The sequence below is a fragment of the Melanostigma gelatinosum genome (genome assembly GCF_949748355.1).
Source record: "Melanostigma gelatinosum genome assembly, chromosome: 15".
Classification (NCBI taxonomy): Eukaryota; Metazoa; Chordata; class Actinopteri; order Perciformes; family Zoarcidae; genus Melanostigma; species Melanostigma gelatinosum.
In genome coordinates this window covers 10,599,152-10,742,280 of record NC_136648.1, presented here as the reverse complement: position 1 = coordinate 10,742,280, position 143,129 = coordinate 10,599,152, and the positions used below count along the sequence as shown (strand labels likewise).

Sequence of the window (143,129 nt, the reverse complement as noted above, 5' to 3'; positions counted from 1 at the left end):
AAGTAGGGAGGTTTTTTTTAAAACATTAGAATGTGGTTTGAGCATGAACGCGGACACTAGATGAATTCAGTGAAATTATCTTTCTTAACCTCTTGGCACAGAGACTGCCTGCTGTGTTTGTTACATTTGCTTCATTATCTTTTAAGTGGGTACTAATAATTGACTGTTTCTGCCTTTTTTTTAAATGTACTTATTTACAGATAGGATCATTACACACACTGTATTAAGAGATTAGAAACATTGAACTGATTTAAATAAAAATTTAAGAGCTGCAGAATACTTTTTGTAATATATGGGCACAATAAACTACTGGCAAATGTTACACTGTTTGATAGTGACGTGTAGTTATTTTGATAGGAAATACATTTTTTATGGCACATGGGGTTTTCTGATGAATAAACACATGTTCTTGTCCTGTAACTGGTTGAAAACATACATTTACTAGTGTCTGGTCTTTGACTTTTTTTCCTTTTATTTGTCTGGACAAGCATCGAAGTTCGGCCACCTCTGGTCCACATGCTGAAATAACAGTGTACTTATGTCGGACACTTGTAATATAAAGAACGGACTGTATTATCGCTCTGACTTGAGATTAAGAAAAATAAGCTTATTCCAGCTGCACAGTAAAAGCAAGAAAGTCCAGGAAGTCAGAAAGCGAGCTGGGTTCATCCTCAGCTGCTGCAGTAAATGAATCGGTACAGAGACACCTGGATAATGTATGAACAACCAGGCTGCTCTATACTCCGTATATATGTAATTTCCCAGAATATGATCAAAATCAGGATAAGATTCACGCTTGGAAACTGAATATGGAGTTACACGTGTCTTCTTCAGAGGAGGTCTGAAAAAAAGAAACTACTTTTATGAATTGGTTTTTAACGAGCCGGCAAGCAAGAAGTCTCTTCTAGAATTAAAGGTGCATCTGTTTGAAAATCAAACTTTCGCAAACTTGGTGCAGCCGTGCAAAAGCAACACATCCTGGGGAAAAAAACATGCGCAAACTGACTTGGCAGAGAAGTCAAGAGACGCTTCCAGGCCTCTATTGTGGAAATATTGTCCAATATCTCACTACAAACAGTTCAGAGCACTGACTGACAGACGGGGAACGTTTCACATTGTGAACTTCATCGAAAAGAGATTTAATGCATGTTTATGCATGAACTGTTCTTGGCCTCAACACGGCCTACTGCGAAATGTGAGTGTACTCAGTCATGCGTAAATATGTCTTTGTGCTTAATGGTGTTGAGGTGCACGGTAGTATCTATCTAGAACAGAAGCATGGAGTGATTGTTGTTTACACTGCCTATTTACATTAGAAAGCCCCGTAACAATGGACGGTCTCACCACGTACATCCGATAGCTGCAGGGGTTTTAACGTTGAAGCTCACTGTCCTTATTGTCTGGCTCACCCAGGGAATGTAGAATTAACAGATTAGCCAACTGGAGGGGGGAGGGGGGGGGGGATAGAAGAAGAAAAAAATGCCGGCATCTGCTGTTTAATTTAGAAAAGGAAAGACAGTGGTGATTGTTTGCGCAGGCGTGCATGAATTCATGTCTATTTGAGGACAATGACTGAAATCGTATGTCACAAGACCCGATGATTGTAAGCAGGCCTTTGATAGAGTGTGTGTGTGTGTGTGTGTGTGTGTGTGGCCACGAGTCTATGAACTGAACTGTGTGTGGAGAGCGAGACGGAGAGAGATGCGAGGAGAAGGAGAGAGGGCAAATGTATTCCTCTTTACCTTGGATTCACTGGCTGAGTCACTGCAGATGGAGGGCATTTTTCATGCTGCATTGCTACACGGTTCTCTTTCCTGCGTTATTTTTTATGACTCTCTTCCCCAAGGATGTTGAAGTCTTAAGGAGGCCCCTGACTGGGATTAATATAACAGGATGCCCATTACCGACTTTGAGTTCTTCTCCTATACCATTACGCATCTGCCTCGTTCTTCATCGGGCGGGTTATGGCGACAGCCGCACGACACGCTACAGTACATGTGGAGGGATGGCAGTAAGCAGAATATTCAAACCTCCATCTGGCTCTGGCTTTTATCTATTTAAAATGTTTACTCTTGTTGTCTTCTACCTATTGTTTCTCTTTCTGACGCTCCCTTCTTCCCTTCAGATCTCGTATCTCTCCTCCTGCTTCAAAAGACACACATGTAGCATCTCTCTGAGTCTGGCTGATTCCTCATACACCTGCAATCGTTTCCTTTCCAAGTGGGTTGCAGATATTTTACTCGTCTGGCCGGCTTAGCTGATAATCAGCAATCCACCGTCAAACCTCACTTGTTTGTGCGGAGAAAGTTTTCTCCTGTAATTATTGAGGGGATTCGCTGTTTATTATGATTCAGAGTTGAGTTCTGAAGCGATGCATCACAGGAACGCCCCCCGTGGAACAAATCAAAACTGGGTCAGAGGCTCAAAATATCAGAAGAGAAGCCTTATTATCATTTCTGTGTGTTGTCAAGCTCCATATTCTGCCAGATGAAAAGACACTCTCTAAACAAAAAGTTGGCACATTTAGGATGGAGATGAGGATACGGTGGGAAACCCAGACTCTAGTTGCCAGAGAAGCCGGCTCTGTAGTGGTGTGCGGTTGTCCAAAGCAGCCTCCAGCTTCTAAATAACCCATAGTCAACATTTTTTTTGGGGGGGGGGGGGGATCTGTCTCCTGCATGACGATCAAAGCCTCCCATCTGGGCCTGCACCAGTTAAACTCCAAAGTCTCTGGTGAATATCTCGGGGCAGCCCTGCACACGTGGAACAGCGAGTGGAAAAGCCCGCTTATGTGTCAGTGTGCCTCAATTTGCATCTTGCGTGTGTGTGTGTGTGGGTGTGTGTGTGTGTCATGTAAAATGCGTTTGGATGGTTAAATATATATGTCAGTTAGACACAGAGAGGTGTGCAGCAGCTGCACCCATCTGTCTGAGTGTGCACGGGGGTGTGATGATGCGAAGATGTGTATGTAGGTGCGCCTGTCAGGGCTGTGAAGGGGAGGTCTGAAGGCATTTGGATGCGCTTGATGGAAAATCAAATGCTCCCAGGCTCCCTCCTCCTCCTCCTCCTCCCTCGCCTCGACTCCCCGTGTGGAGCTCCACTTTCCTGACGCGATCCTGAAAGACCGAGATGCCGCGCCGCAAAATACACCCGTCTCAGCGCCTCATTTATCTAGGATTGAGTCTTAACATCTTGGTTTCCATCTTGTGTGGCAAGAAATGAGAAAATTTGACTTGTTTTACGAAGCTTGTTCACCTGTTAATGTCTTGAAATATGTCAGACTAATGCATTGATGTCAAGATAGACACAAAATGGTGATTTGCATTGGAAACAAGTGAAACAATATACATTCTAACAAGCAAAAAGATGATCAGACATGTCAAAAATACATATGAATAATATTGTTGTAGTTAAATGAGTAACTGCAGCGTATGAAGCAATTTGAGCATGCAAGTGCATGCATTTATTTTCTCTCATTTATGTTTTACTATTTTTTCTTTCTTATTACTTTTTTTGATCTTGGCGCACATTTAAATATTAAATTAATATTCAAATTTTACCTGTGCGACATTTCTAGTTTTCCTCATGTTCACATGATGATGATATGGGCGTTACCAGGAATATTCAGGTCAGTGATTGGTCCTGGATTTGTATCTGCGTTTGTGTGTGGAACATCAATGGAGAGGGTTAGCAGTGTGTTATCATCTTGGAATAATTCATCACTACCGAGTCCAAATATTAGAAGCTTTTCCTGTTCTTCGTATTCTACCGTTTTTGCGTGATTGCAGTATCACTGTATACGAGTAGCTAAAGCATTTTAGCCTGTAAGCTTATGCTAAAAACATTAGCACTAGACAACATGCTTCTATCTTCATGACATTATTTGAATCTTGAAGTGCAGGTCTGATCACCCTTTTCTTTGGCATTTCTGGGCCTCCATACTCTGAAAGTCTTGTCAAGATGGACACTTTGCTGTGCAGCAGTGACAGACTTGACATACAATTTATGAGGCTTATTTCCAAAAGTGGAGAGGCATGGCTGAAGCTGTGGTTCCCTCCTGTCCTGCATTCACTCTCTTCAATTTGTCCCTCTCTGATGTGTCGTCGCTTTAAAGAGCATCAGGGAAACCCATTTCTCTCTCTTTCTCTGCATTCATTTGGCACTTGTGTGTGTGTTTTGGGATTTTACGCATTGAGATGTGCAACACACACCCACACACGACAACACACTTGCCCACGCGGAGGCGCACCGTGTGAAACCCATCCATACATATACACAAACACTCCCCCTCTATGCAGCGCAGTAAATACAATGATTGTATTTTTTGGTTCCATTTTCTCCAGGGTGGTGACGAGTCTTTTTTCCACTCGCATGGTTGAAATGAAATCCAATTATATGTGTTATGGCTCTCCAACTCTTCTTTTGCTTTGAAGGAGTCAGCTTGCTCGAGTCACCACTGTTGGACCCAAATGTGCTCAGTAAATCAGTGATGCGCAAATGTGCAATGGAGACAGATGTGCGTGTGTGTGTGTGTGTGTGTGTGTCCATGAATATTTTTAGGCCGCTCATGTCGCTAATGTTTGGAAGTGACTCCCATCGAACTTTGTGACTCTGCAAAGTGTGTCACATGTTACGACGATGCCTGTCTATTTGCATATTTTAATTGAATAGCTGGAATTTAGAATTAATCGCTTCCTAAATTCATGGGGTAATTATATGGTGTTTGTCCTTGACTTGGCAGCATCACCCGCCCATGAATAAATTCATCATAGTCTTGTGATGGCAGACAAAGTTACGCTGACACCTGCAAACTTTGTTTCCTCCACTTACCCCCCAATTACCCTCTTTTACTTTCTTTCCTGACACAATAAATCACATACTGTCACGGCGTCTTTGTCATCGGGCCCCTGTGACAATTTGATCACAGCGACGCGTGGGTGGAAAAGAGCGCGTACAATACGTGCTCGTGTGTGTGATGGGGTTTCTAAATACTCGGAGCACTCGCTACAATAAAGGGCCTCTTTGACAAACCGGACATGAGCGGGGTGTCGTTTGTTTCCATGGTACCCTGGAGAAGCTGCTGTGTGCTCAGAGTTGCTGATTGGGCAAAGACGGCGTCACCTCACGGCTTTCACATATGTAGAATTCAGACTTGCACATCCGGAGATGGGTGAATCTTCGGATGAGATTACATTTCAGAAATTGAAATAGTTTAAAGGTGAACATATGCCGTCTACAATGTCTATGGCCCATCGACACAAGACAAACAGTTCAATAACTGTTATAAATATGCATGAGAATAAGAATATGGCATGAATGCAGGAGTAAAAAAAGACACAAATGGCCCATGGAGTTGGCCAAATTGCTACAACAGGCAACAATCAAGCTGTTCAGATAGCCCAAATAGCTGGCAGAAGATATCTGTACACGATCCGGCATCCAAAAATTGTACAGATGCAATGTGACCACATTGTGGTAGCACTCCTAATTAAAAATGCGAGCTCAGCAGATGGATAAAAATGCATCGCCTTTCCCCTACAAATGTGAAAACTGGCACTGCTTTATTTCCTGCTTTTTGTGATTTAATGTCCGATGAGCTTCAACCGCGTGTGTCTTTCATGCTGTGAATAGGCTGCACAATCATTTTAACCTGTTGGGGGGTTCAAATCGTAGGAATGATGCATTCCTTTGAGAAACGTTGCAGTTCCCTGCTGATGATTTTGAGATTCAAACGTGACACTCGGGGCACATTCATGAAATCCAAGGTTAGTTAGAAGACACAGCAGCCTTGATTTTCTCTCCACCCAAACAGAAAGCAAAGCAGAAGTCTCATTCTCACAAATGAAAGTAGAGTGGCTGCTGCGTCAGAGTTTCCACCGTCTAATTGTATCGAGTTTTATGAGCAAGATTTTCTTCTAGACCTTCATGACCTTGACAAGACAGCTGTTGTGGCTACATGAGATTAATGAGCTGGTGTTGTGGCTTTCAGACTCGAGACAAGACACAATAATGGCAGCGAGCATCACACACAAAGACTGCGGCACAATGCAAAGACTAATTTTAATACCAGAGTGAGCATCAGCACTGGCCCACAATCACAGTTTCGCAGCTTGGTGCGATTTGCCCTTTTTATTTTTACGTCTTTGGGTTTAATGCGTCTGTCGTTGCGAGGGGTGAGGGTCTCAGGCCTTTATAACAGTTTTAATACTTATGCTGCTACAAGTTTCTCACTTGAAAGAATGTTTGCTAAATGTTAGCACGGCACACGCGTGTGTGTGAAAGACCTACACATGCCGGTTAGCTTGTACGACCTGCCTATCAATAGAAGTGGGTGTATTACTTTGCCACAGGTGCTCGGCGCTCTGTCCCCTGAGGCCTCCAGACCGTCTGAGTACATTATGATTAGCCGTGCTACAGGAAATGAAGAGGCCTGGATGAGATTGATAAAGGGACAGGAACTTTCCTGCCGGTGGGGGGAGGTGGGGGGGGGGGGGGCAAGGGTCACATGTCATTTATCGATGTCGGGCTTCTCCCCACTCTTCCTCTCTGAATGCTAATCGCACACACTGATACGACAATATGATTGGACTTAATTAAAACGGCTCATTAGCATAGAGCTCAGTGTAGGTTGAGCACAATGCTGAGAAAACGGCCCTCTCTCCTGGAGAACGAGCTCATTCTGAGGCTGTTTCTCTTGTGTCCAGAATACAGCTGAACGGTCGAATCGGTGGTCGAGTCTTTAGCGAGCTCCAAGCCCATGAAACACCGTCGCAAGTCAGTGGCTGAGCAATAAGCACTTTTTTTTTGCCATTGAAGTAATGTTGAGTCGTGATCCCAAAGCCGCTGCTCTGTCATTGTAACCAACTATTGTTGATCGGCTTTCAATCCAAGGTTTTGCTAGAGGGTCGGGGGGGCATTCGTTGACCACCTCTCCTCTGGGAGATGACGCTGGAGATGGTGCAGCGATGAGAATTTTGACTGCGGTAATCTCTGGATTGAATGGAGATTAACCGCCATGGGGTGATGACTCTCCTCTTTGTCTTTTTTTTTTTTTTGTCTGGGGATCTGCACGCCTTATCTTCTCGCTCTGCCTCATTTCTCCGGGGCAGTTCTCCGCCGTTATCACCGCAGCTCCATCTACATGGAAATCAAAGCCTTTGCAGAAGTGGAATACGATTAGGGAGGGAGAGGAAAAAGTCTAATCTTCCCCCTCTTGATTTGTGCTAATAACGCACCGCAGCAACCTACGAAGAGCCTGAAGAACAACACTCCTGTTCTGTTATTGTAAAGGTGGATGGATGGATGAACAAGGTGGCAAAAGAGCGATGTGTTCATGTGTAACTCATGAAACATTTCATCTGTGAAGCTTCTTTTTGACTGGGCCTTGAAAATGAGGATTAACTCTCGCTTCACAGGACCCAGCTGCCTGATACTGACCTCCTTTGTTGTGTGTGTGTGTGTGTGTGTGTGTGTGTGTGTGTGTGTGTGTGTGTGTGTGTGTGTGTGTGTGTGTGTGTGTGTGTGTGTGTGTGTGTGTGTGTGTGTGCACACATATAACGTGCCACTACTGGTGACACCAGACAAAAAGAGGAAGGCTGAGTCCATCTGTGGAAGCAGCGGGATTAAGCTGTGCTCAAGCCAAAAGCTACATGTCAATCAACTGCTGAAGTGTATGAGTGTGTGTGTACTTCTGCCAGTGTGTGTGTGTGTGTGCTGCATACACAACTGTACACACACACACACACACACAGCTCTCGTCCGGCAGTGGGGGAGGGAGGACCCCAACACTGTTGTTTTCATTTGTAATCTGTGGGATGGAGTGATGCCAGCGATGCATCAATCACACTCAGCGGCTGAAACACAACAACAAAAAACATGGAAAGAAAAAGGTTTTTTTCCCGTGGCGTGTGAACTCTTTTTGCACCAAAGCATGAATCAGACGTAACTGACATCTTTTTGTGATGTAGAATGCAAAACAATGCTTTTAAAAACAAGACTGTTGACATTCAAGATGGAACAAAAACTATTTCATGGTTCCTTTTATCTGCTGGAATGTGCCAGACAGTCTCATGCACGCCCCCCCCCCCCCCCCCCCCCCCTCCTACCGGGTGCTGTCTCCTTGAGAGGCTTGTTGTTGCGCTGTCAGGACCCCCGACTGTTTCCCCATAATGCACCAGCACTTCTGCATGGCACCCCGTGGGGGCCAGTCTGAAGCCACTGGTGTGCAGGCTGCAGCCATTCAGAAAAAGGTCAAGGCCGTACAGTGTGTGTGTGTGTGTGTGTGTGTGTATGAGGGGGGGTGCTTGACCTGGATGTAGTAGCCCCTTCTAGGTGGGGGGTCATTACGCCCCCACGTGCCGTGTACCAGTGACTGAAGCTGACTCGCTCCCCTACACCTTTCACCCCGGCTGGAGGGGGAGGGGGGGGGGGGGGATTGAAATCAATGCAGCCTATGATGAGGCGACTGGAGTGGGACAGGGGTGAGGGGGGGTGGGGGGGGGGGGTAGCGTTGACTTGACGGATGGCTGGTTAAAGGGGATCAATTACCCTGATGGATTGCATTTTGGGGAATTCACAAATAAGACTGATCTCTGCTCCTTTAAGACCTATTGTCCTCTGAAGGACAAGGAATGGACGGCAGACTATCTCCTAAAAGGCTGGAATATCAGTCACTTACATCTTTGTTGTCGTGAGAAGTGGCAACTGGTCCCTCCTCCTCTCCCCAGCCCTTTATTTTTCGAAAATGTTTAATCCCCTCGGTCCCCCCCGCCCCCCCCCCCCCTCCACGCATTCTCCCTCTAACGGATCCCCTCTCTCTACATTATTCTCTATGCATTTTAATTTTCTTTTTTTTTCTGTCACCGGTGGCCCAGTTTCCCCGCCCACTCTCCTCATTTTCGCCCGAGTCTAGAACATAGTGGAGCCAAGAAATAGTTAATCTCTCCGGCTGCTGCTATGATTGGCCGCTGTATGCAGCCCTCAGCCTCCTTGAATGAGAAACAGGGGTAACCAGGCAACTTCAGAGCTGGAGAGAGGGGAGAAGAAGAAAAAAAAACAAGAGCGAGCTTTACGGGATCTTAGAATTATGGAAGAATTTTGAATACACGTAAAGAGCGAGGCAATGTGATTTCACCTTGGAAATGGAATTAACGAATGGATTTTCTTAAACACGCTCTCTCTCTCCTCCTCTCTCCCAGTCTCTCTCCCTCATTGGGGGGGAACTAGAGCGCTCAAATGAAGGGGACACAGATGTGGATTAAAACGGATAAATGGGACACTCCGGAGAAACATCCACTGAGATAAGGTGAGTGGCATCTCAGTCCCAAGCTTCTCCATTAACGGGAGTGTTTAAAACTGTGAAACTGTAGAGCTGATGAAGGATGCGAGGCAGCTCCGCGACAAGTCAAGATTTATGGATAGGATGCGAAAATGGGTTGCGGAACACTCCGCTGTGGATGACTGAGAAATAGTCTACATATGTGCTGCCAATGAAACGAATGAGGTCGGAAATGAGCTCGCGAGGAAGATCATCGATGGTGCTTTGGATGTGGAGTCCTTTTTTTAAAGCGCAAAACGCCGGTCGCCTGTCAAATAACCCGCTGAGCCACATTGAATTGCGCACGAATTTGAAATGGACATCACGTTTTGAATTGATTACGATGCACGACTTCCATATGTAGGTTATGTTGGTTTATAAGACAGCAAGTAGCGGGAAAGGCTAAAAGCTTTTTTTTTCAGCCGCACGTCTGTGCCCCCTCCTCCCCTCCACACATATTCAAATGAAGAGATGTCCTGCCGCAACAGCAGTAAGTCATCTTCAAACGACTGCGTGTTTAACCAGCTCTGATGCCGAGTGAACGAGTGTATGATGACGCATATGTTGATACGTGTATCGATCGGTGCTCAGAAACGGTTCGAAAAAATGCTCAGCGGGCGGCATCGGGGGTGGGGGGGGATGAGTACCTGTGGATGGATGGCTGGATGGGAGCGCGCAGCGCAGCGGCACCGGTCTGACAGGCAGCCTCAAACCAGCATTCGGCCTGGAGAAGAGTGAGTCCTGCTGGGAATCATTCATGTTCATGGGTCACTTTGGGGGACAACAAAAAACCAAACAATCCTGCTAATTGCGGAACCGTAGTGGAGGGCATCTGAAATGCGTCAGAGCGTGCAGTTGCGCACACATGAGGTGGATTTCATTGGCCAATGATGATCTTTTTATTGCGTTGAATACGCTTAGATTCAACTTTTATCGTCGGTTATGGTTTTTGACCCAACAACCATATTGACTTTATAAGACCCAATCAGCACGAAAGTATTCAAGACTCATTTCTCTTATTTCTCTTATTTGAGCATTGTTTTCTCAACAAAACTGAAAAAGACAGCTTTGCAAAAATACCTGTAAGACTAATCCATCTTGAACCATTTCTTAATCTTTCAGGAGGGGCTGTTGCTGAAGTGTTTAACCCCTTCCTTCCATGACATTCAATGATTTTCACCTTTCAAAACTCGAATCCGCCTTGCCTATTGCTGTGGAAAAGCAGTAAGAAAACAGCTGGCAGCTATAAGCTGCTGGTAAAATAATGTCTCTTACATCTTGTTGGCTCAAATGACCACAAGTCGTGTTTATGTTGGGGCTCGGCGGGATGTAAGCAAAGGTCGGCATGTGTTTTGACACTGGTGCCAAAGTTCATGGCCGACTTCTGCCAAATCGACCAAACTGCCTATAGTAATCTCCTTACAGAGGATGTTCTGCAACAGATCCTAAGCTGCACTCACTGGCTTGATTGTAGGACACATGTGGGCACACACACATTTTCTCTCTCACACACACACACACACACACACACACACACACACACACACACACACACACACACACACACACACACACACACACACATACCGTACAATTTCCAGTTGTCATCCCAAGACAGTTCTCTGCAGCCCAGTGTGAGTTGTGGGGCTTAAGATGAACAAAACACTGGAGAGCATTAACTTCTCCAGTAAAGGCTTCTTTGTTGGGTCTCCCAGTGGAATCCAGACACTTAATTTAGCTCCTGACAGCAAAAGCAGCGAGTGGATATGTGAGCTATTATCCGATTAAGACCATAATGCCTTTTCCCCTTTTGCAATTATTGTAGAATGGTGAACGTGGTTTGGTTACTTCTTTTTCATGTTGCAGCACAATTATAACAAAGCAGGGACAACATTTGGGCTGGTTGTAGTAACCCCATTGTTTTTCTCCTCCCATGCGCCTTAGTGTTACCTCCTGCCTGTTGTTCAGCTGAAAGCCTGCACACATTGTTGGGGTTTAAGTTGACATCAGTGTAGCGTTGCAGCAACACGTTTGCTGGAGTGGCCGAAATCTTTCATAAAAGTAGTTCCACCGAGCTTGCGGGATTGCGCCTGTGTTCTCATTTTGCTGGTGGCCTTCTCACATCCAGTTTACTCATTAACGAAGATGTGGCCTTAAGGTCAGAGGTGATCTTAGTTGAACAAAAGGGGGAGATTGCTCAGATAGCAGTGCATGTAGGATGCTGAATGGCGCACATGCTCCATTGGGGGTGTAATCAACATGACAGGTGCATCTGGAGTTGAGAGTGCAACATGTGTCAGAAGCAAAAAAACTGAAACGACAAGCTGTAAAAGTAGCTAAAGGAAAGGAACTCCGTCAGATCTGCCCAATGGGAAGTTTAAAGCAACAGTTTGACATTTTGGGAAATGCTTTTATTCGTTGACTTGTCAAGAGTAAGATTAAAAAAAGAATCCTGACAAAAATCAAAGTGTGGATACAACAGTTTGCTGTTTTATGGGGGTTGTGTGCCAGATTTGTATAGTCTCTGCTGAATGCCTTGCAACTGGTCCTGGCCAAGAAATACACTGTAAAACAGGTGTTTTTCACTTTAGTTTCTGTACAGATTAAACAAACAAGATATTAAAGGGTTAATGAGTGAGTTTCACAGGTGCTGGGAGGCAGATTTTGTTCCCTTTTAGGACAGAGCCAGGCTAGCTGTTTCCTCCCGCTTCCAGTATTTATGCAAAGCTGTGCTGTCCATTTTTTATCCAGCTCCATATTTAGTGTAACGTCATGACAATGCTATCAATCTCCTCAAATGACTTCCAGCATGAACGCGAATAAGCATATCTCAGAACATAATATACCGGTAGCACCGAAACATCTTCCATGAAAATCATCCTGCAGTAATAAAGTATTACGTTTGGACAGACCTCACACACGGCAAAACAACTCTTTTTTTCTCTCAGTTTCTCACTGACATCAATAAGTGGTTGTGCAAAAATATGAAACCTGAAATTTTAAAATGTTTAAATGAACATTTCCTTTCCAATATGTTTAGGCTGGACCTGTTTCAGTAATACAATTGGAAATAGACCCACACTTTAAAAAAAATGAATACAGCCCTCACAGAATATAAGATGTTATCTTGCACATTAAACTACCTTTTTCACATTATAATATGGCTGTAAATTGCAACTCTATTTCCATTCATATCTTGTTACATATGAATTCATTCGGGTTCTTTCCAATATCCATTTTTCGACAGAGTGGGACCACTCTGTTTACAAAAGCATTGAACCCCATCAGAGTAAACTTCAGTTCGTTATTATTGAATTATATGTTGAAAGGATGAAAAATAATAAGAAAAGTGTAATTTATCTGAATAATAAGGTTGCAAATGGCACTCAAAGCTAAATAAATGTTTCCATCAATTCATATTGACTCGTGGTTTTCTCTTGTTGCACTGACCCTGTAGACTTGACAATGAGGCCGCGACCCCACCACATATATGGAGTGTTACTGGAATCAAATGGGCCAGTGAATTGCCAGACCATCACACAATTATTTCCATTGTGTCGAGCCGGGTATAGCTAGTAATCTCTGTGCTTTGACCTTTAACATCTGGTGAGTGAGTGAAGTGTTCAGTGTGAAGCCGGCAGTGGTCGGCCTGCCTCCCACGTTGAGCCGGTGCAGCCGTCACTGCCCGTTTCACTTCCAGAGGACTGGGCATCTTCAATGCATCAATGCCACCAGCCATCACAAGGGACATGTAGCATGCCAAACCAGTGATTCATTAGGACTCAATTAGCTGGGAGGCATGGGGCGCCCTGGGGTGCCCTGCCATATGCCTCGAGGTTCTACGGCAATCTGTATCCACTCCCTACTACTGTACTCTCAACTGTCTTTGGCACCGCACGGTCTGTGCATGCGTGTTGTTGCACCAGTGCCGTACAGAACCAGCACAGGGCGAGACAGTCTGCTCCTTTTTCGCAGAGCCGTCGTCTTTGTACTGTTAAATCAGGTCGGGAGTAGAGATTTAGCGGCTCCGTCTCCAGCCGCCCAGCACCCGAGCTGGAAATGAGTCACAATGACCTTCAGCTCAACTGATGTTGCGCCAGTTGGCTCCGTATGAAATGCTCATCCATCTACTGAAGTATGAGGCTGTGGAGCTCTAGATACTGTAAATCTAAGGAGGTAAGAACCCCAAGGCTCAATATCGACTTCGCCTCGCTTGCCAAGAGGCGGCGTGTGCTGCCGACAAGATCTATCCGCCCTCAAATCTAGTTTGTCTTCTTATCTGTGCCAAGGTAAAGGACCCTCTCACCCCATCCTCTGTGCCCCCGCCGCCCAATCAAACTCTTCCTCAACCCCAAATTAATGGAATTAGATTAGAGCAGAGAGCAGTCTTAAAGAGAAGGGCAATGAACATGCTGATCTCCAGATATTAGATGTGATGTGACATATGCACACACACACACACACATGTAAGCTGGCATGTGATATGATTTGTGTTAATAATTGACAGAGTTTTTAAAAGCCGATGCTGCTAATTTTCTGTCAAAATCTTTACGGAGTTGCAGAGGACTGTTGGCCTGAAACACACCTCCCTCACCTGCATTGTTAGATCAGAAGGTATTGGGATAGCTTAGCTATATTATCCAAAATCGAATTTGATTGGATAAATGTACCTGTGCAACATAACATTGAACAATTAAACAGGAAGCTTAAAGAAAGAGATATTGATTCAAAACGCACAAAAAGGGAGCTTTTTTTTAAGTGATATTGAACACATGCCAAGACATAACCTGTAACACAGGAACAAACATAGTGATGATAATTATGGTTCAGAGCATCCCACAAATTTGGAGAAGGAATAAATTACTTTTTTTGACGAAATGTTGAATTTTCCAGAAACATGTGTCTTCACAATTTGGAGTGACTTGAAAAATAATGTAATTATAGTCGGGGAGGACTCTTGCATCAGCTATTGCAGGAGTTCAAGACATGAGAAAAAAGCAAAGCATGTTTTTGCAAATTAACAGTGTAACTTTTCAATAATGCCAGAGTAAAAAAAGAAATCGAGTCAAGTTGGAGCAGCTCTGCCCCAGTTGTAGGCACCTGCAGCCACCCAACTGCACTCCTCACGGTTTCACCGCATTACCCAGAAACGCTGCGTTCATGTGACCCAGTTTATCAGCCTCTCCTCCCCATTCATCTGCTCTCACAGATGCACTACGGGAGGCTCCGTAAGCAGCAGAGCATTCATCACCTCTGAGTGGCGAGGTCCTTTCGGTTTCATCCCGTCGGCCCGTTCTACAACCCTATTCCCCACAGGCGGGACGGCAGCTCCATATGTAGCTGATGATTATAATAGTGCGGCGGTCTGGCAGCAGCAGGCATTACAGTAGCTGAGATGCATTTGTGCGTGCATTTGTGTTTGTGTTCAATAAAATAAATAATCAAATATAAGCTTAGCAGGGTTTTTTTCCCCACTGACAGTCAATTCAAATATTGTATCTGCCACATCTCCTTACTGCAGTGCTTTTTCAAACCCCTGGAGGTAATTGAGATGTTTAGTTCAGCCTAGAGGAGCTATCAAACTCAATTCTCATGTGATTTCATATTCCCTGATTCATGTTTTTTCTTACTGAGCACACCGCATTCCCGCTGTTTGGACCATTTACAGTGTTGAGTAATCAAGCATTAAATGACAGCAAAATGTTTATTCAATCGCACACAACCGAAAACTGTTTAAATTAAACTTTATGGTCATTTTCGACAGCGGTGTGTGTGGTGTTTCTGATATTTCGTCTTGATACAAAAGAAACTCCTGTCAGAGTAATGCAATACAATTCAACAGTACCACAAAACTGCAGCCTCTGAAATCCCCGTACAGGAATTGAATCAACACCTTTTATAACCTCCGTGGCGGTAGGATTTATTTCAGGACTGTTGTATTAGACTGCACTGGTTTTAGCTGTGTGTGCAGGATAAACTGAGTGTATAATGACTTAGATTACCAGTAGGTTGTCTGTTGGCATCTGTACTTTCATGTGGCCATCAGCAGAAGAGTCCATTATCTTTCACTGTTCGATGCATCTTTCAGTTACTACACTGTGGAGATGTAGGAAAACCATAAAAAGTATGACAAATCACTGTTTTGTAGCATTTACTAATATCCCAAAACTTCCTCTAGCTACAAACTGCAGGCATCTCACTCTTATCCATTATAAGGAAACACGTTTTAATGAACGTATACGTGCCGAATCAAAAAATATCCAAACAGAACATGGTGCAACAAATAGTATCTTGATTTGAAGCAGAAGACACATAGCCTTTCCATAGAATTAACCCAATTGTTTTTGTTGTCTAACACGACTTGTGTGCGATACAAAACCATTAGACATCCGTCATTCTAAACAAAGCATTGTCTCTGAAGATAGTCCAAGCAGCCTCACAGCCGCAGGAGTATAAATCAGGCGTTAGATCGACCGTTATAGAGGAAATCATTCATTTATGGATTTGGATTGCTCATGCATTATTATTATCGCCATTATAAAAAAAGGGTGACATGGAGGCCGTATTTAACTCTGTGACAATCAACTAAATTGTAGAATCTGACATGTAAGTAAAATGTAAAATCAATGTTTCTCTCTTAATGGCTGCTGACATTTGATTTTCCCTATTTTATGCCTAGGCTGAGTAATTGCAGTTGCTTGCTACCCTTTTTTTTAACGGAATGGGGATCTCTCTTGCGGTGATCTCTGCGGGGAACATATTCTATATTTTTGATGTGGAGCTGCACCGAGCGACAAGCATCTGGCACAGCAACAGCGGTCAGCATGACGCCTTCTGACGAGAACCCTTTTGGATCACTTCTCATCAGAGCGTCACAGTTGGAGGCTACCGCTGATGTTTTGCTCTAATCAGCCATCAAGTGTCATATTCAGAAGGCTTCAGTCAGGCTTGTACCCGGCCTCTGCTCTGGGTTTACACAACACGTTAACAACTGAAGAAGCGTCGCCTCAGAGAGACGGCGGCGGCGGCGGCGCTGCTCGTGTATGTTCGCGATCTGTGTGAGATCTTGACCTTGGGATGCTGTTGTAAACGGGAGGCAGTGGAATATTTCACTTGTCATTAGTGGCATGATTAGCTGCCAATGGGCTGTGCTTGGCATGGTTTAATCCTCCCAGTCTCCGGAGTGCGATAACATATGAGATGACAACAGTTTCACACCCGGCTTCCCACCTCCCGTGGTTCCATACGTCTCAGCAGCCTAATCACTCATGAGAGATTAATGAGAGACGATGAGGTGTGGTGGGAGATGCACTAATTACACCAGCACCTATATTGTAGTCAGGGGAATAGACAGTTAATGTGTTTGTGTGTAAGCTTCTTTTAAAGTACACTTTTACAAGATGCTTGTTATTTTGCAGTGGGAGATGTTAAGCTACAACAACGGCGCCCTTGAAAGAAAAGAAGTAGTTCGAAGTACTTTGTGGAAATGATAACTAACTACAGTACAGCTGCAAAAACAAAATGACATCACTTTAAAATATCACTAATTGGGATGTGAACAGGAGTTGTAGTTTAAATTATTTCCGTGCATTAAATAGCTCAGCTGCCTGCAAGAAACTAGTGCCATGAAAGTAAACCATGCGTTATCACAGGAAGAAGTGTTACACATGCTAACTTTCCTCTGTATGTAATGTCAGTCATTCCTGTATTTTCTCTCAGGCGTATTTCTGCCAGACGCAGCATTGTGAAAGGAAACTAACTGTGGAGTTTTCCTAGCTGTTGAAAAAGATAGATAGGGGATTTGTGGCATCTGAATTGTGTACATCCTTGACAAATGAATGACAGACGATGCAGATATTCCCCCTTTTCTCTGATACACAAGCGACGGCTTTATTAAAATTCCCAACCGACCCTTCTCTAAAAAAAGCTAGAAAAGAGTGAATATTGGTGCTATTTTAAACCAATGGAACAATGATTTTCACAATATCCACTAAATTGCAAATGGGAAATTATGGCAAACATGGAATAGTGCGTTTATCGAAGTCGTGTTTATTTCCTGCCAGTCGCTAGAAACTGAACAGTTTGTACCACAGTGACTAAATGAACGGGGCTCTGGCAGCAGCTATGTGCAGCTCAAATACAAATCGGGGGGGGGGGGGGTCCTCAAAACACCCTCCCCTGCTCCTCCAAATATATCAGACTTTCTCTTCATCAAAAAGAAAAACTATATAACCCATACCTTTTTATATCCTTTTTTCGTCTCTAATAATCTTCGTGCAGTCTCTTAGTAGGCTCAAAATGACAACAGTAATTAGGAACCAAATACTAAAGGTTCCTTGTTTTTTTGTAGAAGCTGCTTCCCTTCAGCTTCATTAATGCAGTCTGGCTGACTGCAGGTAATGTTTCTGTGCTCAGCGTTTTTGATCATGGCAACTTTCATCTCAGCTACACTGAACCTCTGTTGTGTTTGATCGTCATATTGCCTGTCCACAGTGCCGCTCAATCAAATGTCTGTCTGTTAAGACATGAAGACAGTCAAAACAACGAGCAATGAAACATTTTTTTCACAGTCGAGTTTCATAAAGAGGATGCTCGAGTATCTTAATTATATCCATGACCCATGTGCAATTAAAGAGGATACCTTTTGGCGTTTGTTTAGTACAAAGGGAACACAGAGGGAGGGAAAGACCCTAATTGTCTCATTAATTACTCTCCGTGTGAAATAATGACCAAACCAAAGGTATCCACATTTCTTTTGTAACTCACAAAAGAAAGTGGGGGTGGCAGCAAAATAACACATGCTTCAACCTCTTTTCACAAACAGGCATTATGTTGGAAGTGAGGGAGACAAAGAAAAAGAGGACAGGGGACAACAGCGGTGGGAGGGAGAGGGAAAAAAAAGCAAATCAAAATGAGAGGAGAGAGAGAGGCAGAAGGAGACTAGACAGTCTTTGTCCAGGCCTTCTGGAGCCTGTCCAGTTCTCTCTCCCACCGAACGTGGTAAATAGCCTGTTTTAACACACTGGCCAGACACTGAGACACAGCACAACAACAAACTAAATCAACAGTGAATTAAAGACTCCTCGGGGAAGCCACAGCGTAGCATTGGAGGAAGTGTTTTGGAGCGACAGATCCACCAATTAACTGTAGTGAGAGGGCTCCAAGAATCTCTCACCGGCTATGTTCCCAGACCCGCTGAGTGCGGTGGGTGGAATTAGATGAATAGAAGGAGGAAATGTATCTTGTTTTCATGCTATTGTTTACTGTCACCATAGGGAGCTTGTGACACTTTATTAGCCTGAATATGTCTGTTATAGAGGCAGAAGCAGCCTCAGAATGCAAACTTTCAAAATAAACCCCATTAATATTTGCATCTTGAGACCTCTGCTGTGCGAGTACAAGGGTGTTTGTTCATTTATGTCATGCCTCAGACTTGAAGAGACCACCCCCCCCCCCTCACACACACAAACAGAAACACACACACACACACATCCTCTCCTCCCGCTTCATCCATCTAAATTGGGCCCAGTTATCCTGCAGCTGAGCTGGTAAAAAGGATAATGCAGGAGCACCTCAGAGGGCAGCTCCTCACTGCCCTCTGTGTAGCTGTGCCCGGCCATGTTGGAGCCACGCCTGACTGAATGCACAGCTCCAAGGCCTGTGCTGACATAAATCTGCACCGCAAAGCAACTGTGTGGCAGGCAGCGCTTATTTAGTTTACCAGCTGTAGCCGCTGAACCCGAAGCGATGAGCCCTCTATTTCCCCCAGAAAGTGAACGAGAGCTCTTCAAATGCATGCCCAAACTGAATTTTCTTTTTTTGCATGTATTTTCGTCCCTCCCCTTCGCCGCCGCTCGCACACTTGACTGTTCCGTCGTCGGAGGCCCTCCATCTTGTCAGAATGAGGTGAACTAATGGGCCGTGGCTGAACAGCCTGAGCTCAGAGGCTATCAGTTCCCCCTGGAAGGCCAGCGGGGCGGAGGAGGAGAAGAAGAAAGGAGAGGTCCTTCTCCTTCTTTCGCGACAATATTTCAGCTTTCTCTCAGACAAATCAAAAAGAAATGGTTTAGTTTATAGTACGATGTCAATACAGAGTAGTTGTCCACATTTCTTCTGCTTATTTTATGTCAATTTTATTCACGTGTGCGAGAAGAAAGCTTGGTAATTTACTCGATTTCATCCAGGCAGCAACCTCTGGTTCTGAAAAGTGACTCCAATGCTGAAGTGCCTTAAACTGGTATTCTTTCTAATGGCCATCACGGGGCGACTCCTCTGGTTGCAAAATAAAGTCAGATTGTAGAGAAGTCTATGAGAAAGTGACCCGTCTTCTCACTTGATTTATAACCTCAGTAAATATTGTAAACATGAGTTTATGGTCTCAATGCAGCATGATGTTCATTGAGTAAAATAGACGATAAGGGTATGCTTTAGGCCGTGACTACCTTGTGATTGACAGGTAGCTACCACGGCGTTGTCCGTTCTGGGAGTTGTCCGTGTTTTCGTCTTACAGCTTTCACACTTTCACACTTTCACAGTGTGTTTTCAGTTCATGAAAATGAATTGTAACTGTGTTGGTAGCCTAAAATGTCTTATTCAACGTTCGGCAGTAATTCCCAGATGATGAATTCTACTGACTTTGGTGATCACCTGTTTTTTCCTGTAGCACCACCATGAGGTTGACATTTGTTTTGAGTGAAATGTCTTTTGTTAAAAATGTGTTAAACACATGTCAAGTATTCTTTTAGCGCCATCATCAGGCAACAATTTGAATGTGTGTAATACGTTTGTTTATGATTTAAAACCCTTTACAAATGATGACATTCCCAACTGTACTTTGCATTTAATATTAAATAGCAAATGCTATCATGCCACACTCTAAAGGTTCATTGTGTAAGAAAAGGCCAGTATTTTAGATTCAAACATTATCAACGTATGTCTCATGTTTATGACTTGTATTCCTGTTGCTGTCCGGTGGCTAAATTTGAGTTGCTACAGCCGCTAACTGAAGGTCCGTCTGCGTAGCTGCTGCCCGCTTACACAGTATTTTTAAAACTCAGATGGTAAATATCATACATCAGCATGTTAGCATTGTCAACATGCTCACATTAGCATGTTTGTGTTAGCATTTAGCTCAAAGCACTGCTGTGCCTAAGTACAGCCTCGCAGAGCTGCTAGCATGGTAGACTCTTGTTGTTGACATATTTTTCTGTCTCAGTGGCCTAATAGCTTGCTATGACTGTGTGTAATATGATTAACCCACTGAATCATAGGGTCAGAAGTATTAATAGATTGCAGCTTTGCCCCAAAGTCCAATTTGCCAGTCAACTGCTCGTTAGTCAGGAGTCTGATTCATCCAGAAAAGGCAAATTAAACGTATCCTAGTTACGTGGGCTATTAGCCACTTGTAAGGCCACATAAGACAACCTTATTGTTTATGTGAGGCTGCGATAAGAGCTATAATAGAATAATATGTCAAGCCCTGGAATGCTAGACACAACAGTACAGATTAAAGTCTTCAGGTATAGAGAGGACATAGCAGCAGTCGGCCGGCCATCGTGACACAAGGCAACACAGCAGGGCTATTCAGAGGAGCTTTGCTCGGCCAAGTTGTGACAGTTGTGTCCCACTCCATAAGCTGGGGGGCATTTTGTAACAAAGATGACCAGCGCGAGGTGCCAAAGCCGGTCTGTCGAACAAACACACCGCTAGCCCCCCCGGCCATGCCAACCTTGGCCAGGAAGAGATGGAGCTGGTTCGGGGGCCTCCCCGCTTCTTAGCAGTCACATGCAAACCGGAGAGCACAAGACTGCTCCTTCCGTCGGGACTACAGTGAATGGAGGTGTAATTGGCCATATCCAGTGATAGATGGCTGTTCAACCTTTGTTACTCATCGGTGGCAGGATGCAAGGAGGCTTGTCTCACAATATGAGGTTGATGGTGCAGTCTATGAAACACCGGTCTCAGGAGGAAATGTGATTTACAAGAATGCCGGAGCTTAAAAAAAATCTCGAGAATGATCTGATTATAAAAAAATTAACTTGTGTTCGTTCAGTGATTGGCCATAATAGTTTGGAGACGATAACCATGACTGAAAAGCTGATCAAAATGAATGCGTCATTTTCATCCATTGAGGCGACTAGAAAGAACTCAATAGAATTGTAGTAAATTACAACTCTTTGTCTCTCTGCAACATAAATCTAAATTATAGTTTTCATTTCATTGTAACCAAATTATAAAGACAAGTAAATCCCCCCTTTCTATATGCATTAATTACATACTTACAAAGAGCTGAAAGCGGTAACTACATTCTTTTTTTTTTCTTTCACTGAGCTGTACTTCAACTCACTAAAAGTTACAGGCATCTTTCTGACAAACTGATCAAAACAACAAAGAAAGTATTTTGTTTCTTCATGAAATACATTCAGATCACATCTCATCCCACTGAAGCTGCATGACGAGATATACCTGCATGTTGCCCAGGGGGTCTAGTTCGCCTTGAGAAGGTATACACTCGAATCCTGTCCTGAAAAATCAATTGCTTGCATGATTGATGTGCTCAATGTTATGGAAGAGAGAGTTGCCATACATCAGGCTTTCACACAGCATGCCTGTTCTTGTTCAATAAGGCGGTTACGGGCTAGAGTCTGACGCAAGCGGGAAACCAACATCTCAAGAGATGATTTGTGAAATGCTGGCAGGCGGAGACAAAGACAGCGGGTGATGGAAGGAAATAAAGAAATGCAAGCAGAAGGAAGTTCTTCTTTGCACTTGAGAGAGGTAGTACTAAAATGAGCAAATTAATAAATAATGTGTGGCTTTTGTCAAGGGTTTTTGACATCCCCTAACAGTTGAGAGTAGCTGGAGAAACGCGTGATGCTCGTTAACTCTGACCCAAATCAAGAGACACTGGGAGCTGTTAAAAACCAGAGCAGATTGGAGAGTCTGGGTGACCTAGATAGCATTGGTTTTGACAAGCAGCCGTACATCACATTAAATCGCTCTTCCGTCTAATACAATGAGGCATATCTCCCTCATTGGTAATGAAAATTACATTCTGATAAAGTTCTTTGTGACATGGAAAATACCTCTTCCATCGTTGGCACTCCAAGGCTCTGACTGAGACGTACTTATGGGGAGGTTGCCCCTTTCTTTGGATCTGGGTGACATTATCTGCCTCATATGCACGCATAAGGGGTGACACATGGTCTAGACGGCCATGCACAAGGAGAATTTGTGGTGATGAGGGAACCGCAATGACCTGTTTTTAAAGGAAATTAAATGTGTCCTAACATCACAGTTCATTTTAGAATAATGGGAGGGTTGAAGGACTCGTCAGGAAAATGAGGATAAAGCTGGAGAGTGTATTTCACAGATCAATTTGTTTTATGCATACATACAGTAATGCACAAAGCTATGCATCTGTATGCTGAAAAAGGTCCATCTGAAAGGTTTGCCTTACTTAATTTGAAAGAAAAACAAATTTTCCACTTACCTCTAGTGTTATCTAGTCATGTAGCCCCATTTGTGACCCGCACTCTGTTCGTTACTACATGATTCCCCAAACGGTGGCCAACACAGGATGTGAAAATATCGTATTTAAATGTTGATTTAGCATTGGGCAAAAATTGTATCATTCTGGGCAGTAAGCATGGGATCACAAAAATACCTCTGAAGACAGCCCGCATTCGGACAAGGCTTCCTTTATGTTCCCACGTTTTCAGATATCTGTCTCTGAGATTTTTGCCACCACCATACAGTGAAGGTGGATGAATTTCCATTTGGGCTGCTCAAAACGTTGAAAAATTACAAAAGAACAATAGCTTTCTTAGGGACTGTTTTTGATAGAAAATAGTCCCACATTCCACATTGAGGTCTGCGGATTATCTCGATTAAACAGCGACTCTGGAGCATTGTCTAGTGGGCAAAACAACGTCAGTGAGCGGATGTGCTTTTTGAAAATTGGGTGAACCATAAATAAGTCACGTCTATTAATCTTTATTTTTATAACTGAAAGTTTCAGGAAGATGCAAATTGTTGAAAAAAAGGCAGATAATAAAAATCTCATAATTCATTGAAATTCTCACCACACAGACTCACAATGTCAAACAGGATAATGTGTGCCATGGTGCTCGATGTGCAGCAGCTCTTTTTCGGGCCGGCGTAGGCTGAAGGCCTCTTTTTCCAACAATGGCCCATCACCATGCCAACTGAAGCAGTGCCAGCCACGGTGCCAGTTTGGCACGGCCCCCGTGTTAGCGGTGGATGAGTCAAGGGCATTAAAGCACAATGTGGGGGGTTCCAGTTTATGGATGGCTGTGCCAGGTTTTCCAACACAGTTTCCTTTGAGAAAGCCCGTCATTCAACGCTCTCTTCCCCTCCTCTCGTGCCATTGGCCTGTTGCGCTGTGAGCATTAACAATCCATCTTCTGAAAAATTTGCTTTGCACGCACAGAAGCGCACCGGTCATGCTTTAATGTTCTGTATTTACTCACAAGCTGTACATGAAACAAGAGCGTTGAATGTTTCGCCACAGGTCTCTTTCTAGGGTGGGCACTGAACGGCACGTATTTGCTGCTCTCATTAAGAATTGATGATCCAGAAGAGATAATAATGTCTTTGTTGATTTGATAAATTGGCGCCTGCAATTTTGTATTTTAAATTAATGTTGTAATGATCATTTCATTTTGGCTTTTTAACCACCTCACCCAGCTTCACATTAACTGTCATCCTTTTCTTCTTCGCCTTGCAGTGCTCGGAGCAAGTGACTGTGATGGGTTGTCGGACTGCATCTGAAGTACCCTTCCAAAGAATAATATCTACTCCTGACCTACTCTGAAGAACAATATCTGATTCAATCAATGTTGCAGTCTCCCCCAGGGGGAATTACTCCTGAGTAATAGGTGGACCCTCGGAAAAGAGCAACACTGGATCATGTGATACTTGACCTTCAAGAAGAGAACTCGGGTGCACTCCAGAAGATGTCAAATCTGATCTGAGGCTGCTCTCGAGAGGGGTGACACAGCTCATAATCCAACCATCTTTTCATGTGTTATTCAGCGATACTCAAACACCATGGCCCAGTAGTGACGGAGTGTAGTCATCAGTGCTGGATCTTCATTTATTGAGGAGTACCAGACATCTCATCATGGATTTGAATGAGATTTTCTCCACCAAAGAGCGGCTGTAAGAGGACTGGAGTGTTGGGGAATCGGACACTGGGAGTTGGGAGGATTAGCTAACCCATGGTGGATCTGCTGTGAGCAGGACGAGGGACCCAGCAGTGGAGGATGTCAGCGGAGGCCGAGCTCCAGCCGGGTGTCAAAACCAGCCAGCGAAGGGAGTCCAGGAGAATCAAAGGTACGTGAGACGCCACTTAGCAAACTCCCGAACTTCGGCACAGCTATTCTGTAATGCACTTGTGTGTAAGAAAATATGTCTGATATATATGGTGTTGAAGGAAAAGCAGGCAAAAGACGACTAGAAGCATGCAGCAGAGTCTAGACAAACTGGGAAACTGGCAGCTTTCTTGTGTTTGGCAGGCAGCGAACACACAACTTAAGATTGTGATGGAGCTAAATAACATTGGACTACAGGGATAGAAGCTTCCCTCAGTCAAGTTCGCCGAGAAGATCCAGATGTCGTAACAGCTCTTCCATGTAGCTCCAGGGTATGGTAGCGCCATGATTTAGGTGTCATGGACAGGGTAATTCACACCCTGTCGCTTTGATGAACAGCATAAGTGATGTAACAGGCTTTCTCTGAAACCTCACTGGGAGATTGAAATGGGATTGAATTGGCTGAAGGGAGAAAAGGAAGAGGAGATAGAGAGGGAGAGAATGAGATCCACAGGGAGGGGAGGGGAGGGGAGGGGGGGAGCAAGAAGAGTATGCTTTCTCATTGGCCTTGCCTCTCTTCATCCTTTTTTTTTTTTTACTCATTTCTCCGGCCATGAATAAAGCCACTCCAGCTAGTCCAGTAAATCTGGCTTCTGCGGGCTGGCTGTAACGAGGCCGCGGGGCCGGGTCCTCGGTGGCTGTTTCACTGGTCCTGTCGGCTTGCTCAGATAAATGGCCAGGCTGGAGGAGGGCCCATTGATTTGAGTTAAGTGGAGGGGGGAGAGCAGAGCGAGGGGGCTATTACACACGTGGCCATGTGGCAGGCTATCAGCGCAGGCTATCAGCCTCCGACTTTATCATGTTGATCACATGTGCTGCAGGGACCATTGCCACAATCAGCGAGGATGCTATTTAGATCCATATAAATGGAAATGGGGCAACGTAAATGCATGCAGACGGTCGGGCAGCACAGCTGGGGGTGTTTATGAGGAGGCTTGGGACCAGGTGAAGGACACGGCTGAGGCTGAGGTTGATGACATGTATTTAGACAAAGCCCTGTGTATATATTCATACGGCTGAGAAGCTGCAGAAGAAATGGGTTTGATTTAAAAGATAAGATTGCTGTTATTTTCTATTTTCCATCATGTCAATAATTCCCATGAAGACCCATGCATGTGTAATAGTGTTTGCGACTTCTCCGCCGCTGTTTGTTATGCTCAATTCCATTCACTCCTCGGGAAGATGTAAATCTTTTTTGTTTTTTTAAAGGATGGCAAATACGGCCATAAACTTAAAGTTCCGTTTTTTTAAATGTTTCTAGCATTTGTTACTCAAAGGGGACTAAATAGTGGAGCAGCATGATGGTATATATGAGTATATTTGAGTTAAAAACTCAATTTATTGTTATGAAGTATGTACCTCAGTGTAGTTCATTTAACATTGTTGGGCAAGTCATTTTAAATGTGGAGTGGGCTGAAGCTAACACGCTCTCAATCCTTTAGCTTTATGTTTAATGCACAAATATAAGAACAGTCTCCTCAACTAACACTAGAAAGCTTATTTTCCCAAAATTATTTAAATTTTTTTTAAATGGAAAAAGCTGAAATTCAACAATCAACAAGCCTAACTTAGCCCCAGTGATTGCTCAAATTGCTCTAGAATGTTTATTTCCAAAGTGAAGCACCATGGTTCACACCCTCCAACTGTCCCACTGGCTTAGCTAGCAGCTAAGATAAAGATACAGCATGTAAATAAGACAACTGTGGAGTTACAGGAATGCTTTGTCATCTTCTTTGATGACAAAGCAGATGACACCTCACACTTCCGGCCTCCGGAGCAACGCTAACGCCTACTTGACCTTCCCATAAAATGTCAAAGCGGCTGGGATTAGTAACTGTAATGTTGTTACTGAACTTAAAATGTTACACAGACGTTTGTTAGCAGGATAAATTCATTGTTGGTTTTGGTCTTTTTTATGGGATTTGTTGCTAATTAGGAAAATCTAGTATATTTCCAGCCTCATGTTTTCATGCATGTGTTGGTTTTGTTTTTGCCTATTGCTTCATTATTCAGTTAAAAAACGTATTTCAGAGGAAAATACAACCGTATGTTTATCAAAAATCATTCACAGCAGCAAACTCTGGCTGTCATGGTAAAGTCAAAGCTCCCCTCCATCCATCCATCAACATGCGTGGCTTTGCTCTATCTCCATAGCAACTGTTGCTCTCCCACTGTAATCTGTGTGCAAAAAAAAAGAAAATGAGTTAATTTCAAAAAGAGAGGCAAGGAAAGTGGACAGAGAGACGTTAAAAGAGAGGACGGAGACGCCAGCAGACGGACACAGAAAGAGCAAAAAAAAAAGATGAAATCACAAGTCACCTCTCGTACTAAGTGTGTGACATTGATTGCACAGATTGTAAGAGGCGGAACAAGTGGTTACCATTTCACCCTATTCAAACACTATTTCCCACATTTGGCCAAATCATTTTCTGTAACGCTTAGCTGACCCTTCATCCCAACTGCTTCATCACGAGTGTGATAATAGCATCATTGTGGGGCCCCTTACCTAAAGAACGATCTCACCAGCCACCACTCAGCACACATCAATACCTGCGTGTGAGTCAATGGTGAGTCAATGGTCTGTCCACCGCATTGACGTTGTGCACAATGCCCCTCATTAACTCTGTGGCTGCTTTAACCATCAGCCTCCGAACCAAAATCGTAATCTGTCGTTGAAGGCCAGGGTCGGGGTGGAGGAATTTTTGACATCGGTGTGGGTCAGGCGAGGGAATGCCTGCTGCTGTTAGTGTTTGTAAGTGTGTATCTGTGTGTTTGCTGAGCCTTATGAAAGTTATTCCGTGCACATGGGGGAGGCAGATGGCAGGGACAGATTTGCCTTCCTCAGACAGCATTCTCTTTACTGCTGCTTAAAGTCATCAGCCCCCTGCGCTGATAGGACATGCATAGTGTTTTCCTTTTGCAAAGGTTAACATTGTGCATTGCATGTAGGTGCGCCCATGACTCAGTCGGCATCGCCTCTCATTAGAGCTCAATACAATGTGTGCTGGACCTCCTGGCAGACAGGGATTATTGACAGGAAGAGACGGCTACACACTCGGAACGGTTCAAAGGTTAAGCTGCCTCGATGCCCAGATCCCCAACAAAAAGTTCCTTGTTGCCAAGTCCTTATATCTGGAGGGGCACTTCTGACTCTCCATCTGTTGCCATCTGTCTCTTCACTGTCCCCATTCTAGTGTGGCAAGGATGAGGATGCAACTCTGTGATCAGAGACAAGCCCTGAAACAGCATGGTGCAGGGCTAACAGTAATCGTTCTCTCCGTGGTCCTGTTGCAGGGCCTGCCTGTGTCAGGTGGGTGAGGGCAGCGTTTTGATTTGAGGCCCTCTGATGTCCTGGCTGTTGAATCTCAGCTCCATTTTTGAAGATTTGGCTATTTCATGGCTTTATTAAAGCATTGTAAATTGGGAGCAATAGGAAATATTGGGGGGGGAGAGAAGAGTGCGACAAAGGTTCCACGCTGGATTCTAACCTAGGACGCATGCATCTCAGACCACCAGGACTCCCAGATGGCAGGCATGTTGTCCTATGTGTAGGATACACTTAGATGCTGACTATGCTTTAGGCAGCCCTCTGTCAGACTAATTATGAACATCAGGCGTATGGGCCAGAAATGTTGTGAGGACCATTCAACCTTGGGTAATTGTGAAGCCAGAAAGCCAGAGGAATATGTGTCACCACACGCACACGCACTTTCTCCCGCTCTCTTCTCCTTTCTTACAGTAAAAGTAACAACATGAAACAGAATGCCCCGCAGCTCTCTAGTTTTCAAATACAGCGCAGTCGCTCATCCGAACCCAGAGCACGTAGCGTACGAGTTATGCCACTGTGTCAAGACTGTCATTGGGTATGCAAGGCCTACTTTCTTTCTTTTTTGTGGATCTGTGAACCTCTAAATCTCTCCCGAAGTGTTATTAGGGGAGCTGTATGTAAAGAAACAAATGGCACAGAACATCTGGTTCAAGCTCATCTGAGAGAGCTGCGCTGAATTGGACCGATCGTGTTTAAAATGCAACTGGAGCAGCATGCGTTTTACATTACATTAGTGTATGAGTCAGTAAAATCTGGCTGGAATACAAAACACTGTATGACTAGGCTCCAGTCACTGTATGAGGGATGGGTTGAATGAGGTGCAGCAGTAATTATCGTAGGAGTCCGCCCTCTGTCCTGCAGGGTTTAAGCAACAGCACACACATAGCAATGTATACCGTTTGTCTTTTTAGGGAGTTTGCCATCACAGTGGGAATGGTAATCTCCCTACATGGTTGCTGCGTGCATGCCAAGCTGGTTGATGTTCAGAGGATCACGGTGGCTGTATATAACACTCATTATCCTCTGGCATAGAAACAAGTCTGAATTAGAACCAGATTTTGACATTCACTTGCTTAGACTTTAAATTACTTCAGCGTCATCAAGCCCCCCCCATCCTCCTCACTTTAGAGAATTGTTCCCTCATGAATTAGTGAGAGGGTGTGCATCGCCAAGACAAGTGCCTGCATTCGAACTTGGACAGGTTTTTTTCACCATTTGCACAAGCCACTTAATTTGCACTTAAAAAGAAGAAGGAAAAAAACGTCTTCTTGACTTTTCCTTGGAAATTGCAGAGATGGGAGGAGAAATTCCATCTGTGTGAGGGTAGATGTAGTATGGCTGGAGATACTGTGTGTTTCTGGGTGGAATGAGGTAATTTTGGTGTAATACTGTCTTTGAGTGCAGCCCGACAGAGGGATATTCCACCTTCTTCTCTTCTTGCACACGGCTTAGCCGTAACTGTGCCGTTAACTGGTTGTACTGTACGGGCTCTTGACCTAGAATCGAGTGAGCAGGGAGCTTGAAAGCTGTTAAATTCTCAAAGGTGAGGGCGACCTTGATTTTGAAATCCTGCTATCTCGTCATGTCAATCCAGCATCCAGCGGTAACCGGTGTTTTGAGGGCTGACAAAACCGGCCGAGGTTATGAGCGGATTGTTTGTACGTCGCAGGAGCTCGAGACGGCGCTTCAAGGCTTGCACCCTCATAATCAAAACAGCGCGACGGCAGATAACGCGGAGGCAAAAACGAGAAAGGTGTCTGTGTCAAGGTGGTGTCAGGTTGCAGAGATTGACAGATAGAATAATCAGCAACAGGGATGGGCGGGAGAATCGAGGGGGGAGACATTATAAAGCCCAAGGCCAGCCACACACACACACACACACACATTTGGAGCTGCCCTCCTGTCTCACACCACCATCCCACCAGCCAACATCCATCACCCAGGGAGGGCCTGGTGGATTATGGGTGAGCGCTGGACCGAGATGATTCCTCTCAATAGCAGCCATTCATGCTGGTTTGTCACCACCAATAGCACCCATGGGAACTGTGGGCGTCTGTGAGGCGTTGGAGTGAGCACCCCCACTCAACCACCTCGTAACCTTCCACCCGAGATTTCAATGTGAATGCCCCACAATGCCCTGCAATGGGTGATGGCAGTGTGTTCCCAATGTTCCAGTTGTTTTCTCATTTAGTCCCCCGGCTTTATCAGCTTCATTTTCAATCGCAAGTTCAATTTCCGTTCAATCACTCACTGCTGCTAATTTGCAATTCATTCTGCATTTCCTATTCCATACATATTTATACCAGAGCAGCCAACACTCTCTGTCTCACACACACACACACACACACACACAGTAGTATGTCTATACCTCAAGCAGGGCTTGACGCTAAAATTGTTGGAGCTCACATCTTTGCCTCCTGTAATCACTCGCTCCCATTTTCTCCTTTTTATTTCTCGTCCTCTCTTTTGCTCTCCCGCCGCAGGTCAGGACCGCAGTGAGGTGGGGCTTATTAAGCGTTTCCGCGGAGATGGCGTACGCTACAAGGCCAAGCTGATCGGGATTGATGAGGTGACAGCGGCGCGCGGGGACAAGCTGTGCCAGGACTCCATGATGAAGCTGAAGGTGTGTGTGTGTGTGTGTGTGTTGGGACATCATTGAGCCTCTTCGCTCATCACCGTCAGATCTGTAGAAGGCGTGCTCGGACATGTCTGTATTGTCTGTTGGATGAGCCATGGAAGCTGTCTTGTCCTGTATATGACTCACTGAAGCTCTGTAAAGACCTGATCAGGCGGAACAAATAAAAGTCCAGCCATATTATTCGGTAGCTCTGTGTCATGTAGCTACTGTTAGGTTGGGTTTATATCTTTTGCAAAAAGCTAGCGGCTTTGCACTTTATTTCCCCTCTAATAGGCTGCTGTATTTTTAGCATTGCTCAGCTTTCTGACCTTGGAGGCAAACTGGCTTCCTATGTTGAGATGCTAAAAGCAACATATAACTTGAGTAGTACATATTCACTTTTCAGTGTTTGACTGCAACCCCCCCCCCCCCCCCCCCCCCCCCAATATGTCTGCCTCTTGAATGTCTTATCGTGTCAGTCACAGCCTACTATTTTTGCAACAAAGTCTACGACGCTATACTTGTAGCACATACGCAAACTGTGATAATGTGACCCAGATCATCTTTGAGCCAGTGTGTAAAATAGGTCAAATTCAGCCCGACAGTAAGTCGGGGGAAAACAGTCTTAATACTGTTGATTGTGGATGAGTGTTGCTAAAATGTGCTGTAGATTCACTCGTTACTATTTTCTGTTCTCGCACAGGAACAGTTTACCTTGATAACAGGTTTTTTTTAACAGATACCGTCAATTTCATGAGTTGAAATGACGACTGAGGCGAGCAGATGTAACCTAATTATAATAGCATAAGATTTATGACTTGGTTTGAACAAAACTCCAGCTGTTTTCTTTTTTTTCAGCTTTGTTTTAAAACAAGAATCATCCAAAGGGGGACTTAATTCTGCACTTGATGGCTACACACAGTATATCGTACTAGAAGGCTGAAGCTAAGAGAGCCTAATGCACACTGCTTCAACATGTGGAGAGATCTTAACAGACCTGGTTAGTTATGATTTGACAATTGCTACTAGAACAGCTGCTAGCCAGTTACAGTCAATGGAGCAGTCGATACAGACCTGCTATGATCTGGACAGGGGATAGAGGGGGGAGGGGTCTGTATTGAGCTGCCTCTCGTTGCCTTCAAGACTAATCCACCAAATGGAGAAGTCAATTGCTGATTGACAACATCCATCGACTCTCCCGCCCTCCCGCCTCTCTCTCACTTATTTCATCTCTTCCTTATCCCTGCTGTTTGTTCTGCTCGTTATCCTCCTCTCTTTACCCTTCCCCCTTTTATGCTTAAATGTACATTGATGTGTGTAAAGATGAATTTTAATATCTCCCTGCAGAAGCAGAGCTTTGGTGATGATTCATGTGACCTGTTATGGCTTGGGTTTTAAATATTAGCTCATCCTTATAAGGAAAACAAGTCTAACGTGGAGGGTAGCTGATGTACAGAAGAGGTTGAGCACTCATTAACGTTATGAGCCTGCAGGTTTGTCAGACGTATTCAGCACAGAAGGCAGGTCTTTCTTGTCCTCTTATCTCCTCTCCTCTTTTCCCCTCTTCTCTTCTGCCGCAGGCTTTTGTTCTGTGAAAGGCATGTCAAGCACACGGAACACAGATCAAATAGAACGCGGTTAATTGTTTTCTTTATTAGAGCTGAGAATATAAGAAAAGGGGAGCTACTGAGATCCATGGGGAGAAACGCACTTCAAAGGCTGGATCGGCCGTTTAGTCAGCACTATGTGAAGTTGTCGGGGCGGGTTGGTCGGTCGGCAGCGCCATCCATTCTGTCAGCAGATCTCACCTTATTGTTGTTAGCTAGCACTTGTGTCACGTTGAAGTGCAGTAAACCTACTTCAAGAAAAGGGAGAGAATAAATGGTGCTCAGGGGGGGAAACAAATAATAATAATAAGACTCGCTGCACAATTCGACATGTGAATTCCTCTGAGAGAGAAGCGTCAAGAAATGGCGCTTGAAAGAACATTCTGTCCTATCACACCTTATGTAACTCCTGTCACCCTAACCCCCCCCCCCCCCCCCCGAATCTCTCCCCCCATCTCCCACTGTCGCACTCACCTGAATCGGAGGAGAAGAAGGCTCACCGTCTCTCTTGTTGAGCTCGTATCCTTTCATCTCCACATGTCGTTTCCTTTAATCTCCTGCAGGGAATGGCTTCCTCGGCGCGTTCCAAAGGGGAGCACAAACAGAGAGTGTTCCTGACGGTCTCATTCGGCGGGATCAAGATTTACTGTGAAAGATCAGGGGTGAGTAGCATGTCAGCGAGTGGGCCTCGTGGCAGAGCTGCACTGTGAGGCCTCCGCCAGCTGCTGTTCTGTGAACCTACAGTACAGGACATCCAGAGGGCAGACGCTGGCACGGTTCAGTTCACAGCGGCTGCCACGGCCGCCATCTTGTTATCCTGGCTGGCTCGGTTGACATATTCGTTCGACTGCGATATCTGTAGAGAAGGGAAGATGATATACAAATTTCCCCCTGGGGATAAATAAAGTACCTATCTATCGATCTATCTATCTATGATTCACAAGGTTGTGCTGAAATAAAAAAAAAAATCCATCACCTTCCAAAAATCCAAATATCAATGCGAAATAAGCAACAACGTGCTTTCGACAGTTTGCCCTTTAGCTCCTAAAGATTCAACTTGACAGGTCTTCCATTTGATATTTGAGTAAACTAGCTTAGCACCCTAGTAAGATTAGTGGTACACTGCAGGACCTTAAGATCAGTCAGGCCTGGTCTGCCTGTTAATGATAGCACAGTGAGCAATGTTATGGTGGTGTTATGAGACGGGCTGTTTCCGCCTCCATCCTGGCTTCCATCCCTCTGGCGGACTCGGAGGCCTGCTGTTCCATTACAGGATGATCGAGGGGCTCGGCTCTCCCCCGTCCTGGGGCGTAGTGTTGGCTAGATAGGCCCACTCTGCTCATCAGCGCTAACCGATAATTAGCACTCAGTTCCACCCCTTAATGATCATTGCCGCTAATGCTAATTACACCACGGCTCCACCTCAGCTGTCATTAGAGCTAAACTGATAACTATGCAACAGCGTTTGCCCCATGGCTGCCGATCCCCACCCCACCACCGGCCGTGGTCTACTCCCCAAAAAAGCACCCATCTTTGATCATATCTCCTTTCAATATGACTGGTGGCGATAGTGGTGTGTCGTTAGCCGGTAATGAAAAAGAACATTCAGCCACCAGCCAGCCAGCTCACCAGCTTTTGACGAGCTCATTTGTTGTTTTGGAAATCATGCCCCCTAATGCTTCTCATTTTATTTACTGATTACTGGCAGTAAATAACCCTCCACACTTAATATCCCCCTTGAGTTAGGCAGGCAGCGTCAGCAAGCTTTTATATGGAAATACTTTATGTGAAGCTGACATGATTCTCTGCTGAATCGTAGACTAGTCATATTAGTTTTGTATTTTACATTCATCTGAGGCGTTACTAGCGAGAGTTCCTCCCTAGTGCTGAAGCTTATCTCTGCTAATAGTGGAGTGGCAGCTGAATTACTCTCAGCGTGTATCTATGGTTTCGTGTTTATGTTTTGGGAGCTTTATCGGGGTGCCTATTTTGTGTCTATTCGTCAGAAATGTGAATGCATCAAACAGTAGTAGTAAAAATGGGATGGGATTTAGTTTTCCTCAATCACCAAAATTTCCCAGCATCTCAAATCCTGCTGATATCAAAGATGGACATAAAGAGATGTCACTCAATCTGACAAAACAAACATCATGCGGCTGGATTACGAGTTCTGCAGGAACTATAATATCTATACAGTACTGTGTGAGTACTGTATAGATATTATCTCTCCTCCCTCTGTGTTGGTTCGTTGCAGTTGGCTCAACATTAAGATGTTTAAAAGTAGGTTTGGCCTACTTTTCCTGCCAACACCGTGTACAGTTCTTGTACTTGAAAAACCTTTTTTTTTAACTCAGAAATTAAACAAGACAGAGGCTTTTTTCATCTTTAATAGGAGCAAGACAAAGAGTCGATTGTGTGAAAACCATATTCCACCAAGCCCACGTGGTCTTTGCTGTAACACTTAACACCTCTGCCATATAGGTGCTCATGCATCACCACTCGGTCCACGAGATCAGCTACATCGCCAAGGACACTAGGGACCACCGGGCCTTTGGCTACGTCTGCGGGAAGGAGGGTCACCATAAGTTTGTGGCCATCAAGAACGCACAGTCGGTAGGTACTTTACCACAGCGCTCTCGAAAAGTTATTGCATGCAAGTCCAAGTCAAGGCCCAAGTCCCAAGTCCTTGAGGGCAGTTCTAAACCAGGTCACAAGATAATTGATGGTCAGGTCTTTTGTACATTTCTAAAGGGTGACCATTAAATGGCACAGGATTTAACATTTACATAGCTGAGACCAAGTCGATGCAATGCACACAGTAGGCCGAACAATTAAATATGCAAGCTGTGCGGCTGTGCAGCTGTGCAAGGCCTTCCTTGCACTCTCAAAAACACTTTGATTCAAATTGGAGACGTCAGTGTTTTTGCATTCAAGCCTCAAATCAAGTTTATTGGCAGTCAAGTCCTCATTTGTCAATTTTGACTCAAGTCCAAGCCTGAAGCCTACAGATGTGCACTCTTTTGTTTAATTATAAATGTTCAGCTGGAGCTCCAGTGGAGGATTGTGGAAAATGCAAATAGTGGTGTAATTGAAGATTGCTGTGATGTGTGCTGTAGGTCAGTTCAGGAACATGTAAAAGTGAATTATTTTGATTTGTTTCTGAAGAAAGGAAACTATCTAATGGTCATTTCAACACCACCTTGTTGTCTGATCTAAGACACTGCTGCCAATATTGAACTGCACCTCTAATGCTCGTTTCTACTGCATTATTTTCAGGTCAGATGTATTTACAAGACACGAGTTGACCTGATAGATAAAAGTAAACGAGTAGATATTGATGTTGTCTTAACTTCTGTTTGAATTTGTTGAGCTTGTTTCCCTGTGACATCTTCATAGTCTTCACATAATCTATTCTAAGTTGGCTGACTAAAATAACATGATGAATGTTTTAATAAATACATAATAAAATAAAAAACTATTCATAAAGGTCACTCCCCATAAAATAACACATTCATGAAATTGTTGAGGGTAACACAGTTCAGTCAAGTCTTGTTCACTTCAGAATTCTGTGTACTATTTGTTTTCTGACTCCGAAAGGTTTTAAGATAATTTTCCAAAAATATAAATCATTTTAGCGGCATTGATTTTCTTCTCCCGTATCTTGTGGACTGGCCGTTTCCCCTTCTTACACCTCCGTTTCTGCCTGCTTGTCTCTTGCTTTACTTCCCACTGCTTGATTTTCCACATGCTCTTCCTCATCTTCCTCCTCTCATGCAGGCGGAGCCTCTCATTATTGACCTGCGCGACCTCTTCACGCTGATCTACGACATTAAACAGCGGGAGGAGATGGAGAAGAAGGCCCAGAAGGATAAACATTGTGAGCAGGCGGTCTACCAGGTAGGACGGCACATTTCTGCTTTTTTTTTTTCCTCAGTTTTGTTTCCCATTCGGAGGCGAGATCACACGTAATAACTTAGCCAGCGATTAATTCACACAACTGAAGTGTGTTTGTCTGCACCATTGATTTCTATGTTGAACATCTATCTATATATATATGTCAGGTTTGTGTGAGAGGAAATGCACGCGTTGGTGTGTGGTCGATAAACCAAATCACTGTTTCATTAAAACACATTATGAGTGTGTAATTATGTTCGCTGGCAGGAAGAGACGGACGGAGACAAATCTATTTTTTTGCGTTGTTTTCCGTCCTTCCATTTACTTTTTAATGAGACTCTAAAGTGTGCTGCACTGTCTTACTGATGAAAAACAACATGTGTCATCTATGCCTTCTGTCCCACCACTACACAGACCATCCTGGAGGACGAAGTGGACGATCCAGTTTACCAGGTAGGTCCGTATGGCACACGAGCAGGAAAGAAACTGCTGATCTTGATGCTTTTCTAGCTTCACTGGTGCTGTTTTCACTCTTAAAGCTTGGAATAAAAAGAAAAAAACTGTTCATCATGAATTTTAATATCTCCTCCAGTCACTGATCTGCTTGAATTAATGATTCATTCTATTCCACCATTCCAGTAATACACAGTAGACCATCCTATTGGACAGTTTTGTTCAACCATTCAACTCCCATTTGCCAGTGCAGTGTTGTAAAACCATATTTTTTCAGTTGATCTGTGTCAATGTTCTGATTTCTTCCAAAGACATGCCCCCCTGACTGGTTGTTACCCTCTCCCTCCTTTCTGCCCTGTGCATTTATTTGGCTGTACATGTTTTTTCTTTCTCTGTGTTTGCTCACACTGAATACAGACAACACTAACTCTTACTCTGAATGCTATGTTCAGTGGTACGTCCCACCACCTCTCAGATCACCTCTGTTCTTTGCTCTTAAAGTGTGTTTTGCATAAAGTCATTCCATTTGCAGCTTCCAATTATGTTGTTGTTGGTTGACAAAACTCCAGACTGTGGCCAGAATCTTGAAGGAGTACTTTGACATTTTGGGAAATACACTTGTTCTTGACACTTTCTTGCTGATAAGATCAATACCACCCTCGTGTCTGCGCTGTGGATTTGTAGCTCGAGCCAGCAGCCAATTAGCCTAGCTTAGCATAAAGACTGGAAACGGGGAAACAGTCAGCCTTGTCTGTCCAAAGGTAACACAATCCACCTACCAGCTAATCCGAGCTGCAGTGATAACGTTGGCCCTTGATTTTGATTTAGCTTTAGTCTTTTGACTGAAATTTTATTATTTTTATGTCTTCGAAGCATTTTTACAGCTGTCGCCATCTTTGTCGTGTACTGTTGCTATGGTGTCGTTCTCATCCGTCACAAGGTCAGTGGTAAAGGCAGTTCACACACACTGTCCATGGTACTCTGCAGTGACGCAGCAGACTGAATTTTAGAACTCCGTTTGAACAGAACCACTCACTCTCTGTGGTTCCTGCTCACCTAGCATTAGCTTTAGCTTCTGTCTGTTCTCTTCACTTAAGAGCAGATTCAGAAGCTGATTCACTCACTTGGTCATTACAGTTCTGTTTGTTTTATGGGTGAAGATTGAGAAGAGAAGCTAAAACTTCGGGTAGCGTTAGTTCTTCAGCGAAGATTTGGATGGTTGACATGATGGGCGACATTAACAATTGACTCGTTCCTTTTAACATTAAAGACTGAAAGTATTGTTAACATTACATCCACAGCCCCTTGATGTTACATTTACTTACCTTTTTATAAATGTCAGTGTGCTGCCTGCATGTTTCAGTCGTCTATTCCAACTTGTTTGTCGCTGATTCTTGACTAATTCTGAGTGGATTGTAAAAAAGTTGAATCCATAAGTCTGTGTCTTCCAAGAACTGTTAATGTCAGATATAATTTCTGACAGAGACATAACGTCATTGAATGGAAGACGCTTCTTGCTAATGGAAGTGCAACAGGTCAAACAGCTCAACTTCTAAACAAGGAATAGTTATGGGCGGCGAGGACGTTGTGTGATTCCGCAGAAAAATGCAGGTTTTTTTAAAAGGACTGACGAAACAGTAATTTGTCACAATTATTGTTTTCAGTCGTTCATTTTTATTTAGTTCAACCCTTGTTTATTTCAAGAAAAATAGGTTGTTGACGAAATGAACACTGCCGAGCTGGTCGAATCGGACAGAGCCAGGCTTGCTGTTTCCCCCCGTTTCCAGACTGAATGCTGAACTAAGCAGCTGCTGGCTCCAGCTACACATTTACCAAACAGATATTTCATCTTACTGTCAAGAACGTGAATAAACGTATTTCCAAGAATGTCAAACAATTCCTTTAAATTGAGATTTATTAACATCACTCTTAAGAGGAGATACTGACTGATCCGAGACGTCACTTATGGATCTCAAGCGAACAATCTGACGTCTGGGTCTATTTCCTCTCAAAGAGGAGGAGCATCACATTGCTGATGTTGAAGGGAGACCTCCAGCTAAGACCTCCACATTGCCTTGAACTACTGCCTGACCTATTATACTTGTGCTCTTTCCTCTTCCCACCTCGCTCTTTTTCTCTCTCTCTCTCTCTCCCCATCTCCCCCATTCCTCTTTCCCATGCCCCATTTTTTTTTTACACCCTTCGTGTTCGTGATCTCATTTCTCTCCCCACTCGACGCCATCCTCGCTCCCCTGTGCTTTCATTTATTCTCGTCATGTATCGCTCCCTTCTTGTATCTCTCTGTTTTATATGCCAACCTTTCTCTCTGTCTTCACATCTCATCATTCTCTGCACCTCTACGCCTTGCCCACTACTTCTGTTCTGTAGTACATAGTGTTTGAGGCCGGACACGAACCCCTCCGTGGCCCCCAGTCAGAGGAGAGCGTTTATCAGGTACAAAGACAAGCATTGCCCCCTTTTCTTCTCCCTCTTCATACCCTGTGATAGATTATAATAGTAAAAGTACTGACAACATGACTTCATAGCACCTTTCAAGATTCATGTAAGAAGTTGCAAAGTGTTTTTTTGGAGAAAGGATTTTCTGGGGATTCAAAGATAGATCAAACCAAGGTTTCTGTTTCAACTTGGCTGAATGTGAAAAGCCATGTAGTAAAGAACCAAATGAAGCTGTGAGTTCTATTAAGAGGTTCATATCAAAGTTATAATCCCTATGATTTTAATCCATTACTCCCTGCATTAACTAAAACTGATCCCTTGTTGAAAAATGGGGAAATTAGCATGTCTTTGTCTGCAACACATCAGCGCTAAACGCAATGTGGCTCGTGGCTTTTTCACAATAAAAGCCATCCGTGTTTCGCCAGTTGCACGGTTTTATTTGAAGCAGCGGCGTAATATGTTTCATTTGCATTAGCGGTAACTAAATACAGCTCTGATGCAGTGTAATGAGAGCGCACACTAAACAATTAGGCTGTCAATGAGATAAAATGACACTCGATTACCTGCATGCATCGGTTCCTCTGTGAATCCAGCATGGGAATGGCAGACTCCCCACTACCAATGGAAACTGCTGTATGGAGAGGCAATTACAGAATGAAAATACTTTGAGCAACAATTGTTGAAAAAAATCTGTTTGATTTCATGAAAAGCTTCAGGATTATTACTTTAATTATTAAAGTAAAAAATCAGCAGCTTTATGTTTAATATGATGCCTCAAACAGCAGAAGAGTCAAGGTCAGTTGTTCCCCCAAAGCCTGCGTACCGGGCTCCTCTTATACATCCAACACTTTGACTTTTTGGCTTTAGACTATTTGAAGGACCAGCTAGGACGCTAGGGACCTGTCGTTTTGTTTAATCCTATTCCCCCCTCCCTCCCTTTCTCTCCCTCCTCCCCCTCATGCCTCTCTGTATCTTGCGTTCCTCTGAAGATGAAAGATGCAGAGAGCGAGATTAATCACTTGCCATGCCATTTGATCTCAGAATGAAACAAGATCAATAGACTTGGGGAAAACGTAAGGGGGGAGTCAACCAGTTGAGGGAGCAATAGGGGAGCAAGGCAGCAAGGTTAACAGCAACAGATAGTTTGAATAAATGGGAGAGAAATATACAAAAGAGGCCAGAGCCGAGGCATTTTTGTATTGTCAGATTAACCAGTTGAGACATACTGTTGCAGCATAACAATAGGCTTTCTTAATACTCACAGAACCAGCATCGTCGGGCATTGTTTGCAATCAATATTGATTTAAGTAGAATTGATTCAACGGAAAAGCTGGAAAGATTTGCATAATCGCATTGCTCTAAAAGATAAAATTGCATCTTTTTAAAAAAAATTACTAAATCGAAATTGATGCAGAAAGCTTTTTCTTTTTCTATACACATGTTTCAGTTCTTGTAAGCTGCTGTACTTTTAATAACCCAGCCTGATAAAAAATAAAACATAAAAAGGTTTTGCTTTGTTCCTTACGTGGACCTCCAATCCAATGCAGGTCCCAACCAGTCAGCAGAAGGAAGGGATCTATGATGTCCCAAAACGCCATTTCATGACTGTAGGTGTTTTTATTTTTTACCATTTGTTTCTTTACCCTTGCAAACCTCTCTTTAACATCCTCTTGAAGGAAGTACCGTAAGCCCCCTTTGACAGTCTCCATTCATATTATTTTGCTCTACTCTATTTAATAGTTTCAGTTATGTATTGCAGCCTACAGGCTCTAAAATGGATTTCCTAATCCCAGAACGACTCAGCCAGGGGTCTATGTCTGCATCCGCTTTTTGTTATGATGACGATGATGATGATGATGAAACAAAGCCACATTGGTCATGCCTAGCCTGCTTGAAGACATAAGACTCATTGATTGGTCAACCAAAGGCAGACATGTCAGCAATTTCACAGGACATTAGAAACGCAGGCTTCCAATCGCAGGCAAAATCCAATCTTGTGTGGAATCTGACGCATGTCGTGACCAGATGGAGAGTAAATCAGCTTGGAGTCTGTCTGCCCGTCCCATCTGACTGGCACGGCGGACTGACGAGATAAATAGATTGGGGGCTGTTCCGTCTTCCTCGGAGGATGAGGACGAGAGGTTTGTAGGTGGGGTTTTGGGTTGAGCTGCATGCAGTGTAGTCGGCTACATACAATCAAGGCCACCAAACACTCGGACCTCAATGAACAGCAATGTATGCTGTTCAGAGAAACAGCACAAGTAGCATTTCTGATTCCACTCCTTTCCATCAAGCTGAAAATATATTTCACCTCATCCCGGTAGATTTTATGATTTCTTCACCACCATGCAGTGACAACGCTGTTACATCTCTCAAATCGCCGATAAAAAACATTCATTCAAGCCTATTCTGCCAAACATTCACCCAGAGACTATTTCCACGCAACTTTTGAAAACAGCCCTAGCAAAGTGCTTCTCTGCTCTCCGCTGTTTGTGTGCTGGTTGCTCAGCATATCAAACAGATAAACTTTCCCGGCCCCCTCGCTATCTCACCCAAACAGCCCATGCCAGTATAAGTAGCAGCGCTTCCATATCTCTAAGTGTTACTGCTTGTCTGTTCATTCAGTTGGAGCTTTCTGAGAGCCTTGAGCTCCCCTGATGTGTGTCAGTGCCTGCAGGGAGAGACCTCTGTGCACAATGTTTACCTTTCTCCAAATTCAGATTCATTCTGTGGCCCTCAATGGTCCCAAAGTGCCGTGCAAACTGCAATCCGCCATGTCCCGGCTTATTCAAACATAACACCCTGTTAGCAGCAACACTGATTGCTGTGATTCCTCCTTTTTCTTTCTGTTTTTTGTTTTTTTAACTATGTGTTTTTGTTCATGTATGTGTTATGTTTCTGCAAATCCTGTATGTTCTGTGTGTTTTTGTGCTTTTTACAGTGATTCATTGTCTGCTTGTGCATGGCCCCCAGAGACATTTCATGCAACTTAGTCATTCCATAGTGCCTTCCATAGCCGCGTCCCTCTCTCCTTTAAGTAGTTTTGAGTAGAGGACAGAGGGGGCTAGAGCAGGGGTCGTGTCCTCATTGTCTCGGTTGGGTGGTTCCAGGAGCTTCTTCTTTCATATATTTGATGAAATAAACACGCTCTTCTGTCTATGTATCTGCTCTCGGAGTAGAATCGGCGCGATAAAGCTTCCCGGGCTCTCATGGGGGCCCCTCCTATTTGGCAGACATAAGAATATCTAATCAGAGTCTGTTTTATGGGACTGAATAGCCTTTTACCCACTCAATTATAGCGAGCCATGAAAGATTCATTTTAGATCCATTTTCTGATAATGAAACGAGGGGATAGTTGTTTCTTGCCATCCACAGCACAAACTGCCTTTATGAATAGATTTCACTCCCCGCACCTTCCCACCCATACCCTGTCTGGAGATAAATTCAAGGTTTCATGACTGTGCAAATCTCATTGTCGTGATGTATCACTGGATTTTGTCTCTCTTTCTCCCTCACCCCTTGGTTCGACTCACAGAACATCAACCACTTCGATCTTTTCGGCGACATGTCCACTCCTCCCTCGGTGAGTACTACAACACAAAACCAAACCCCGATTAACTTTGTGTAATTGGTACAAGTTGATAGAACAGCGTGGGCAAATTACATTATTTTATCTGCAATGTTATGTCATTGCATTAGGACAGTCGCAGAGATCTAAATTACCTGAATATCCGACAGCACTGCGGATTGAAGATAAATGTGCAGCATGGTGACTTTTAGGTGACTTTGATAGTAGTGACATCTGTTTGTGTGTGTGTGTGTGTGTGTGTGTGTGTGTGTGTGTGTGTGTGCGTGTGCTTTGCCGACCAGATGCCCCCATCCCCCGCCAACACACTGGACCCGAGCAGGAGCAGCCGACAGCAGCAACACACTGCTGAGTTGTACGCCCCCTTCAGCCCCACCTCCATGCCGTCAGGTAGCTGCCCGCACTGAGAGACTGAAAGAAACATAAAAGAGAATAAAGTGCCGGTGGGGATGTCTTTCTTTGATGTGTTGTCTGTAAAAAGCCGAGATTGTCTGTACCACAGAGATACTGGAAAGCGATGTTTAAGGACAGATAATGGGGATTTTGCATATTTTAGCAAAACAATTGACATTTTTGTCTTCCAAGAACATTCAAGAACGTCCCAACATCATTTCAAAACAGCAGCCGACTGAAGACCTTTTTAATGCAGGAAACAACTTAATTCACATCGTCCTTTTCACAATGTGCCTGTCCCCGATAACACAGCTTATGAAGTCAATGCTTTCTGGCAGCAGACTCTCAAATCTCAGATGTTGTCCTGGAACACTCCAACAAGGAAGTATTTTCAGTCCAATGCATTACCATGCAACAGTAACAGAAATAGGACACACAACTGAATGTGTGTCATTGATTACTGATCTCAAACAAGCTACTGCAGGTTTGTTAGTCTCAAAAATATACAATAACAATGATTTTTTTTTAAACGATAGATATTATTAATGTTATTATTATTTGCCCTTCCATTTCCAGCTTTAATATCCTTGAATCATGTTTTCTCCTCCTCTTGCTCCAGGTTATATGACCATGGGTCCTGTGCAGGCCGCCCAGTGGGCGCAGCAGCCGTTTTCTGCCCAGGCTCAGACTCTGGCCTTCCCCGTGCAGGGGCCCCTCCAGGTGGGTCAGGTCCTCCCCGGTGGTCAGCCAGTCATCTGGAGCCAGGCCAACATTTTCCCGGCCACTCAGCAGCAGTGGGCGGCCATGGCAGCCTACATGCCTGCCCAGACCGTGGGCGTGGGAGGGCACGCCATATCAGCTGCCATGCTCCAAGGCCTAGTACCCATTACCACCATGTGCCCCCAAGCCTGCGACATGTCGGCCCCCTCCTCTGCCATCACCAGCCCCCAGCACACGGCCGACCCAGCCCTGCTTCACAGGCAGCTGAGCCTAGGGAAGGAAGGCCTCGTCCTTGACTCAGATGCCGGCGAGGGCCCCTCTACGTCAGGAGCCGGAGCAGCAGGTGTGGGATCTGGCGTCGCGTCTGCTGGGGTGAGCAGGTGTGGGACCCCAGGCCTCATGAGTGTACCGGACACACTGGTCTGCAGTCAGCTGCTGCCACCTTCAGCTGCTGCGACCCAGGAAGAGGAAGGAAGCTGTAGTGACCTTGATCTCTCTAGGATGACCATGAGCCCAGGGACATCCACATCACCGTCTACTGAATCACGTAAGTGTTCTTAATTGTTGTCTCCCGACATAAATATGTCTCATTAAACCTCCGTCTGTACCACTTTATTAGAAAAGCATTTCAAAAAAACACGATTAGCCTTTCTAGCTGGATGTCCCGATGGATGGCAGTGTCACAGGATGGACTATTTCAACATCTATCCAATCTATTGCCATTACATTTTGTACAGGCATTCATTGTTTCCAGGTGATACATCCCCCTGAGTTTGGTGACCCCTTGACTTTCCCTCTAGCGCCATCATGATGTGCACATTTGTAGTTTTGAGTGAGATTTCTCCAAAACTATTGGATGGATCGCTATAAAATTCAGTAAAAAAGTCGTAGTGAATGGAAGAAACCTCAGCAGGAGCAACTGAGGAGATTACACCAACATAGTACAAATGCACTAAGAACAATCACAATGACAAAATCAAACATTTAAAACATCGAGGAAGAATAAAGATCTGGGAGCAACTGCAGGTGTTGCCAAACAGACCAGAGTCACACAACCTCCTCTGAACCGTGGAGAGTCCGAAACAGGACAGACGACGCAAACACACAAGGCAAAGCTCAAGAACACCGGGAGAGAGAGACAAGGACAACATGCACACAAGGGAGGAAGAGACATGAGGAGAGGCTAAATCTACGGAGATCCAGATCCAAACATCTGGAATGAGGCACCAACAGCTACAGCTTGGAAGCCTCCAAGCTGTAGCTGTGTGCTTGTGGGCCAACAGACACACAGAGGATGAGAGAGATGCAGTGGTTTTCAGAAAGTTGACCATATTCAGGACAAAGGAGATCGGACAGGTATGGAGGGGCGTGCATGTTAATAACGTTGTGCTTTGTTTGATGATGTGCAGAATGTCAGGTATTTTAGAAAAGACAGTTAAAGGGATGACATGCAATAAAGGTCATGATCTGGATTTGAATCCACTGCTTCTCTGCATAGGTTGTGCACGTTACCAGCTTGATGCTCAAATGTATTCCCAGAGCAGAGCATTAAACACTCGGTAAACAAAGTAGAAATCCCGTTCTATGTCCTCTTGCTGTATTTACTGAACATTTCTTATTTCCTCTCCCCGCAGCATCCACTCCAGCCCCTCAGCAGAGCTCGTCTTCAGACTGCCCCCCTTCCCGGGCCAGTGACCCCCCCACAGATCACTCCCCTGTAGACCCAGAGGGTAACTGCAGCAGCGCCAAGGAGGATCAATCGGTGAGCTCCGCCCCCCCGGGTCAATAAGATTCATGGATTCGATTTAACAACTGACTGACACGGTGCTATAATCTGTTATTGTCGTATGGATGATCTGTTCTCAAGTACATTGCATGTAATCACACCTAGATGTCACATGATTAATATGGCCGAATGGGATTGATTTTACCCTTCTTTTTTTTTTTTAAAGCAAAATGTCAAGCCAATTAAACATGAAAGGTCAAAGATGATTTAAGTGTCTTGATTAGATCATATGTAATAAGGTAAAATGATGTGTCACGGTAATTATCCTAAATGTTTCACAGATGTTTTTCTGGAAAAGGAAAAATATGTACTTTCTTAGGTCCTCGCATGCTGGAGGAGAACCGATTCTGCCAAAGCATGTCACCTGCAAAATAGAAATTTTACAGCTTTCTGCCTTAATTTCTCTCAGGGCTCTGGTGTTGCAAGGTCGATCGCCGCTCTGGTGCCCGGTGGAGCTCCTGATCCTTCGCAGGATCAGACCTGTCCACAGGAAGACAGCTAGAGAACCACGAAAACCTAGTGGGTATTTCACAGTCCCCTCATCTCTTGAGTGAAATGTCTGAGTTTTATATATCAACTATCTTTACTTTCATGCATTTTTGCATTTTCATGCATTTTTGCCACGGCTCTTTTTATCTCCAATGTACAACGACCCACCCACCCATTCCCACCCCCCCTTGAATTTTTTCATAACCCGGCTCTGTGTTACTTTATTCGCTTTATGTTTCCATTCGTCTCATATCCCCTTGCCAATGAGTGGTTTGGGAAAGAGCCTTGGTTTAGTTCAGTGTTCCTGTCATTATGCCTCTCTACTGCAGTGATTTTCAACCTTTTTTGAGCCGCGGCACACTTTTTACATTTACAAAATCCTGGGGCACACCACCAACCAAAATGACACAAAAAGACACTAACACAGTACATATAATACATATAGTTAATAATATAGTTTCTAAATGTATTTGTACTCACTTAGTGTGAAACCTGGGCCTGTTTCGATGAACACAACATGGATATCCTGGCAGGAATGGTAGAAAGACACACACGAAGCTCTTCCTCAACAGCTCTCAGTCTCTCTCTGTTTTTAGTTTTTATCGCTGTCAAGCTTGGGAAGCTCAGCTCACACAGATATGTGGTTGAAAACGGGAGCAATGTCAAAATAGCTTTGTTGGCCAGAATGGGGAACTCCTTGGCAACAGCTAACCAAAAACTGTCCAAAGGAAGATCAGCAAAGTTTAGCTTTAAACCATGATCTTGTTTCAGTTCAATGAGTTCCTCTTGCTCCTTTAAAGTCATGTCCTTTCCAGCAACGGATGCTGAGCTGTATGGGTCCCTAACCCAGTCAAGGCATTCTGTGAAGGCTGAAGAGAAATAAAATGACAACTTCTCCTCCAGAGTTTTCAAATGTTTGCCAATCACCTCGCACATTGCAGCAGTGTTGCCATCCTGTGAGTGGGAACATCTCAAGGTTGCCACGCTGCACATGTTGTTGCCAGAGCTGCACCTTTAAACGGAATCCTTTGATGCGCCCGACCATGGCTGCGGCTCCATCAGTGCAGACACCTGTGCAGTTTTCCCACGTAAGCCCGCTTTTGTCACGATATTCCGACGTGACCCGAAATATTTCATCTCCTGTTGATTTTTCTGGCAGTGCCTTGCAAAATAGGAAGTTTTCTCTAATGGCTTCTCCATCCACAAAACGCACGTTGGCCAAGAGCTGACAATGTCCACTAATATCCGTCGACTCATCAAGTTGCAAGGCAAATTTCTTACTGATGCGCATCTTTTCCAAAACAACAGTTTCTATGTCCGCAGACATGTCATCAATACGTCTGGCAATTGTGTTATCTGAGAGAGGCACTTTAGCGATCTCTTTGGCCGCGTCAGGGCCGAGCATCTCATTCACAATGGCTTTACAAGCTGGCAGTATTAATGTTTCTGCCACGGTGTGGGACTTTTTTGTTTTAGCTACGAGTTCAGCAACAAGGTAGCTAGCTTTGAGGGCTCTCTCGTTTACCTTCGTGGTTTTTCTCAAAACAGTTGCCTGTTTCTCATTGTTTGTACGTAAGCGTACAAAATAGTCCATCGACTTGTTTTGAACGGAAGGGTGTTTCGTTTGGAGATGGCGTTTAAGCTTGCTTGGCACCATGGCGCTATTGGATAGCTTCTCACCACACACCAAGCACAGCGGACTCGGTGCCGTTGCATCCCCGGTGAACGTAAATCCAAATGAAAGATAGCTTTCGCTGTATTGCCTCGAGCTCACCGTCTTGTCTTTTTTCTTTTGTCGACCACTCATACTTGGGCCTTCATCTGGGTCAGAATTTTGTCCAGGGCCCTGTTCGGCATTTGCATTTTCCCTTCTCAAAAACTTCTCCATCACTGTTACCTTTTTTTTTTTTTTTTTTCATCACTGTCACTTGCTCGTCTTGCTTTGATCCCAAACTGTCACTGTCACGTGTCGCGCAGCACTAACTCTATTGTCTTTACAGGTATTTAAATCCCTCTGCTGCCACCCACTGCCATAGAAGAGTATTACATTATCTGCGACACTTTATTACAGCACAGACACCCGACAATGGTTAATTAGGTGATATTAGAAAATTTCCCACGGCACACCTGACGATCTCTCGCGGCACACTAGTGTGCCGCGGCACACCGGTTGAAAATCACTGCTCTACTGTATGTGTCAAGCAAACGAAAGACAAGGAAGGCACAAAGTTGCCCCCTGGTGGTCATAGTTGTAACTGCAGAATTGCAGCTTCGTGATTTGGTCAATTGGTTTGTCTTCTAGGGGACGGAAGCGCTCAAGGCCAAGACAGAAGCTCACGAGAAAGAGATGAAGAGAAGGATGAGTGACCGTGAACAGCAGCGTCTCCCACAGCTGGATTACACAGATGTGTTCTGTTTTTGCAACCTTTAAAGGATACTTTGGCAGTTCTGTAATAAGCTGGCTATCCTAGGATCTGCTTTCCTCTAGAGGCCACATACTCTACTGTACTCCTCAGCATGACAACCAGACTTTGGCTTTATCGGCCAATCAAAAAACCGTCCAACCAGGAAGTGACCTTTGATCTTTGACCGAAAACCTACGGCAGGAGGCGACTGCACCCTCCTGTGACGGATTAATGAGTTTATACCTGTGAGGATACATTCAACGGCCGTGGTGACACTGAGGATGCTAATTCTTTTTTGGGAACCTTTTCAGAGGAGCAGCGTGCTACTGTATGTGGTTGACCTTAGTTTGTCAGCCGCCACCAGCAGAGACTGTGCACAGCAGATGGATTTGCCAAATGTTCTCATAGTGTTGCTCCGCCGATTCGTCCATTTGCATGAACAGACTTAATGTGGATTCAGCGGACTCAGCTGTGAGCCAAACTGTTCTCTGCAGCTTCCTTCTAGAACCGAGACAAATTTAGAAAAAAAAAGTTTTGATTTCTTTTTCTTATTTTATAAGCTGTGAATTCTTAGTTGATGACGCCGAGTCGAAATGACTTTGAGGCATCAATGTGTAAACTTTGCCAAACATCTATTTTGTAAATAAGAATCTGCCCGGTCCCCTATACCCGAGCCTCTGTGCCATCAGATAGCTCTCTGCCTCTTGGATGCCAACTACCTGTGTTTCTCAAGCAATGCCCTACCAGCACCTCCATTTTTTGACGTCTGGATGTTTGTTTACGCTTTTGCAGCCATTTATTTTTAATTTCCGGACATATCTTTGTTTCTGTTCGGTTTTTGAGGTATGAACTGTGAATCTGTGTTACATGGTCATTCGAAATAGTCTCACTCATTTTGAGCTTGAAAGAAATGAAGGGGTTGAAAGATATCAAAAAAATCCTACTGCTCCTTCAAGGTTTCAGGTTTTTCTATTTCGTAAATATGGAGGCAGATTTTCCTGCATCTCTTTGTTTTTAGATATTCTACATCTCCAGCTGAGGTCGCATTGTTTACAATTTGCCTCTTTGATTCATATCTCTGTTTTGTTTCTTCAATAAATAAGCAGAATAAACTCACACTGGCTTAAGAACCATGAGCTCGGAGACAGTAGAGTGCATTTCTATGCCTTATCAGGTTTATTTTTGTTGTCCAGTCACTGTTCTTGTCAGGTCATTTGTATACAGTCAACAGGTCATTGTTGTAACTAAGCACTTGGGCGTATTGTAGGTCTGCTCCACTGAATCTAAATGGTCAAAAAGAAAGGCAACTTTATATCATATGAACAATAGAGATATCACTATTATCCGCTAGTCTTACAATAACAAATGGTAACTGTATCCCTGCTTGTGTAAGAAAAATGAGAAATAGTCCAAAATATTTTGTAAATTTTATTTATGGAATTAAGAGTTGTCATGAAAAAGAGAAAAAAGGACTTTTGTACGTCTATGACTTCCCCATACACTGTACCCATGCCACTGTTCAGTCACAAATAAAATATCATGTGATTCCCACTTTCCTTCTTGGTTTTCTTTCTTTAAACCGATGCCGTCGTTCTAATAATGAACCTCCTGTAAAGGTCACAACTGCAGCCAACAGAGGTTGCTCTTCTCAAACTAATGCTGCAGTCATGCTCCATGCAGCCAATCACTGCCATCAGGTAAATGTGATTTATTAGTACAATCAATTCTTCCTCTTTTTGTAATGATTGTATTGCTCAGTCACACAATGGCATTGAAAATTGTCATTAAGTAAAATTACAGAAGTATTCAAAGCAAAATGCACTTAAAGTTTTAAAAGTACAAGTGCTCATCTTTATTTTACTACATGTATGCATCAGTGTGTAAGCAGTATTCTACTGTAGCTGCTCAAAGTGAAGCTAGATTTGAATGCTTCATACAGTTCGGTATATTCAGTCATTGCCAACCGAAGGGTTTGGGCCCCCTGCAAAGAGTCACAAGATTAATCTGAGGGGTCATTAGATGACTAATGTGGTGGAAAGTAAAATTAATATAAAGTGTTGCTGCACATATTAGTAATAAGTTGCTTTTGTTGTGAAATATTGGAACATTTGACCTGTTTTTGCCTCCAACAGTTATTTTAATGAAATCATCTGAGACGTTTAGGGGGGAACTGCTTAAAACTCACACACATCTGCTTTTTGTAAGGATGAGAGCCTTTTGGTTTCATATTAAGCAATAAGCTTGTATTTTACAAGCTTATCACATTTTTGTGTGTAAGTAAAACCAGCTGTCAAATAAAGGTCATATAGTAGGAAGTACGAGTAGTTCAGTGTACTTACTTTCTACCACTGCTGTCCTTACAATCATAGATCTACTAATCACAGCACACACTGCAAGAACAACAAGCCTTAATTGTTTGTTATAAGTATATTATGAGTAATTTCATTGGTAGCAGTATGTGCACCAGTTACTTAGTATCATGTTGCTTTTCACAGAGTCAGTAAACGTCAGTGGAGCCAATTGATTGTGTCATTCTGTAAAATCCAAAATCCGTGAAGGTAAACAAAGTTTGAAGGTTCAAAAGTACACAAACATGACTCAAATGGTTCAACTCTGTAACAGGAATTAACTTTACTCTGTAACAGGAATTAACTTTATTACAAAGCTGTCATTTCCCTCCACTTTTATATGTTATTAAACCAAAATATGTTCTTGTCTTTTCAAATTCTTCCCATTCCTACGGATTGTAACCAATAAAGTTTAAGATGACTGCGAATACGCAGAGCTCCTGGATTAAGCGTGCCTATAGATCCAAACCTGCTTCACTATAAAGCTGACGGCATACGTTCATTACTGACACAAGACCGAACCCCACAACACCTTGTTTAGTGGCACCGAGGCCTGCAGTCTTGTGTATTCAGCTCCACCTCTGCAGCAGCGCTGAGTTCATGTGCAGGCCAGTATTGATCGCTGTGTGTTGACTTAGAGAGCTGAACGGTGTCGTCTCCTCGTTCACGGTCAGGCATAACACACAACCATGCTTCCTGTGGTGATACGGATGAGTGCACTCAGTTTGCAGTGCTGTCTACTCTTTGTTACTTTGGTGCTACTAAGGTAGGAGTTTTATTTGTCTGTTTAGTAATAGGTCGCCTTTATTTTAATGTTAATTTCCATTGAAGTTCATATAACCTAATTGCTGTCAAAAACATGTTGATTTTTATCCTCCAACATAGTTTAAATGAAGTTTTTCAGTGTGAGATTAAAAGTGATGTGATTCACTTCGAAGTCCGCACTAAGTCTCTAAATCTAAGTCTTATTTCTGCGTATATGTACTTCTATCAGAAGCCAATCCTACATTTGTTTTTGAGAAATAAAACATCCTCCAAAGCCGTTAAAAGTACCTTTCAGTAAATAAATGTCACTTTGTTTTGCTTTGATTTTCATCGACATGTCACAGTAAAGTTGCCGTCACAACAGCGAACAATGACGAGCCCAGTGTTCGTGAATCCCGGTCAGTGGGCGATCAGGTGGTAGTTCATCCGGTGGACTGTGTTGTATCAGAGTGGAGCTCGTGGTCACGCTGTGACACCTGTCAGAAAAAAAGAGTAAGTATGATGACACCGGACAGGTGATCGGGGGCCCTGGAGAACATTACAGCTACAGCACATGCATTAGTTGGCCCATCAGGACACCACAATAATCTGTTATCAAGATAGAATAAAATCACTCATTTAACATGTTTAAATTACAAATGCAGTCAGACTTCTTCTCTTTGAGAGCAAATTCTGATACAGTTAGATTTGTCAGAAAAGGTTTAGCTCTGTCTTTAACGCATAGGCTATATGAACACTAACTCTAAGTTAAAGCTGAGGTAGGCAATTTATTATGACATCCCAACAGCAATCAATAAATCAAATGAATCAAAATGAAAGAAAACAGTATCTGTTGTTGTCGCAGGACTTTAATAAGCCTGTCCAATCATTTCGCCTCCCTACCTACCTTGCCTGCTCACACTCCACGAGCTGCTAGCTTCACAGCTGTGAGCATTGTTGTTTTTTATTCATTATGGTAATGTTTTGTGCTTTCTTACATGAGAATGAGACATGAGGCAGTTAGATACCGCTGGCTCCCCTCCCCGACGCTCGCTCATATCCTCCTCGGCCTCCAGCAGATAGAATAAAATGTAGCTTTCTCTTGATGGTATCTCCAAAGTTGCATACCCCAGCTTTAATTTAGTATTACCAAAAATGCCATGAAGCAAACAGTGTGAGCGTGAGCTTATCAGCTGAGTGATAGCGAGAAGTGTACACCTGCATGAATATGATGATGATGTTACGAGTCAGCTGATCAGCCTGCAGCTAGCTAATTTAGCTTAGCATAGAGAGAGGGAGAAAGGATCTGGCTCTGCCCAAAAGTAACAAAATGTGTCTACCAACACATTTATTAACATGTTTTATCTTGTTTGTTTTAAACAATCCCAAAGTGTAAATATACGAAAACACCATTTTATGGGATATGCGGGTCGCATCATTTATTGTTCGGGTAAAGTAGCTTCCTGGAGTCTCTGTCCATTGCTTAGCAGCTGATCCTGACTAATAATCAGTAGCTGTTATGTGGATTTTGTTACCTTACAGAGCCACACTAGCTGTTTACCTTATTTCCAATTCTTAGTGCTAAGCTAAGATAGCCGGCTGCTGCTAGCTTTAGCGCAGTAGAGTGTTAGCAATCTTATCCTCTAACTCTTGGCAGTAAGGCAAATAAATGTATTTCCCAAAATGTCACACTTTTCCTTTAATTGTTAACCTTAACTTAACAATCAAGCAAATAAATCAAAACAAAGAGAAGAAAAGTACCGGTTTTATGGACTGCATTGAGCTAAATATATGTCTAATATGCCCCTGCACTTCTGGCCAGATAAATTGATCCAGCCCATTGTTACTCATTGATGTTATCATAAATGAGATACGATTTTGATACAGCAAGCTGGGATTGAATTCTGCAGACTGAGGCATTCCACATGTTGACCCTTGAGTGCTGTTTTTCTGTGAGCTCCTCTGCTGGCAAAGGTCTCAGCTGATGTACTTCAGTGCTCTATCTCATCCACTTTACAAGGAGGGGGGATTAATAACCTTGACATGACAAAGTGAAAACAGCCCTCTAATGGGATTTCGGCTGTTATAGTTCCCTGGAGCAATTTCCACCACCTTTATTGGGTAGCGGCGAGCCTTCCTCTGTGTTTCTCTGACCGTTTATGTGTTTATCTCCCTCAACCGTCCAGTATCGCCACGCTAAACTGGACCTGCCATCCCAGTTTGGAGGACAGCCGTGCAATTTTCATGACAGGGAGGAGGAGGCCTGTGACGTTTCAGCCCGCTACACCTGTAACAGTGTTCCTTTGTGTGAGGGATTCCTCTGCAACCAAACAGGTATCTCCTAAACCACGCCCCATATACTCTTCTCTCTCTTAATTAAGACTTTATGCTAAGCTAAGCTAATAGGCTGCTCGCTGTAACTTCACATCTGGCGTTCAGATCGAGCTCCTCGTAGCAAATTTCCAAAATGTCAAACTAATGATTTTATCTTGTTTCGGAAACCATTACTAAATGCCATCCACCTCCTTCCTCTCCTTCAGGTCGCTGTATTCCCAGAACTCTGCAGTGTAGTGGGGAGGATGACTGTGGGGACATGTCAGATGAAGCTGGCTGTAAGAACGTTCCCAAGCCCTGCAGGCAGGAGGCTGAGGAGTATTGGGGAATTGAAAACCTTGCCAAAGGGTGAGTCACGTTGCAATTAGTCTGCAATGTGAGTCCCAATTATTTTTCAAGGACTGAGATACATGAACGTGTTGCTCTTCTCAAATCAATCTGCTCGCCGTTAACGCTGTTGCTGTCACTTATCTTTCAGAATCAACATCTTGAACAGTAACCTGGAGGGAGTGGTGCTTGATAACAGATACTACGCTGGCAGCTGCTTGCCACACTACATCGAGGATGTCAGATTCAGGAAGCCTTACAATTTGCAACAGTACACTCTGCAGGTGTATGATGAGTTTCAGTTGATAAACAAGATTCGGATTTTTTTTCTATACCACTTTAATATGTCACACTGTGTAAGGGGTCAGGAAGTAACTGTGCTGTAACTAATGTCTTTAGTAATTAATTATCACTTACTTAAAAAATAACTTCATGAATGAATTATAAGCCATTAATAAGAACAATTTCTTGGCTGACAAATTGTTCAAAATCTTTTTGACGGTTTGGAACATATCATCCTGCAGAGGAACTGGATCAAAATCAATTAATGAACAATTTATTAAGCAATTATTGAAGGTGACTTATCATGAAAAACTATTTTTTCCAGTGCTCGTGCACATTCAATTGGGTATCTGGAGTGCCTACCAGCCGTAAGACAAACCAGTCCGTTTTTAGTGGGCTGCCTTGATCAGAAAACGTGTGATTCAACAATATTTGGCTCCCCTTCCTGCATGTACATGCAGCTTCGTGTGACACAGGGAGAGAGAACTACAGCGAGAGAGAACTATACCTTTGCAAAGGTGCACCAGATTTTTCTTGCAAGCCAATCAGAGCAGACTGGACTTTTTCAGGAGACAGTCGCTAAAACGGAACGTTTAAGACAGAGGGTGAATACAGGTATATTCAGACGGACAAATTGAGAAAAATAATGTGTTTTTTAAACATTAGCATGTAACACGTTTTAGTAGAAACCCCCAAAACAAAGACATGCAAAGTATGAACTGAACTGAGCATGATATGACCCCTTTAATGGATTACCAACATGTATAACTGCATTAATAGAAAGGCAAGACACCCTCCAACCTAATGAGTTACAATTTGCTCTTATTAATTGTTTATAACTGCTCTATAAAACATTAGTAAATTGGTTGTTAACTTGACAAATGCTATTAGTGGAAACCTATAAGCCCTTTATAAAGGGTGCCTCATTAGAAAGTGGTGCCATATTTTCTTTGTGTTGGTTGCATTTCCTCTCATTCTTTTATCTGTTATTCAATGTTGACAGTAAATTAATTACTTACTAATATGGTCTTGCTTACTACATACTAAAAAGGAATTTTTTTGCTTCCCATATATTTACAGACAAAAGGCTCGTATGAGTTCACCCTGCAGTCTTTTGAGTCGTACTCTGACTACATGGATCACACCGTAAAGGAGCGCGAAACCCAAACCACTGTTTCCATTGGCTTTGCCATTCCAGGCATAGCTGAATTTGGCTTTAACTACAATGATGCCAAATACACCAAGGCCGAACAGAAGATTCGCCGCGCTTCGAGCAAGGTGAGATGTCTTTTCTCCTGACCTCTTTACAACCTAATTCTCAAAAACAAAACAGATGGATTCATGATTTATACGAACACACAATTATTCACAATACCTGCACTCTTAACCTGAAAACGGTGAAAGTATCCATCACCGGCCTCCCACTGATTCTCCTCTCAGACGAACAGCTTTGTGAGGGCCAAAGCAGAACTGGAGTTGGCCCAGTACATGTTGAAGCCCGATGATTTGATGCTTCACCCTGAGTTCCTGCAGCGCCTGCGCTCCTTGCCACAGTCTTATGTTTATGGGGAATACAGACAGATCTTCAGGGACTACGGCACCCACTACATCACAGAGGCAACCCTCGGAGGAGACTATGAGTACACCATCATCCTGAACAAGGAGAAGCTCGAGAAGACAGGTAATAAATATCAGCGGCTGCCGAACCAGAGTAACGGGGGCCCCAAGTCAAATGAAGTTTGGTTTAATTGCTCAGTTTATTAAATTGACTGCACGTTTCAAGAATGCATAAAGCAAATTACCATGGTCAGATAGTGGGGTTTGGCAGTGACATCATCTATATTCTGTCATCTTTAACACAGACACCAAATAAAGAGTTGATAATTAACCATTACAGTGAAATGGCTCAATTTCTTGAATTATAGTATGTTGTTGAAAGGCAGTAACCTCTCCCTGACTCCCTTTTTTATTCCAGATTATTCTTTGGACGACTATAAACGCTGTACGCAGTCAGGCCTTAAGATCGGGGGCAACATATACGGTGTTTATGTGGCGGTGGGGTTTCATGGTGGATCCTGTGACGGCGTGCTGAACGAGATAGGAGGTGAGGTTACACGTTTTACCAAATGGCCTGCAGATTATGTTCTGTTTAACGTCAAACACTGATGCTAAAACTCTGAAGTCACTTGGTCTCTCCCCAGAGGACACAGTGCATGGCAGCATGGTGGAGGACTTTGTCTCTGTTGTGAGGGGGGGAAGTAGTGAGTCCATCACTGCTTTGGTGTCTAAAAAGCTTCCCACCCCGCAGCTGATGGGCCTCTGGGGCGAAGGCGTGCGATTTAACCCTGACTTCATTCGCAAAACAGTGAGTTTCTCCTCGTGCTTTGCTTCTCCCTTTTTTTCTCACTCTCCTTGTCGATTTCTGTTTTCATTCATAATACCTGCTATAATCCCATTCATAATTCTCTTTTATCTATGTGTGTCCTGTCTCCCACAATTTATTGTGACATTAACATAATTAATACCACTTTTTCATCTTCCTTTATCTTTCTTATCTTAATTTGCAGCAGTAATAATACTGGAGTTTGATCTGACTTATTGACGCAAAACATTTACTAAGAATACTAAGAGTTGGTCAGTGTTGGTACCGGGGTTGATACCATTACAAACATGGAAGTACAGCTAGGCTGATTAATAGCAAGTTGGAGAACAAACAGCAACTGTGCCAAATACAAATAGGCTCAAGTTTCTGCCCCTGTGGGTCTTTTCAGTTGGCTCGATCAAAAGAGAATTCGATTTGAAGAGTACAAAGATGGTTTAGTGGTGACATTTGTTTCTCATTAGACACGGCCCCTGTATGAGCTGGTGATCGCCAGAGACTTCTCCGGTGATGCCACCCTGAAAAGAAACATGAAGAGAGCGCTTTCAGAGTACCTGGCAGAGGCTAGTTCGTGTCGATGTGCTCCGTGCCACAACAATGGAGTGGCCGTTTTGAGAGGTATACCTCAGAGGATATCATTATGTGGTGTTCATGACAAATGTATTTAATTAATTTGATCTATTTTCACCCCATCATCAAAGGGATGCCAAAGGAAGCCAGTAACACCAACAATTTTTATATTTGGTTCCCAAAGACAATATAATGTTTACAGTGTAACGACAGTGATAATGAAATATCTTCATCTCCCTCAACAGGCACCAGGTGTGACTGTGTGTGTCCTGTTGGCTACTTTGGACGGGGCTGTGAGATCACTAATAGGCGGAAAGGTAAACTCTAAAAATACATGTTTTTTCTTTCATTGCACAAACACATCTTGACATAATAATATGAGAACTGACAAGGCCACTTCTGACAGATATAACCATCGATGGCAGCTGGAACTGCTGGGGTGCATGGTCATCCAGCAGTGCAAGGACAATGACGAGGAGTCGACAGTGTAACAACCCAGCACCCAGCGAAGGAGGCCTGGCATGCAGAGGACTGCAGCAAGAGTCTACTGAATGATTTTAATATCTGCTCAACAGCCCTGTTGTCAACCTTGATATAAAGATTGATAAAAACCCTCCTGAAAATAGAAGTTTGGTCTGTCCTAACTCGACCTGCCTGAAGCACTGAGCTGGATTCAGCTTCTGCAACCCAAATTGAACCTTCACATTCAAGGCGATTTAGGAAATCTCATACAGTTTTACTCTTCAGACAGAAAAACACACTCTTTAGTAAAGTCTGCATCACACATTTATTACAACCTTGCTATACAGTGTGTTGTGTGTCCTGATGAAGGCATTCATTTTATTTTGACGTCAGACAGTAAAGGATTGTGGAAGAGCAGTTTTTAGTCAACAGCATTTTCACCCTGGAACCGGAGTGACTTTAACAGCGTCGAATCTGAGAGGTGGAGCCCAAGCAGGGTGTTCCACCGCCATCAGGTGCAGGATTATCACAGGTTCTTGTCCGAGTCTTCCTCCCTGATGCACAGGATGACCAGCTGCCCCAGCAGGACCATGACCCATCTGTCTTGGCATCTATCCAGGAAAAATGAAGGGGGTTTTAAGCTGAGTTCAACAAACGTGTATATATACAGTATTATGTATATTTAGAAACAGCATATGTATCTGTGCACTTCCATTACGCAATCACATCCTCTGACAAACAAGTAAAACGGGCTGAACGTTCATTTTTGTGGATTTTTATACTGAACATAATGTAAAATTATTTATAATTAAGGTGTAGTATAATACATTGAGTTATTTATGTGCACACATATTTAACTGAATTATAAAAGCCAAAATTGCTTATTAGAGAGCCGTTTGGGAGCAGAAAGAGCCGGTTCTTATTGGTGAGCTGAGCCAAATGTTTGAAGTATCATTTTGAGGAACTGGTGCTTTACCTGCCTTGTGTGTGACAGTTTTTTTATTAGCCATGGCATTCCGGAAGAATGCATTTGACTTTTTACGCCACTACATTTCGCACAAAGCTGTAATTTGTTACTTCACAAAACAAAAGCCGGATGCATTAGACCGCCTGCAACGTCATGAATTACTCCAAAGATCATTCTTGAAAAACAGATTTGGGCCTTAAGACAGGGGATGGTTAGCTTAGCTTAGCACAAAGACTTGAAACAGGAAGAAAGAGCTTTATCCCGGCAAATTGAATGTGTTCACCTCCGCTGCCTTCACTCATGACAAAAGTCTCACCTCTTCGGAGAGTCTCTTCACAGGCCTCTCCCTGGTAGCCTGACTTACAGATGCAATTACAGGAAGTCCCCTTTAGGACAGGGATGCCGTTGTGCTTGCAGGGGGCGCAGCGACAGGAGTCGAACTGCTGCTGATACTCATCCCAGCCCCTCTCCAAGTTGGCCAGTCTTGCACCTACATGGTCAGCTGCTGTGCTGAGGCGCACTAGCTCATGAATTGGCATGGTCTTTGTCACAAGGGAGGTATAGGACAGAGACATGAAGAGGGAAACAAGTTAATACCACACCAGCAAATGCACAAAAGCACTGCGAGGTCATAAATCGAGAATATAAATATCAACTTGTGTTTTGTTTTTTTATGAAGAGGATGTTGCGTCAAACTATTTTCCAACAAGTCACCTCATATTCGATGAGTGTTGGGTTGTATTTGAGGGACGCTCCCCAGTCCCTGTAGGTGTCGGGGCTCCTGATAACCAACAGGCCACCGCTGCTGTGTGTGACTCCCCCCTTCACTAGAGTAACGATGTCCTCAATCACAGCTGAATGAGAGTTCTTGGCTACATTTCAAAAGAAAAAACAATTACAAGCTCTGATAACACGTGACTGCAACAATCCTTCACTTTTCAGCTGAATGGATCAAAGACAAATGAAGCTAATACACTTAAATTCAGTACTCAATAGATTTTGATGTCTCACTTTGACGAAATGATCCGTCCTTATTGCAAAGGTTCCCCTCCACTTTGAGTCCTACTTGTACAACGCTGGAGAGGGGATAGCTCAAACCAATAGATGCACCAAAGCATCTACCAGCTTGTTTAGCATCCATCTCTGTGAGAGTTATGGAAGAGAAGTGGGCAAAGGTTACCTGACATTACATTTCCTATCAGATGACATTGATCGACAAACTGGAAAGCCCACAGTACTTGATTCTGCCATAGCCGTTTTGTTGACAACCACAACATATTCAAGGGTTCCTCCCATCGTTCCCTCTGTGACATAGTCGGTGCCAAATGTGTTGAAGAAGCGGGAGTATGCCCCAAAATCATACTGCTCCGGCAGCTCCATGAGTGAAACGTAGAAATCTTCATGAAGCATCAACTTATTACTTCTCATTTTGAAGCGGGCTGTTTGCACTTTGGACCAGAGCCTGATGAAGCCGAGGTCCTGAAGACAAAAAGGCAAGGCTTTTTTTCCCTCAGAAGTAGAAATAATAATAATAAAAATACTTTCGTCAAACTTGAATAAAACTGTTACATATACCCCAAATAATGTCCTTTCTTTTGGCCACAGACACCCAAACATAAACATTGTTTAAAGGAGTTCATAACTGTGGGTAATACACATATTTGCTCACCCTCATATCACTGTTTAATATTAAGCTAAGTTCGGAGACTGATAGCTTAGGTTAGCATAAAGCCTGAAAACGAGGGAAACCATGGATGCATAAAGAGAACTGGATACAGTGTTGGAGGTTGGGCCCCGTTTCTTTCCTATGACTGTTGCTCAGTGGCGCATGAAGCCAAAATGGCTCAAATGCCAATTTAAATTGATCAGGATCTTCCTCATCCACGGGGCCCACAAAGTAGGCGCACTAGCGTTTCCTTTAACCCGGCCTCCCAACTGCTCGTCTCGGCTCGCTCATATGAATTACAGTATGTTATACACAGGGAAAGAACTCTGGATTCAGCTATTAGTGGATTTTGTAACTTTTAGACCCTATTGATTTGAATAAGGGCAAGGAAGTTAAAATGGGACGCTTTCTATGCGTCCCATAAGTCGATGGGAAAAAAATAGTTTTGAGTCCCATGGCATTACGAGATGGATCCAGGAGTTGTAATTACAAAACAATCCATCTCGGTTTCCTAACCGAGTAAAATATATCTGGTTGGTTTAGTCTGTTCAAAAAAAGGTGCTGGTAGGCAGATTTTGTTACCTTTGGACTGAGCCTTGCTGTTTCCCTCTGTTTAGTCTTTATGGTAAGCTAAGCTAACCAGCTGCTGCCTGTAGCTTATACAGCAATCATCATGAGAGTGATTTCAATCTTCTTGTCTAACTCTTGGCAAGAAGGCAAACAAGCATATTTTCCAAAATGCCAAACAATTGCTTTAAAAAACAACACTAACCTCTGAAAAATGTATAATTATATATTTACGCAATACAAATTGCATTTGTTATCATGTAGTAGGATGGTTCAGTTGTTTGGATCAATAAATCATACCTGGCTTTTATGTTGCGTTAGGTTGTTGAGAAACATGGATTCAGCACTTGTTTTCAGTCCCACTTCCACATAATAGATTTGAAGTGAGACACCGGCACTGGAAGAACGCATCGTTTTCCTGGCTTCCAGCATGCTCACCATATCTTCAAAGTATTCCTGTGAGCCCTCTGACGTAGCTTGAGCCTGTAACAGGTCAAATCAGGTCAAAATGTCTTAAACAGCCCATTTATTAAATTAAACAAAGACATAAGTAACAGCATGACAATACCACAAAATGGAAGGTATGGTAGTTGTGAGGTTTCCTGTAGTTCTTCTCATCTTCATTGTAGTGCAGGTTCTCACAGAATGCGTCATAGATGAATTTCCTCCATTCACCATTATAGACATAGTCACACTTTCCTCCAAAATAATTTGGGTCGAGTACTTGATCCGCAAATTCTCCAGTCAAGACGTTGTAGCTGTAGGCAAAGTAAAATAATTCAATTTAAGTGAAGGTGTGAAGATTAAATGAGACACATGTAAATCAAAATAAATAATGGTGTGATTTGTATATATTTCTGATGTTTCAAAGCAATTTGCGAGGCAAAAAAATTGTGAGTATGGTGTGTTGATGACGTATATATGCTTATTGAACTGTCCTGGTAATTCAATTGCATTGCTTTTAAAAGCTGTATTTACCCCTGGGTGCCGCGTTCAGCACCAGGGATCGTCAGTAAGGTGGAACACTTGTCGTCTCTCTGGGTGACGTCTTCACAGCCCTCTTCGTCAGAAGAATCCTCACAGTCCGACTCTCCATTACAGCGGAGGGACTGGCTGATGCAGCGCCCTGGATAGACAGAGAGACAGATTTACATGTATACTGGAGGCGCACAGACAACACAGCCTCAGCTCTAAGAGAATGTGCTGTGTGAACGGTCGTTGGTGGGACTCGCCTGTTTGTGTGCAGGTGAAGCTGTCTCCACAGTAATCTGTCACCAGACACTGTGTTGTTACTGTTGGACATGCCAGCTTCTCCCACAGTGCCTCAATGCACCCTGTGCCACCAAACTGTGAGGGCTTCTCCATGTATCGGAAACGGCCCTAAGACAGAGTTGATAATGAGCTTGCTCTTTATATCACCCAATGAGTAGGTCACATGCTGTTATGTTCGTAGTGGTGCAGTTAAAATCATATGAATGCAATAAATGTTCATTTCTAAGTTCCATTTAAGTATGCTTGATATTTAGTGTCTACAATGAACCCCAAAACACTAAACGAGTTGAGTATTTTGGAGCCTCAAATGTCAGGAACATTGTAAAATCAAGAACCAAGCTTAGTGACCTAATCGGAGCAGAAGTGCTGATTCGTGATAATCATTGTTCCTTTCGAACCGATTGATTATCTTGTTTTGATCTGAGCTTCCACCCAGAAAACTGTCTTAACGCCACATGTTTTTGGAGAGAGTTCTAGTTTTAGAAGTTGTAATCACAGTTTTCATCCAACATCTTTAAATTCATGCAATTTCTTGAGAAAAAAACACCCTTACCTTTTGGTCTGTGCAGGAGTTACAGGGTGTCCAAGATGACCAGGTCCCCAGCTTACAGTTGATGGGTTTCGGTCTGTTTACAGGTATCGGTGTGTGTACAGCTCTGGCCCTCCTCATCCCAGCCCAACTGGCAACCCGAAACGTACATTATCATCTCAGTTTCTCTCCTAATACGCATGGTACATGACATAGACATTAAATGTTATCAAGTGTATTTAAGAGACAGAAGCGAGGAATACTTCACCTGTCGTCAGCGGTTGTCCATGGGCTCCTGTATGCATTCACAAGTGGGATAAAGTTCACAGACAGAAGCAGTGCGCATGAAGTCAGAAGTAAATTAATAAATGTCTCCATACTGAAAAAAGAGTTGCTAGTCCTTTGGATTAAAATGCAAAAACAACCGTTGTGTTGTGACTTCTACCACTGCAGTCTTGACCAATAACGACTGTGAATGATTGATAAGAGTAAACACATGCTGTTACAACAGTTCGGAAAGTTTTTTTTGAATGATCAATAACCCCTATTTGTCATCTTCCCTCTGCAAACACTCCAATCCAGCATGAACATTCGCCCGTACGTTTAATGCAACACGAACAAAAGTGCATCAAACTGAACAGGAACACAAACATTCCCCTTCTTACAAGAGGTGATCCATTTTATTATCCCTAATATTATTATTTTTATTAAATGTATTATTATTATCATTATTACCATTATTATCATTATTACTATTATTGTCATTATTATTGTTATTATTATAGCAAAAATAATAATACCTATCCACAAACCGGCTTCCGTCGCTTCTGACTTGACAATTACGCATCATGAACGCGCACGTTGTGAGTTCACGCGTAGTACACAGGTGCGTCTGGTTGGCGTCTCGCGGCGGCGCTTTCAAATTGTTTGTTTTAGCATAAACAGTGTGTTGGATTCATCACGCCAAAATGTTTCACCGCAGCCAGCAGCGTCCGCACAGTTAAGACCGCGTCCCAAATATACAAAGCTGAACAGTGATAAACAAAACGAGCGACAATGGAAGACGTAAGTTTTAAATATATTGTTCTGAACGATATAACGTTAGCTACATGTAGGTAATGTTAGCCTTCTTGTTGCGCCCTTTGCTAGCTGTTACCCCATGTGTAATATAACGTCACTAAAGTACATTAAAGGGTCACTTCATACAACATACTTTCTCATTTACTTGTAATGCTAGTCTTGCAGGTAGTTTAGGTTTTCACATGTCTATCTCTGAGGTATCTGCCTCCACCTTATAATAATTTAATTTATTTTGTGTTGCTCACAGTATTGGAAAATTACACATCATAAACCAATTCAGTTGCATCGTATTTTCTGAAAAACACTGTTATTCTGGATAACCCTTGGACCTAAATATTAGGAGTCAATTGTTTGCGCTGTGGACTGACAGTTATTTTCATAATTTAGTAATCTGTATATTTGTATATATTGTTTATAAAATACAAAAATACCCGTCACGATTCCCCAAAAAGCCCAAGCTGCCATCACATGCCTTGTTTTGTCCACTTAACAGTTCAAACTTTGAACACATTCAGTTTACAATTGTAGAAGACTAAAAGGAAACCAGCAGATAAACTGGAACACAACATTTTAAATAAAACAACAATAAAACAACTTATTCCAGACAAGACAAATTCACCTCCGATGTATTGGAGTGAGTGAGGAAATGCTTCTTGTAATTTTGGTAAACCAACCCTCAAATTATGTTGTCAGCATTGAGGTTTCTCATTTTTAATCATCAAGTGAATTGCCAATGATAATAATATCATTTCCTCTTTTCATTGGAGGGACTGAGCAACTTCAAAGCTCTGAGGGCCAAGTTTCAGGAAGAAGCCCTCTTGGCTCAATCCAAAACCAGCCGGCCAGCTGTTTCAGAGAAACCGAAAAACCTTCCTCCTCCTGGAAGTCTCAGCGGTATTAATATTGTCGTAGAAAACAAGACGGCGGTGGTTCCCCAGGTCACCTTCAGAGATGGGCTGCGGGCATCTGGAGGCAAGCGACCAATTTCCTTTCCGCCGCAACCTCAGCACACCTCCCCCCCATCTCGGCCGGCTCATGGAGACGGCACAACGAGGCAGTCCTACAAAGACAGACGCATGCCTCTGGTGCTTCCTGCCCTGCCTGTAAAAGAGCAGAAGACTGAGCCGCCAGCCAAGAAGGAGCACAAACTGGAACCGGAGGCGTGGAGAGAAGTCCTGCCGCACACTAAAATCAAGAAGAAAGGTTTGCTGCTTCCTTTCAAGTCAGCCAAAGCGTCAAAGGTCAGTGCAGAAAACGGAGAGGAGCCGACGTACGCCGATTTGACCACCAGGCCTTCCAGTGCTCCCGGTGGGTCGGTGGAAAAACAAACTGCAGAAGATGGGGCTTCGCTCCAAAGTGACCAATCGACTGCTGAGCTCTCCCTCTCCAGCCTCGATATCACCCCTCCTCCCGCAGAGACGAGTTTCGACTCCAACAACAAATTTATTAGCACCTTGGAGAGAGCCAAGAAGAGGTTTTCACGCCGGCAGATGTTGATCTCTGCCAAAACGAAGAGCTTGCTTTCTTCTGACTACGTCTCGAGAGACGAGGTGTTCCCTTTGCCGCCGAAGCGCGGCGCTGTACCCGAGCTACCCGTTCCCATGCCCGTCTGTCTCCCACACATTGCCTGTCTGTCGGCCCGGCCTTTCTTCAAAGTAGACCACTCTTCACGCAGTAAGTCATATTCAGTGATAAGCATGATTTTCTCCACATCAGACTATCTTCTAATGCTTTATTGTATTTTCCGATGACTAGGGCCTGCGCTGGATAAGCAGTTCGGCAGGGATAAATTTCTTCCCTCTGTCAGGACTGGTGAACCTCAGTCTCCCTCTGCTTCTGGAAGGAGGAGGCCTCTACCCGACTTGAGGTCACTGGGGCCAATCCCACCAAAGCCCCCCAGACCTCCACTAGTAGATCTCAGCTGTTACCACCGACCCACAGTTAATGGTATGTTACCTGACTTTAATTTCTTGTTTCGTTTTTTGTTTTCCATTTACTTTTGTGGCCGCAGACTGAAGAATATGTACGGCAAGAAGTTGTATTTCACTTGGACATTATTCTACTTATTTGTGGTTAGGTTGAACATCTGTTCAAGTGCTGATTTTTGTTTTTTTATTATAGAGGTGTCGCCAGGTCTTAGCCAAGCACCAAGCGTAGAGCCAGAGGCTGAGCAGCCATCCGTCTCCCACTCCGCTCTAGACGCTCCAGAGTTTCCAGACTTTGAGAATCCGGAGATGGGAACGGCCCACGGTGAAGCTGTTGACATTGGTGCGCTGGAGCTGGAGCCCTTTGGCTTAGTCAGCACTGGCCTTCCTCTACCAGAGGACTACGGGCTCTTCCGTTTCGAGGATCCACAACCGGACTTATCGGCGTGTGATCCTTTAGAGTCCTGTATGAGCGTCAGCGTCCAAGATCTGAACCTTGGCAGTCACAACATAATACCCCTCGATCCAGCCAGCTTCCCTGACCCAATAAACTTCTCGGCTTTCCCAGAGCCTGCTGTGTCAGAGCAGTGGTCTCAGGGTGAGGAGGTGATCACAGATCCTCTCTCCAGCACTCAGGCTGATGAGACTGATCCGGGAGATGCTGAGTCTCACTCTGCCTCACAGGAAAAGGACTACGCACTGTTGCGTGATGGGATTCAATCACATGCGAGGTGAGGTTTGCCGTAAGTTAAAATCACACTGATCCATTTTTTTCACTGTTGACGTTTCCTGTGTGTGCACTCTGACCGTCTGCTCCCCTCTAGCGTATCTCAACAGGACAGTTACTACGAAGCGCACGATAATGTGTACGAGGATGTCGAGAATCTCAACAAATTATTCTCGGGCCAGAACTCGCGTAAGCGAAAAGGTGGTCTGAAGAGTAAGAATGTTGACTCGGCACATGTTTCTTCTTGATAAAGATCTTTAGCTGAGTTTTCCCTGTTTTAACCTCCTCGTTGACCAATTTTACAGATCCATATGCTGACAACCAACATATGGTAAATGCATATATATTTCTTTTAATTATGTATAATCCTCTTAGTCAGTACGCAGTAAAGAGAACGGTTGAGTTTATGCTCAGAGACGGGGCCCTGTGCGATGAAGAAACAATGGGCTTTGTTGTGTTTAACAATCTGTGATCAATTAAAACTCTGTTTCTTTGAAGAAGGAGGAGATGTCTCTTCACATCTGGCCGCGGAATCCGTGGTATGTAACATACAAGTCATATTATTTATCAATGACGTTTGTCTTTGTCAGATGAAAGGCAGCCATTGGTTGTTTTTTTTTCTTTTGCTGTAATAATCACATTGCAGGGGCAGTGTATCGGCAGAACATTCGGGCCACTATCACGTCCACAGGTATGTTGGGCGTCTCCCACAGCTGGCCAAATGCTTGTTTAGCTGTTTTCACATTGAAAATAGCTTTTGTTATTTCTTATTCAAGTTATTTTATTTACCGTCGTATGGTACCATTTACATTTAACACTTAACAGTCTGATTTGTTTTCAGTAAAGAACGCCAAAGTCCTAACAACGCTGACCTTAAAGAACAGAAGAAGAGGGAAAAGCACCGACTGGAAAAGGAGAAAAAAGAGCAAAAAGAAAGGGAGAAGAAGGAAAATGAAATGAAAAAGAAGTTCAAAGTAAGTTCTGCTTTTGAGGGGCCTGTTATGGTCACTTTTCTTTTAGCTTCACTGGTCGACTTGTTTGAAAATTGCTTGCCAACATAACATCCCGAATATCTCTGTGTCACAACGATGGGCGGTGAAAAGCAGCGAACCAATGCACTGCTTAGCTGCTCTGAGATCAACCTGCGTCTCATTACTGAAATGTGACTCTCCAGGTGACCGGCGAGGAGCAGGCCATGTACCACGCCAAGGTAACGGTGGCGAGCAAGGTTCGCAAGCATGACCTGCCGGTGAAGAGCGGGGACACGGTCGGCATTATTCGCACCACCAACTGCCCCAAAGGCAGATGGTTGGCCCGAGACGCCAACCACAAGTGTGAGTTCAGACGCACAACATCTCCTCGCATAGAAGTAATGGGAGTGGTTAACGCCACAGTTTCTCAGTGTTTTCAGTAACCTGCTCTTATCATTGTTTGCAGACGGTTACATTTCAGTGATGAACGTAGAACTAAATATCAAAGAGATGCTGGAACTTGGCAAGAAGGCCCAAGCAGCTGGACGAGGAGGCAACCTGGAGGGAGATACCATCAGCATCGGGAGCAGGTCCTCGTCTAAATGCTTTGGTTTCTCAATAACAGAAAGATTTGTAAGCAGCACTCGCCTGTCTGTCATGATCACTCGTTCATAACGGTTTTCTTTGTTTTGCAGATCCTCTAACCACCCTGTACTAACGAGCAGTTGTAAGTGCCAGTATTCTCTCCACAAATGCATTGATCTCTCTGGTTAACTTGCTGTCCGACTGGTTGTACTGTCACCTCTTAGCCCAGCGTCTCAAACAGCAGCCCAGCCTCATAGTTAACTGGTTGATATAACGTGTGACTTGATGACTGACGGAGAACAGTTGCACAGAGGTTGAATACCAGCCCAAAGACTCGTAATGCTTGGCCTGAATAACTAAAGTTGTCGTCGGCCGCTTCACGGCCTGGTGTGTTCTGATTGTGAAGGTATTTCATGTGAGCCGGTGGTTTGAGTTTCCGCCCTGCCAAACATCAATCATCAGCAAGCCCACTGTGCTTTATCAAACGAATGTGTTTTTCCACAGTCACAGATGACAGTGAAGAGTGGGCCTGTGAAGATGAGACCCTCTCGCCCTCCAGTGAAAGCCAGTAAGTGCTGTCCTTTTTACTCTGGCTTAGAGTTGCCTTCAAACCGGTGTTGTTTCTCGGAAGAATGACAGAAACCGTTGACCACGTCAGAGTTCGTACAAGTCGTTCCCAAAGATGTGATTGACACGCAGCGTGTAGGACGTAACTGTTCTACTTTCTCTTCTTTCTGTGTAGTAGCTGTCCCCATCAGACGGCCTCACTGCCCGAGATGTGTGAGTGCATTTTTACATCCGGTGAAAACATGAGAACAGAACATGGTGCCCCCCCCGCCTCTTCTCAGCCTTCTGGCTTAAAGGGAAATGCCAGCTTTGCCTGTAGTTGCGTTATGTGATGCTTTGACATAAGGCAGACTGTAAAATGCCTTTGATGTGCACTTCTACCATGCCGCTTCCTTACTCCCTCCCTCTTCTGTTAAACTGTCCTAACCCCTCCCCTCCCTCCCTCTCTGCCCTTCATGTGCTCACTTCGACAGTATGTGGCCATGTCAGCGCCCTGCACACTCTGAGCGATGCCAACCTGGAAGACCTACACACACAGTAAGTTTCAAAGCGGAATCCTCGGCTCGCTAACCCATATCTACATAAATCTCTCTACATCTACCTCTTCTCGAGGCGCTGAGTGTGCAGCATGTGATGCGTGTGAATATTAAAGATTGTAAAGAAGAAAAATAAAGTGGGGAGCTAAAGACATTGGAAACGTTATACATCGGCCCTGACATGTTGGGGATTGGTCCAGGTGTCCTCTACTGTGTAGAGACCAAAGACAACAGATCGTACACACCAAACTAGAGCTGCAGCTAACCACTGTTGAAGTAAAAAAGAAAATCCAGATTCTCTCAATTCATCTTTTGTGAAATGTCAAACATTGACAAACACTCGTTTTAATTACCCAGAACTGAAGGTGAAGTATTCAAATAGCTTGTTTTATTCGACCAGCAGTCTGAATACCAAAGATTGGAAACATCATTTTTGACTAAATGGCCATTTTAACGGCAAGTGCATCTTCATCAGAGTAACTTGGCGTCGAAACATTAGTACTCTAACAAAGTTTGTTGCCTTAAATCTGTGTGCTTCAGTATAGTGTGGGCTAAAGTCTCACCTGTTAGAGATCCCTCTGTTCTGAGGGCAAAGGACAGGCCTGTTGAAGCACGTTAGACCTCTTCGTTCACTTAGTAAAGGTTGTATTTATTTCAGGATTACTCTATTGGATCATAATATATTGTGTAGGTGCTCCTCGCCCCCTGTAGGCCACTGATTAGTATGAAAAGTAATAGTTCTAGGAGTAAATGGAGTCCTAACGGTGTCTTGTCTTCAATATTTAGGACCAGACACGAGGCCCTGCAGAAACTCGCCATCTTCTTTCAGCACCGCAAAGAGGAATTGGATAACATCCCCGATGGCGACGGAGTAACTCCTACGAAGTACAGTGTTTACTGTTTTATCTTATGTCTACCGATGCTGTCATATTCAAAATCTGTAATCCACGACCATGGTAATGATTATAAAAACGTTTTTTCTTCATTTTATACATTCTCTCTGATGCAAAGTGCTGAGCCATCAAGTAAGTGTACTGATTTGTTTTTTTCCCACTTGTCACCACTGTTGTCACTCTCACTGATAATGGTGAAGCTGAGAGGAGGACTCTTACAGATCTCTTTAAAGACTACATTAAAGACTACAGTCAGGTCGGCGTCTTGCCTGTAATGGAAAGTGACTCGTTGCGCCATTTGTCTGACTCCTGTCAGATTGCAGAGACGGTTCAAAGCTAAGGTGACATTTGTATGTGCTCGTCTTTATCCAGACTTCTTGTGTGGCGTCGAGGAGCCTCCGTACTCGTAAGTGTTGACATGTTTCCTTGTGATCAACAAGTGAAGCTTGCCTCTGTTTCGATCTCTATTGCTATTAGTACTGATAGACTGAACACGCAGTACTTCAGGTTGTCTAGCTTCCTGCTCCTGAACTGTGATGTGATGTTTTGCGACAGTGAACAGGAGTTTGACTTCACAGAGCTGGAACTGCTTCCTCCCCCGCCGCTATATGCCGACTTCTTCTGATTACCACACCGGCTGAAGCGAGTAACGTCGCCATGAAGAATATCTGCCACCGAGACCAGTCTGCCATGTAGTTAAAAAAGTGTTTTCTGATCCTGGTGCAGTGGAGAAAAGACTGTGAATGGAGCTGCTGATGTGACCACTATAATTACTATTTCACTTATTATATTTCACAGTGTTCTACGCTCTTGTGTTCTGTTACTGTGGAGCACAAACTGAATCATTGCACTTCATCCAAAGAGCGATGACATAAAGTAGCCACCAGTCACTTGTATAGCTTACAATTAAGGATTTGGTTGTAAATGTTTTCTTTGCATTTTCTCTTGTTTCTGTGTTGCATCTAATAAATATTTGTTCATCACTTTTGTTTTTGATGACATTATTAGAACAGACTACTGTCACGATCATAATGTCTAAATCTTGTTCTTGTAGCGCTACAGCAGTTCACTCCTGATGAAAGTACACTCCTTCCTCTTATCAGCACTTCACGCTCACCTGATACTTTGTCAAAGTGGCTTATGAGCCCTGCTCAATCTCCATCATGTTGCTTAAAATTTCATTACACTTTAATGTTTTCATGTTACACTTGGTCTGTATTACATCATTTGTTGTAGACTAATATAAAACTTCTGTATCGAGAAAAATAGTACCCAATAAAATACTTAACCACGTAAATGTACACTTTGTGCGCCTATTACTGGTTGTTTTTTCATTATCTGGACTTTGCTCTGTGAATCCCCCTCGTTACTGCTGGAGCGAGAGTGTGTGTGTGTGTGTAGGAGCATATGGCATTAATTGAAGGAGGAGCTGGAGGAGTGGTCTTCTTGGAAGGCTCTCACAGGCTCCACTAACTCTAAATACAGGAGTTAAGAACAGTTAGAAGTTAGAAGAAAGCGGGCCGTGATTGTTAGAAGGCAGGAACTAGTGATTACATCTCGAGTGAGCGCGTTTTCTGCACAGCAGACTCATTAGTTTAGACCTGCATGACGACTCCTGCGTTAGGATCCAAGTAGAACCGCCAGCCAAATAGAATAAAGTAAACGCACTGCGATAGCTTTGAAACCAGACTTCTTTATTCCCTTTTTATTTGAACCGCGTAACGCGTTTTTTAAATGCAACGTTTGATATACGAGAAGACGATGGCAGCGGAGACGAAGAACGGCGGGAGTTCAGCGAACAATAAAGACCACAGCAGGAGAAAGTTACTGGTCGGAGTGGATCTCTTCTGCTTGTTTCTAGGTAAGAGACCCACTGAGCGCCAATGACCGTCATCTAAAACACGTGTGGTGCTTTAAGCATGTGTGACGGGTGTTAGTAAGAGACGTTTGGCCTTTTTGACTCAATATTGATACTTTGTAATATCATTTTTAAGTCGAAAGTTACAGGACTCGAAGCGTGTTCACTTTTGCCAACATGTTTCAGCTTGCATTACATCAGCTGTGTGTGTACCTATAGCAACAAGTGATGCCCCGTTAGCAGCTGGAGCCCACACGTTTAGCTGTGACTGCTATTCAGCAACATTGTTTCCAAAAATACATGAGTTGAGCTGATGGAAGTATGATTTTCTCAGCCACCACCCCTAAAAAAAACAGTGCTGGCAGAGGGGAAACTAATGAATTTCTCCTGGTGGGATGTATTTCTTTTGGTTTCCTCAGCCACACCTGTACTGCACCTCTGCTTTGACTCCCTATATTTTCCAGAATGGCTCACATTCCACACCAGCAGGAATTCCCTTGATCTCAACATCTGGCATAATATATATACATATGAATGTGTGTAGTAATTAAGGGAAGTGGTGAAAAGGTCAGACCTGTGTGTGTGTGTGTTCATCAGCACAGGTCCTGTGATGTTTAACAGCTGCACATACTCTGTTACGGTTGTCAATTATTATTGTTACACTGAAGTTTAAACCCAAAAGGTCTTCCTGTCCTTCGGCTTAAACCTTTTGACCCTTCACTGTTTTCCCTCGTGCATTTCCGATGTGTTGGAGCGTTAGTGGAAGAACACGATCGCAAACAGCAAAGCAGTCTTCCAAATATAACACACAATTGTTGCAACTGCACGGGGGAAGCACCAGACCAGCTATTGTTAAAACAATCCCATGAAAGGTCTACAGCATAAATAGCTTTTTCACACCAACTATATTTAGTTCAAGTCTGGTTTTGTCTCTATGTAGAGGGTGAAGCCCCATGATTTGCTCTCCATGTATGTACCTTCCCACAACAAACCAGCAGTGTTTTTTTTTTTTTTGCTGGATGAAGATGTGGTTTAAAGAGACCAACCACAAGGAGGAAATGTACTGGTAATCACCATTCCTCCCATTCGCACACGCTGATTGCAGTTTAGTATAACTGCATCCAGGGATATCTCACTCCTGCTCTCTGTGATGCCACGAGAGCGTCTGTTTTAATTGAAGCGCTGCCCAATTAGAACAGCCAACATGGACCCTGAGATTGTTTTTCATTGTTTTGAGTCACGAAGTTAAATCACAGACAGTTAAAAATTGTACTGGGACATTCGTCTCACTTTAAGGAACGGTCAAATATAGCAGTAGAGACATTTCAATTTGTCACACCAAAATAAAAACAAAGACAGAAGACTCGTATGGGACACATTTTATCACGCGTTGAGATATTAGAAGAGAGGTCCACAATGATATGTTTGAAATGCTTAAATTGAGTTAAAATGTTTACGTGTGTAAATGTATGCTTGTACTTTAGATGTGACATTGCTGTGTATGATTTATTTATGTTTGCAGGTACATGTATTGTTTGTGCCAATCTATTGTCAGCATGACCTTTTTCTTGTTTTTGTGTGTTTTGTATGAATAAAGCAGGAACAGACATGTTGTCCCTGCTTTGTGTGTAATACAAATGTGAATAATAACTGCAGCAGAAGAAAAGCAGCTGTTACACCCACGAGCAATTCAACGCAAATGCCTTTTTATTTAACCCAGGCAGACAGACAGGCAGACAGACACACAGACACACAGGCAGACAGACAGACAGACACACAGAGGGCAGTTTGTGAGGGGGCTGCTCTAAGTAAAAACAACTGCATCTGTGTATACACCACAACTACCTCAGACATGTATGCATTTCTACGCCAGACAGTGAGAGATCCCTGCGAGTGGAAAATGTGCGTCTGTTTATTTGAATAAATCACACTTGGTGTTTTGGCGAATGCCTCCAAAAATATAGTGGGGACTTAATTCAGCGTGAGACTTATACATTAATTCTAGTTTCCACAAACTGCAGCAGTTTGCTGCCAGAGCTGAACTAGGGGAAAGGCAAATGGGCAAGCGTTGAAAAAAAGTGTGTCATGATGATACGTTTTCTCCCATATTTTGATGTGAGACGGTGCTCGGTTATGTGCTGAAACAAAAGTCATAGTCACAGTATTTGCTTGTTTTCAGTTCGGGTCCCCCTGTTGATTGTTGATCAATCAAGGGGAAAAATTGAATAGAAGACGCCTGATGTTGACATTGGCAACTGAAAACGTCCATCTTGTTTGTTTCTGTTGTCTTTGGGTTGGTGTTGAGCTAATCCAAAAGACGTATACGCCTGCTGACTGGTGTTGTTGTTGGCCGGACAAGGACGCCCCCCCCGCCCTCCTCCTCCTCGCCCCCTGGTTAGAAGCGGGAAAGGAGGAAGGGGTTAGGAGGGGAAAATCCTGACATGCTGCGCTCAATGCTGATGCTGCACTGTCTGAGGACTGAGAGGAGAAGAAATCCCCTCCGAGTGTCTGGAAAACAGGACCCGACGGTGTCATGTTTTTCTTCTTCTTTCTAACCAGCCGTTTGAAGCACTTGCCCCTTGCAGGTTCCTTTTTTTTTTAAAAGCTGTGGCCACTTTATTTCATCAATCCATTTGCCACCTCGCTGTCTCTTCATATCACTCTCTGCCTCTGGCCTTGTGGTTCCTATCAGGCCTGTGAATGTGTGTAGAGGCATTTGCAGAGGTCAGGACTCGGGGGTTAATGTGTGTCACATCCAGCACTGTCTGACGCGTGTTTAAAAAAAAAAAAAGATGCTGTTTTGGAAAGTCCTGTGTGGTTCTGTTCATGGCCAGACGAAGCAAACTGCAGGGATAAGACATTCAGGATTCAGGGTACTGTAAAGTACTGTATATTTTTACGGTTACACACCGCCGCTGCTCTTTCTCTCGCCACCAGACTGATTGTAGCTCCGTCCAGGTGTTTGTTTGAAGAGCGGGAATGAAAGCTAGAAAGTTAATAACGTGAATCCTGCTGAATGTGGCGGGAAGGCCAGCCTTGTGGAGTTCCCATCAGGGAGCAGAACTCCGTCTGTAACCTGAGCTCAATCCAGCTGCACCTTCAAAGGCCAAAGTCAGCTGTGTGTGTGCGTGTGTGTGTGTGTGTGTGTGTGTGTGTGTGTGTGTGTGTGTGTGTGTGTGTGTGTGTGTGTGTGTGTGTGTGTGTGTGTGTGTGTGTGTGTGTGTGTGTGTGTGTGTGTGTGTGTGTGTGTGTGTGTGTGTGTGTGTGTGTGTGGACGTAGAGGGTTGAGGGGCTCAGCAACTGAAGCATGTGTTGACATTTTGGCTTGAGAAATCACCACAACCATCCCGCCGTCAGCAGCTCGCAGCACTGACCTCTGCACCCTGGGTGCTTTTTAGCTCTCGAGACGGGGCGACCGGGGAAGAGAGTGTGTGTGAGAAAGTGAACGGCGATGTTTGTTTTCCTTTGTATCAGCAGATCACAGGATTATTCAAAGAGTGACTTGAAAGCTCTGCCGTCGGTTAAATGCCACTTTGAAGGCGATTCTGAAAGTGTTTTCCAAATTCTGTCAGAGATTTGAGGCCTCCCATGGGTACCACGTCCACACTCGGATTTCAAAGTCCTTCATTGAAGCCTTTAGTAACTGGAGAAAATAGTCTATCCCTTTTTTTTAGGGGGCTTGCATCTCGGTAACACCCACTCCTTGTTTGTTTTCAGGAGATAAATAAGATCTTTTTGCCACTTTAAGTGGCGAAAGACACTAAATTGATCAGACGCAAACACCCCCCCAAGGCATCTTAAAGTGGGCCTTTTTAAGTGCACTTGAAAGCCTCTGCAGGAGCGGAAGGATGGCTCTGATACTGTTTTTGTTTTCCCTTGTCAGTTAGCAGCAACAGCCTCTTTCTTCAGAACATGACACATCCAGTCCTTTTAGCGCTAACTCGGCCTCTTTTGAGATCACTCGATGCTATTCACAGCATAAAAGGTTCACTTCAGTCTAAAACAATGATGTAGCTTTGATTTTTGGCAGGAATTCCGACACATTTTGTTCATTTTGGTTCATATACTCATGACGGCGTCAGTGTCAGTTATGAAAACCGGATGGTATATACATAATACATGTCTGTTGGGAGTTTTTTTCAAATGTTTGTATGAATTTCTAAAATGTCCTGTCTTGTGGGCGTCTCTGTTTGTCTTCCTGTTGATGTCTGTTGATGTAGCTGTGTCCACTGATGTGGTTTAAAGAGCCGTCTGACCTTTTTTGATCCTGTGTGTCCAACCATACAGTGTTGCTTGTTGCCGTGTTTTTGCACAAATGTCCCTTCACGCCTTACCAGAGAGGATTCTTCTGCAATGACAACAGCATCGGGCTGACCTATAAGGGCAGCACGGTGTCCACCACCACGCTCACAGCCGTGGGCGTCGCTGTGCCCGTGGCCTCAGTAAGTCCTGCTGTGGTACTGCGAGACAACCAGGGAACACATGTCGGGACACTCTCTCAGGTCATCCAGTGGTTCGCTTGTGACGCCCCAAAAGACGTTATTGGTTCGACAGGCTCTGACTCACACTCTGGGGTTTCGTGTTGTACCTCGTTAGCTGCAAATCGTGTATGCTGTGCATTAATGCCAACCATTTTCCAAAGTTACCGTGTATTACCATCAGCTGTCAGATTGATTTCCTAGGGCCAGCCATTGTGTCACATTTATTTCACTACTGTAAGCAAATGTATTAATAACTGTTAAAGTCATTTATAAGATAAAAATATCAAAGACTTGCTGAGCTCGATGGTTAACTCTTGACCTGTTAATAATTGTTGTTTGTAAAGATGGAACTGCCAGTTATAATGTCAGGAAATGGAGGAAATGCCTGTGACTTGTTCATTTGAGAAGAACCAGGGAATTTACGTCATTTTTGCTGAGAAATAACACAAAATACAAACATAAAGCACAAAATCAACTTTTAAAATTGTTGCCATTATTTTCTGTAAAGTGATGTTTAGGTTATTTTTTATTTCCAAATTTCTGCTGCTCATTGTAATTCTGTAGTGAAATGAATAGAAACGTCTGGCAGCCATAAGAGAGTCTGAAAATGTCAGGTGTGCTTTGGAAAATGGCGAGCAGTGAAAAAAACACCATGTATGGCCCTTTAAGACACACACAGGTCTGGTCAAACGTTCCCACTAATGGTGACTATTGAACAAAGATGGAGTCATTATTTATGAATTAGTCACATAACAGCCACAGAATGGATTGAGCCTGTCCCAGATGTTCCCTTGTTGCAGCTTGCTCGTACCTGCGACCTCTGTAATATACGTATCATTAACCCAGCACCTCCATCTCTCTCTCTCCCTCCCTCCCTCCCTCACCCCCACCCCCCCTTTCTTTCTCTCTGTACCGCTCACTGCTTCTTCACACTAGCCGGCCTGCCTTTCTTGGTCATTGAGACCAGTGCTGTTCGTCCTTACCATAGAGGCTTTTACTGCGACGATGAGTCCATCATGTACCCGGCCAAACACGGAGACACCATTAGCGACGGTGTGCTTAGCGCTGCTGGCATTCTAATCACCATCCTCTCTGTAAGTCACCTCACTCTGATCACTAATGTCATCATCACTCTTTTGTGTGTTTCAGCAGCCTTCACCATTACTAGCAGCACCCACTGACACCTTGTACCAGATGTTGACCTCGTCATTTTTCTCATCCTCAGTGCATTGTAATATTTGTCAAAAAAGTGCTCTGTGTTTATTACAACATTTCTAACAATATATTATAATATGGGAAGGACATAGAGATTTGAAACTGTTGAATCAAATGCAATGTGTTCGTGCTTTTCTCCAACCAATGCGTGCACACCCCCACTGTCATGTTAAGAGAAATCCCCTTGTTGCTGCCTGCATTATAGGGCTTAATCTGACTGGTGACTCATTGTGGGTATAAACTGAGATTATCCTCCATGATTACACCGTACCTGTGCTATCTGTCCCGCTCTTTGGCTTCAGCACATTCCAGATAAAAAGCAACATTTGTTCAAGGCCTTTCTCCTCGGGGGGCTTAAGATGACCCCGTTGATTATTAAGGCACTTTAGCAAGTGAAGTGTTCTGTAGTTTGTTGCAATCTCTTTTGTGTCCAAGATCTGCACACTAAACCGTCATCCACACGTCCTCTTATCAATTTCATTTTTATCCATTTGCCACCGTTCAGAGGTTGAAGCTTAACGCTGCTGAACTAACAAATGTGAGACAAATGCAGAAAGAAAACTGCTGGATCTTGACACTCGGTATGCCAAATGTCAGTTTCACTCTATTAACTATATTTCTGGAAATTACGCTAAAGCATTTTGACTGCATGCAACTTGATTGATATTGGAATGTGGATACATCAGAAAGCAATACAGTATAATAATAACTATTTATATAGCACCTTTTTAAAACGGACAAAGCAGCAGTATTGTTTGCAAGTGCCTTAGCTAACGACAGTAACTTGCTAACATTAGGTCGCTAACAGCTAACTCATTATTTTTAGTTATCAGCTGCACCCCTGGCAGACATAAAGTGCTAAAATAACCCTTTGACATGCTGAAATCTTACGTTTTTAGCTACAGGAGTTTAGTTTGCGCTGTTGGTTCTCCCCTCCTGTGAGTGTGACGTGTTGCGCTCTGTCTCTAAGCTTTTCCCTGTTGAGCAATGCGTCGGTCTACACGGCTTCGTGGTGGCTATTTCAGCTAGACTTTACACAAATGACTGCGACCAAAAGCGTTTTTTCGTAAATTTGAAATGACAAGTTACTCCCTTTATCTTATTATTGCTCATCACTCCATTTATATCTGTCTTGACTTAATCTAATTTGCAAATTGAATTGACCATTGGACCGTAACGCCTACAACGCACTAGACAGCAGTGCCCTCCTCCTGGAGAGCAGACTGCGATACGGTCTTGGGGTCACAGGGGTTTTCATGGTGAGGAGGAGTTCTGGCCCGTGTAATTATGGTTGACGCAATGGTTTGTTCGACTAAATGCTGTAATTGGTGGGGTGGAATTGTGGTGGAGGCCCGAAACAAGAAGGCTTTGCCAGATATCAAATTGTCCTCCTTACAAAACGTGACCAAAACGTGTCCATCTCCATGCTGGAGCACTGTGGACAGCGTTTATGTTTTCTAAACCAGAAAGCACCAACATTAGTTCACTTCGTGCTTCGTTTCCCACTGAAGAGATCTTAAAAGAGGCCACGTCCTTTGATAATTCATGCAGCCCTAGTTTAGAAGAAACAAAAACACCAGGGTGTGATTGTGGGAATACAAGACGTTTGACATGATCCTCAAATCATCCTTGCACCCATGATTATCTCTTGAGGTCTCAGTGTAACAGCTACACATCCTACAACGCCAATGAATTTATTCATTCACACAGTTAAATAGTTTCACACAAGGGGAACCAGATGTGTTTTCTCCCCGTTCCCTCTTTCCCATGGAAGCAGCTGGGCTTTATCGTGCTGGCTCTAAAGGCCTGGATGGTGGAAAACAACACACTCTATCGGCTTGTTAATTCTCCGCGAGGGCTACCCCCCCCCCCCCCCCCCCCCCCGGCACAGAGAGTTTCCCAGAGTGAGACTTTATTTCTGCGCCCCGCAAAAGAATGTCCGATGAAGCCGAGATACGAACATGAAAACAGCCAGAAAAAACCCCCCCGTGTGAAATCGGAGCCGTTTCGGAGAAGCAGCCGGAGAAGCGAAAAACAAACGTGCCCCCGACGTGCCTGGTGGAGTCTGGCCACCAAAATCAGACACGTCGCCTAGCTCAGTGTTTTCTGCTGATTAGAACCAGCGGTGCCCCCCCCCCCTGCTCCTTCCCACTCCACTCCTCATTCCTCCTCTCACCTTTCTCTTTTTTTACCCCCCCTTTCTCCTCCTCTCCTCTTTTTTAGCTTTCTATCCTCTCCTCCTGTTACTCTGCCCTCCGTCCCTCCACTTTCTCCCTGGAACTCTCCCCTCCTGGAACTCTCCCCCCCCCCGCACTCTCTCGTTCCGACTCCTCTTCCACACTTTCGTTTGTGAGGAAGACAACAAGCGATGAGGTGATTGTGAAGGCCTCGTTGAGCTGGAACAGCTGCTGTGTGTTATGGCTGTCCACCTCCCCCCTAAGTGCGCCTTACACGTCAATCGTCGGTTTTAGACGGTGGTTTATTTACACACTTTCAGAAAACTATACATGGCGGACAGTTTGAGTTGCCTCCCACATCGCCTCACTGTTTTCTCTCAGAAGTAGAATGGCGCAGGTAAACTCGGTCAACTTTAAAGTAGCCCTCTGCAAACCACTGAATTCTGTTTTAGATATCGTAATAACAGCTTGATCCTGGAAAAAAAAGGTTCATTTAGCCACATTACATCGCTTAAATTCTCCACTCTGACCATCAGAGTTCTCTATATCCAGCGCCCAAACGTCCACCTTCACCAGATCACACACTTGTATATTTCCACAAGAGCTTAGTGCCGGTGCACTGTGAAGTTTGGCGAGCACAGGAGACGTCTAAAGGCAGGGAAAGAGCTTAACCTCACGAGAACAACTTTATTAGGATTTTATTATGTTCGGATAATGAGCAATAAACACTTGGTTGAGTATTAAATTACATGTGAAATACGAGCATCGCACATGGTAATGCTTTTTCCAAGTAATGCTTTTTCTCATGAAATATTTTGGCTCTTCTGCGCTCGCACATTTTCACAGAGCCCTCAAGAGATGTGAATTAAGTGCTCAGGAATTAGAGTGGACTGTGTTACATTCATGATGTTCACGTTCTGTGTTACCATCCCTTCAGATCATCATCGGGGAGAGCTACCGGATCTACTTTCTGAACGAGGGATCCAAGTCGTTTGTAGGGAACCCCTACTTATCTGCGCTGTACAAGCAAGTGGGCGTGTTCATCTTCGGCTGCGCCATCAGCCAGTCCTTCACCGACATCGCCAAAGTGTCAGTGGGCCGCATGCGCCCTCACTTCCTCGACGTGTGCAAGCCGGACTTCTCCACTATCAACTGCTCCCTGGGCTACATCACTGACTACCAGTGTCAGGGGCCAGAGAGCAAAGTTCAGGAGGCCAGGTATTGTGACAGATTGAGAGAAACGTACAGAAACGTCTTTTAAAAACTTGTTTTGCATTAAGAAAACGTTTAAAAACGCATAATTTAAAATGTTGCATCAGTATTTGTACAGACTGTAAGCTGTGGTGCAATGCTGACTGCCCTCTATTCTTCTCAGGAAGTCTTTCTTCTCTGGACATGCATCATTCTCCATGTACACCATGCTTTACCTGGTGGTGAGTAGCTGGAGTGTTGTGTCGTGTATAAATACACCGTATTAAGAGGAAATTTCCCTCCCACAGATTCGAAAGAGTTTCTCTCTAAATCACCTCACAATTGTGTCTCTTTTGCAGTTTTACCTGCAGTCTCGCTTCAATTGGCATGGAGCTCGCCTGCTGCGCCCTCTGACCCAGTTCACCCTCGTCATGATGTCCTTCTACACGGGCCTGTCCCGAGTCTCTGATCACAAGCACCACCCCACTGATGTCCTGGCGGGTTTCGTGCAGGGAGCCCTGGTGGCCTACTGCATAGTGAGTGGTTCTATCATGTTGCAATCTTGTAATCTTATAATTAGATCAGAAATCATTAAGAATTTGAGTGTCCTTAACTATGAGTTACTTTCCTAATGTGTTATTTCTAACTTTTCACGTGAATAATAATATTGATTATAACTTCATTGACGTAGCCTTCTTTTGGCTGTTAGCATTACCATGAAACGTGAGACCGTGTTTGTGAATTATATTGTAGAGAGGCTGCATGGAAATGGTGAACAGAAAGGGGCCTAACACAGAAGCTTGAGGAACTCCATACTGTATCTGTAAAGGGAAGGAAGTGACGATTCCTTGGTCAACAGAAAAGGATGAAACGGGGACAGGGGAAATATTGTTTATCAGACACTTCTTTGCACCACTTTGCAATGACTCCGATGTTCAAACTATTATTTTCTTTTCACTCCGCAGGTATTTTTCGTATCTGATTTGTTCAAGCCCAAAGGTAGACGTTCTAACCTTTTGCCAACCCCAGTGAAGAAAGATCTTGTTCCTCCGGCAGACATCAGAGAGCGGAGCAACCACCTCATCATGGCATAGAGAAGGCCGCAAACTGACATAACCCTGACCTGTGCCATTTCAATCACTGCTACAGCCACTGGTCAATACTGGTTGAATAAACTCCCAACAATCTGGATAATGCAGACAAAACATGGAGTCTTGAACATCTCAGTTGATGAGAAGAGGCCACGGAAAACAGTCGAGAAAGTTTTGCTTTCTCAACGGAAATTCTCATCTTTTTCCTCAGTCTCGCCAGACATTTTAATGTGGAAAAGAGAGAGGACAAGGATATTTGTACCGCTTCTGTTATGAAGATCATTGGAGACTCTCCTCTGTCGAGGCCTTTTCCGTGGATAAAAGTCTGAAATGAAACAAAACTGAGAAATGGAAGCTGTAAACTTTTGGAAGCTTTTGTGCCTTCTCCCGTCGGCTGCATCCAGCGTGGGAGCTACACTTATATTCCTGCCACTCACTCACTGTGTGACTAATACAAACAAATCATGACAAAGAAACAAATTCCTTGATTTCATGAAGGATGTTTGTTTGGTTTTATTACAAACATAAGCATTGCATGTGTGATTTATAGCACCATTTTAGCTAAACTCAGTACTGTTTGTCACCACTTGAATGACCTGAAGTGAAGCTTTTGGAAAGCTTTGTAAACGTTTGTTTGTTGTCCATAATGTAGTGTAGCTCCTTTAGAAAGTGCACATAAGTTACAGTAGGTGTAAAGTACAGTAAGAGTGTGTGTTGGATGTGGGCCTCTTTCTGCTGGCTAGGACGAGCCCCCACTGAGCCATTTAATGAAATGACTGTCTGTTATATGTACCAGACGGGCGCTCACAAGTGTTAGGTCACAGTGTGTGTGTGTGTGTGTGTGTGTGTGTGTGTGTGTGTGTGTGTGTGTGTGTGTGTGTGTGTGTGTGTGTGTGTGTGTGTGTGTGTGTGTGTGTGTGTGTGTGTGTGTGTGTGTGTGTGTGTGTGTGTGTGTATTTTGCGTATGCCCGTGTGTGTGTACCGGTATGTCTGTGTTTGGGTGAGGTCTTCCTTTGAGTGTGTCTTGTCGATATATATTTCAGTGTTTTATAGCCTACAAATGTGCCTCTCTTCAGAGAACAAGCACCTGCACCAACACGTAACTTAGAGACAGAAACACTGTGGAAGAAAGCATCACATGTTACTACTAATCATAGTGTTGATTCACTTCACCGAGAAATCTTGTGATATACTGTATGCTACACAGGCATAAATACATTTAGAGTACAGACAAGGACTTCCTCGAGCAGTATCAAAGCACAATTTAGCAAAACAGTAATTTAAAAAATCATTATTTTGGGACATTGTGACCTCTTAGTAGCTCATTGAGTTGTAAAGTAATACAGAAGGGCTGGCAATGGGGCTCTGCATTTAAACAGACGAAAATCTATTCCATTGAATTTTTATAGGAATGAGTCTAATATGTTTGGCATGACATTGAAATGTTAACATTTTAGAAAACAACAACTTTAAAACCACTGACTGAGAGCGTCATCCCAACTCTGTTCTAAGTAACTCAGATGAGCTTTGATGTGCCGCTTATAGGGAAACTATTTTTTACGGCATCAGAAGATTTCGCGTGCTACCATACATGTGTATACATCCAATATATCTTTTGAAGATACGCCCACTATGACTTGTGTGTCGAGACCTGTGTAAATGTAAAACGTGCTGCTTTAAAGAGGCAACGCTTGGCAGATGTCATCCAGTACGGTTGACAACTTGTGAATATTAAGTTTTATGAACAACAAAGCTCTCAAGGCAGACTGCTTCTGTGCATTTATTAAAAAATGCCTTTTAATATTTTTGTAATGTCATGTGAAATTTTGTACAATGAAACTGTAAGACGTATCAAAGATAAAATGTCTTTAATAAAAACATAAAAGATCAAGAGCAGCGTACCGTGATGTGTTTTTTTTCACTCTCTGTGTCTCTGTGTCGTACATGGCATGTGTGAGAATCTCTTCACTTTTGTACTAATTCAGAAGCCGGCCAACTGTGCGTGTGATGGAAAGATCTGGGCGTGGGGCAATGGTAAGACTTCCATGCTCGGCTTCCTGTGGGGAAATAGTGTACATTCCAGGCTTTAACCCCTCTCCCCAATGGCTCTCTGGAATAATATAGACTCCACACAGAAAGTATGCCAGAGTGGCAAAGTACATTCACATGTGAGAATGCTTAGAAGCAATGTAATTTGCCTTCAGTGTCTTGTATTGCCTCCACATAAAACCTGAATAAACCACAGAGCATCAACAGGCTGTACATGTTAATTTCCTGCACGTGTCAGCACATCCCGAGCTGGGTTTTGTGGTGGTCACATGGTATCTTAAGCCGATTGATTTCACTGTGGATCAGGTGCAGTGCCCAGAAGGAGATTGGACTTGATTAGTTTTATTATGCTGCAATATGTGTTTGGTTTTTATGACCACGCCATGGGTGATACTTATATGCAGCAGCTGTCTTGTGTTATGACTACTATTGAATGACTGTTTCCAATGTCTTAATTGGACACAAGACTGCAGCCTATAAGTGTTTGCTTTGTCGTCCAATTAAAATTTGTCACCACTTTGGTCCAAACTGAAACATCTCAACGATTGGATGGATTGCCGTGCCTAGAGGATAACCGTGACTTTGGTGATCCCCAGGCTTTGTCTCTAGCACACAATAAAGTTGATCATTTTGGTTTTCAGTGAAATTGATCTACAACTATTATTGCATGAAATTTGGCAGAGACATTCATGTATTGTCCCCCATGAATGTAACTTAATGACTTTGTTGATCCTCTGATTTGTCATTTAACGCCAGCAGCAGGCCAAAGCTTTCACCTATCCAGTGAGATATTTGAACAAAATAGCCTTTGCACAGCTTTTTGTACACATCTTCATGGTCCCCTGACTTTTCCTCTCGCACTATCTAAAGGTTCAAATTGAAGGTTATAATATAAGTGAAATGTCTTGGCAGCTACTGGATGTCCACCTGAAGATTATTTGAAAAAATGAGATCCCATAACTTGTTTTGTAAACATGCTACACTTGAACCTGTTAGCACTGTCACTGTGAGCATGTTAGCATACAAATGTTAGCATTTAGCTCAAAGCTATTCTTCAAGAAGTCGCTAGCTTGTCTTGCTATGACCGTCTCAGGAGCAACAATGTTGTGTAGCCCTTTCCTTTTGTTATGACTACTGCTAAATTAGTTTCTCCTCGTTCTTCATTGGTCGATATTAGGCTTTTGTATTGTTATGTTAACTTGCTACCGTCCTCTGACTAGTTTCCATCTCGCTTGGCCTCTTCTCTCGAAACCAAACATGGAGCGTGTTTGATCTAAGTGATCTAATGAAGGTGTAAAGACGTCTTTGCTACCAAACATGGCAGTGCCTATAAGTCCATGAGTGTTGCTCTCTCTCTTCAACAAATATCAACATCCAGTGCCAAAAAGCCTGACTTAATGTTTATCTTTGTGAACCAGTCCTGACCGGCTCCATTAAACCATCATGGGTGCAAGATTTTCTCAAAGATATCTTTGGTTGTAATTGAAAGTGATAGAAGTGGAGTATATATTTTTAGTACTCACCAGACCAACAAATGGCACAGCATTAGTTTTCGCCGGAGCCATTTTTCTTGTTGGGATTCAAAGAGGCTTTCTTGATCAGCAGATCTTAACATAACAGAATCCTTTTCATGTGGTCCGGAGAAAAGGAAAAACTGTTGTGTGGTTCCACCGCAGTTTAACCCCTTTTACTTGTGAAGTAATTACCCTGTGTGATTGACAAATTATTCTCATGAACTCTGTCGTACTGTTGTGGTTGCTCAGAAGTGATGACTTTATTCTCTTTCTTATTCATCTCCTACACACACACACACACACACACACACACACACACACACACACACACACACACACACAATTAAACCACCATCCCCTTTGCCACTGAGATTGTAACTGTTTTCACTTTAATGAGTAAACTGATGCATTTTCACATCACCCAAACACAGTTACTGCTTACACACTCTTCAGATGCCACTATGAGCTGTCTTTTTACAACGTGAAAGCTATTTTTGGCTGTTTGTCATGGTTTGGTCTTACTATTACCAATTTGTAGTTTTTGTAAAAAAAAGTCACTTGAGTGAAAAGGAGTAAGAAGCAAAGAGAACAAACCAACCTGGTTCATTCTTCTTGAAAGGCTGTACTTCTGAGAGTTTGGCCCGTCTGCTCCTTCAGTCGACTTGAAGCCTGTCATACAGTCTGAAGCCACACAACATTATTGGCAGTCGTCGCTGAGGTCATTTGTCCTCTCTCTGACAGATGGAGGGATGCTGAGAGGAAGCGAGGCACACCCTCCAAATGTCCTGGCTGATAAGTGACCTCATTACAGCTCCTCCGGGCATGTTTTTCTTATTCACAGAACACCATGATGACGGCTGGCTCCCCAGGAGACCTTGGCTTTTGAGCCGTGCCAAGCATTTGGACTTTCGGAGAGTTTTTCATTACTTGGCTCATGGCACACAATCAGTTTCCAGGGCTATCGCTATCAGACTGAAACATTTACATATACAGGGAAATTCACCAAATCTCTCTACACTCGTTGTTTACAAGCACATTCTTCACTCTCAAATGTTCTGTTTGAGTGAACTGGAACAAAAGCGAGGAGAAGACAGCAGGCCTATGCTGCGTTCACACCGGTCGCGTTGATTTTTTGACGGGCGTCGAGATTACATACAAAGTCTATGCACAGACGCGATGAGACGCTTTTTCGCGTTGGACGCCGCAAAAATCGCCAACGCGCGAGTTGAAATTTTTCAACTTCTGCGACATAATCGCGTGACGCTGTGGCGCGATAGCCTATCAGCGTTGAGTTGCTCCCCCTGTCATCCTGCCGTTGTTGAATCAGGAAATGAATCCTGTAGCCGTCTGTGTTCACCCAGAGGTCTACGATACCTCATATCAATAGAGACCGGACCAAACTATGTGTATGTAAACCATACGGTACAAACAATGAATAGACGCTGCCGTATTTACGTCTACATGACGTTATTGAGTGCTGGTGGAGCTGCTACGATGTTAGCATAGCCTAGCACCGATCCATCAGAGCTCCATTGAGAAGAACAGTAGCCTACAAATCGGTATCATTACGTAGTTATTTCAGAGTCCCTTTTTGTCGGTTTATTTTCCGTTGAATCACAGCCAAATCAGTTTATTTTGTGTTCCTACAGCTGTAGTAAACAGCGACCGGTGGCTTGCTAGACACAGTGAATACAGCTCGATACAATCCACGGAGCTCCTCTGAACAATATTATGAACCAGACATGACGGCGTTTGAGGGACTTCCACAACACGTACAAAGCAGCAATTGTCCTAATTCCTTTCACGGTTGAAAGCGGAAAGAAATGACGGCCAGGTGAACGGCTTCCAGTCGATAAACCACGCCCCCTCTCCGGAGCTACGCGATTTTGCGGCGTTTGGTGTGAACACGACCGGCGGCGCATTGGACGCGATTTTGCAGTGCGTCAAAAAATCAACGCGACCGGTGTGAACGCAGCATCAAACATGTAAGTCTCCTTTCTCTGCCCCTCACTCAACCACAAACACAATACATGCAAACACCCCATTGTGTTTGTGCCCAGAAGCCCTCAGACTTCAAGTTGCAGTGCTGCAGCTGTAATTAATTCTCTCTGTTTCTCTCTTTCATTCTTTCTCTCCTCATCCTCCCCTGTGTCTGGATAATGTAAACATCAAGAGGGAGGCGAACTCTCTGCCACCACTACCTTTACAGCTGATCTGGAGACAGGGCCACACTGACCGGGAGTCTGAGGCTGACACAGGCGAATGTACACAGAGGGTTAAGTGCGATTAGTGTTTGGCTTGTTATGTTGCAACATTTTGTTGACAGTTTAACCCTATCCTGGAGCTTTTACAGCTCAACATCAACATTGTTGTTGCAAAACCTTTTTTGTAGAGACATCCTGTGTTCCAACATGATTACCTCCCTCATCATTCTCTTGACACTTCACCTTAAAACTTGTAATTTCATGTGAGAAGGTTTTCAGAAAAAGAATGTCTAGAGTCACAATAATATGCCTCTCTGGGTATCTGTGAACCCCAGCGGCTCGGCGCAGATCAATGAATCAGGATTACAGGACACTTACAAGCAATTTATCATTCATGCTCTCCAGAGGATGAACCATTTGCATTTTAGACCCTCGATGAGATTTCCGAGGACAATCGTCAGGTGAATCACAATATACTCAAATTAATTTCCATCATTTCATTTCATTGTGACTATTCATTGTTCCCAGAAGACTTCAAAGCAAAAGGCTTATTGTAATTTGCTGAACACAATCATGCTCATCAGGGGAGGATCCTTTGTAAATGTGATGATTCCACAACTTACCTTCATCCCAGTGACACCCTGAGGTCAAACTTTAAAGTTGTAGCTCCCCTAACAACAAGGCAGTAAGAATAGTGTACTACTGGACAACGACAGCTGTACTGGTGGGGTTTTAGACTTCATGCATTGTTTCGTGTTTCATGTCACAGGCATGCAGCGACTTCCATAAGATCTCTAAACGCACACTAGCATGTTACTTGAAGCTCTTTAAAAGCCATTTCTCACAGAAACCTCGGCTCCCTTCACCCCTTAAAGACATATACCCCCACTCATTCCCAACATCTCAAAAATGATTTGCAACCCCAAAATCCCAAGGCCAACACCCCCCCCCCCCCTCTCTCTCTCAATTCTTTCTCTGCTGAAGAATTTGAACAAATTACCTCCATGTGTGTCTGAAGGAGCCCCATGGGGACGGAGCCAAGAAGAATATACTGCTGACGGAACACAAACATTGACTTCATCAAACATCGTGAGCAGCGTGCGCTGATGCTCTGCTCACCTGGCACTGGCAGCCATGTGCTGACAGCAACATCTTACCAGCGAAGCTCTTTATCTTTTCATGACACATGTTGTTTAATAATCGGAGATAAGGAGGTGGATGGAGGTTGGTCATGCAGCTTGCCATCACCGGCGTTGAGGTAACATGTCACCATATATCAGAGGGTTTGTGTTTCCTCAGGCCTTCCCGTGATACGGTAATCGAGTGATAATAAACATTTAATGTGTCAATCAAATGTAAATGTTTGGCGAGTACAACGGTGGTGAACGAAATCCCAGAACCCCTCTATAGGGTCTCATGTGTTTTCATTTAGTAACCAGAGAAACGGCGCAGAGGGAAGAATGAGACAGGACAGAAATATTGAGAAAATAAAAAAGGGAGCATAGTAGGAAGACGGGGTATAACTTTCCCTGCGTGATTAACTTTAAATCTCAGGTACTCATTCTCGCTGAAACCTGTATTTCTTTTGGCACCTGGCCAGAGGCTTTTGACCTTGTTCACTTCTCTTTCTCATGTCACTCGGCAGGCGCTCGGTTGTGACCTTTTAAAGCAATGAATACATGTCTCTGGAGAAAGATCACTTACAGAATGCCTTCACAGGCCTTACAGAGAAAAATCACCCAATCAACAACAGCCATATTTCACGTCAACCATCAATGTGTCCGGAACTGTAAGTCCTTCCTCAGTGCTGACCTCCAACATTAGGAATGTGTGATTCACCAGGGGAGGAGAAGGGTGGACTCTGGTCCTATCTAGCTAACTCCAAGCTGCACTGCAACAGAGCAACAGGTCGATCCGGAGGAATCCTCCTCCACAGACGTCTAACGCCACAACATGCACGGATAGAGCGAGGGGGAGATATTGTCAAGGATTTGGCAATAACTGCCTTTCTGAGTAGAAAGGGAGCTATGAAACTGCAAGGTTTTTTTTCATTGTGTAGCATCAGAATTCCAACAAAGTTGACGTAAGGCTGGAGAATATTGTACGATGACGCTCTGCAACTAAAAGCCTTTGAGGGCAAATTTACCCACTAGTTGTGATTCAAAACTGGGATTTTGACTGATCATATTTACTCATAATTGATGATGTTGATGTTGAAAATACCTTTTTCAACATCACGCTAAATTCTGTCTTGGCAACATATTTGGCAACAGCAAAAACACCGGCTGCTGCAGGCAGCTGTTTCCAGTGAAAAAAATTCGAAAGACCGACTGCACACTTTCTGCTCGGCCCCAAACAGCAAGTACACAAAGTTATAGCTACTAGCTGATGAACATAGTGGAGCATTTAGAGAAGCATTTAGCAGCTGAAGGAAAGCAAAACAGAGCTGGAAACACTCAATCTTTGAACTAGAGAGTGAATTATAATTGTCAGATGACCACAAACCTGACTCTAAATGAATGCCAATGTTTCCCCATGTTTAAGTACACAACCGTTGGCTAACATAACTGCAATTACAACTTCAGTGTAGTGTTTTCAGCTTGTTGCACTATCCCCAAGTGGCCAAAAAAAAAATCAATCAATGCAGGTTTAAAAAAGAAGAAGAAGAAGAAGAGGGAACATCGATTGTCACTCTTCAAATGAGATGCAGCATTGATTGAAACACTCACTTCCCCCAGCGGTATCACTATTGATTGCTATAAGAATGCCTCAATGGAATTTTGTTCTTCAAAGTAACGATGCAAACTGAGGTTTTTTTGTATCACATATACAGTGATGAGTTACCAGCATGTGTAACATGCCATGACACATTGGAGAGGTCTGATGGGGCAGTCAGTGACGTATCCAAAACAAAGCAATGCATGCGAGTGACAAAACTACCTGGAAACACTCGGTCGTCAAAGTTAAACACAAGATTAAACAATGTCACATAGTTCAGCAAAGCATACCTGCTTTTATTCGCCTTATATTACATTAGTCTTATATCACAAATTTGCTTAATTAGCTAATTTGTATAGCTATTAATATGAGGCTATATAAATAAGATTTACTTGACTTGCCTATACTTAACGACTTAACCTCTCCACCCCCACTGGTGCCGGTGAAAGTCCATTATTACAAACACATGCTGCATGGAAAACAATGTGAAACCCATCGTGTAGTCGACACAGCAGAATCTAGAAAGATGTCAAATATTCAGTACTATGCCTGTTTGTGGAAAGGTATAAAAATGATATAAAATATGTGCTTGATAATATCACTGGTTGGTCAGATGTGTTTGTATGTACACTGGCAGGAGCATTATATAAACACCTATTTTTTCTCGTGTACATAACAGTCCCGTCACTCTTTTCCTTTATTTGTTCAGCTTTGTTGTCCTTGTCCCATAGCTGTCATTTAAATTCATGTGTAAGTACATCCAGAGAGGTGCAAAATAAACTGAGACACATTCCTTGTATATGTGCACACATACTGAGCAAATACATCTGATTCTGATGCACAATATCTAAATGAACCAGGATCACCAGAATTATTTCATGCGGTGCAATTTGCAATTTCGAAGGAAGCAAAGGATAGAAGGGGGTTTAAAAAGCTCTTCATTTTGGCACCGGCTGCTTTAGCTCCTCCTAACCCGAGGCGATGGAGACGCCAGAGTGATGCCTGGTCGTTCTCCTGCGCTCCGGGAGGAAAATCCTGTTTAACGTCTCCACAATAACATTCCCTGGGGTTATTTATTCAGGAATGTTAATGTGCTTGGAATCTACTGGCCCCGGTGGCCTCTGACACAGGCTCCTCTGGGCTTTCCTATCAAGCATTCGATCAGGCCCAGCACAAGCTCTTTGGTGCCGCTGACATCTGTTTAAACAACAAAGATTGATGCAGCAGGAATCTATTGATGGCCCTGCAGTCAGACAGCATGGGCTATCTGTTGGTGCACAATGTGCATCTCTGTTTTAGCTTTGCCCCAATTGACGTTGCAAATTGCACTTTCATCCTGTAAGCGTTCCAGTGGAAACTAATGGACTCCATGGTATGCCTCCCACGCACTGTAAACTCTGTATTTATGTGCCTTCTCAGCTCTGCGATCTGTGTTTTATGTCATGGTTTGAATAAACACAACACAATTACAGGATGTAAATGGGCCTCTCCATACATATGAGATCCATTACGTTTCCACACTCATTTAATCTCTCTGTCGGTTCCTAAATAGAAACAGATGCACAGAGCCGTGATCGCCCAATAAAAATTCATGAGCAGCGGGAGTTATTAACTAACTGTTTCTCTTTTAATCTTGAGCCTTTTTGCATCATTTTTAAATGTGTCAGTTAGATCCGTTCAACATTTTCGGTAAATATGCTTTGGGACTGATTGATACCATTATTTTACCATTATTTTATTTGTACAGTAAATATGAAGCTACAGCTAGCAGCTGGCTAACTTAGCTTAGCATAATGACTGAAAACAGAGGGAAACAGCTAGCCTGGTTCTGTCCAAATGTAACAAAAACACCTACCAACACTTCTAGCTCTCAAATTTTTGCATACACTTGACAGGTGAAGCGTTCCACACTTGAGAGCTTATTTTTGGGGGGAAACCATTGAGTGATTTCTGGCCTAATTGTGGTCTAAAGTTCAGGTTGATTGCTTTGTTTGTACATGAGGGTCTTTCCACAGACCATGTGAACCTGGAGTATTTCCTGGCCCAGTGGCCTCAGGTGTTATGCTGTTTTTCTGACCCTTGACTCGATGCATGCAAACACACACACGCGCCACGCTTCAGGCTTATTCACTGGGGAATTAGGCTACACGAGAATAGTAAAAGATCTATGCCTCTATTCCCAGGAACGTGCTCTCTATGCGTAAGAGACTTCAGGATAAATTCAATCCACGTGAGTGAATGTTGTTTGTCGTTCATGTCTCTGCTTTTCACGTTTCAGGTGGTTCGGCAAAAAAAAGAAAAAAGTAGGGCAACTCCCCGATTAAACCCCCACATCCTCTTTATGATTCTTCGTAAATCACACTTAACAGCCCTGACAGATGCAGTAAAATCCTATCTGCTCATAATTTAGGCCTTTCAATGACACAATTTGACCATTTTTATAATGTTTGCGTAAGTTTATGATTTCCCTAAAACTGGAAGTAAGAGGCCCCGACTCGTAAAAAACACAATTCTTTCTCTGTGTAACATTTTTTATGCTCACCCTCGACCTCATGTCACGCTGACCCCAGGGTTACTCTGAGCTACCCTGAGAACACTTGCTAATACGTGGGTAATGTTTTACGGCCACCCCCCTGGGCTCACAGGACCCAGATTTTTTTATCCTCTCGTCATTCCAACTTCCCACTTGCTTTTTCATTCCATGGACATTACAAGAATGTTGTGTCAAGTATGACATATTTGCTGTCAGTGTTATGCCTCTCTGATGAAATCATGGAATGTGCTCGCAGCAGTAGAGCGTGTTTGTTAAGAAACCTGGAGAATTAATGGCCGAAACTCTCCTATAAAATTACAGAAAAGATTATGAGTCATGAGATGAGATGACCTCAGAGTGTTGACTTGGGCTTAGTTTCCAGGGTTTGAAACTTAATCTGTACTTTAAGAAAACAGAGCTAATGAATGAAATCCCAGAGGAGCGGAAATCAGGCTTGATTGTTCAACCTCTGAGATTGTCATCAAATATCTGAGTGCTTGAATGTCTGCTGCCATCTACAGGTCTTTTCAGAGGAAACAAGCGATTTGATTTGAGTTGGCTCATTTAAACATGAACATTAGCAACAGCTGTAACAGTACAACAGCTAACGTTTCAGATATATTTATGTGCATAAACATTTATTATTTTAGTGGAAGGGAAGGTAATAGATAGTCTAGCACTAGGACCCAGAAGGGACAAAGCCTATAGAAAGAAGTGGGAAGCTCACCTGGGCTTCTTCCTGCACTTATTAGACTCACCTGAGTGAGCAGCTGAGACCAGCCTTTGTTTGGTGTTGGTGATTTTGTAGGTTCCTTATTTGAAAATATGTTTAAAATCTCAGTTTTAGAGACATTTTAGAACCATGAAATCTTTATTTTAGCTCATAGTATCAAATTAAAGATTTGTTGATTAAAAAATGTGTTATTTGTTTGATTCTTCATGTTCGGTGGGACTTAAACATGGAGTGATTGCTAAGGCAGATCAGCCAAGAAACAAGGTATGCTCAAGCAGATCAGAGATGTTTTAACATTTTAGTTATTTTAATACAATATCAACATGGTTCTTTAGAAATATAGATTTCAGTCACCGATTGGGGGCTTGTGTTCCAGTCTAGCAAGGTGTATAATTAGTTTTTACATTACATATGTTTTGTAAAATGTTCCCTTTGTATACCAAAGTGCTCCTATTAGATTTGAATCGAAGACACGATATGGAGAGCAGCCAACTATTTTCTTCAGACCTATTCCCTTTTAGTGTGCCGTTGGCTCATCAATTAGAGAAGCCATTTACAGTTTTATTTGTTCTTGTGTGGCGATTTCTTAAATTATATTTAAGCATATATATAAATCCTACTTCCTGCTACAGTCTTATGCTGGTGTCCACATAGCAGCTCCAGTACAATGAACCAGGGGATTCTGTTGCACAGTTGAGATTTAAAGGTGACTGAACTGAGTTTAGCCTCTAAAGGGAGGCAAGGCGATAGGCTCGTAATATTTCATCTTTTAAGTCACACGAGAGATGCAGATTCATTCATTGAAACATGGACCCTCTTTTGTATTGTTGGAATTAGTTGCTGTCTCTTATTTGTTGTGTTAATATTTGTTTTGTGGGACAGTTACTGCTGTGTGCTATTCTTTGTGTATTATGTAGATTATTTACAAACTTGACATGAAGATATTTCGTGTTTTTCTGAGCTTGCTCCCAACTGCAGTGTGTATGTTGTGAGACTTATGCTTATCATGCTTAATGGTATGCATAATTATATATGTGAATTACATTCTCTTTAAAACAGTTGGCAATGAGCTTGCTGATTCTCAGTCAAAGCCACTTGGCTGACAACAGTTTACACAAACGTCTCCACCAGTCTGTGTTGGCTGCAGCGGTGTTTGTCTCCCTCTAGTGGCCAGTGGTAAAACCCTCAAAGTTTCCTCCCACAGTCTCAAAGATGCCTCCCACGGTCTGACTTTTTCACATTCAACTAACTTTGCCCTCTGAGGTCACAGCTTAGTTTTCTGTAAACTGATGAAGCATCACAAACGTATTTTCAGTCATGCATTCTGCTAGTTGCTTTATCTTTTTTCTCAGACTGCCGCTGTCATATATTTGTGTTATATACTCCTTTGACAGTGCACTTAATGCTCAACTGGTCTTATCCTCAATCATTAAGGACGCAGGAACCTCCCATAACCGCTGCCCTGATTTTGAAAGGCATCAATATGGGGCAAGATGACGGATGAATTAAAAATAAATCATCTATTTGAGTGTGTGGCAGATGTTAGCTTGCTAACTATTTGGCCCGTCTCCGTGTCTAAAAGTGGACTGTACAACAGCACAGACCTGTTTCTCATACAGAATATCTTTGAGGGACAGTTCACCCCAAAATCAAAAATATCAAAGATGAAACTGCTCACAACAAGGTCTGTGGATTATTTTGACTAACTGGGTCATGATTTCTGGAAAGAGACATTGCTGTTGACTTTTTGAAATGTTATTTGACGCTTTGAACATCACAAGCCGAGTGCCATATAGTCCCATTAAATACCTTACTCCAAAACAGTATTGATTGAGAAAGCACATGTAAGAGGAAAAGTATGTATTTTGGATTTTAGGAGAACCGTCCCTTTTAAACACTTCCACAATATGATCCAAATTGTCTCAAAACACGTTTTTACATGGCAATAAAATATATATTTGTGCCATTGTCTGCATCTACTGTACAGCCAAACCATCTGGGCTTTTAAAAATGCATACCACTTTTCTTTGTCAATTCAACTTATTTGAACAAGTAGATATCTACATTTTAAACCAAAAACCTTAATCACCATAATACTCCCAAATGAATGAACAAACACAGAGGTTGACATGAGGACATTTTAATTTGATCCCAGGAAAAGTTACTCAGGCAGAGACTTAGTTAATTGGGCCGATGCATATCCTAAATTACATTTTATACAACAGGTTTACTCCCTTTAGTTACATGCTGATGGATTTAATATGTAGGCGTGGCCTACATAATCAATTATAAGTAAGCCCTACTCTCTGGAATCAAGGTTAAACATATAAAGAGATTGTTACAGATTTAACGTGCGCTTCACATCACAAGCAGCTCGGTGCGCACAGGTGTTGCCTCTTCACGTGATTGCTGGTATGGAACTCACACCATTGTTTGAGGACTACACAAAGAGCATTTCCACTTTCCAGCAACACATTCTGTACTACATACCATCAATACCTCAGCAGCATGAATGGCGACAGCATGTCAGCAGGTACAGGTGATCTGTCGTTCCAGCGTTTTCACGGCTCGTTCTGCGCCTCTGTGGCACGTTTGTCATTCGTGATCACGGTTTGTTGTTGAGTGTTCAGGAATATAACGTGTGGGACTTTGCTGTAAGTGTGGGAGATGTATGGGTGCGCTGTGGAGTCTTAACTTCTCACAGTGGAATTTGGAACGTGACTTTACGCACAATCTCTTCTCCGTCCAAAACCACCGATCGGAGGACTCGGAAGTAAAATACGGCGCGGTGGGATGGCAGAGAAACTCCTCAACGATTCCTTCCCAGATCTGACAGAAGTGGAAAATAAGGTTGGGATGAAAACACCGGAAAGTCTTCTGATTTGGATGAGGGATGCTGCGGACTGCGAAGATGGTTGGAGGTCTGATGTGGTCGACAGGGGAGACCGCAGCTCTGCCTTCAGCGATAGCTTTTCTGACAAAATAAGCAACTTAAAACAAGAGATGGTAAAGACTCCTATTCTGTTCTCAGCGTTGAATCTATCATAGACCATATGTAATTATGCATTTACCTAAGTGGACAAAATCTTCTGTTTTGTGGTTTGTACTGCCTGAGTGCGCCTGCATGCCTGCGTAGCGTTCCATGTTTGGCAACAACTTGCACAACTTGTTTCAGGAATAACTCCTCTGTTTATTCTGATGACAGACGAATGTTTTTCTCTGAACTGTAGAAATGTCAAAACCACTGCTTTCAGTTCGGAGCCACTTCACCTGCGTATTATTTATTTCTGATGACAGACAGTGTCACCTGTCACTTCACCACACCCCTCACCTGGCGTCTCTCTCATTCCTCTCAATTCATTTCACACATTCCTCTGCTCATTCTCTGAACACCTTTTCACCTGAAGTTCCTCCAACATACTTCCAATTTATTTTGGTCTTTTGTTGTGCTTCATGCTTTGTTGTCAAATGAACACACAAGCAAGAGCCTCACTAGTGTGTGTGTGTGGGGGGGGGGGGGCGTGGTTGATTTATGTCTGATGGCCTCTGAGATAGTTTACACACCTCTCTCTCCCCATACACATACCTGCAGTACGCTCACACAGTGCACACACACACACACACACACACACACACACACACACACTCATATCAAGTTCCCTGATACTTGCATCACACTTGTCTAACTCCTCTCTATTCTTGCAGAGGTGGCTGCGTTCTGCCGATGTGAAGATTCTGCGCCAGCTGGTGGCCGTTCAGGAGGGTATTGAGGCCATGCGTTGGCTGATGGAGGAGCAGGGGGCTTTAGCCAGCCGTGGCAGCAGCTTGACAAGCAGCCTGCGCAGCCTGGTGACTGTGGAGGAGCTCGGGCTCTCGATGCCCCCTTGCAGGTACGGTACAGTTTAGGTTTGGCAGGTGTACCTGTTCTGATTGAAGATGTGCACTATTTAAACATTTTAAACGAATAGATTGTCTTTGCGTTCCAATACCCAGACTGCCATACGATTTAGTATGCCAGAAAAAAAGATTTAGTATGTCCCAATACATAGTATATCAAATACAGTATGCCCTACTTAATCCGGTTGTATTTAGTATGAAAGCCAACATTCTTTTCTGGCCAACAATCGTCGCGGAATATATATATATATATATATATATATATATATATATATATATATATATATATATATATATATATATATATATATATATATATATATATATATATATATATATAAGCAAGATGGTCAAAGTTCAAGGTATACCATGTTATGATGAAGTAGTATTTACCAATTGAATGCATACTGTATGCACTACGTTACTTTGTCAAGGCGTTGTAGTGTATACTACTCTTAAAAGAAAAAGTAAGCAATTTGGAACCCAGTGCAGATATACAAAAAAGTGCATTAAACAGAGTCATGCCATGGCCAAAATCTTACCAAACTATTGATGTATGAGCGTGTCTCCAATGTCACCAGGGGCATTTGCATTGACGAAAGTGTGCAATATGACAATATATGCAGATAAGTGACCTATAAACACAAATTGTATTATAAACTTCAGAGTTATCATATTTGGCATGTTCAGTGTTCAAAAGAGAATATGTGTCATTAAAATCGTGTACTTTTCATAGGATAGCCTACAAACTGCTGTTAGAATACACAAACCAGCAGTGTGGTTAAACTCTTGAACTTCGCAGTGTACATTCAAAACTCATCTTCAAAATCTTCAAATCTAAAACAAAAAAAATCTAAAATGTACTTCACTGCTACATTTTGTTTGTCAGTCAGATTCAGAATTTCAGCAAAACCTTGAAGAAGCTTAGATACCTGAGACGTGCATGATGTCGATTTAAAGCATTTTCAGTTTTAGGACTCAGGCTTCATGGCTGAGTATTTTATATTATTGCTCCCACAGAGAAAGTCCAACTCAGGATTTGCTTGAAAACTCTGGCGAGGAATCAGCGGATCACCCACCACACGCTGATGATGGTGAATCAAACCACAAGAGCTACTTTGACTTGCCGATCCCAGAGTCTGAGGAAAGGCCTCCGAGTCTTTCCACCTTCAAGTTTGAAGTCAGTCGTTCCGCACATGGCAGCCGTGGTCGGTCATTATCTGGTCTTGCCAACTGTTTGGTTGTTGCCAAATCAGAAAAGTCCCAACCACAGGACTCTGATGTAGCTCCGTTACAAGACATCAAAGGCGATGCTGGCGCCATCAGAAGAGCTCTCCTAAGATCTCACAGGGCAAGAAGAAAAATGAATAATTTTTCCCTCACTAAAGAGTCAGGAGAGACACAGACGGAGCACCAAACTCAGGAGAGTTTCAGAGCCCTGCAGCACAATACGATGGAAGAGGAAGAGAGTGCGCCTAATAGAGACTCGGCGCTGCTGGTCTATGATGGTCAGTGGTGCTGGGTGGAGTCACGGGACGATGTAACGTTTCTATGATCTTCTATAAAGCAACATTTGAATGTACGATGTTTGGTTTGAAGCTATTCCCCTCAACAGTTTACTGCCAGTAATGCAGTGGGATTGAAAATGCACTTTGACACTGATGAATGAATGATGAATGATGGGGCCCCTTTCTCTTTTTCAGGACTCATTTGCTTTTTACATTAGGATGTACACTGTTTGGTGTGTGTATTTTAGGTGTTCCAAGAGACAAAAAACACTTTTATTAACAATTAAGGACATTGCAAATATGAGGAAGCTCTAGGAAATATCTAAAAATGTTATGTCCTTGTCTAATACATGTTTTACACACGGGTGACTTGAATTGCAGAGATACTGATCATGAACTCTGTTTTTCTTTCTTTTTCATTTAAACTGAGTTTCATTTGATTGTCTTATCTTATTCATAATAATAGCTTATATCTCATATATTGTCCAGTCTCTCTGACCTCTTTCACAGTTGTGGATATAAGGCAATGAACATGTGAGGATTTCAAAGATGGTGCCATTGTTCTGCTGCAATGATGAGCCTAATATGTCGGTTGGTAATAAACAAGACAAAGGGAGTCTTTATTAATGTTCTTGCTCGGCTCACAAGCCAAACAGCAGAGAAGTATGAATCTTGAATGAATGTGTGTTATGTGTAAACATAAAATTCATTATAATGTAACTGTAAACAAATAAAAAAATGGACATTAGTGATGGTGAAATAAGTCCTAATCATGAAAGCTATATAGGCCTACACATTAATATGAAGGCATTTCAGAACTGTTTCAATAGGACAGTGTTGCCTTCCTTGGTTCTCGTAAACTTCTACTTTTAAACATTACCATTATAATTAACATGCACGCTTCATTCATGGACTAATGTGTGTTGTACCTTATTCACTGCTGTGCATTATGTTTTGCGTCAACAAAAAGTTGTCGTTTATGTCAATTAACAATATTTTAAAATTTTCTATTTTAAAATTACACTAATTATCAATGAAATGCCATTTTGTTCTCGGTCGTTCATGTGAATGATGGTCAGTTTTCCGACGGACCCAAAGGCAGCACGTGACGTGTATTTACATAGAAATCCAGGAAGTGCTGCGCGTAGAGAACGACTTCTCCTCAGTGATAGATTGGTGTGACGTTACAGGTGGTTAAAGGACGATGTAATGGTTCAGACACTAGTGAAGGAAACATGGAGTTTTGTTTTCTACGCGGTCTCCTTCTCGTCGCCCTTACGACTTGGACGTTAGCAGACGGTGAGTGTTGTTCAGCACGAGAGACGAAGACAGAGCTAACTGGTCCTAGCATGTTTGCTAACTGTCTCGACATGCGAGTTTACCTGAAGAAACGTTTTAGTCCTCTCATGCACTCACGTTCACATTGTTCAAGAGACATGTCTGTGCAACAGCTTTTGTTTTGTATTTATTGTCATTTAGTGTCTAATATTGTCAGTTGTGCGCTTTCTTTCTCTCATCTCTTCGGCTAAATTTCCCCAGTGTGTTGTTTTTAATTAAAAGAATATTTTGTATCATTAATTGTCTTTTATCACATACATAGATCAGTGTACTTGTATTTACAAACTCCTAACTTACTGACTAATACGATATGTATATCCGAGTACTACAATATATCAGAGTACTACAAGCAGTAAAACTGTGTCTGTGCCCTTTCATACAATGAACTCTTATCCCCTGAAGATGGACAGGTGACATTTGTCTCCGAGCTCTCGTCCAAACCGGCTCAGAAGTTGTCCAAGTATGGCTGGTACGGGAACGTGAGGCTGCAGAGGTTTCACATACCAGAGGAAACGGCCATCGCTCGCTGGCTCTTCTCCGTCACCAAGGGCCACACCTTCCACTGTGGACAGCACAATGTCACCATGTGAGATCATGACAACGTCTGCTCACTTTCTATTGTGATTTATACTGTTGTGACTCCTCGTTATCTCTTTTTATCCTTCTTCTGGATTTACTGCCGACGCTTTTATTTTGTTCTTTGAAACTCTCTCTCTCGCTCTCTCGTAGCCATATTCGGTATGGTGCCCCTCCAGTGATAAACCCAACAGGGACGGTGTTTCCCAATGCTACACTATGGAGCCCCTGTCTGTCTCTGATCCTACCGGTGACTTCACAAAGCTCCACGACCTTTAACCTCTCCAATCCTGCTCCCGGTGATTGGTACGTTGGGGCCCACTTGCCTGAAGATGATGGGCGCATCGAGCAGAAGGTTTGTATAGCGTCGTATACAGTATGTGCTTTTTACTTTTTGTAACTGTTTTTGTTGTTTTGAGTCCTGATGAAGATTTTTTTTCCCCTGGACACAAACAGTGCCGCAATTTTCACGTGGACCGTTTTGAAGAAAGATGAGATCACTTGTTTTCCACGTCAACTTCATCTCTCCATCATATTTGTCTAAAAAATTAATTTGTTTTTAATTGAAAGGCCAAGATCAAGTGTCGGTGTTCATATCATGCTCTACTTGTAAATTATCCTTTTACCCCGACCTGTTCCACCGGAGCAGGAGGTCGGTTAATTGTTGCTTACGTAAAGTAGCTGAACCACATTCTTCTGCTTCTTCTCTTTTTGGCCTCCGTTCATGTTTCATAATTGCAGCAGGTAGTGCCGGCTTATTTACCGAACGGCTGGCCTTGAAAGAAACTTTCTACATACGTTTGATCTTATATCTCTGTAATTGTATTTTTTGTGTGCATTTGTTCGACATTGTTTTATTTTATTTTTTTGTCTTTCTCTCTCTTAGGGCTTTCCGTCTTGCTCGTACTTCTTCCAGCCTCAGCTATCAATCAGGAGAGCGGTGGACACGCCCATTTTACCGCAGGGCACATTCCTCCAGCAGACCGCAGCGCCTGACAGACCTGCCCGCCTTAAGTAAGAACTGTCCGTGTGTACATTTTATTTTTTTCCTCTTATCAGTCTGTAAAAGTCCAGTTGATTTATTTGTGTCTGTCTCAGGTTGTACGTTCCACAGTTTGCGTCCTCTCTCTCCGTCTCTGTGGCCGACTGTTCGTCAGAGGAGGGGTCCGACGGTGGAAACTGTTCGCTGGTCCTCAGGCTCGGCTCTACCTCTCTGCAGAACCGCCCGGTAACCGTGACTTGCTCAGGGATCGGCTGCTCTGCTGCTCTTTCTAACCCACCGTGGGATACCTGGGTACGAGTTGTTGTGGAGAGCGGCTTAGACAACCGTACTGTGAGCTTTAGTATCGTCTCAAACACCACAGGTGAACACAGACACGCACACTTCCGTAAACAAACATTCCACACACTATGTCTGTTCTAATCCACTACCAGTGTGTGATATTTCTTTTTAAATGCGTGTCTCCCTCAGTGGGGTGCAAGCCAAAAAGCGTCGGCCTCAAAGTAGACGATGACCTCAACATGCTCCGAGGCAACCGCACCTTCGCCAACTCAACATCAGCTGGCAACGACTCCCTCATTACAGACGCAGTCACCATGAGCAACGACTCAGCATCCCTGTTCACCCCTCCGTCGGCGTGTGTGTGGAGCATCCCGGTGCTCTACGAGGAGGTAGACGTCCTGTCGCTCCGATTCACTCCGGCCAGTGGACCCAACATCAGCGTCACGGATACACACCCCACGCTGCTCACCTACCCGCTGTACACACACGCCACCGGGGGTACACTCAACCTACAGCTCACACTCAACTCTGTGAGTACTGGTGAAAGACTACACATTCACTCATACACTACCCTGATAAAAGCCTGTTAGATTTGAGAGTGTCAGGGTTAAGGTTACATGCTGTTTGTGTGTGTGTGTGTGTGTGTGTGTGTAGACTAATGTAACCCTGGCAAACACTAGCAGCAGTGTGGTGGCCTGTCTCTCGCCGTGGGCTCCGGTCCTCGAACTCAACGACTCTCAACCCTGTCGCACAGGTAGAGCAGATACCCAGAATGATTCTTTCACATTTACACTTAGGAATTGATGCATTAGACCCCTGGAAACATTAAGATAGAATAGCAGAAAATAGGGTTGTAGGATTGATGATGAATAACGGAGTAGCAAACAAGTACAAGTTAAAATATACATTTATGAAATGGGAATGTCAACCTTTCAAAGGTGTTTTCCTGCCTTCTGCTAAGGGCATGCCTAGATAGGTACTCTGCTATGACTTAGAAATAATCACGGTAGGAAATAGGTCCCATTGAACCCTGTAGACAAAAATATATCGTAAAGCTTGACTTTGCATTCTGAAAATACAGTTTGCAAACACTTTGTGTGTGTGTGTGTGTGTGTCTGCAGCTTTGTTCGGAGGGTACAGTGTTCAAGTGAATGCCAGCGTTCCGAAAGCTGTGGTCCGGCTGCCTTTTCCTCAGTCAACAACATGGTACCTCACCCTGCAGCTTACATGCAACAGGTAACACACACACACACACACACACACACACACGCTAATGCTGCATTTCTATCTGCGTCTAAAAATGTGTATCTTGAATATCTTCTACATATTTTCTGCACCTATGAAGGATCGGGATAACACTACTCTCAACAGACAACAGATGTTTTTTACATTCACACACAGTAAATTCACCTATATGTGCTAAATGTTGGGAATTAAAGTGCATAAAACTAGATTGTACAGCGAAGGCGTTTGTGGTTGGCCGTGTGTTTTAATATGTAAAGTGTGTGTGTGTGTGTGTGTGTTTTTTCTTGCAGCAGCGACTGTGGTAATATATCATTGGTGTCTGTGGTCCCGGAGGTGTTTATCAGTGCCTGTGTAGAGGACTGTGGGACATACGGTGAATGTAGACTGATGAGATCCTACAGCTACCTGTACGCTGCCTGTGTCTGCAAGGCTGGTAAGACTCTCTCTCTCACTCAAAGATACTTTTCTTTGACTTAAATAACTGAAGTAACAACTCTCTTTGCTTAACCTAAAATAAGAAGTGTCTTCACTGTATCCTTTCTTGTAATTTACTGATTATTTCCGCCATGTGTTTATTTAGATTTCACTGAGTGTGTGTGTGTGTTTGCAGGCTGGAGCGGTTGGGGCTGCACTGATAACTCAACAGCTCAGTCGTACTGTCGCCAGTTGACGGCTACTCTGCTGCTCACGCTCAGTAACCTGTCCTTCCTGCCTGCCATGGTGGTGGCCATCAAACGCTGCTACATCACTGAGGCCTCCGTCTACCTTTTCACAATGTTCTTCTCTACGGTAACGCACACACACACATGCATACATAGCCATGTTTCTAGAGTACTGTTCATCTTCTATCAGTGTAAAGTTGTGTAAGAGGGAAGGATCTCTTCCGAGTTTACCTTCTGTCAGTCAGTTACGTCCATTAAAGGTGATGTTTTTGCCACTGACAAGTTCTGATAGTTATTATTACAGAGTCTGACTTCATGGAAAGAGACTGAGAAGTCTCATTCTGAACGAGGTGACTTTTTGCTGGACGACAACAGTAGAAACACGAGTGTTCTGTACAGAAAGCGTTTATTGTTAATCCAAAAGATTTTTAAAGGAATGGCTGAATGTTTAGATCAGGGGTCCCCAACCTTTTTTGCGTCACGGACCGGTTTCATGTTATAAAATATTTCCACGGACCGGTGTTACGTCCCTACTGGTTTCTGGACCTACTGGTTTTTCTTCTGTGCGCGTGTTGTGTTCGCTTAACAGCTGCAGCGGTTTTCTGCCTCTGTCGCCTGTTTCGTCACACTTTCACAAACATATTGCTGGAGATCTAAAAGACACATCTCATATCAATTGCAGGGATTATGATTGTATGAGTCCATTCCTTCGCAGTTCGTGGGTCTTTTGTGGTTGGGAAGTAACGCTCGTGACAAGCGTGTTGACATGTGTCAAGAGAGACAGGCGCATGTAATTGGGAGAGAATCCGGTCATTTTTCAAAATAAAATATCTTTCCGACTCTGATAATCAATGAAATGAAAAAAAGTAATTTATTCTTTCTGTGCGGCCCGGTACCAAATGACCCGCGACCCGGTACCGGTCCGCGGCCCGGGGGTTGGGGACCACTGGTTTAGATGATCTCAACAATGGGGATGAGGTGTTTTGAATCCGATGGCGCCCGTATTTATTTGAGCCGGAGTACGGATGAAGAGCTCCACCAAATTTAGGAGGGTAGGAGAGGGGAAGAGCTGAAAACAGGCAGAGGGTGAACCAGCTGCTGCGGGGCCATGAAGCTCTGGGACACTATGAGGCCCACTGAGGAAGAGGGTGGGATATTCAGATTTCACAACAGGTCTCTTTGAGTGGGACTTGGACACAATAACAAACAGAACGGATCAAGATAAAGGAAAGGACATTTTTAATGTTGACAGACACTTTGACTCAGATTTGTATTATGGCAGTGCTATTTAAACAAGCACTTCTGGTGAACGTGGCGTTTAGGTAGCTGACTTTAGTAGAAATGCTGACAGAGCGTGTCTGTTCACTATGTATTGCTATTAATAGAGTTGTTGGGTAGAGCCTGTGATGGCAGATGACTTCAGTTAAAATCTAGATCAATCCAGATCACACAACACACACTTGAAGCATATTTCACATTCTGGATTAAGCTGAGTTATATCAGTTCTCATGGACACATCACATCTATATGCATGTGTTATATGTGACTGTGGAGAAGGAGAGCCTTAATTCTTCTTACGGCAGTTTTGTAGCATTCAGAGTAATGTGTTTTCTTCCTCCTCTTCATATTGTAGTTTTACCACGCCTGTGACCAGCCAGGTGTAGCAGTAATGTGCATAATGGACTACGATACCCTCCAATATTGTGACTTCCTGGGGTCGGTCTGTTCCATCTGGGTCACCATCCTGTGCATGGCTCGCATCAGAGACACATTCAAATATGTAAGATGCTGACTATTGCCTATTTTCACACTGAACTTAAAATGAATACATTTGAAGTGCTAAGATTTGTTCGTAATTGTCTTTCTCTTGTGTGTGCAGACTCTGTTCATGCTCGGGGCTCTGCTCATAGCCATGTCAATGCAGCTGGACCGCAAAGGCCTGTGGAACCTGTTGGGTCCCGTCATCTGTGCCATACTGTGCATGGTCACTGCCTGGGTGAGACATCCAATAAAAGGAGTTCATGAAACGGTATCTGATGGGAATATGCAGCTGACTTCCTCGTTGATAAGACAAACTAGGCGGTCACACACGGGGAGAAAAGAAAGATTGTGAATAAAACAATCAACTTGTGCTGAATCCAGTTTCTTTTTCTTTGTTTACAGGTGTACCGAGGAGTGCAGCGACGTCATTGTTACCCGCCTTCGTGGAGACGCTGGGCCCTCTTCCTGATCCCCGGGGCAGTCTGTGCCCTCGTCGGGGTGTGTTTGTACATCTTCACTGAGACAGAGGACAACTACTACTACACACACTCGCTGTGGCACATCCTGGTGGCCAGCTGCGTGGTGTTCCTGCTGCCGCCGAAGGAGAAGAACAGGGAGGCGTTGGGCTGGAGCCGGGGCTGGAGCTGGGGCTGGAGCTGGAGACCCCGGGTTTGTGGGTACACTCTCTGTCAGAGCGACAAGGATGAACTCTACACTGTCACATAGTAGGACAGGAGATGCTGTAAGTAAGCAAAGTGCACTGCAAACATTCACATAAGGTAAAAAGATATCAAGACTCTGACTCTTCAAAGTTTCTTAATATCTTGAATAAAACATTTAAAAATCAAATTTAGACCTATGTTCTTGTAGGTCTACCATGTCCATGTTCACATTTACAGATGGTTTGAAACTCTTCTTCTATTTGAATGAAAAAGATCTGTAGAAGTCTAATACACACTCACCATTTAATCCAAATCAAATCTGCTGAAACCTTGAAGGTGGTCCATTCCACAAGCTGCGGTATGAACATGAAAACCTCCAGGTAGCAAACCACCTGACCTTTGACCTCATGACCAGAGGCCTGTACTCTGAAGCGAGTTCAACGTACCGCGTTACCGCTCAGGGTTTCTCAATCTGCCTCTGAGTGCGTTCACGCGATCACAAACATGGACAGGTCTGTTGTTAGTCGAGCGGCACATTTTACAAACTGTAATATTAGACAAATACGAATACTTCCAGGCTAACGGCAACACAGTTGCAGCTGCAAAACACAGGAAGAACAGCTGGCAAAAAAATCGCTGACGATGTGAATGTGTAGATTTAGAGGCTGAACTGAACACACAAATGTAATGAGAGTCACATCTATCGCGCTCTAGATGGGGCAGTGATATTAAAAGCCTTTTAATTTACGCCTGTCAGTCTCCACTCGTACATGCATCGGCTCTTTTCATACTTGCATCTTCACAGGAAGTGAGGTTCAGGCAACAAAACAAAAGGTTTGGTTGACGTAAACACCTCTCATTCATGGATCTTCTTGAATTCAGTGCAAAAAAAAATTTGATTTCAAAACTATTTCAACTTTTTGATCTATTGGAGATGGATGCTTGATTATTAACTGCCATGTAGTTTAAACAACCTTTCAGATGGTTTGGCTTTGTTCTTTCTACCATATTGCATGGTCTTCATCAGCCAATGAAATGAGCTTGTTACCCTCAAAGTGTAACTGCTTGATAAATTGCTGACCACGTGTACCATGCCTTCCCACAATCCACCTCTTTACGTACTGTAGGCCTGTAGTAGATGGCCCGATGTTATGTCCACCTTTCTTTTCTTGTCTGCTCTCTGATCATCTCCTGCTCTAAAATTCTTACTTTTTGCCGACATTCATCCTGAAGCACTTTTATGATTAAAAAGCTAACTCCGCTATGTAACGTACAAAGCCCTTATGTACGGTATATGAGTGGCCACTATGAATGTATATTCAGATTGCTGTGTCCAGTGCCTCCTCTTGTCTTTATCTTTCTGTAGACGAGTGCGCTGTGTGTGTGTGTGTGTGTGTGTGTGTGTGTGTGTGTGTTTTGTCTGTTGCACCAGTGAAGCTACTGAGCACTTTCCATACTTTATTAAATGTAAGACGTATGAAATATGTGTTGTCTTTTTCTAAGCATCCCATATTGATGATTTTCTCATTATGATTTTGCACAGGTTCAAATTGAATGCTTCTGGCACACTTGCATAGCCTTCCTTCCTTTGAAATATTGTTTTTCACTCATTGTGAATCACCTTTTGTTTTTAGTTGTCACATTTAATTACGAGTATGAAAGGCATTCTACCACAACACACTGGAGCTCTCATAGGATGAAGAAATGAGACGTTCGATGTAAAACATGATTTTGCTTTTATCGGTCTACTACTTAATCCAAAGAGCATTTAGCCCACCAAAAATAAATCTGTGGCATAAAGAGAACTGTTTCATTATTTAATTTTTTTTCCTCAGGCACTCACTCACACACTCTCTCACTCACACACACACACACTCGTCACGCAACGAGAGTGGATGGGCAATGGAGTAAAGCGGATTATCATAATCCTCAAAAATATAGCAAGTGCTTGTTTGTTGGAATACACATTTTAGTGTGTGTGTGTGCACTTGTACATGTGCTTGGGTGCCCATATATGGCTTACCTCCATTAGTAAATCCGGTGGGCTCTCATGTCCTGCAACGCTGACACAGATCAGTGCTGCAGATCACAGCATCTAGCCTGACTGCTCATTGTTGTTCAAAATTGAAGCAGCAAATGCCGACGTATCCTGACTTTTAATCCCTATATGAACCAAGCTTATAAATACTGGATTCGGCATTTCCCATATGCAACTCCAAACTATATTTCATTCGATCTAAATGCCGTTCTTTTTAAAACTCCTCGTCAACAGTACATAACAAAGGTTTTCTATCTAACTGAAGACTTTAGACACAGCTGTAAGACACAGACTGAGTAGTGCTCCTTGTGATGAATAACCTGACATCTGTAAAATCGGTGGAGTGCCGCTTTAACCTGAATTGTCACCTGAAAGGGAACTTTGCTCAGTAGTATTGGTAATATGTTATAAGTCCCCATATACCCTAATTATTCATGAAGACCTTGATTTCATGTGCTGGATTTAGAGCAGTGATTCCCAACCTGGGATTGAGATAAATCTGAGGGGTTTTAAGATAATTAATAGGGGTAAAAAAGAAAATAATGAATGTGTTGTCAACAAAATTGTTTATTTCCTATAAATATTCTGTCCTTTTGAAATACTGGATACTTTCACCTTGTCAGCCCTCACGCGTATATACAACGGTCTGAACCCTCCCATGTTCACACTCAGCCTCCTGTGATGAAGGGTAGACATTGATAGACAAGATAAAAAAGGTTGTGATCCACTCATTTACACGGGTAAATAACGCTAGTTACTTTGACCACATACAGCCAGTAGAGGGAGCCAACCCAGTAGAGGAAACTGCAGCTCCCACGGGATCAATGGAGGGAATCAACATCTGAAAGGTTGTTAGATGATGGGGAAATGTGTAAAAAAAGAAATGAATACAGATGTCACCATAGGGAACAGACCTGAGCCAATAGCAGCGGGTTTGTCAGCTTCTGGAAGTTGCTGTCAAATGAAATGAGTGACTGGAGCTCTGTACTTCAATCTTACAAAGCCATCACATCTGGAGTTTAAGAGAGTCTTAAACAAACCATTTAAAGGCTTTGCGCTCAAAATAGACCCAAGGGCCACAAAGAAACAGATCACATGAAAGAAAGAGAAGATGAGAACGAAAATCATATCCACACATTCACAGTTTAGTATGCAAAGCTGAGAGCAAAACACAACACTGAATTCCCTTGTGACATTTTATTGGGATGAAAACATGCTCGAGCAAAATTAACAGCGAGACCCAAGACAATGAGAATGTCCGATGGAATGAACAAAACCAGCAGACTGTACAATAATCACACACATGCTGAGGCAAAGTTCTGACAAAATACATATTTTACATCTCTATTGCCCTATAAACAACCCGTTTTGCCTAAACCTGCTTATGAGAGACAGAGTAGATTCTATATGAAGGCTGTAGGGGCAGAAAGGAAGACTCGGTATTATAAATCAATATCAAGAACAGCACTGAGGACTGAGATGCAGGACTGAGATTGGATGTAGATGCAGAATGACGATGCACTAAAAGCTCTTTCTCCTGCTCAGAAAGTTTGACTTGAAAGAAAAAAGTCCTTGGGGGGTTATTATGGTGACCAACAGAGACAATGGAGACTGAGATTGCGTCTTTTTTTTGGCCCGACATCAGACATGGGAACCGGCTGCAGAGTTGGTACCTGCTTGTCCGGCCCCCGTGGCATGCCCGTCTGCTTCTGTCGCGTCGATGACAGCCTGAGCAGGGGAGGGGCTGGAGTGCCGCTGGCGTCTCATGAAGGGGAACACACTGAGAGGAAGAAGTGTAATGTTAGAGAATTAAATCTATTAATGTAAACGTAAAGTCAAAGTGGTGATTAATGTGTCATTTTACCTTTTCTTTGTCTCCTGGGGGACAATAGCTTTGGCCAGCATGTTCTTATATCGGTCGGACTTGAGATATCTTGGGTAAGAGTCCTTTACACACAAACACACACACATTTCAGCATTACCACCTAAATATGTTCTACTAGCGGTCAGCTAAACTTTAAAGTTGCCATTGTGATGTGTCTTCTTTAATTCATGGATGGAAAAAATGAAGAAATTCAACATCTAAACAAAGTTGGCAGAAAATGTATATTTTGACCAAATAAAATATGCTCGCTTTGCATTCTGTCTGCATGAATGACTCTTTTGAAGTCCGAGGAGAGGAAAGGGCATCACAATTGTCAGGGCCACAAAATCCGGAAAACCCAATTCAAGCGATCAGTATTACGCTGATGATACACGGGTATGCCGATCCTTGTCCCTTTCAGATCTACAACATTTATTAAATCGCTGTTAAATCATACCCGTCCATGCAGACATTGATTTATTTTTCATTTTTCTGACTGGTATAACAATCAATTAGCAGATTTATGAAGCTTGCTAAAAGATATTCTATAGAAACGTATTGAAACCATTGGATGCCTGGAATGTCCTGTTATTCTAGATCCACACCTAAAGGTGAAAGTCTCAAGTATCAAACTACAATGTGTCAGAGGTCAAACCTTCTTCATGAGGAAGTAGATGTGCATTTGTGCGTAGTCCATGACAAAACGGTGTGGATGTCTGATCCCCTCTCGAGTTTTATCCATCGTCTTACTGTCGATGTTGATCCAACGAGCAGCTCCAGGAGCCAGGAACTTTCTGAGCCACACACAAACGAGTCGCAGTCATCTGACAGTGCATATAAGCGGTGCATGTTTGTGTGCTTCTACGCTTACTTGTAGATCTCTTCCACTTTCTCTGTGATCCTGGAGCTTTCGCCGTGCCTAATATCCTCACAGGCCTGCCAGAAACACAGGTTCTCCGCTAGCAGAGAGACAGACAATGAGATGTTGGGTTTGTATGGAGGTGAACAGCGCAGCAATAGTGCGGGAAAATGTGTGTGTGGTTAGCCTCTGGGGGGAACCATGCAGCCCTTGGCAATATTTCATAAGTCTGCATGACTGAACAGATCCCTTTCCTGCTTTATGTCTCTACTCGTCGTCCTTATCTATTCTTTCCATTCCCCTAACTAACCATGTCATTACATGGATCTTCTTTTCCACTACCTCAACCCATCCGTCTTTCACTGCTGGGATTGGAAAATGTCATTCGGGGAAATAATACAATTCTGAATGCTAATAAGAGTAATAATCAGTTTCAGATGATTGTCCTGTGATAACAGTTACATTTATTACCGTGACACACTTCTCCATATGTAATTCCGTTTCCACTATTCCATTTCCAACTTGTACCACGTGATGGTTGTGATTCAACCTCTAAAACAGAAGCTTGTTCAGAATAGAAATAAGAAGGCGGAAGCAACAACACATGTGATGTTTCGTGTCTGAATTCCTCACACCAAGTTGGCTCGGACTCCATCCCCAAACCGAAGCACTAAACGTTTTCACATTTGTATTTTGAATATATTCCAACACTTCAGTCACTCTTCCTCACCGCTAAACTCTTTCTCCAGGTAGAGCATGAACTCCCGCCTCCCCATGATGTCTTTGAGAAGCGCCATGAAGCTGAAGCTCCAGCTTTCCACTCTGAGACGTGTCGGCGTTGGCACACTGCTCGTAAACACACAGCAACAACACAAACACATCGGCTGACACTATGAATCACTGTGGTAACCTTTGTATGACACAATTCATTGGCAGGTTAAGAGATGCTACAAAAAGCTGAAACCAGCTGAACTAAATTACTTTCATTCATTGGACCACAACAGTGGACCGTAGTTTGGATTTGTTATAGCATGTGTGTGTATATCTGTGTGTATTTTCTCACATTTCTAAAGTCATTGTCCAATGTGCGGTGTCATCAGAGATCCAGGGGTTACTGGGAAGGCAGCCTTGCATAATGGGGTCGTGGTTCTGGTACTGCTCGCTGTATTTCACAAAGCTGCACATATACACACACAAATGCAGAGGCACGTCATGCACAAAAACACACACAGTTCCATTGGATTAGTGCTGCCGATCATAAGCGTTAATGGCCACTAATCCCGACTTGCCTCGGGAAGCATCCATTAGTGTCTCTTATAGTGGGAGCACTAAGCCTTATTGTGCACGTGTGTGCGCGTGCGTGCTGGAGACGTAGAGCTCGGCCCAGGCAGTCCAGGACTGCAAGTCCATTAGTTCTTGTGTGCACATGTGTATGTGTGTCCGCACACGTTTGTTCATCGAATTGACACATACCCTTCTAGGCAGATGGATGACTTGACACGGTTCCTTCCAAGGGCCCTTTGACTGGTTTCAATCTGTAAACGAAGGCAAAAGGCGCACAAAGCGAGCTAAAATATCCACTCAATGCACTCAAAGTGAGGGTGTATACAATATAAATGATGCTTACCTCGTTTTTGTAGTAGTCACTGTTCTAGTTCTGTTAAGAGAAACACGGTGTCATCACTTTTTGTCACACAATGACTGCATTATACATTTATACTATACAGTCATATCAATAGTAGAAGGCAGCCTCCCTGTGTTTGTATGTGTTCACCCACACAAACAATGGCTTTAAATATTAAAGCAGGATATATTCTGACCAATGAGGAATGTACGGTGTGAGATTATATACTGGTCATAACATAGAATACATATAATTAAGATCATATAAGGCGATTTGTCTTTGCTGCTGCTAATTAGAAATGGTTCTAATCAGCCACCATTTCCATGTGGGACAGTGAAGGTGGCAATCACGTCATGTTTAACCTCTATTTGTAATTATTAAGATATTGTAATACACTGTAAGGGTCCATACTACAGTAAAGCTTACTTTCACACTTACTTTGAAACCATCCCAGCAGCAAGACAGAAGGAAAACAGCAAAACAGGGACGGAAGAGATGCACAGGAGACACGTTATCACAACAGACCTTTCAGAGGAGAACGGGACATGAAGGAATCTGATGATGTCACTGACCAGCGTAACTCGTGCGCTGAAGTTATTTGGTCTCTCCAGACCCATGTCCAACACATTATGTGCCCCAGGCTGAAAGAAACACACATACATACGCGCATTAAACTAAGTGTCGTGTGTGTGTGTGTGTGTGTGAGTGTGAGTGTGTGTGTGTCTGATGAGAAAATGCGTGAGAGTGGGCAATTATCCTTCCTTGAGCTTTCCACTCCACTGGCTCTGATTTCTACTCTCAAGCTTCTCTTTCTTTTTCTCCATGTCCTCGTCCCTAATTCATAAGAGCAAGACAAGCTGGAGTCCCTCCTCCAAACCCTTGACCTCTGGTTCACCCTCTCCCTTCCTGCCCCCCACACACTTTTTTCCTTTCCGTCTGATCCTTCTCTCTACCTGTCTCCATCAAGAATCATATGGACTGCATGCAGTGGTGGTTAGACAACATAAAGAAAGTGGAATATGATGATTATTTGTTCTCTCTCTCGCTCTCTCTCTCTCTCTCTCTCTCTCTCTCTCTCTCTCTCTCTCTCTCTCTCTCTCTCTCTCTCTCTCTCCCTTGTTAGCTGAAGCTTTAACCAGATGGCTTGAATATTTCATGTAGAGGCAGAAGGGACTGTGAGTGGGACATCTGACTGTTTTAAATAGTGTGAAACACCTTTCTATAGTTGTGTGGGATGAAATAGCACAGCTTAGTTCAGCAGAGTGCAGTTATAACACAACACAGTAGAGTACAATAACAGTTAACCTACCGGGGGTCTGTTGATGAGCCAGTAGGCTTGCTCCTGACATTCTAGAACAATGCGGTCAGCCTTCCGCCTCTGTTTGGATGCTCTAAACGTAAATCACACGGTAAGTTTGTGTACGTGTGTGTGTGAGAGTCTGTATGTGTGTGTGTGTGAGTGTACCTGAGTTGCTCTCTGGCTTGCATCACCACGAAGTCCCAGGTGTGGTTGATCCTCTTGTGTAACACACTGTACCTCTCCTAAAAAGGAAGAGGAAGAAGGACAAGGGATGAATAGGTAAAGAAAAAACACAGAGAGAAAAGAGGACTAGAATTTACAAAAGTAAAAATGATATAAGCCTGTTACCCCAGACTACTGCTTAATTCATAATGCACACACACACACACACACACACACACACACACACACACACACACACACACACACACACACACACACACACACACACACATTCTCTCTCTTACTCACACACATAGACACACACTTTGCTCACCTTTTCATACTCCATCAGTTCTCCTTGTTTTCTTATGTTCCTTTTAGCCAAATAGATTGCTGATGGCATATAAGAAGGAACACATTAAATACATGAATGAATGAAAGAGGTTAAGAGATTTGTAACCTGATGTTTTGCCCATATGTTTTACTGAGAGCCCCTCTTACCCCTTCCGGGTTGTTGTTGTTTTTGCATTGCCTTACCATAGTCCAGCTCTGATGCAGGCCACCGGGTACTCATCCAGAAATAAGGAGTCTAAGAAAAAGAAGTGACCTTTTTTACATTTCTGATCGAGATTGATTGTGAAGCGGGTGATTAAAACGTGGCAGCAGACAGAGGCAGATGGATGGGGGATCAGAAAGTGGGCTAATGGAGTGAGAGAGCGAAAAGGAAGACAGCCAGTGATCACTTTAGTCAAAAGTGGTGAAGCATTTAAACCGGAAGGAAGGACGGTGACTTTTTACAAGCAGGCAGAATAAACATACTGCACGAGGGGAGGACCGACTCACCTGGAAGCGGTAAGGCGACTCGTCGGGCCGTAACACAAGAGATCTCGGCTCTTTGAGAGGGTAAATGTACCCGTATCGCACCAGCATCCCACTAAGGTGCAGCGCCTCTGTTAAACACCACAGAAGATACGAATCATCGCACAGTTCCTCACAGTTTCACTGTCTTTAGGTGATTATGTAGTTCACCCAGCCTTCTATTTAAGCTCACACACCGTTAGGGCTACGTTAAGGCAGGTTTATCACTGTATGATGAAAGAGCTGTTTCATTAGTGGTAAAGCTCTCAAATTCAGCAAACTGAAAGTGGAAAATCAATAACAATCAATCAATCAGTTGGCCACAAGGAATACTTTCACTTGTCTAAAATACTGTGGGCCGAATCTATCATTCCTCTTTTTTGTTTATCAAACACCTGCAGCCTGTCAGTAATCTCTCTCAGAGCAAAGCTTTGTGCCAGTGATGAAATGCGTCATCAATCTTCAGCCGCTCCTCATTTGTTAAAGAGCCCTACTTCCATGAATGACAGCCACCAAAATAAACTGTGCGATGCATTTCATTAATCAGCTCTTATCCCTCTCTCTCTCTCTCTCTCTCTCTCTCTCTCTCTCTCTCTCTCTCTCTCTCTGTCTCTCTCTCTCTCTCTCTCTCTCTCTCTCTCTCTCTCTCTCTCTCTCTCTCCCTCTCCCTTGCTGACTGGCTCTTCGCTTTCCTCCTTCAGTCTGCTCTGAGGCAAAAGGGACCAGCGGGCTATTTTTTTTCCGAGCTCTAATTTACTTCACCTATGATAAAGTTTCCTGAGGGGAAAACTACAGGGACACTAATTAAACCCAGATCATCAGGTGAGTTAATCAAACTTGGATCCCCTGGGGCTCACCCCGTTCTGTTTACTTGAAACAGCAAGCCCCACATCACACACACACACACACACACACACACACACACACACACACACCTCACCACGTCAGTTTGAGAGAAAACACCATATCCTGGCAACACACTAGCAACGATACACAACAAGCAAGGGAAACGGAAACAGAGAATCACTCTCTGTCTCTCTCTCTCTCTCTCTCTCTCTATCACATAAACACAAAATGTATCAATACACTTACCCTCCTCACAGACACTGTATTTCTGGATCAACCAGGTAATCATATCATGGCCTGAAGAAAAAGGAAAACAAAGGAGATAAGAAAAGAGGACAAACTTCCTCCCTCTACTCTGCAAAGCACACAGTATTCTCCAAAAATGCACTGCTGCATTATGCATGATCGCTGGGACAAACACAAGCTGCAACGTGCATGTCCACATAGAAGAGACGCTAATGCCCACTGACATAAAGGGACACGTATACACACACTCACCTGTCATGGCGTGTGGAATGACAGTGATAAGGAGCCTCTGGTTTCTCATCTTCATACCCATGTCAGGGTCCTGCATGGCCACAATCACTTTCTCCATCTGTCAAGGCAACACACACACACACACACACACACTGAAATGCACACACATATATGCAGATACACACAACATAGGAAAACATAGAAAAACACACATGCATAGGTCAAATATTCTGATGAAACACAAATTGATACTCCACCCTTTCATAACTTGCTCTCATCTTCGCACCGGCTATATTTTCGGATTCACACAGTAGGTCATGATGTATCACATTTCATGAAATAAGTAAAGCAGACACAGTCATTGTATCATACCTTCTGAAAGCATGCCATTTGCTCCCGGTTCCAGCCTCCTTTAGCCAGGGTGTTGATGGTCATTTTGCGGGCTGCTTGGGATCAGTCGACGGGACGGTAAAGTGCAAGACCGAAGTGCAGCGCGGGAGCGCGCAGCAGAGTGCACCACTGTGCTCTTTTTTTCCACATCGGGCGGTCCGGTGCATGGCTGGCGGGCGCGCCCCTGTGTAGATTAGACGGGATTACAGTTTGTCAAAGTGATTTACTATATAATATATAGTCCTTGTAGAGAAGCGAAAATAACTACTTGTCCATAAGTGTTTGTTTCTCTGTAACTGATGTGTTTAAGTTCAATGGGAAAATTACAACTAAAATATCAACATATTCTCAAAAATATGAGATGTCCTAAACAAAAAGGTCAATATAAGGTGTACAATTGTACAGTTAAATGGGGTTAAATCATGGTTGTAACACAATTTCACTTAAAGGTTAGGTTCGTTATGGCCATCCTGCCGCACTATCAAATGTTTTAATTTTGAAAAACTTGAGGCTTTGTTTGCGAAAATAGTCTAATTTATAAATACATCCAACGGAAATGTGGCGCCTAATAAATAAATGTAATTCGCACCCCCCCCCCGCGTTTGTGTAGTTATGTGCGTTATATACAAAAATGCGTTATAACAAAAATATATTACTTTTTAATTTTTAAAAACCTTACAGTGTAGGGTGAAATCACTTTTACTCCATGTTTTGAGGGTTTGTAATGTGCCCTCGTGTAATTTACACTCGCTAACAACGGATGTTGTTGACATAAAAAAGCAGCACATGCACAGACTCGGCTGAAAACGTCCATGGCCTAAGTTTTATCCCACGCAGGCTTCCGTAGTAACGGGAAGTGACGCTGTCGACGTTTGTAGACCATTCACTAGTCTCAGCCAACGTCGGCTAACTCCTTAAGTATATTGAGAGCTTTTTGCAGAGGTAAGACATCAACGAATTAAATATATGTGTTTCTTTAAAAAAAAAAAGGCTTCAACGATAACGTTAGCTAACCCACGAGAGGTTTTTTGCGCAATTCAAAACAGTCTCTTCAGCTAACCTTGCTAACTAGCAGCTGTAGCAGGCTGGAGGAGAAACGACTGAGTGTGAAGCTGGACCACCAACCGACACAAACACAGATATATAGAAATGTAACGTTACAAGTAGACTTCGTTATTACTATTGTTGTATCGGTGTTCCTTGTACAGTCGTTTTCTATTTCGTGTATAGAGAAGTAAACAGGTTGAGAATCAGTACATTGTTGTGTTAGGTTTTATTTTTAGTTTTTCTCTGCAGTACATGAGACACATCTCCAACATTTTTGTACGGGTCCCTGTTAGGTGGTGATGGGTGACATTCGTCAGTCGTTGCTGCCTCGCGATGTGCTGAGTGCCGCGAAGGAGCTGCTGTATCACCTGGACATCTACATCTGTAACATGGTGCAGTCCGGGAGGCAGCCTCCTCTGGTCGACTCCAAAACCCAGGAGCTGGTGGAGGAGTTCATCCTGCATGCACCTAAGGACAGAAACACCCCAGCTAGGGTAAGGCCTGACTCCTCAAATACAAATATATATATATATATATATATATATACACAACACATCAACGCAAACATCTGGACCGCTCTTGTGTTCTTCTTTCAGAGGATGAGTGCTCTTCAGGAGCTCCAGCTCTTGGAGATCATGTGCAGCTGTTTCCAGGAACAGAGCCGCGATACCGTCCGTCAGCTCATGTTCTCGGCCCTCTTTAGTCTCCAAGGCAACCAGGCGGACGAAAGTCGCATGGCGCTTTTAGGCAAGCTGGTCTCCATGGCAATCGCTGTGGGCAGGGTTCCCATCTTGGAATGTGCTGCTACCTGGTTACAGGTGTGTGTTCAAACTAACCGTCACACTTAAATATGCTTTAGGTTTTGTATGTGTTTTGAGTACTATTGTGTGGGATGTATTTCAACTATTTAGTGCCTCGCTCCATGTTTGTGTACTATGGATGTACGAAATAAACAATATGCCTCTGGTTATGATTCCCTCAGAGAACCCACCGTGTGTACTGCGTGCGCCTGGCTCAGGTTCTAGTAGACGACTACTGTAGTATGGTGCCGGGCTCCGGGCCCACGTTGCAGAACATCCACAACGCCAGCCCACGCTTCTGCTGCCAGTTCATCACCGCTGTCACCACCCTCTATGACCTCACCACAGGTTGTACAACACAAATGTACAAAAACATCTAAAAACTGGGACCGAAAAACTGATCTAAAGAGATTCAAGATCTTACATCTTTAACAACATTTGTGTGTGTGTTTTCAGAGGAGCTCACTCCTCCTTTAGAACTCCTCCAGATGATCGTGTCGTGGATCCAAGATGATCCTGGTCTGGTCCTAATCAACTTCCTGAACACGGCCCTCTCTGGCAATCAGCCAATCAGCTCACTTGATGTCACACCGTTAGGGGGGTTGGTGCGCTGGTGCGTCAAAGCCCCCCTGGCCTACAGGAGGGACAAGAAGGCGGGGTTAACCAATGGCACCGCTGAGGAGGAGCCAGAGGTGGGGCCTCTTTTCTCTGCTCTCCATCTGAGTGTCCTACAGGTGTGTGGTGTGTTTTAGATACATTTACCTCACAGTGTGCATTTATAAGAAGTGTACAAAACACTTCCAACATACAAAGGGAAGATAATCAAGTTGTTGCCTGTCTTATGCCTCACGTAGGTCCTCATGCTTTTGCCAAACATACTAAATGAGAAGGGGCTTTACGGTCGCCTGGCGCTGCTCCAGATGGAGTCTCTGGCCGCACTGACCTCTGACCTCTCCAGGCTGTTGGACCAGGCCGACAAACACACTCACACATCATCCACAGATGCACGTGGACTGTCTCAGCTGGCCCTGGACCGGCTGGCTCAGGCCTTGCAGGTGGCCATGGCCAATGGAGCTCTACTCTGCTCGAGAGGTAAGGGTGAGGGCTTGTCCGGTCGTGCCTCTCGTGGATGACAGATTATTTGATTCTGAACAGAATTTATGTACTTGAAGCTTCACGTTTGACATCCTGTTTGTATTTTTGTGATTGAAAATGAAACAAGACGAATAGTTTCACAGTTTCCTAGCTAGTGCGTTTTCCAGCTTTATAGGGACTGAAACTCAAATGAACATCAGGCTTCCACATAACTTTCAACAAGTGTGTGACGAATAAGCGACGACGAAACAAGAAACTGACGAACTGGTTTCATCGGTTGTCATATTGATTTATTCATGGTGCTGTGGTGGTGATCGAGTGCTTATTTCATGCTGCTTGTCTCTACAGAGGACCTGAGAGCCATCTGTTCCCGCCTGCCACACAACAAGTAAGAACCATTAACTGTCCATCGCCCTTTTACTTTGGAATAATTTCTATGGTTAGCTGGATTTTTGTTCCATGTTTAAAGTAGCATGTTTCAAGGGACAGTTCTCCCAAAATGAAAAATGCACATTTTTCCTCTTACCTATAGTGCTATTCATCAGTCTAATTTGTTTTGGTGTGAGTAGTCTAGTTTTGGAGTTATCGGCCATAGAGACGTCTTCTTCTCTTGAGTATAATGGGACTATATTGGCTTGTGGTGCTCAAAGCGCCAAAAAAATATATTAAAAAAACTCAACAGCAATGTCTCTCTTCAGAAATCATGACCCAGTTACTCCACAGACCTTGTTTTGAGAAGTTTTATGTCGGATGCATTCTCTTTCTGTTGAACAACACCCACCAACCGTATCACAGCCCAGAACGAAGTGTGAATTTATACTCTACTGCTAGCTCACCTGAGCACCCCTGAGCTAGCTAGTGGGACAGCTCGTCCATGAGAAGATGCACGTTTCCTTCGCCACTGTGAAACGGCTGGCGGGTAAGAAAATAGTTCCTAAAAATGCCTTCTAGTCCCATTATATTGGAGATATTTCTCTGGGCAATTTCTCCAAAACTAGACAGCTCACACCAAGACGATCTAGACTGATAAATAACACTACAGGTAAGAGGAAATCATATATTTTTGGGGTGAACTGTCTATTTTAAGAACAGCAATCTAGATTTTAGGACAGAAATGGTTACATCGTCAATCCCATGTAAATCAAAACTGAGCAGCACTCACTGACAAAAGAGTCACTAATTTAAGTAAAGTAAGTGTTGTGATGGGGGTCCTTTTTATGCTGGATGTTTCTTAACCCTCGTCCTTTGTTGTGATGAATAACTTGTGCCTAAAAATGACGAATGAAGTTTTTTGTTTCACGTCAGTTATTCTCTTTATGTCTGGCATTCAACAGTTTGCTCCAGTTGGTGTTGTCAGGCCCAGTGCTGTACTACAACAACATCCACACGCCTCCACTGGCCTTCAGCCCGCACGCTGCTCATTCCCCCATCGCCTCACACCCGACACACCCTGCACACACACCTCTCGCCACCCACCCCTCCTCTCACCCTCAGTACCCCGCTCAGCCTTTCATGGCGGGGATGCCGTTCCCCTTCCGACCCAGCCACTAAAAGAAATAATGTCGAACTTGTTTGCAGATGTGAAGCTGTGTGTTTATGTATGTGTGTGTGTGGTTGTTGCTGTGCATGAATGAATGTATGTGTGAGCGATGTGTTATGATGTTAATGGGCAGATTTGCTTCCGCTGTCACGTTTGTCCAATAAATATTTTTTTACTTCACTTTTGATGTTGTTCATAACGACCACTTGTGGGCACTGTTGTCTCACTTCCAGCACATCAGCTTACAACTTCCATGTACTTCAGGACTTCATTTGAATTATTGCAAAGTACAATATGGCATGGAAAGAGAACTCTGCTGTTGTTATACTTTATGCACATTGTATGTGCTGTTTTTTTACTGAATGGAACATGAGTTAAAGATCTCTTAATTGTGGAAAAATATCAGAATAGATTAGTTAGAAAGAAAAAAAAAAAACTTCTTATAATTCACACCAAGCAAGACTCCCACATTTAAATGGAATACACATAAGGGGAGGTACAGGAAAAGCTCTAGCATGACTGGATCCATGTACGTGCAGGCATACATACCACCGGAGGCTACAGGCTGAGCACAAAGGGCACAAATATCTAACACTCGACTGTTCACCTCTGTCCTAAACCAATGTGGCTCATTACGGAACCAAAGATGTCAAGAGTCTTTTGGAGCCGAGCCCTGTGTGCTCAGACTTGGCCCTGTTTTTAGACAGATAGCATATCGTTCGTCTGCAGCACACCAAATAAATAGAAAAGACGATCAACCCTCCCAAGAACCCCAACTGCTCATCCCGGATGAGAATTGCATCATCCATAGTTTCTGCACAGCATCAGTGACTTCGACATTTAAGTACTTTCCACATTAATACAAGCATGAATTGGTGATTTACTTCAGTTTCCGTAATCCTGATGGGCATAAATCTGTCTTTTTTTTAAAACCTACTTCCTGATATTCTATGCATGCTCTGTGTGTGCTAAGAAGGAAACAAACAACCACAGTGAGAGACACCTTTGTGTACTCAGTATTGGGTCCATAATTATCAGTCACTGCTTCCTTATTTAGTTTACCAGTAATGTCTCACAATGGTGCAGCTGTAATACATCTAAGACTTCCTGGAGCTGCAGTGCCAAGAGACAAGTCTCAGATCACCTCCATCTTCATGTGAGCAGCACCTTGGATTCCAGATGTCACCTCGCATTGTCTCTCACAAGTGTACTGTGAGAGGCTGATTGTACTGTGACAGGCTGATTGTACTGTGGCAGGCTGATTGTACTGCCTAAACTGCAGATTGTCTGTGGGCTTCCCCCTGCAGAGCTCATGGGCGGGACAGTGATAAGGGTATCTTTTCTGAGGAAAGTGATGCATCACTGTTCGGCTGGTGGAAGGCGACAACAGATAATATTTCGGTAAAAAAGGCGGGCTCGAAGAGAGAGAGAGAGTATGTGTGGTCGCACACTTTATCAGGCTTCCAGATTCTATACATTTGTGTCAGTATTGGCAAAATCACTTCAAAAAGACAGATTACACTTTCAAAATGATCTTTTACTTTCAACCTAAGATATGTGACGGTTTCATGATCATACGTGTATTTCATGGTGTGAACAAAACTCACAATGGCTCCCTTGCAACTTGTATATGATTGCCTAACTGTTCAACCTAAGTTTGAAAATTGCTTGACACCAAACATGCTGGTCAGAGCAGGTTCTGTCTGTGCACGGTTATACTGTGTAGTTATAATGGGTTTTAGAAGAAATCTTGGTTTGGGTTGGTCGTCTTCCCCCTTGCAGGTGTGCGTTGTGGTTGCGTCGGACTGTCTGTGTCAGCAGCTGCAGACGCATGCTTTCCTGTAGGAAAACAAACTCCCAAGGCCAAACACCAAATCTGAATCCTTGAGAACTTTCCGAGCTAACCATAAACCAGATGGGTGAACCTTCATTTTGAGTCCCTCTGAATTCAACCATGTCAGTCATTAGCCCATGCAAATCTGCACGCACGGCTGGGGCTTTTATCAGATGCATTTCACAATGATGTTTTAAGCTTCAAGTGGGAAACCCGAAAACTGATTCTTGAAAAACACAAAGCAGAAACAGAAAAGATAAGAGAACTGTGTTTTACTAACGTACTTTCCCTCTCGGTTGTTATTTTGCATACTAGAACACCTGTTCAGTGGTTTAACCCTCTTCCTCTGCCATCAATAACATAACAGCAAAAGCCTGACAAGAGAATTAAATGAGCACCTGGTGATTTGAAAGTGTAAATGAATACTTTCAAAAGACAAAGCATAAAAATAAATCTCTTTCACCTTGCTTTTGGGGATCAGTATACTGTAAGTAAATGTGTGTACAGCATAAGGTATCATCAACAAGCTGGTTTTGTCAGATCCTACAACATAGGACTTTGTCCACAAAAGATTACAAGTCCAGCTGTGGTTGACTCGAGACCACCCTCAAAGAAAGGATCACCGCCGCCGAGTTTACATCCTGCAAAGCCTGATCTCACAATTAACTTTACCTCAGAAACAAACAGATCTGACAAGTCTCTGTTTTTGACACCAAACTGTTTTTAAATGGGATTTTGCAGCATTATGGGAACTGGAAGACATTTCCCTCTCACACAGGTCTGAGCTCCTCCAAGAAAAGAAATGCTCCTCCGAGATCAGGCTGGGTTTAGTACAGTTGTTACATCTTAGTATTATAGCCACTCTCATCTTGGTTTTGTGAAAACAATATGTAGAAGGATTTAAACGGTTTGACTTCCCTGTGTGTTGTGGTGTAACTCTGACAAAACTAACATGTTGATGTTCAGCAGGTAATATTTACCAGGTTCACTACCTTAGTTTATCCTGAAAGCATGCGCACACTTGCTAATCAGCAACACAACAGAGTTGTATTGGACTGCATTCGATTGTAAAGGTGTGCCTAATAAAGTGGACACTGAGTGTATTTCTCTCTGAACCACAACGTCCACCTCGTATGGCGAGGTGAAAAGTCACGTGATTATCAAAGTCAGTAGGAGTTAACCACTGGGGACTATAAATATCTGCACAACATTTCATCTAAATCCATCAGATAGTTGTTGAGATATTTTAGTTTGTGTCAAAGTGGTGGACGATGCCCTTTGCTTCCTTAGAGCCACACCGCTAGATTGGCTAAAAGTCTATTTTGAAATCAAGCCTATTCACAGATATTAACTTCAGAGGAAGTCAAGAACGCATCTGAAGTTCCTCAATGATGTTAATAGTTAACATGTATAATGTCTTATCTCCTTGTCCCACAACAGAGAAGATAGTAATCCGTTACCTGTTAACATTTAAAAAAAACAAGCACGTTTCTTGTGCTTCTGCTTTTGACCAACAGTTAAATGCTCGTCAAATATTACTACTTAATGGTATTTGTTTGAAAAAGCGGATGTTTTCACCGATAAGGAGGGAACTAAGGTGTTGCATGAGGTGTTTCTTAATCATTTCAGCACTGTTGGTTTGGTCTTGCAGCCTCCTGGTTCTGTGTGTGCATACTGTACATGTGTTTCTTAAAAAATTTAAATAAATCCCAGACATCTCCAGTGAAAGTCCAGGACCACCTCCACCTTGCAATATTATTATTATAGTTTTTTTCCTGAGAAAACCTTTCCTGTACTGTTTTCGCACAGTTGGAGGATTGTAATGGTGCCATTAGTGGCACTATTAGCATTTGTTAGCTCGCTGTGCTGTTCCCCTCTCACGTGTCTGACTCAGAGGTAACAATTCAAACAAACAGCACAGGCTAAGGAGCTATCATTACCTGTTGCTTGACACCAGCCAGTTGTCAAGTCATGACACAGACAAAGGAGACGATTCAATCTGCTGACAGTCTCTATGGCGACTTTGCATTCTTGGAGTGGTGACTGCAGGAAACTACAACAACGACTTTCTGTGAAAAATGCAGTTGAACTTTCAGAACTCTAAATCTTTGAATGTGAGACCGCTGTTTCTAAGAGAAGACCGAAATAAATTCCTATCATGTCCACCGTTTTGTTCAGCAGGAGATATACTGCAACTTTATTGGGCACGAACATGCGTGTTCTAAAAACCAGTGGACTTCAGAATCAGTGAAACAGTTTGCACATAGAAGCAATTTGTCTTGGTGGTTTGGTGCATAACAATCACTTCAGTGCAAAAAGTCAAGAAAGATAAAATATCTTTTAAAATGTAAAAATATATCTGTTTTTTTAAGTGGAAGCGCTGTAGAGTTTGTGCAGGAATGTGCAAAGTTCACAGTATAAAGTAAGATTTAAGGTGATTGTTGTTGTATATAGTTACCTGGAAATGAATGATTCTCACATCAGCTCCGTTTTATGTCACTTGACATTTAAAAGCAATGATTTGGGAAAATTATACTGTGGGAAAATTATTAAAATCTGAGCTCAGACCTCCCAATGACTAGTTTGCACTAAACATACACCAGCAGCCTGGCAGCAGGCATAAACATGTCATTACTGAAGACCCAAAAGAGCAATTATAGGGACAGTAACACAACCTTATAAAGGCTGTTTTGGTTCAAGAATCAATAGTTAAAAGTGAAGGTAAATAAATGTGATTGCAAAACCAGCTGTAAAAAAAAAAAAAGGAACCAAGTTTACAAAGATTCACAAATAATTTACCAACACTGGCGTCTGCTTCAGTCGTGCCCACCACCAATGCCCAATCCCAGGAGCTCTTGATTTGTCAACCCTGTCTGTATGGACATAACAGTGCGTTTTTCTGTTGAATAAAGGCCAATCAGACTACGTCTGCCCTCGCACTAAATCATTTACCAGAGTTGGCTCATGTGTATATTAGAAAAAGGAGCCGAAATGGCCCCAGACAATTTAACTGAAAAAACAAATCTGTGCGTCTGACTTAGTCAGCACACTGACCAAACTAAATAGGCCTGCACTCCCTTTACTTTCCTAGAGCTGATATTTTCACAGCTGCAGCATAAAGAAAGCACTATTTTGTGGACTGCAAGGTCTGAAAAGTTACCAGTCCTCGGCACACTGGTGTTATGTTTGTTCTCATTTCAAAGTGAGCGGCAGGTGGGAGTCGTCGATTTGTCTGTGACACACTGGGGTTCATTCAAGGTGATCCTTGACTGAGGTGACCCCTAGGCTTCCAAACTAAAATACTGGTGCGGTTATTTATATTGGAACTAAAAAAAGCTAGTCTACAATATGCAACATGAACGGTGAATGTCTCATTATTTTTAGGATGCATCTCTCCTGGTATGGCTATTATATTCATAAAGGCCTTATGGACTATTATTCTCCTATGGGCACATTTAAGAGAAGCCATCGAATAAATATAGTGGAGTCCAAAGCGCACTTTTCCCTTAAAAATTAAAGTTATATTAAAGACTGGGTTATATAATTACCTTACTTCTCCATTAAAATGAGTGCAAACATATGTGGAAAGAAAAAGAGACGTGACATGTATAGAAACCATACTGAAAGTGTCAAAAAGCACATGGAGCCCTCATGCATCAACAAACCGGTAGGAGGTCACACAGGATTTCGCGATTCGTTTGCCGCGGTTACAAGGCAATGCAGGAAGTGACGTTCAAGCTACGCCTAGTAAGCACCTGCCAATCCGATAGGTATAACTGGGAAGAAGCATGGTCAAGAGCACCGGCTGATCCACACCAGATACCAAGAAAGCAGCAAAGGGGAGCAAGCTCGTGTCAAGAGCTGTCACAGAAGAAGTCTTTTTGAGCTGTGTGGAAGAACAGGTGAGAGTTTTATCCGACCAATAACGTTAGCTGCTAATGTTAGCTAGTTCAAACCGAGCCGGAGGAGCTTATTGTACTGAAATATATAACGCTAACAGAACAATACTCCGTCTGCGGAAGGACATCAGCCTTTGTGTTTCTTTTGCGAGTGTGTTTAACAAATACCCAATACACTGCATGTGTTACCCTTTGCACGCTAACGTGGACGCGTCCGACCACGTTTTAATTACGAAAGCTTAACGTCACAGCAGCGGAAAGCGGTTACGCCACATGTCCCTTGTTGTGTTGAAACATGTCTCCTCTCTTCTTCATCACATATATACTGTAGTTATGAACCGTTATTCACAGTGTTGGTTGCCAATGCAGCGAGGGGCGCCATCACGAGCCGGTAGTCACGTTCAAGCGAGCCCTGCTGAGCTGAACACGAGCTGGTGTCAGATCCTTGAATGACGCTTGTTCGTGGGTCACCCTGTCAGGCGGTAGACATTACACTGTCCCTGTTTACTGACCTTGACAGACAGCAATAGGCTGCTGCATAGATAAGCTATCTTTACTACAAAATGCATAGCTGTAATCTCACGTCTGGAGTTTTTAAAAAAATAATCCAACCTTGCCTGTGCATATTTGAATATTGACTATAGTTTTTTCAACATATGGTAGAACTGGAGCTGTATTTGTTTCTGGAGGAGTTGTCCCGAAGGCGGTATCATGTGATATCTAGTCTATTTCAACACAGACTAGCAGCAGGTTAACTTGAGCCTTCCTGTCTTAAATAAAATAAACAATTTGTTCATGTTACTGATTGAAATTGTTAATGATTTAAAGTCACAAACACCGTAGAAGTATATCTCATAATTTGGGATGGAAGTGTTAAGAACAGGCCTGGCTGTAGTGGTATAAGTCATTTGAGTGGCTCTTTTCCTGCCTCAAATTTTAAAAGTGTGTACCTGATAAACACCCTGGTGATATCTGGTGGGAGGCCTGTGTGCACAGGAGGTAGGACCACTACTGTCAAATTGTACCGAAACCTGCATTCTAGTTTAAAAAAAAGCTGCACTAGCTCGTCTTCCCCTCTGCATAGAATGAAACTACATCCTGTCTTGCAGCTCATGTCTATATTTCAGAATGTGCTGCTCTTTTTTTTATTTTTTTATTTTTATTTTTTAAGAATACTTGTGCAGGCCCAATACTTTGGGATTTGTCCTGCCTCACTGTTCTACTTCTGGCTCATCAGCTGCTTGGAGCTTTCCCCCCAGTGTGACTCTCACATGATGTGCCAGAGCACAATGACTCCTCTCCTGCTGCCCCTGTTCTCATTTTCTCACCCTCTTTCTTTCCCACACCTTACTGTGTCCTCCCCTGTGCCCTTTGTTCACGTGACAAAGTTGGAAACAGTGGATGAGACCAGTCTGATGTAGTTTAAAATTTTTTTTTTCAATGTTAATGATTACTGGGGATTTTAACCAGAGAGTTTTATTTAAAAAAGTCTTTGAAAATATCTTCTACTGGTTTGCACATATCTATACTTGCGCTTGTGTTAAGCCGTATAATTGTGACTTTGTGAAGTGTGTATTCTACAAGGTAAACGGCATATTGGTTAAACGATGGACTTGACGTGGTTCTGTAAATTTTAATGTAAGTTTAGCCTGTCTACTGCAGGTTGTTATATTTCCTATGAAGACTATTATTAACGTGTAACCCCCAACCCAATGTAATCATTTTTAACAGCTAAAATCTGTCTACATTATTTATACATACTGTAATCTCGTGCTATACATCGTTGCAGACTGTATTCTGTTAAAAAAAAAACACACTTTGCTTTAAAACATTGCTATTTCCTGATGCTTTGTTCGTGTTTCCAGTTAAGGCTCAACCACTAGTTGGACAGAGTTTTCACTTAATTGTATGCTACCGGGATATGAGGCGCCTAGAATACTCGACTCTCTTACTGTAACAAGAGGAAGTCCACGAGGCTCTTCTTGGAATGATGGAGTGAGAAAATCTCGTTCTACGGTTTTATGACATGTGACAACAGACTGTTCTTGCGGGAGTTGAAATGCTCCCTCAATGAGAGGTTAGTAGGCAGTTTGTTTTCCAACAACAGCTGACTATACACTTAACTCAAACACAGAAGGTGTATTAAGAGCCGGATTATTTGCTGATGGCAAAGCCCTTTAGACAAATAGGCCAGGTCTTTAACACTACGATGATAGTTATCATCGTTATGGCAAATGCATTTATGGTTGCACTGCCTAGTAATAATCATGTAATGTTGTTAAGGTGTAACTTAAGTTGTTGCTCAAGTATAGTGATCATTGGTAAATGATCACGTCAGCATTATAAAATGACTACATTGTCTGCTTGCTAACTGGAGTTGCGTGCGTGTTAGCTAAAGTTAATTTAGTGAAAGATTCAATTCTTCGGTAATTGTGTAAAGGGCTGTTTCACCGCCGACCTCTTCCTCCCCCTCTCAACGACCCGTCACAGAGTTCACAATAGTTCTGTTGTAACGTGAGACCAAAAGTCTTCTTGCCACAGCTTCCATAACCCACTTTTTATGAAGCTATTGCTACTTTTTTCAAAGGGATTTGATCCTAGATGTTCACCTTTCAGACACTGATGTTAATCTGCCTGCAGTCCTTCAAGTTAAATAAATGTTCAAGTTTAACTTTTTTAATTAGAAACTATTTCCAGTCTCTTGCATGTTTTTTGCAAAGTTTTATTTTCTTTCATGCGATGTGCGTTATTTTGGAGACAGAACGGCGGGTTGTTTCACACCTTTATGTTTTTTAATTAACTGCTTGCACGATCATAGGCCGTGCTCCTTTAGCGTTAATGTCTAACAGGTTATGCCTGCAAGTGTCGTTCCCAGAAGGGCGTGACTCCAGTCTGCTCTCACTATCTCGTTTGCACACACTTTGCTAAAAATTTGTCAATGGAGATAAAAAGTCGTGGTTCAGAGAATGCTACAAGCAAAGTGACTCCTTTTTTAAAGGACATTTGTTCAGAGTCTTGTTTGTGCCTATTTATTCTTGATTTGCCTTCTGTTTTACATTGCTAATATCCATAGGTCTCAACTGAAAAAGTGGCTAATCTGATTAAAGTATTCGGGCCCGGTATGTTTGGTATGTAAGATTAGTCATCACTCTACCCACCTTAGAGAGCAATTGGCTTCACAAAGCAGCTAAGCCTGTTCTGATACTATTTTAGAAGTGCATATCTGTCAAGTGTCACGGTTGCGTGCAAAGCAGGCCATGAAAAAGAACAATGCGAGGCTGCTCTTTTTGTTATTATTATTTTGTGACCCGTAGGCGTAATGTACTTGGTTGTATCACCCTCAAGGTTGAAGAAGTGAAGGGAGTCCCGGGGTTGTCTGAGGCCGTCCCATGTTCTAAAGTTAGCTGCACTAAATATAACGTTGGCAGAGCGAAGTTATTGTGCTGCATTGTTCCACACATGGCTGCACCCTCATTTTTGCTTCATTGTCGTACACTTGAAGTACACTGTTAGGTTTTTATCCGTGCTGTTGGGAGTTCAGCAAGGCCATGTTTTGACGCTGCAAGTTAGTGCGAGCCTGACTGATTGTTTGTCTCGCTTTTGTGCATTTACCCACACGGCTCTCCTCACGCAATGTGCCGTCTGGGATCTCTTTCCTGGAGAGCATGTAAATTGGTCTGGAGGGATCATTAAGAGTTTCTTTCTCCGCCTTTTGGCTGCTCGCCACACATCAATCTCTCGGGCAAGCTCGGCATCGTTTTGTCGTTTTTCGGTTTACTTTTGTTTCATTACAGAAGAAACTGAACAGATGGTGCACAAATAAAGTTGTTGGTATGTTTTGAGCATGTTTTGAATATGTTTTGAATATGTGGTTTCTAGCAGAGTCTACTCTCAACAATGTTTTCAGTGTTTTTATTTGGTCCGAAGTTCAGTAAGTGTGGCAATGGTTAAGGCCATATAATTCTCTACTACAGGGCTTGATAAGACCGGGGTTGTTTGAAAGGTTTTGGTCTGTTTTGTTCTTTAATTAAAGGTCAGACAGGATAGAAGAGGTCATGATTGTTTTCTGTCAAAGAGTCCAGAATGCACCTTGTTGCTGAGATAAGAATTGGGGAAAGAGTTGCTTTGCTTATGGATTAAGAAGTTAGTTGGTTGAAGGTGAAACTGAAACACTGCTCTCTTTAAATGGATTTTTTTTTAATTAAAAAAAAAAAAAATTTTAAAAGAGGGTTTTGCGGTCATGTCTACTACAAACATTTTGCAAATGACTTGACTGCATAATGTCTCATTTGGTTTGCACTCATTGCGGTGTAAAGGGATGCTGCAGGCTGCGTCTCCTCTCCAGTGCATATTTTCGGCGGTCGCCAATTAATCGGAGCAGATGAGATGCTTTACAAACGGTCTATCGGTGGGACTGGGCTCCGATAGAGGCCGTTTTACATAGAGGCTCCTTACTCAATATGGGGTCCACTTTTGCGGAAAATATCTGTGTTCATGTGATTAACTCCCAATGATAATCTCAGCAACTGTTTCAATCCATCTCTTTGTCCACAATGCAAGACAGGCAGACCGGGAGGAAATCAAAGAAATTATTCAGCCGTGACTTTAACGTGTTCCGTTTTCCACATATTCCATCCCAAACGTCATGTGCTGAACGGTTGGGGACAAATGCACATAGGGGTACACAACTAATACATACATTGTATTTGGTTACCTTAGTTATTGGCAAATACAGTGAATCGGGCTCAGTAGTTCATTGGATTGACAAAGTGTCACTGGTGACACTCAAACAGCAGTAAGAGACCAGGAAGTGAGTATGCAGTGTCAAATATCGGTCAATCAATTTTCACTGAGTGGTGAGGAATTCTAGACTGTAGCATTGTCTCTCTTACACCTTAATGTGCATTCATAATATATGTGGTTATTCATCTGATGTGTATATAATGTGTAATAAGAACTGTGCAGAAAAGCATGAGATATGACTGCAAAGAGATACCGTTTGACCCGTCTCAGCCCCGTGTGCTGCTGAAGCATCATACATAATCTCCCCTGAGGGTGATCGCATGCATGGCTCTTATTCCACTGATGGTGCAATACAATAGTTACGAAAATATACAGCTGACCTGGGTTTCGGGTCTTGTTACTCTGTTAAATTGAAACCTTGCTTTGATTGGCTCTTATTTTGAGTCCAAGCTAGTTATGCTGTTGTATTCTACTGGCGGTGGAGTTCACATGGAGGCACGGAGTCTGTGCTGGACACTGGCCTTTTGTGCCGCGGAACAGTGCTGCCTTTCAAGTGCGCAGCAAAGGAAACCCCTGTGGATGTTTGGACAAGAGGTGGGACGTGTTCTTTGGACACTCCATTATTCCCACAAGTGAAACGGTATCGCACTGGATAGAAATAAAAACTTGAATTCCATGTAAAATCTATCTTTCCAGTATAATCTCTTGTAGACTTGAAAAATGGATGGTTGAAATAGGTATTTTATTTATACCCTTTTCATTTACAGGGAATTTAAAACTCATTCCATCTTCAGGCCGGATGCTTCACTTATACTTCCCTTGTTTCCCTTTTTAGACTGAAGCAGCAATGGACCAGGCAAGGTCAACGATATCCAAAATTGTGAGTATTACAACCTAAATCCTCGAATAACGAGCTTTGATCTGAGAAATTATCTTTCCATTATTGCCTCTTCTCAAATGAGTAATAACTGCACTTGTTGCACAATTGAATGTTCTTTCATCTTGGGAACAAATAATTACTTTTACATTTTATCAACACCATGCTGAATGATATTTAGGCAGTGTGACATGAGAATATTTTCAGTGCAATTAATGTTATTGTATGTATGTATGTATGTATGTACTGTGAATTAATCTTGACTAAGATTAGTGATGGGAATATGTTCTAATCACTGCAAGGGACAACAACTTTAAGAGTTATAGTTAATATGAATTATTGCTTCTTTACACAGCCTCATGTGCTATTTTATAAAGTCGAAATCATCCCTACAATAGGTACAGTAACATTAATCAATACATATGAAACCAGTGGGCAACAAACTGAACTTACACCTGACGTCTATCACGGAAGGTTTAAGGATATTGAAAATGAGCACTACGCAGTCCTGGTTCCACCAATGGTGAACTACTTCCTGTCAGATTTGATCAAAAGGACAAAATGTAAACCAGTCAACGTTACATTTATTTTCTCTTACCCAGCACAACCCGTTTGTGCATTTGTCACAACAATTTTTCAAAATGACTTTACTTTAATAATTGCGTAAAAGGAAACCAACCGGGAGTAGTTCTCAATTTTCTTCTTGGCAGTTCGTTGCAGGAGGAGATCTCCTGCGTAGTGCTCATTATCGGTCGTCTTTCATCCTCCTTTTAGCTCTCCGACAGCAACGTCTGTAAGTTCATTTTGTTATACACTTGTTTGACATTTTATACATGTTATTTATGAACGATTTTTAATCGTTATTGGCACATGACATGGTTGTGCTTTCTTAGATGAAAACCTAACTATGACGGAGAAAGAAAAAGTAATCAGCGTTTCATAGGTCTGACCAAAATATCAAAAAAAGCACAAAATATTTTTTTTAAAGTTTTTTTGTTTGCAATATGTATAGTAAGCATATCATTTTCTTATCGCTACTGAGAATTTAACAAACATAAAAACATGACTGAGAGAGGTTTGCAGTTTTTTAAGGTGTAAATTTCAGATTGCATCTATTACACATGCATGAAAACAACCAAAGTTTTCTGCTACCGGCAGCAACAGTGGCTCCAAACTCGCAAAATGTCTGTTTTTTTTTTTTGTTGTTTTTAAACCTAAACTCTTCCAAACAGCAGACACTGCTCCCCTCTTGGGCACAGACTCTATCGGTGCAGCTCCGGTCTGTCTTTTCATCCTGCGTCGCCCTGTTCTGTTCTTTAATGTAACGTTACTGTAGCTAGCGAGCTGTACCCAGCATGGCGTTGGGCGGTGAAATTTTATAAATGTACAATTTTTTGTTTTACAAATTGCTTGTGTCACAAACTGTTGTGTCGTGGTCTTTTGCCCTGTTAAAGAGCGTTAGTTGTGGGTTATTAATTGTTTCCTTATAACCATGACTGTCAATACACTTAAGATAACGAGTTCAAACTGTAGTGCTCATAGCGGCGAACAATATATTTAGCTGCCTGTTGAAGAGTTACAGCAGTTGTTTCGGCTGTGTGTATGACGGTGTGTGTGTGTGAAAAATTAATATACGGGAAATTGAAACCGGTATACCGCCCACCACTACTCTCAGCGCTATAAAGCATCGTTCTGTCGTTGCAGTTTAACGGGGAGCCGCACTCCTACACACGTTTCAACCTGACCCAGAACATGGAAGGCGACAACAGCCAGGTGGAGATGAAGCTGTCGTCCGAAATGGACGAGGAGGTCGGGGGAAACGGCGTGGGAGAACACCTCAATCAGAACTCCAACAACAAACCCTCCGTGGCTCACAACCTCGGACGCAAACCAAAGAACCTCTGCTTCATGGCCGCCGCCACCCTCCTCATCTTCATCATCGGTGAGAGTGAAGGGGCTGTGTGTTTTTATATTTAGTTTGCATAAAATAACGTGGTGTCCCTTAAGTATCAATCTTAGGACTACTGCTTTGAATCTGTTATGATGGTGGCACCAGTGAACTCAGCAGCTCTTCTACCCATGCTGATGACTCACTTTAGAGACACGCTGACATGTACAGTTCAACCACAAACTCAGTTGTAGGTTACATCTCAGGAAAATAAACAGATTTTTCTAAGACTTGCCCTGAGCATCCTTGAGGCTCATGTAGGGGATGTCCCAAAATCTTCTCTTTTTATTTTTATTTTTTTTATCAGAAAAACTATAGCGGAAGGTTGACTGTGTCCCTCTCTGAGCAACAAAGAGACTAAAGGTGCTTATATCCAGAATTCAGGCTTTGGCTTGTAGTCTTTGATTCAATGAAATGTAATTGACTGGATGTGTGAAGAAGTAGTATGTGAGGTCTACATGTCATACTGTACAATACTGTCATGATCAGGTGGTGGTATAGCATTTAAATAATGCTGACTGTGTGGTTTAGACAGTAACTTGATGCCTCTAGTCTGTCCTTGGATGTGTACTGCCCTTCTGCCCCTGGTTGCGCCTCTTATTTAAAACCACTGCTACCTACAGGGTACATGATTGGCTACCTGGTTCATCGTAAGAAGGACATGGCTCCCACCTGTGAGGCCTCTAAGGACCCTATAATTGAATCTGTTGTCTACGAGACTGGTGCTGCCCCCCTCATGGACTGGGACGATGTCAAAAAGCTCCTCGCTCAGAAACTTACTGCAGCCAAATTTGAACCGGTCTTCAGGTAAATCTATAAGCCGCACACAAAATGTCTATTTGTATTATAATTTTAAAAAGTCAGTCATTGTTTCCAGTTTCCTTGTCTCCTTGTTCTTTCCCCCTCACGTTGTCGTTCCTTCTCTCCTAGTGAGTTTTCTAGCGTCAACCACCGGGCTGGTTCTCCAGGTGACGAGTCTCTGGCGAACAAGGTGCTCAACAAGTTCAAAGAGTACGGCATGAAGACCTGGACCGATGAGCACTTTGTGAAGGTCCAGGACCCCCCAGCTTCTGGCTCCAACAGATTTGTGTTCAAGAACGGGAGGGACGAGCGTCCGGAGGGATTCCTCTCCTACAGTGCCAATGGAACAGTGAAGGTAATCTAAAAGCTAAAGTAGAGAGAACTTTTTTGTATTATTTAGAGGACAATGCAGTTTATTTATTATATTAATTTGTTCCAGGGTGCCGTCTCGTATGCGTTTTACGGGCAGGAAAGGGACTTCAAGTTGCTGCTGGAAAAGAGCATCAACCTGACTGACCGGGTCATGTTGGTCCGTGCGGGGCGGATCAGCTTTGCTGAGAAGGTGGGTGGTTCAGTGTGACTTTTATATCACTGTAAACTTTCTTCTTTCCTGAATCACTCTGAAATATGTGATTTTGCTGTTGGTGACAACATACATTTTATTCTTTTTTGCTTGTAGGTAGCCAATGCTGCCAAAATGGGTGCCTCTGCTGTGTTGATCTACCAAGACCCTGTTGATTACCCTATTGGAGACTCCACTCAGCTCTATGGACATGTGAGTGTTGACAGTTTAGAAGCAACATGTTGGAGAATGAAGCCCACGAGTTCAGTGTACTGATGATGATTAATCAGTGGTTCTGTTTGTATTTTGTGGTCGACTGGCTTTGACATTCGTTCATTAGTGGAGGCTAGGGCTGCCTCCAAAACCTGTTTCTAAAGGAGTTATTTGTTCTGCTAGCAGTTCGTGAGAAATAAGGGCGTGAGATTCCCATAAAATTATTGGCAGCCTCACAATTGTTCTTTCTGTCGTCACACCTTTGCGCCGAAGTCAGAGTTGTGCTCTTAATTAAACACGCCGGTCGGGTATAAGCGTTTAGATTTAAAATGAAAAAGATTACAAAACATCTAGACGTTTGAGAGTAAGGCTGCTGGGGAGATTAGTTCGGAACACAAAAGCCTTCAACGGGTCTCTGTTGAATCATAGCTGGATGCAAACTTGACTAAACTTTCCATCTAACCTTCTTCTGTGTCTTATGTCTCCACAGGTCCACATGGGTTCAGGGGATCCTTACACCCCCGGCTTCCCCTCCTTCAATCACACCCAGTTTCCACCCGTCCAGTCCTCAGGCCTGCCTAAGATCCTGGCTCAGACCATCACAGCAGGCATGGCTATCAACATTCGGAAGTAAGGCTCACATTCGCTGTGGACACACTGAAACGATGTACTTTAATATTACATATTCCTTTTGCGCTGTGATAGTTTACTAGGGTTGACTTTGAAGCGGCGTACAAAGTGTTAATATGTATTGTCTGCATCCTACAGGCAGCTGGGGGGGCAGAGTGAACCCGGAGGATGGGGAGGCAGCTTCAAGCTGGGCGACGAGAGCGACAGCATTACTGTCGAGGTCAACAACGTTCTTACAGAGAAAAAGATCAACAATGTCTTTGGGGTCATCCAAGGCTTTGTGGATGCAGGTAAAAGGAGTTAATTTACAAACGGAGATGCTGTGATCAGGAAGTCTCTACACAGACTTCCTGAAAATGAGTAATTGACACTGAATGTCTTCTTTCATTCTTTTGTAATTGTAGATCGGTATGTGGTTATCGGCGCTCAGAGGGATGCATGGGGTGCAGGTTTTGCTGCATCGACCGTCGGCACCAGCGTCCTTGCTGAGTTGGCGCGTTCCATCTCGGATATGGTGAAGAATGGTACGTTTTTAATGTGGACTGGTGCAGAATGGTACGTTTTTAATGTGGACTTGTGAAGAATGGTACGTTTTTAATGTGGAATGGTGAAGACTGGTACGTTTTTAATGTGGAATGGTGAAGAATGGCTCTACACTTCCCATTAGATCCTACAGTAACTATTTAGTAGCTGAAGAAGAAAAGTCAGGATATGTTTGGTCAAAATGTAATATCTCTCATGTAGTGAGGGCGCTGCTTCTTCTGTTAATGTATTTCATCATCTTCTTGTCAGATGGGTTCAAACCGAGGAGGAGCATCGTGTTTGCCAGCTGGAGCGCTGGAGAATATGGGAGTGTTGGCGCCACCGAGTGGTTGGAGGTGAGAAAGATTTCCCCCGCTGCAGTTTTCTTAATGGGCATCTTTGATGCTGTAATAATACTGATTGGTGTTAAGACTCTAACTGAATTTTGTTTTTTTTTATATCCAGGGATATCTTTCCTCTCTGAGCATGAAAGCCTTCTCCTACATCAACCTGGATGGCGTTGTAACAGGTATTTACTTCAGGATTTCAGGCTATTAAATGCTTCCAATATGTGATTTTCAGAATGACTAAATATGAGCCTTGTTTTCCAGGTCAGACAGGATTTAAAGTGGCAGCCAGTCCCTTGATGCACAGCCTGATCGAGGGCACTATGAAAGAGGTGCAATTAATACAAGCCTGCCGTATTGTCATGATTTAAATACTATTATCAAGTTTGCTTGATGAGCGTTAAGATATAATGTACATCTGCAAATGTCTCCTCAGGTGAACTCTCCAGACAAGGCTGGGACACTCTTCTCCCAATTTGCAAAGCTCAACTTTGAGTTGAATGTGTAAGTGGGACCAGGCTGTTGATCCTGTCAATGTGTACACATCGCCGTGACGTCCGTGCCGTTTCCTCATCATCTCGCATGTTTGTTTATTTTCCAGGTTGGAGCCTTTTAAGTCGGATAATGCTGCTTATCCTTTCCTTGCCTTCTCTGGCATTCCCTCAGTCTCCTTTGGATTCACCTCCGATAACTCGGCTCTCCCCTCTCGGAACTACCCGTACTCTGGCACAATGCTGGACACCCGGGAGAAACTGAACCAGGCCACGGGCAACCGGGTCACTCAGCTGGCCGAGATAGCGACCCGGTTCGCAGGTCACATGGCGCTGAGGCTGGTGCACGATCATCTGCTGCGGATGGACGTGATGAAGTACAACAATATTATCCGCGGCAAAGTGTCTCAGATAAACGGCAAAGTCTTTGCTATTAGGCAGGTGAGTGTCCTGTTTTCTTGCTGACATGGATTGAACCAGCTGACTTGGCTATTTGGGTTGTTACCTTTTTATTTTGTATTTCACTCTACCTTCAAATTCACTTTGTAAAGTAGCCGAGTTACCGGTTTCTATTGCCTTTTTTTTTGTCTAATTGCGGCTTTGATTGTGTAACCCTAATGTGTCCAAAAGATGCACATCTGTATAGTTCTGTTGATTCAGAATACCAAATGGATGCTCTGTGTGCTTTCAGAGGGAGCTGTTGCCCAAGGCCCTCACAGTGAAGTGGTTAATCTTGGCCTCTGGCTCCTACAGCCGCTCCTCTCGCAAGCTGGTGGAAGACATCCAGAACAGTGACCTGGAGGACATCGAGATGTGCCGCATCCTCAATGACCGCATAATGACGGTGAGACCCAGACTAGACGAGTTCACAAACAACGTTATTGCTCCTGTTCAGCGCCTAACGTGTCTTTGCTTAAACAACAATACCAGTGACTTTAAAGAAAGCATCGCAGATGTCCCTCTTTCATCGTCCCGTTGGTCTCGTTTCTGTAGGTGGAAAGGAACTTCCTGTCCCCCTATGTGTCTCCCAGAGAGAGCCCTTACCGCCACGTCCTGCTGGGCTCCGGGCCTCACACTCTCGATGCTCTGTTGAACCACCTCGACGACTTCAAGGCCGACAACCCCGACGCAGACGTCGACCTGTTCCGCAACCAGTTTGCCCTGGCGACCTGGACAGTTCAGGGCTGTGCCAACTCGCTAGCAGGGAACATCTGGTCTCTGGATAATGAAATCTAAAAGAAGTAATTCCTCTCCCTTGTTCATGCCCTCTTATCACAGCTGGCAGTCACAGATGCACAGCTTTTCTTTTTTTTTTTTTTCTCCAAGGAAATTATAAAATTGGGACCGTAACTAAACGGATACCAAATTTCACGGTAATCGCCTCAAACATTTGAGCGATGAGCTCATCGCCATTCTTTGTGAAACTCTCCAAAAAGCCAAACATTAATTCTAAAAATGTACTTCCGCCTTATGCCTTAACTAGAAAGTCTAAAGGGTCATTTACTTTTTCCCCCTTCACCTTTTCGGGAAGATGTGTTTTTTTTTAACATGTGGCATTTAAATCTGACATTCTGAATACTTTGGTGCGAGTAACGACTACCTTCAGATGCCCATGACATGTGGCGGTACTTCTTGAATTGGCGTTACCTCATGAAAGCGTTCTTCAGCACAGTATCATCAGGTCATAGTCACAGGACCGGCTGTGTTTGCCAGCTCGGAGATGAATACAACTCAAATGGCCAGCATATAAGCTAAAGGCTTTCCAACTGTTTACCACAATTATTACAATCAAAAGCTGCAGGTATTTCCACTGCTGCCGGAGCCTCGCGTTCAAACCTGAGCTGGTTAGTATTGGTAGCTATAATTTCATACTGTGCTGAAATCGGCTGCTCAACTAAAGTTGCTGAAAAAGACCGAAAATATGTTAAAGATAAGTTACGTTGCGCCGAACAAATCTTGGACAGTCTGCTGTTGTAACTTGCCGTCACTTAACACTCGTGCTGCATTGATCTTTTAGAAAAGTCCTAAATAATAACAAATAAATCAGAATGTCTTTATTACCTGAATCCTCTGCCTGCTGACATGAGGGCAAACCTCTGCAGGCCTTTAAAAACCCAAGGGAGAAGGTCTCCGACCACCTGGCACTGAAAACCGTACGTCTATTTATTGTGTTATTTATTTATCAGTGGCAGGGTTCACTATAAATATTTTTTTATTGCCTTTTTATAAAAAAATGAGTGTATAATTATCGGGAGCAGTGCCTTCCATAGTTATGACAGTTATACTGTCGAAATGACAAGAGCAGCATCTGCTTAACAGAGGCGTACATGTCGACTGACGGCCAGGAACGAGCACTGAACAAACCGGCTCCTCTCAGAACGCTGCACTACTGACACTGGATTGGTCTTTAAAACAAGGCCAGCTCACATATCACACCTCTGGCTGTCGGTGCTGGTCCCTTGGCGCATGTACGCCTCTCGTCCTGACATTATCGGCTGCAGTGTCTTCCATAATGTGAAAAAGAAGAAGGTAGTTTTTGCCTACCAGTGTTTGTCCGTATCGGAGGCAGTGCCCTCCATATTTCACTGTAGGAATGGATGTTTTTTATTATCGGGGACAGTGTTTCCCATAATGTTTGTGTATATACAGTAGAGTGCTACTCAATGCACATGGTGTCTGCATCTTTAGACCCCTTCAATGATGTTTCCTTGCTTCAGTAGTTTCTTCTTGTGAAAAGGTTTCACATCAGCTCCGTCCGTCTCCTTAGTACGCTGTCTTTAAGTTGTTCTGGGTTTCTTTGTGAGCGGTTTTCTCATTTTAATAAGACTTGATCATTTTTTTTTTCTCATGATATGAAAAGTCTTTGCTTTAAAGAGAAGATTGTTACGAACACGTTTGGGACCACAGGTTACAGCGGTGTGGTCCTCCGTTTCCAGAACAGATCACCACAGTCGGTGTGGAAGTGAACTCTAGCTTTTCTTTTGATGAGTTTCTTCTTTGTTTTGATGCGTTCTTTGTTAAGAGATTTCCTTGTGCCTTTGTTTCATAACTGTTTCTACATACAGTGCTTAAAGAGGGTTTGGACGACATGCATTTGGCTTGTTTTGTTTTGACATGTCTGTATTTTTTTTTTTGTTCCCTCCTGTTATCGGCTTGAGTTACTGGTTTAAACACCGTGAGATCTATTCACAGGAATAATGAAAGTGATAAATTTATGTAAATAGGGTTTCAAAAGTACACACTGAATGTTGTAGTAGTTAACGATGTCCTCCTTTAGCAAATCTGCTATGCCTTTTCATTTACGATATATATATATATTTTTTTTAAATTTGGAAACCACCATGCTTCAGCAGGAAAACCTGCAACGTTGTTTTAGATCGGAGGCCATTTCAAATGATCTATTCTCTTTCATAGTGTGAGTGAACTGACCTGCTGGGCTTTAATGAGGCATGTTCTGGAAATCACATTTATAATATTGCTGAGGATGCAGATTTAGGAATTTGTCGACAAAATTGGGCTTTGGTGGGCTTTCAAGAATTCATTTTGAATTGTTAACACGATGCTTTTCTTTTGTTTTTTTTTCTCCTTAAACTGTATTCAAACTTTCTTAGCTTCACACTATCATTTCTGCAATAAACAATCACATCACAGCTGTTGAGTCGTGGTATGATCATTAGTCCAGATTATCTACAGAGTTTATTTACATTTCGTGACTTATACAAAGCTATAAATTACATTTCAATGTGTCACTAGATCTTAACTTAGTTATTTTTATAAAACCATTGAATTAAATTTTACAATGCTCATTTGGAGATTGATATCTGAATAGCCACACATTCTGAAACAGTCTCTTGGCCTGAGCTGTAAACTGTCATGTAGTTCTACTTACAATGAATAAGAGATGATCAGTGCGAAACACAATTCTGAACTATTTCGTCCCATTATAGTTTTCTTTTTTTTTTTGACAGCAGTCTGCATTACGTTGGTTTTGGTTTACGTGTGTCAGCGAGAGAGAGACTACTTATTGTTCCTTCACCTGGATGTTTAAACCTCATTTCTACAGGTTCATGCATGTGCAGAGTTTGGCTTCTTAAATCAAAGTCGTGTGGACATAGTTATGAGATCACGAATAGCGTGGAAGACGGTCGTGGTTCAGTATGCAACTTACAAAAGTGTGACGAAGAAGCAGGAAGCATGCTGTGGACACAGAGAATGGACTGTTCAGTGAAGTAGGAGACATGTATCAGTTAAACTTTTGAAATAGAGTATTTTAGTATACACAGGCTCTGCACTTTTAAATAAAGGAGTGGATGCAACTTAAGTAGGTAGTGAAACTGTTTTGTTCAAAACAGGGCATTTCTGTGTCTTAAAACGCATCTAGAGGGGATCTTTAATGTTCCTCATTGTTTTTCATCAGATTCCTTTCCAACCCTGGAGAACATATTACGGATTTGGCACAATCTACACTAGTACCAAAACGTTTTCGTGA

At 43.2% G+C, this 143,129-nt stretch overlaps 9 protein-coding genes across 10 annotated transcripts; 7 read left to right on the top strand and 2 right to left on the bottom strand.

Moving 5' to 3' along the window:
- Positions 1-24,252: 24,252 nt before the first annotated feature.
- dab1b (DAB adaptor protein 1b) lies at positions 24,253-46,054 on the top strand (the record flags this gene model as incomplete). The annotated part of the gene is made up of 13 exons (XM_079285855.1): positions 24,253-24,673; positions 30,523-30,662; positions 32,827-32,925; positions 34,745-34,876; positions 36,041-36,160; positions 36,572-36,610; positions 38,999-39,064; positions 40,615-40,674; positions 42,603-42,650; positions 42,938-43,043; positions 43,666-44,313; positions 45,401-45,528; positions 45,962-46,054. The coding sequence occupies exons 1-13, from the start codon at positions 24,604-24,606 to the stop codon at positions 46,052-46,054; spliced, it is 1,749 nt and encodes a 582-aa protein (XP_079141981.1). The 5' UTR covers positions 24,253-24,603.
- A 4,066-nt stretch (positions 46,055-50,120) lies between these two features.
- c8b (complement component 8, beta polypeptide) lies at positions 50,121-57,986 on the top strand (the record flags this gene model as incomplete). The annotated part of the gene is made up of 12 exons (XM_079285854.1): positions 50,121-50,143; positions 51,904-52,051; positions 53,725-53,872; positions 54,079-54,220; positions 54,351-54,483; positions 55,562-55,759; positions 55,922-56,162; positions 56,457-56,585; positions 56,683-56,846; positions 57,326-57,479; positions 57,677-57,748; positions 57,838-57,986. The coding sequence occupies 12 exons, from the start codon at positions 50,121-50,123 to the stop codon at positions 57,984-57,986; spliced, it is 1,701 nt and encodes a 566-aa protein (XP_079141980.1).
- A 366-nt stretch (positions 57,987-58,352) lies between these two features.
- Positions 58,353-63,035, bottom strand: c8a (complement component 8, alpha polypeptide; the record flags this gene model as incomplete). Its single annotated transcript, XM_079285853.1, has 10 exons — positions 58,353-58,504; positions 59,177-59,402; positions 59,575-59,732; positions 59,872-60,003; positions 60,099-60,339; positions 61,394-61,576; positions 61,662-61,851; positions 62,072-62,219; positions 62,326-62,473; positions 62,919-63,035. 10 exons carry the CDS (start codon positions 63,033-63,035, stop codon positions 58,353-58,355), a joined length of 1,695 nt encoding a protein of 564 aa, XP_079141979.1.
- Positions 63,036-71,693: 8,658 nt separating this feature from the next.
- Positions 71,694-84,082, top strand: LOC306788846 (phospholipid phosphatase 3-like). Of its 2 annotated transcripts, none has more exons than XM_079284518.1 (6): positions 71,694-72,039; positions 77,454-77,611; positions 80,847-81,127; positions 81,285-81,342; positions 81,460-81,636; positions 82,066-84,082. In XM_079284518.1, exons 1-6 carry the CDS (start codon positions 71,913-71,915, stop codon positions 82,192-82,194), a joined length of 930 nt encoding a protein of 309 aa, XP_079140644.1. In that variant the 5' UTR covers positions 71,694-71,912; the 3' UTR covers positions 82,195-84,082. The 2 variants fall into 2 exon arrangements, with proteins under 2 accessions (XP_079140644.1, XP_079140645.1); XM_079284519.1 differs by lacking the exon at positions 77,454-77,611 and adding an exon at positions 76,324-76,478.
- A 12,653-nt stretch (positions 84,083-96,735) lies between these two features.
- Positions 96,736-98,624, top strand: LOC306789781 (leucine rich adaptor protein 1-like; the record flags this gene model as incomplete). The annotated part of the gene is made up of 3 exons (XM_079285852.1): positions 96,736-96,948; positions 97,648-97,832; positions 98,576-98,624. 3 exons carry the CDS (start codon positions 96,736-96,738, stop codon positions 98,622-98,624), a joined length of 447 nt encoding a protein of 148 aa, XP_079141978.1.
- A 1,896-nt stretch (positions 98,625-100,520) lies between these two features.
- pgap6 (post-glycosylphosphatidylinositol attachment to proteins 6) lies at positions 100,521-108,660 on the top strand. Its single transcript, XM_079284281.1, has 13 exons — positions 100,521-100,646; positions 101,088-101,271; positions 101,415-101,616; positions 102,148-102,275; positions 102,360-102,625; positions 102,733-103,073; positions 103,198-103,297; positions 103,665-103,779; positions 104,079-104,221; positions 104,399-104,577; positions 106,084-106,230; positions 106,330-106,446; positions 106,614-108,660. The coding sequence occupies exons 1-13, from the start codon at positions 100,583-100,585 to the stop codon at positions 106,935-106,937; spliced, it is 2,310 nt and encodes a 769-aa protein (XP_079140407.1). The 5' UTR covers positions 100,521-100,582; the 3' UTR covers positions 106,938-108,660.
- A 1,471-nt stretch (positions 108,661-110,131) lies between these two features.
- rgs11 (regulator of G protein signaling 11) lies at positions 110,132-117,019 on the bottom strand (the record flags this gene model as incomplete). The annotated part of the gene is made up of 16 exons (XM_079284694.1): positions 110,132-110,691; positions 110,776-110,858; positions 111,431-111,569; positions 111,647-111,734; positions 112,365-112,480; positions 112,698-112,811; positions 113,108-113,169; positions 113,262-113,285; positions 113,831-113,899; positions 114,568-114,649; positions 114,724-114,800; positions 115,055-115,113; positions 115,258-115,309; positions 115,564-115,670; positions 116,671-116,721; positions 116,923-117,019. 16 exons carry the CDS (start codon positions 117,017-117,019, stop codon positions 110,553-110,555), a joined length of 1,359 nt encoding a protein of 452 aa, XP_079140820.1. The 3' UTR covers positions 110,132-110,552.
- Positions 117,020-118,147: 1,128 nt separating this feature from the next.
- ints15 (integrator complex subunit 15) lies at positions 118,148-121,906 on the top strand. The gene is made up of 8 exons (XM_079285046.1): positions 118,148-118,233; positions 118,632-118,832; positions 118,935-119,156; positions 119,321-119,486; positions 119,595-119,872; positions 119,993-120,230; positions 120,582-120,621; positions 121,568-121,906. The coding sequence occupies exons 2-8, from the start codon at positions 118,638-118,640 to the stop codon at positions 121,782-121,784; spliced, it is 1,356 nt and encodes a 451-aa protein (XP_079141172.1). The 5' UTR covers positions 118,148-118,233; positions 118,632-118,637; the 3' UTR covers positions 121,785-121,906.
- Positions 121,907-127,377: 5,471 nt separating this feature from the next.
- Positions 127,378-142,290, top strand: LOC306789488 (transferrin receptor protein 1-like). The gene is made up of 17 exons (XM_079285458.1): positions 127,378-127,509; positions 133,085-133,129; positions 134,831-135,068; positions 135,698-135,881; positions 136,005-136,230; positions 136,315-136,437; positions 136,555-136,650; positions 137,141-137,280; positions 137,419-137,570; positions 137,685-137,804; positions 138,073-138,158; positions 138,268-138,331; positions 138,414-138,481; positions 138,586-138,653; positions 138,751-139,081; positions 139,332-139,484; positions 139,634-142,290. Exons 2-17 carry the CDS (start codon positions 133,097-133,099, stop codon positions 139,874-139,876), a joined length of 2,325 nt encoding a protein of 774 aa, XP_079141584.1. The 5' UTR covers positions 127,378-127,509; positions 133,085-133,096; the 3' UTR covers positions 139,877-142,290.
- The last annotated feature ends 839 nt before the right edge of the window (positions 142,291-143,129 follow it).

Excerpts from the sequence above, each read along its gene's own strand:
- LOC306788846 (XM_079284518.1), top strand. The coding sequence starts at position 71,913 with ATGCAACGTTTGATATACGAGAAGACGATGGCAGCGGAGACGAAGAAC. Across the intron at positions 81,128-81,284 it reads AGCAAAGTTCAGGAGGCCAG|GAAGTCTTTCTTCTCTGGAC; the intron begins GTATTGTGACAG and ends TATTCTTCTCAG. Across the intron at positions 81,343-81,459 it reads ACACCATGCTTTACCTGGTG|TTTTACCTGCAGTCTCGCTT; the intron begins GTGAGTAGCTGG and ends TCTCTTTTGCAG.
- pgap6 (XM_079284281.1), top strand. The coding sequence starts at position 100,583 with ATGGAGTTTTGTTTTCTACGCGGTCTCCTTCTCGTCGCCCTTACGACT. Across the intron at positions 102,276-102,359 it reads GACAGACCTGCCCGCCTTAA|GTTGTACGTTCCACAGTTTG; the intron begins GTAAGAACTGTC and ends TGTCTGTCTCAG. Across the intron at positions 104,578-106,083 it reads TCACAATGTTCTTCTCTACG|TTTTACCACGCCTGTGACCA; the intron begins GTAACGCACACA and ends TTCATATTGTAG.
- ints15 (XM_079285046.1), top strand. The coding sequence starts at position 118,638 with ATGGGTGACATTCGTCAGTCGTTGCTGCCTCGCGATGTGCTGAGTGCC. Across the intron at positions 119,157-119,320 it reads GTGCTGCTACCTGGTTACAG|AGAACCCACCGTGTGTACTG; the intron begins GTGTGTGTTCAA and ends TGATTCCCTCAG. Across the intron at positions 119,487-119,594 it reads CCTCTATGACCTCACCACAG|AGGAGCTCACTCCTCCTTTA; the intron begins GTTGTACAACAC and ends GTGTGTTTTCAG.
- LOC306789488 (XM_079285458.1), top strand. The coding sequence starts at position 133,097 with ATGGACCAGGCAAGGTCAACGATATCCAAAATT. Across the intron at positions 136,231-136,314 it reads GTGCCAATGGAACAGTGAAG|GGTGCCGTCTCGTATGCGTT; the intron begins GTAATCTAAAAG and ends AATTTGTTCCAG. Across the intron at positions 137,571-137,684 it reads CCAAGGCTTTGTGGATGCAG|ATCGGTATGTGGTTATCGGC; the intron begins GTAAAAGGAGTT and ends TTGTAATTGTAG.